The following is a 123,821-nucleotide window of genomic DNA, read 5'->3' on the forward strand; positions in this document are numbered from 1 at the left end:
TTGCTACAGAATGTGTTTCTCACTTTGGTTTTTCCATTGTTGCCATCTGCTGCACACATAACTCTTTCTATTAAGTAGTAATATAATTTCTTTTTCTTTTTTTGTTTTTTTTGTGAGTGTGTTCGGAACTGAGCAGTGGACATATCACTGAGCAACATGTTTCCAAATCGAGTTAAACAACCATATCATATATATATATATATATAAACACTGTTTTGAATTTCACTGAAAAAATTATCAAGAAAGTTGCTGTTGAATAATAGTTTAATTAACTGAATTAAGCTGATATTAGTAGGATTCTGTTAGAAACTTTTCCCCCCATTGAATTCTTAAATTCTTTGAGTTAGCCTGAAGTTCAATAAACTGTTTCTTATGTATGATTGAATCTTAATCTTTTGTAGGATTTTCCGAGATGTACCCAGTGATATTACTATAGAAGTGAACGGAGGATCATTTTCGTTACACAAGGCAAGTATCTAAATCATGGGTTTTGAATTTATCATAATTCTAAACATTAACATGAGTCATGAGAATTAGTTCAACACTATGGTGATCCTGATTGTTCTTACTTTTAATATGAAGTTTCCTCTTGTCTCTCGAAGTGGGCGAATCCGGAGGCTAGTTGCAGAACACAGGGATTCTGATATCTCAAGAGTGGAGCTTCTGAATCTACCCGGAGGGGCTGAGTCCTTTGAGTTGGCTGCAAAATTCTGTTATGGCATCAATTTTGAGATTACATCTACAAATGTTGCTCAACTCTGTTGTATGTGTGATTACCTCGAGATGACCGAAGAGTTCTCCAAAGACAACCTTGGTTCTCGTGCCGAGGAATACCTGGACAGCATTGTTTGCAAGAACCTTGAAATGTGTGTTGAAGTCTTGCAACAATGTGAAAACTTACTTCCTCTTGCTGATGAGCTGAACATAGTTGGTCGTTGCATTGATGCGATAGCCTCAAAAGCCTGTGCAGAGCAAATAGCTTCCAGTTTCTCAAGGTTAGAGTATAGCAGCTCAGGGAGGCTACACATGAGCAGGCAAGCAAAATGTGAAGGCGACTGGTGGATAGAAGATCTTTCTGTTCTAAGGATTGATATTTATCAAAGAGTCATATCAGCCATGAAATGTCGCGGGGTTCGCCCTGAGAGTATCGGTGCTTCTCTGGTAAATTATGCCCAGAAAGAGTTAACAAAGAAATCCAGCTTGTGGAATCCTTCAAGCCAGACTAAATTTGATTCAAATTTAATAGGGCATGAAAAGCTTGTGGTGGAGACTATTGTCAGCCTCTTGCCAGTTGAGAAACTTGTGGTTCCTATCAATTTTCTTTTTGGGCTATTGAGAAGTGCAGTGATGCTTGACTGTTCAATTGCTTGTAGACTTGATCTAGAAAGGAGGATTGGATCACAGTTGGATGTTGCAAATCTTGATGATCTTCTGATTCCATCTTTCAAGCATGCAGGTGACACCTTATTTGATGTTGACACAGTTCATAGGATCTTGGTAAATTTCTGCCAGCAGGATGATAGTGAAGATGACTTAGAAGATGCTTCTGTTTTTGAATCTGATAGCCCTCACTCACCTTCCCAAACTGCATTAGTTAAAGTGGCCAAGCTAGTCGACAATTACCTTGCCGAAATTGCCCCGGATGCAAACCTGAAGCTTTCAAAGTTCCTGGTCATTGCAGAAACCTTACCAGCACATGCACGGACTGTTCATGATGGGTTATACAGAGCAATTGATATCTATTTGAAAGTATGTTGTGCCACCTTATATCGTGATTTATATGTACCATTTTCCTCAGAAAGACTAACTGAGTTATCTTATTTCTAAACTAGACAAACTTGAATGGTAAAATGTCATCTCATTTGACTGTGCGAGTGAAGTTCATGCTGATTCTTTTGTAAATTTGTTTTACAGGCTCATCAAGGCTTGCCAGATTCAGACAGAAAAAAACTAAGCAAATTGATTGATTTCCAAAAGCTTACACCAGAAGCTGGAGCACATGCTGCACAAAATGAGCGCCTTCCTATCCAATCAGTAGTCCAAGTTTTATATTTTGAGCAGTTAAGGCTTAGAAATTCTTTATGCTCCTCCTATGGGGATGATGACCCCAAGCCAATGCATCAGTCATGGCGCATTGGCAGCGGTGCACTAAGCGCAGCAATGTCTCCAAAAGATAACTACGCATCACTGCGACGGGAAAATCGGGAGCTCAAACTAGAGTTAGCCAGGTTAAGAATGAGATTAAATGATCTCGAGAGAGAGCATGTTTGCATGAAGAGAGATATGGCAAAGTCTGGTTCCCGTAAGTTTATGACTTCATTCTCAAAAAAAATTGGCAAGCTTAGCTTTTTTGGTCATATTTCTTCCAGAGGATCAAGTTCCCCATCCAGAAATTCTCATAGAACAGACTCAAAGGTGATGGAAAGAACCTGTGCTAGCACAGAATAGGTAAACCTGTAACTTGACTTCTTGTTTTTTCCCCCCTGTTTTTTTCATTGTACTCAGTGAGTAACTGTAATCTATGCTTGTGGTGACATGTTTCACTTCATTTCGTTTATCTTTGTTCCTGTCCAGCCACCTTGTATATTAGCATGGCCCCTTTTTTTGTATAACTAGTAGGCTTCCCTTGATTGCAAGATCAGTATTTTGGTGGTTTCTGTAGTAGTTTGCTTTGATTAAACAGACATAGAGAACCTGTACACCAGCATGTAATCAAATGTTTTATGAAATTTTCTGTTCCATCTATATCTGGATTGTATCTGAGAAGAAAAGCAAAGCTTAAATCCCAAATAATCTTCTATTTTAAGAATTCTGGATTGAGAATTTAAATCATCAATTAATTCCCCAAACATTCTGTTGCTGCTCCAACACAATGGACATCAGATGTTAGTATGAACGCAATTATTTTCTGGAATACAGTCCCAATGTATGATGTCCTCTCAAATCTAAAGAAACTGAAAACTCAAAGAAGTGTTGGTGGTCTTGAGAGAAAAATCATTCTTGCTAGTTACTACTCTCATTAACAGTGTGTGAATTTAATAGAAGACAAGTCATTCATTATACATGTTACCTGCGGGATATACAGAACCAAAAATGACATTAGACGTTTCTTTCTTAGCTGTTGCAAATGACCTTAGCTAAGTTATATGGATAAGAATATTCAAAGGGGAATAAAAAAGAAGAAAGAACAAAAAAGAAAAAAGACGCGCTTCACTATTTGCTGGTATCACTATCAATAATCTCGACGCCCAGAAAACTTTGCTCCCCCTCTTTGACTGTTAAGTCAAAAGATACCTTGAGATTAAGCAGCCTGCGAATGCTATCTGGTTTTCTACAACATGATTTCAACATTGCAACCTGTTCATACAGACGCTCTAAATCAACATCTTCCTCAAGAGACTCTTTTCCACTGTACTCTTCACTGCTCTTTCGATATTCTATGGCGTGATAAGCTCTGGTCTCTGCAGTTGATTCTTCCTCCTTCTGGGTGTCTCTGTACTCAATCCCCTTTGGCCATACCTCAACTCGGGATTGTTTTTGGACTGTCATGCAAGGATACATTTTCCAAGGTAGACACTTGGTAGTGAATACTTGCTTCTGGGTTTGACGATTCTTGGTGCTTATATCAGCAGAATACATGGCTAGAGAATGATGGTTTTGTGAATACTGTGGTTTGGATTTAATCAAGTTATAGATAGTGTGATTGGGAACGATGAAGAAAACTGTGCCAGGAAGCAAAATTGATTCTGGTTTAACCACAATCCATGGGAACTGAAACACGTCTGGTCTTGTAATGCAGTGTCTGGGGTTTCTTCTCATGATTTCTGCCGCCATTATTGGTTCTCTGTGAATCTCAACGTGTCTACCAGGATGGACCAGTTTTAGCACACCCTTCTCGTTTCTAATAGCTCTCATTGATTCTGGTTCTTCTTGTTAGTAGACAGGAAAGTAGGAAATGGTGGGGAAGGGGAGGGTTTGAGAAGGAAAATCTGATACTTATAATGGTCGTTTTGGGACAAAAATGGTGGGAAATCCTATGAAACCATCCTTGGAGAAAGAGAATTTTGTTCGAGGAATTTGACTTAATAGCAAATTGACAACTATATTACCTATAGAGGCGAAACTACTGGGGAGATCAGATTACCTTCGTTTCTTTGTTGCTTTTCCACTCTTGGATGCCTTTGGATATTGGATTTGATTTAAACCAAGTTCTGGTAGATAGTTTATCTTTAAATTTAGATTTGATTCATATTTAAATGTATATTTTATTATAATTTTTTATAATTTCAAGTTTTCTCTAAACACATTATTTAAAATTTCAATAATTTCAATCCTCTCATTTTCTTTACATTTTCATTATTAATATTTTTATTATTATCATCATTCCCCTCATCTCTTGTTCCTTTCTCTTATTGATTGAAGAGTAGAGATAAATTTATCATTTTTAATTTTTCATATCTGTTTTGAATCTCAACTCAATTTGATTCTATTTTGGTCATCCACACATTTTTGTTGAGAATGAAAGTTAAGTCTCAAAGTTAATAATTAATAATACTTAGTCTTACAAAATTTTTTCAAAAATAATTTGTAAATTTCAATTTAAATAGTTGCATGTTCACAAATTTTAATTATAAATAAAATATTTAAATTTTAGATATAATTCTTAATTTGCAATTAAGATTTTGATTTGTAATTATTTGAATAAATATTTATTACTTAATTTTTAGAAAATTTTATTAATAATCTAATTTTCATAAATATACTCTTTTAGGATTTCATTGTCATTTTCATTTTTTAAAAAAATTATATCTTAAGACACAATCAAGAACCTAAAAATTGTATACATATTTTGGAAGAATTGTATATAAATATTATTTTGTTATTTAATAATAATAATATTTTTTTTTTTTATGTCAGAATACAATGGTATTCCCCCCGTCTCAAATTTTAAGACATGTTTAGATAAAATTTTATATACCAATAAATTTCAATAAATACGTTTAACAACATTATTTTTTTAAAATAAAATATAAACTTCTAAAAATACTCATAATTTAATATATTAAAGAGAGAACGGGTGGAAATTAATTATAAAGAGAGAAAGGATAATAGAATTGGTGTATTTAATAAAACTTTAATCTAACCAATGTATTTTATATTTTAATATAAATTTTTTTTTTCAAAAGTATACAATAATTTAGGATAGAGATAGTATTTTTTTTTCTTTATTTTTATCAATCGTAAGGGTTCTTCATTCCAATCATAACCCAACTGAACACTCAATTAGGTCCAAATATTCGCATAAAACAAAAGAAAATTTGCCTGAAGAAGATACTAAACAAACCAATTGATAAGTTGAAAGATCATAAGTCGAACTTAATTTCCAAACAGGATCATAGAATTTCGGATTTATCGAGACCAAATGATCACAGAAAAAGTTAAGATTTTCACCCCTAGTGAATTCATGGCGTTAAAAATATTCACTAAGCAATTTGTCCTTTTTTTTTTAATTGTCCCTTTGTTTTTAACTTGCATGATTTGATTACCTTCTACTAACACCATCATACTTATTTTATTTATCCAAAAAAAAAAGTCACACTTGTAAATTATATGTCGTTGTTATTTATGCTTTACAGCACAAATTTGGTCACATGGTTTTCATCGTAGGCAAAAGATACTCATCGCGCCTCATCAAAAAAAATGATGAATATTTAAAAATTAAAGACTTTTAAGTTTTAATGATTTGTGTTTGGTAAAAAAAAAAAAAGGTTTTAATGATTTGTGGACGTGGGTGTTTGAGGTACGAGTTCAAATGAGTTTATTTGATTGGCCAATTATTGAGAAGATTAGTAGAGATATATTTTTATATGTTTATTTAATTGAGTTAAATTTGAATATTTTGAGACTTATTAATATATTTCTCACAAAGAAGTTTTTAACATTCATATGAACTAAAACCTAAGGCTTCGTTTTTAAGAATAATAACTCTTTTTATTATGACCAACATTTGTTTGTAAATATATTAATTCATGATGTTATATCATAAGCTGATCAAATTAAAGTTCATGCAATGACTAAACATTGGCAAGAAAATGAAGTTAAATACTTAAAAATAAAGAAAAATGATAATAAAATCTCTCTAAAATATATAAATGATAATTTGATCATTCAAAATACCACAATTTTCTTAAAATTTTTAGAAGCTTTTCTGTTATTAATAAATTTATATAAATTACTAAATTGTTCTTGTTAAAAATAAATGATTTATAAGTTTTGTTTACATATTCACAACTTTTCTTCTAATATTTATAACAATGCAATAACAAATAAAGAATTTAACATATAAAGTTACAATTTGATGTTGCATTATTGCAAATATAAAAGAAAAATTGTGAATATTTAAACAAAACTTGTGAATGATTTATTTTCAATAAGAGCAATTTGATAATTTATATAATTCATCAATGACAGAAAAGTCTTCAGGGATTTTAAAAAAATTATGATATTTTGAAGGATTAAATTATTATTTATATATTTCAGAATGATTTTATTGTCATTTTTCCTAAAACTAACTGACTTGTTAACATAATATCTGACCAATCGAAAAGAAAATAACTAAACATTGAAATTCGATTAAGCTAAAAATTATTACAATCAAAGTCTCTATACATAATGTACTTTTTTTTAATACAAGGCTACGGAAAAACCGTGCTAGAGGAATCCAGAAATTAGGTGATGTCAGATTCTATGAGGGATCTGCATCCTGAAGGTGGTTGGTTAAAAATAACAAAACTTGAGTTTTTTTTAGAAGCCTGGTAAGCAAGCATGTCAGTGCATATATTCATTTCTCTAAATATGTGATTGAATGTAATGATTTAATCTCTTATGACAAAATCTCTAACTTTATTGATAGTTTTTGAAAGATGATGATTGCCAGAGAGATTATGCTAAATAAGAGAAAGAGTTTTTATAAAGTCAAAATGAACATTGATTTCAATGAATTGTACATTCCAACAGAGGTAAAACCCTTTTAAACTGTCCAAAAATTCTACCGAGGTGCTAGTTTAATAGTCAAGGTATTTGAAAAAATCTCTTAATTTAATTACTTTTATTATCCCAAATGATGTCATGCAGTTCCATTAAAACTAGCAACACATAATGTACGCTTTTAATTGACGAATCTCACCATGATTGATGGCGAGATTATATCATATCATTATCATCAACTACAACTAAAGGAGAATTCCAGCATTAGTTTAGATGATTGATTATCTTGGTGAAAATGTTAAAAATGTTGGGTAACTTATATTTTAATAATTATATTCACTTAATTATTTTTTTTCTTTTGAAAGTTGTTTTACTTTACATAATAGATGCATGTTTAATTGGTGATTAGAAGTTTGGCAATGATGAATAAGGGAAGTGAATGTGATAATAAATCATTATCATCACTTTTTCTTTTGGACAAAAGAATCATTATCATCACTTTTTTTTTGGACAAAAGCATAGATGATTACCCATGCTAAAAAAACAAAAACAAAAGAGTATGATTAAAGTATCCCGGTTCACTCTTAACTGAAAAAAAAAAAAAAAGAAGTATCCCGGTTCACTAGTTAGCTAACCTTTAAAAGTATATTTAAATCAGATATATTTTTGTCAAGTCTAAAAAATAATTGGATTTCTAAATGAACTTTTGCAAGATGTAAAATGAAAATTAAACACACACTTATCTAATCTTGTTACTGCTTTCACTTTTCAATTAGATGGATCTGTGGAATAAATCATACTTCCTTTATTTTAAATTATAAGACACTTTTAAATAAAATTTTATATACAATAAAACTCATTAAATACACTTTACAACTTTATTTTTTTAAGATAAAAAAATAAAATTTTAAAAATTTTCCTCATTTAATACTCCATTAATAAAAATAATAATGAAAAGAGAAAATATATAAGAAGGGTAATATTGAAAAAGTATAATTAATGAAACTTTATTTTTATTAAAGTGTCTCATATTTTAAAACGTTGAATCTTTTTTAAAAGTATTTTATAATTTGGGACGGAAGGAATACTAGATATTATGCCAAAAAAACAACTAAATAAATAAATAAATCACATTGTTACATGCCAATAATAAAAATAGATATAGATTTTATATGTTATATGGAACATTGATGCTCAAATTGACATTAATGTTAGATTATTTAAATAAATTAGTCTTCACTTCTGAACGGGATGTTTTAAGTACTTTTTAATATAATTATATGATATCTGGTATTACTAAATTAAATTTAAGTATTGTTAATAAGCGAGATAGCTCTTTTAACAAGTTTTTATTTTTTATTTTTGTTGCCAATGACCTTATAAGTTATAACCTAGTGATATATAATGATATAAGCACTTCCATAAGTGAGAGATTATAAATTTGATTCCGCTTGTAACTTCATGCCATTAATACTTGTACTTGCCCCTCTAATTCAAAAAAGATTTTCTTTCTCCATGAAGTTTTTTTTTTTTAACCTTGCTTATAATGTTTTGAGTGTCTTCTCGTCCACGTTTTTAGGGTTGTTGGTTCTACACAATATGATCGAAAATTAATTTAAAATGTAAATGATAAATATCCTGCTACTTTATCTCTTATTTAACCAATATCTATTTGACCTAGATCATATCACCCCCAAAACAAAAAAGAAAAACACTCCCAACAAATTATTAACAATCTTGGAAGAGAAAAATAAGGTCAATTATTTAAAGATTTTGTTACATTTGAAAATTTGTATATCATTTTATAATGATAAAATAAAATTTGTTCAACAATTATGTAAAGGGTTCTTTACACTCAAGTTCCAAATAAGGAAATTAATTATTTCTTTAGTCCATTTACAAGTGAAACTTCTATATTTACATGTGAAAATTCAATATTTACAAGTGGATGAGATTTGTAAATAATCAGTCTCTTTATCTGGGACCTTTATATAAGCCTCCCTTATTCATATACAGTTGGCTGCCCTGAACCTCTTCATAACCTTGAAGAGCAATTAACTTACAAGCCCGAGATTCACACTGAAGAAATTTTAAGCCCAAGAAATTCTTAGAACTAGAAAAGGAAATTTTCAGATTGCATAAACTGAAAAAAAAATTATTGCCTCCATTAAGGGAAGCAATTTTGAAAATGCTGACATTATCCAAGACACTCTAGATTGAGAAAAACCTTGCAAGTGCGATTTTAGGTGAAAGAGTTTATCCGGCATGAGGATCTGAATCGTGTCTTTAGTTACAGCTGAGAAAATATGAAGAAAAATACAGCCATTGTAAATGGCAATTATATAGCATGACGCAGGGGATTCTAATATACAGGTATTTTTGCTGTTACTGATGACAAACTAAAACCCTTGGTTAACACTTCAATTTATACAGTAGAAATAGTGAAGACAGAAATTTCCCAAAGTTCATGCAAGATCAAGCAGAAAGTCAAAACGAGATATAACAGTAAAGTAAGGTTTAAAAAAAAAAAAAAAACATATGATAAGTCCTAACACAAACAAGGCAGGATTCTATGGAAGCAAGATTACATTACTGTAAATGTCTACTCCAATACTTCACTTTCAACGATTATGTTGATTTTGTGTAAAAACGGATACCGACAGCCAAACCCAAGATAAGCAACGGAACTAAGAACTGGAGGATCTTGATAAAGAAATCTGGCGACTTGTCCTGATCATGCAGAGGTTGTTTTGGGGGAGTGTACTTAACCTTGGTGGGGATGGTCGAGGAATCGATGTCTCCAACATAAAATTCATCCATCATTGCCACAGCACTGGTGCTGTGTCCTACATCTTCGAAGTCATCAGTTGCATCTTTCCCTGCATACATATGCATTTACAACTATGAAACACCAACATGTCAGAAACAGACCCATATTTGTGTTTTGACATTCATATCAGACATGACACAACATGCAAGCTTTGAACTGCACTAGGATATTGCATATTTAAGCATCCAATTGTCCATATCTTGTCACATCCTGTCTTGTATCCGTGTTAACATATTTGCTTATTAGATTTATTGACATTTGAGTTTTGTGAGACCAGAAGTGATGAATTCCTCAGCCAGTCAGAAAAAAAACAAAGGATGTTACATGTTTTGTACTGTTATAATATCTAAGTCGTGTCATATCTGATGTCAATGCTGGAAGCACTTACAAGATTTAAAAACATCTTTGTCCGGAGTGAGCAAAAGTGATGAATAAGTCAGTGAGTCAGAGAGGCAAAAAGGCTAGTTGCATACCTGTGGCAGATATCAAGGCATCATCCCCACCTGGGTGGTCCTCTAAGAACTTTGTCACGTTATAAACCTGTGCACAAAATATTCTTAAGGTAATGAAAACCAATGATACGAGGAAGTCATGCAGTTATTAAACTCCACAGCCACACGTCTCGCTCTCTATCATAAGTTCAGTACGTATGATAATACTGTTATTTGAGTGAACATCCCCAAGTTTTTGTTTCCGGTACTGATATAATGCGTATGTATCTTGAAAGAAACCGAGTAAAAAGAGATGGATAATAAGAAATGGACAAATTTGTCTGTAATTTGAACTTTTAATGTGAATTAAAACTTAGGTGCTTGGTTTCTTACAGGAAAAGCAACAGTGGTTTTGACAAGTTCGAATTACTACAACATTAAGGTTTCAAAAAGCACTTCATACAATCTTGAGTGATGTGTCCTGGCTAAAAATCAAAGATAAAACAGTTATAATTAGGGTGTTATATGAAACACCAGCAGACCAGAAAGCAATTTTCCCTTTAATGATCAGATTTATCACATGCTTGTTATATATATATATATATATTATAATTACTATCAACTCATTAATAGAATACAATTGAGATAATTTCCTTAACACAACGAAAGAACAAAAAATCAATGACTATGATCCAAGATGTGAATTTTGCAATTTTGAACTTCTGAGATGTGAGGCATCATGAACCATGTTTGGGTTTGAGCCCAGGTTTTAGATGTTCTAATAAAGGACAATACTATATAAATAATCTAAGTTAACATATCATTTCTGACAGAATCTGTTTTAAAAGAAGCAGGTTCAGATCAGTTGCAAAATGTTTTATATCCTGAAAGTATATAGATGATATCACAGAGTAAGAATAAGTGATTCTGCACTCCGAACATACAGAAGTGACCAATGACAGCATCCAAAGCTCGATCATCATAGAAATTCACAAATTCAGAGGTTCTGTAATGACCTTAAGAGAAAAAGACCATTTCCATTCATAATACTAAATGCAGGAGTCATGAATATAGCGGACCTTTTCAAGACATAGCTTGAAAATGTTCAAGAATGACATGAATAGCTTTGATTCAACAAACAATCCATATTCAATTTGATTAATGTGAAATTCCACTAAACCAAGAGAAAACCCCTAATTGGTTACTGCGTGTAGACAACTCAGAGTCAGCATCATTTCAGTGATCTTAATTTTTCTAGGAGATCTACCTTATTATTGATAGGAATTAGAGAAAAGACATGGAGGCAGAGTAAATAAATAAATTCAAAATATATGAAACAAGCACATTGCCTAGATAGATTGTAAATGCTCACTCTTTCCCCTCCATTACATCAATCTTCACAGGCAAATTTATCTTATCACTTTCAGGATTCCAGCCTTTGATTCCAGGCCCACCCACGTTGTCCATAACCTCCCATTTTCCAAAGAGAACAAAAACAATCCATCCAGAAAATCATCACAAGAACGACAAACCAATCAAAATTCAAATCACCATCCAAAGACCCAATAAGAAAAGCAATTGCATGTCGAGCCCATTCCATATACGAAGGAAACAACATGAACGTCACCAGATCAGCCTCAGTCATCATTAATTCCATTAAACCTTGATCCCACTAAAAAACCAAGATCTTGAATTATAATTATTATCAAACCCAAAAAGAAATCCCATAATTAAAACGCAAGCACAGCATGAAACCCGCAATCCAAATCAAGTTCTGCATATCCACAAAATCTTCACAAACCTTGCCATTGATAACAAGCCAGCAATCTGTGGAATTGTTGTGCTGAGAGACCTCAGCAAGAGTGTACACCTTGCGCTCCCCACCCATTGACGAAGGAGAGCGAGAGAGACGAAAGTGTAAATATGTCTTGGAAAACAAGCCGCAAATGCGGTTCCTGTAACTGAAAAAGGTTACAACTTAAAGACGCTGTGAAGGAGGAGAAACGTTTTAATGAGGGGAAACGAGAAGTAGGTAAGGATAGCGATGTTTGGTTGCATACAGATGAAGAAGTAGAAGATGGTTACGATGGGAAAAGATCATTGGCCAATGAAAGTGTGACGAGAGAAAATATGGTTAACCGACCAACCAACCCAGCCAATTGGCCACGTGTTTTGTCTTGAAGCTTTAATCTTGGCCTCTAGTTTTTCAGTTTTTCTACTTTTCAGGTCTAACTCTTCTTTTCAATGATTTGAAAATGTCATCCAAAAAAAAAGAAAAGAAAAGAAAAACAAGCTTTGAGATTTCTTACATTTATAATATGATTTTCAAGCCATCGGCTTACTTTTGTATTTTTATTGATTGAATTATACATTTCTCTGGCTGAATTATGCGTTGTTCTTGTCAAACAAAAATAAGAATAAACAATGTTAAATTTGTTATGTTAATAATTTATTATTCAGTTTTCAAAGTATACTTTTATTTATTTTACTAAAATGTGTAAAACAGCTTCACATAGATTAACTAAAGTTGAAATGAACGGTAGAGATAGGAGTTTAAATTCAGCCATTATATATGTAGTAATGTAGTTGAAAAATATTTACCAATTGATCGTAGTAGCTTGAGAAGATATTATCTACTATCGGTGAGGTCTATTATTTATAAGAGTTTATTATAAATTGTTTTATAATAAAATATTTACTTGATATTTAATATATATTTTTATTGTTTACAGGTAATTAAGACATCCTTTTATTAAAGGTAAGTTCTCAATATTTCGAGAAGATATTTTCTTCTATTTATACTTTAAAAAAATACCTTGACATAAAATTTGATAAATAAATTATACTATTTGCCCAGGAATATGTGTTTATGATGGATTGTTTGTTTTATAGAAAAATATTTTATTGATATTTAATGTTTTATTTTTAATGCTCACATGTATCTTTTTATTAAAGGTATCATATTTAAAATACAGTCAGACACTAAATATAGATATTTTTTTTGTAGGGATTAAAATTTATAAGATGATAAAATCAAAGATAATAAAACTTTTAATCCTCCAAATTTCTCTCAACTATTAATTTAATCTCTTAAATTTTTAATTTTTATCACCTTACATTTGTTTCAATTATTAATTTAATCTTTATTATTTAAAAAGAATGTAGCACTATTAACATGAATAATGAAATATTAATGATAGACTTGTAGATTAATAAAATAAAATATAAATTATTTATGTAAAAAAAAATGAACTCCGAAATTTAAAAAAAAAAAAACAAAGAACAAAACCCAAGTGATCACATTTGGAAAGCTTGTTATTATTCTATAGCTTTTGGAAAGCTCCCATTCTTTGAGATCATCACATTTTTTACTGGGAGAGTGGACTATTTCATACCAATACACATTATACATCATAAAATTTATAAGTAAATTCTTTGCAAATAAGGAACAACATAGCTCATCTTAAATTATAGGAAAAATATATCCGTAAATTCTTATAATTTTGATCAATTTTAAATAAGATCCATATAGCTTATTTTATTTTAATTGAGCCTTTATAATTTAATCAATTAAATTTTTTAATTCCTAAAAGTTAAAATTCTTAAATTTTTTCTTTAAAAAAAATTAAGAAGTTTTATTTTTTTATTAAATGATTTTATAATTTTAAAATTAATTACATAAGTTTTATAATTCAAAATTTATATAATTAAGTTATCTTCTAAATATTTGTCAACATAGAATTTTCACCAAACAATTACTAAAAATGAAAATATTAAATTAAATCAAATTTCCTTTTTTTTTTTCAATTTTAACTAAAAATGTTAAATTAAATTTTTTTGTAAACTCCAAATGTATTTTTATTTTGTCAAATTTAACCTTCAAAAGTTAAGATCAACAATGGATCAAATTATAAGAAGTTAATTTTTCTTAAATTACATATAAAATATAAAACCCACATTTTAGATTGTATAAAATACTTTTGATTAGTATAAGCGAAGGGATTCCAGAGATTTATATTCATAACGAGTCATATTACTTAGAGAATATGCTTTCCATATGTTATATTAACGATCGCTCTTAATTTTGTAACGGATATTTGAAGCAGTAGCACTCGAATAAGATTTGAGTGCAAAATGAATTGGACGGCATCATGAGACAGTTCTCCCCAAATTGAAAGTTAAATCCTGTAGATTGCCATTGGGGGGGGGGGGGGTAAAAAACCCTTAGAGGAACTAATCATGATTAAGTCACATATTATTTGAACCTCACCCACAAAATCAAAAATAAAAAGTTACATTGGGTTAAAATGCCAAAAAAACAAAAAAAAAAAGGGCTCCAACAAAAATTCAAAAGGGAGAAACCAAGATTTAAAACACAAGAAAATAAAAGGCATAATAATCTCTACAGAATTTCATGATGTCAGATGCACAGAGCACCCGATCCCTACTAAAATTAGAAGACATGCCTATTGCAAATCGGCAAGGGAGATAAAGACCAGCTTGATCATCCTTAAAACACCAATCCACTCAACTTCCCAATATAAATGCCATTCTCAATGAACTACAAATTTCCGGCTAAACCACAGCTAAAACATGTTCATGGTTGTTTGGGAGGGGAAAAAAAACACATTTGTGGAGGTTGTCCAATCATATTGGCTTGATCTTGAAGTGCAGCGAAATGAGTGAAAATACAAAACACTTCAAATCCTGCAGAGACATGAAATTTCTCATAAGAATAAAAACATGGCATAACAGGCTAATAAAGGACTGCGAATATTCATTAGGTGCCAAACAGATTAGAAACAATGCCACCCACTCTATAGCACATTACATGTAAATATTTGCTCGGGATTACAATAGAAGTCACTATCAACAAATTTATATTTCTCAAAAAAACAAAGTAGATTAAAATCTTGATTTTCTAAAAATTTAGACTTTCAAATCACGCCCTTGAATGAAATAAATATAACATTTGACTTGTTCAAAACATCCTCATTAACTACTTTAATGGAATATAATAAAAGGAATAATTGGAAAAATATATATAAAACCTACTTTATGAGACTGTCCATATAGCAAGAAAATATGGGAGCAGCTGCTGATATGCATGAATATAAAAAAAAAAAAAATTATGCTTGGTCTTGAATAGTTTGATAGTAATCTTGCTGATTGCATAAAAGATAATTTTGGGTTTGTGTGGAATGAATTATTTGGTGCTGGTTGCTAGTTTTTGTGGCATGGGAGAAACAGAACATTCTTTGAGGAAGGTTTTGAGGAACAAGAATTATCCATTTTTGCTATATACCGGTATGCTGAGAATGTAAAATGGGCACACAGGGAAGAGGAGGTTGGTACTTTGAAGAAATGGGAAAATATAAAGTGGAAACCTCCTGCTATGGGGTGGATAAAGTTGAATCTAGATGGGGCTGTGAAAGGACAGGTTGGAAAGGCTGAATGTGGTGGTTAAATTCAAGATAATAATGGAGGATGGTTATGAGACTTTGTGAATAGAATTGGGTGTTGCATGGCTTTTGATGCTGAATTGTGGGGAATTTGGTCAGGATTTCGTATTTTGAAGAGACTGGGTCTTAAGAAAGTGATTGTTGAAGCTGATTCCATTGCTGTGGTGACTATGATGTAGAATATGATGATTGATTTTGATGTAAATAACAGATTTATTTGAGCTGCACAGAGACTTAGGCTATCCTCCCCTCCCCTCCCCTCCAACCAAACACGACCTTATAGATGATAGTTGGAATATAAAGTTTTCACATACTTATAGAGAGGGTAATTTTTGCGCTGACTGGTTAACAGTTAGCAAACTGGAGTCTAACCTAGGAGCATGGCTGACAGTTACTTAATTGTTCTCCTAGAGGGTTAATAGAGTTTCAGTACAGAGATATTATGGGTACTGCACACCCAAGACTGATTTCTGTGTAATTTTCTGGGTTGAATGCCCCATTTTTAATCCAAAAAAAAAAAACTACCTGATGCCCTATATTTTGGCCCATGCAGTGTTTTCAGAAAATGTCCTATATTGTGGTTAGGGAGTATTGTACAGCCCATTAACTCTTAACAATAAGCAAAGGATGACATATAAATTGTAATCTACAGCCTATTAACTCTAACAATAAGCAAAGGATGACAAATAAACAGAAGCTTGCAAGGAAAATATGTTTAAAAAAAAAAACCTTCAAAGACTGACGAATTTCGACAATAGAAAGTCATGGTAATTCTTCCAAAAATCAAGATTTCGACTTACAGACCCAATCAGACACATTGATGCATTGAAGTTGATCAATCAATTACATTTACTCTTCAGATTGAGATTTTCAATATTTGTTTAGTCCCTACTCAAGTTTTGTATTTGGGTTCAAAATTTAAGCATCTCAAGTCCTATTTAGTGGATAACTTTAACTACATCCCAAACTCATATGACTGTAATGCTAAATTTTGATACAATGCTAAGCTTCGAACTAAAAAAATTATGATTCTTGGTATTTTGCCATACAATTTCATCCCACAATACAAATCCAGAGTATTCCTATGCGTAGGTTATTCTTTGCAATTAAACTGGAACAGCTCCATAGAATACTCTACAGAAATACGATCCCTTAGATACTTTCAAGCAGCCTAACTTAACAGCACTAATATTCAGGATCCGCACATGTCCAGCTTAAGAACACTTATTTCCACAACTCAATATCTAGCTTGCTAAAAATCTAATTCCTCTGCTGTCCTATCTAGTCGGAATGTTATTGGCAGGAGTATATCCACCATTCATTAAATTGACCAGGCAAAAAATATCCACATCAAAATAATGCATTTTGATGCCAGACCAGCAAAACCCATTTTTGCCTTCCTTCTATCCGTTATGTTGTCAGAGCACTTGAATAGATAAAAATTATAGAATATCTTATGAGCCTTCAACTATTCTTTGTATTCAAAATGAAAGATGTGTGTGTAAAAAGATGGAACACCAAACCACGCATACAAATAGGAACAGCACTGAAAACACCATGTAACACAAGTGAGCTTTAACCTATATAATTTCACACCATAACATTTACGATAGCTAACTCAACCATGATTTCAATACTGCCATATCATCTATGTTAAAAAAGAAAGAAAGAAAGAAATAATAAGGCATGCTACCATTAAAATAATTCAATGACTTTGCAAAAGTCTGGACAAGCAAGGACATGAGTTTCATTTCTTCCTTGCATAAGTTATCAATATTGAGAACATAAGCACTATGAATATTTAGAATTGTCCCTTTGGGATTTAATAAAGAAAAATACACGATGCTGTAGTAGCATCTAAAATGCACTGTTGACACTTGATATGATTAAAAACAAAAAGATTAAAATTACACTTTCAACTCCGTTGTAAAACACAAGAAATATTTGGTTTTCCATCTGAACACCATTCATGCAAGTGAACAGAAATCATTCATCCGGAATTAAATAACTCTTTAGAAAATCGATGGATTGCTAAATGACCTCTGGCTCAAATAAAAAATAAAGCATGCAATAGAATGTACCATCATGAAATTTTCGTATCAAATGAAATATAGTCATTTTACGGAAAATATAAAATAAGACAGGAAAATCATATAGAACCAACAAAAAAAAAAACCAATCAATTGTGTCATGCATTGACGAATTTACTCACCTGAACAAGGTAATAGAAGATGCGAAGACCTTCAGGATCTGCACTACTCTGGACATCCACAAGAGATCCGATTTTGGATGTTGTGAAGGAAATATGCTCATTTCCCATCACAATCTCCAGCTCCTGCCGTCCAACTCGATCAGGTTCTGGCCAATTGTTGTCATCTTCCTTCATTATCTGAATGAAGACAGAATTTAGTGAGAAAATACAAGGAACAACCATCTATATAAGAAATGAGAATTCTACAACGAATTGCAGAATAGGATTTGGCACTAATAAAAAGAATATTTTAGATTTTGATCATATTGTAACTATTTAATGAAATAAAGAAATTCTTGTATGGCAAAATTAGCTAGATAAGGCCACATATGAGCATGCAGTTCTTTTTGATAGTAAAATGTGAAATTTATCAGATTCGGATGGGATATGGATGTTGGAAATGTGAACTAATTTCAGATAACAAAATTTTGAACAGGCACCTGCCTATTGCCATTCCTAGCAATCGCTATTACTTATAGAATGATCACCTGCTTCTCGGTTGAAATATGCTAGCTACATTTCTTTCATCTCACCAACTCAGAACAACAACGGAAGTTGTTCTTACAATTTGAATATAAGGAAGGAAGAGGGCAAAAAGTCTAGCAGCCAGAATCCTTCACTAAGCTTTTATATAATAGAGAAAACTTATTAACATCATTCTCGACCCAGCAAATTACATTTAAATCTAAACAGTTAAGACAACAGAATCAATCAACAACTTCCACGACCGTAAAGACTTCATCTTTCAAGTTCTCATCCAAACATCCCAGAAGTCCACATATCGATACAGATACTTCACAAAAGGATACGACTACACAGAGCAGAGTCAGCCCCAAAAAGGTTTCCAACTTTGATTTATTTGAAGAACGAGTAATTGCAAAATAAAAAACGCACCAGACATCTTTGAAAATCTCTACTTCATTTAGCAAATGAAGGGCGGAAGAGAGTAACAAAAATAAAATACCGAACGAGAAATACAAGTCGAGCTAAGGCTTGTGAGAGAAGAGGACCAATAGGAAGACCTAAGAGTAAATACAGAAAGGATTATAAATCAGCAGCCGAGTAGAACAAGAATAAGAAGAAGAAACCCTAGAAAATTAACTATTTTTCCACCAAAAAGAAAAAAACCCTAACCAGAAACGCAGATTTATGTCCCAAAACAAAAACACAAATTTGCTCAATTCCTACTTCATTCAACATATCAAATGAAAAATATGCAAATCAGCGAAGACGAAAAAGCAAGGAAAAGGGAAAGTGGAAACCTCGCTGTCGGCAATAATACGGCGGCACTCGCGAAGAACAGCGGGGGTAAGGTAAACCTCCTTGCGAATGATGGTGTCGTTCTTGTAGTTGGAGTTATTTGCATAGCGAAGCTTGCCATCAGGTCTGAACTCAAACTCAAGGAACTCGTGGCCGAACTTCCCTTTGTGCCCCACATAGTATCTCAGGTAGAACTCACCATTATCATCTTCGCTTGCCATTACTCTGCCACCTCTAGATTTGCCACCAGAGCAAGAGTTCAAAACGGGGGCGGGGGCGGGGGAGAAGAGAGCTCGTAATGTAGTGTCTGCAGTTCCAAGATCTATCGGTGACGGAGAATGCTAATCCCAGAAAAACACGGTTAAAATCTAGAACAAATAATTGTTGGCGCGACAAACCTTAGGGCCTTGAGCTGTAATTTGCTCGATTTGATGAGCCGAGTGCCAGATAAACTTTGGACCTGGCCCGAAGAAAATGATTTGGGCTGATCAAACCTGAAAATTAAAGAAAAATTACAATCAGACCCCACACAAAAAATTAATTATTATAAAATTTATTGATAATTAAACTAAATAATATTAGTAATTAATCGTGTTATCAATATAACTTAATTTAATTATTAATAAATTTTACATTAATTAATTTTTTTATATGAAATTTTAATATAATTGTTTCAAAATTAAAAGCAAGTTATAACATTTGAGCCAGGGGCTGGCCTTTTTATTGTAATTGTTATTGTTCTTGTAATTTAATTTGTTAGATACAATTTACTGAAGTGACAAGATTCTAACCAATAATCATCTTATCTAATACTCCCTCCATTTTTTTTTTCCCTATAAAACCATATTAACAACTTTCATACGATTTAGGAAATCAATTTAAAATAGTTTAATTTAAAAAATTTTAACTTTTCGATGACAACGCTTCAATAAATCCATTCAATGACAATTTAAATGTCAAACTCAAATTTAGTGCAAGATATCAACAAGCTTGTTATTTTACCTGACACGGTTGAGTTTAACACTTCACATTATCTTCATCTTTTCTTATATCCTTGATCTTTAGATTTTTTTTTAAACCACTTATGATGTCTAATTTATTTAAAAAAATATTAAACTAAAGCGAGGTCAAAGGACGAAATATTACTGCAATGAAAATTCCATAATCCAACACTTTGATAAGCTTTGCAAAAGCTAACAGCACTAACTCAGTTTTTTTTTATTTAAAAAAAAAGTTCCTTACAAGCAAAAATAAGGGGTCTTTTTTTTTAGCTTATTTCATAAAAAAATCACATATTTTTTTTAAAAAATCTATTTTGTATGTTTTTATAATGTCTATTTAAACTTTTAAAAATTATCAGAATAAAAAACAATTTTTTGATTAATTTGAGTAGTTTCTAAAAATAATCTAATACAGTAGATGAAAAAAAGTGTTTTAAAGAGATGAGATACTCGAACATCTCATAAAATTTTAAAATAATATAATAATAAATTATTTTTATAAAAAAAATTAAAGAAGATCTCATAAAACTGAAAAATAACTAACTAATAATCACTTATTATTATTATAATCAAATATAAAATAATTTCTACTTTCTATAAAATTTTTATAGAATAGATCTCTTTTTATAAGATCTTTGAAATCATTTATTTTTTAATCTTAAACAAACATGTCACACTCTAAACTTTCAAAATGACCGGCTAAAATATAAGATAACTCGTACCCCCTTCATTAAAAAATGTAAGGTATTTTTTGAGGAGTTAGATATTAAAAAATGTGGGGCATTTTTAGTCTTTCAATATATAATTATTATTTTTTTCAAAAGTACCTCTATTGATAATGACTTTATGTTTATTATAGGATATTTAATAAGAGTAAATATAAAAAGATAGGATTAGTTTGAAAGTAGGTAACTATTTTATTAGGGAGTAAGATTTAGTACAAATGTTTTACATTTTTTTAATGAAAAAAGTATTTTATAAGATTAAACTCTTAACATGTCTAACGTATTAATTAAAAGTTTATCATACAATCATCATTAATATTAAGTAATTGTTTATAAGAACAAAATATTTAAACTTGCTATAGAAATTTCAACAAAATATATGCTATAAGTTGAACTTCTCAAAATCTTTACGACTTGCCAAAAAAACATCTAAACAGCATTTGGAGTTTTACTTCGATATAGTATATACACATATACAAATCAAAATAATTTAACTATGAATCTTGCCTATATGTTTTGTGAAATGATTCTAGACCAAAAATAGAATGTTTAAATATTTACATTAACCCACAACGTAATTGAAACAACAAAATACTTCTCATCTCAAATAGTCCCACGAAATCTATTGAAAAGTAAGTTCACTATTACTATTTGAATATTAAAAATTCTTCCAGTAAATAACATCCTCAAATAATATTAATAAATAAAAATGATAATCGTAAACATATACAATAGAAAACAAGAGACTAATTTAATTATCAATGGTATTAGAAAATAATAATACAATTTATCTTTAGGAATTGAGTAACGAAAATAGAAAAGAGAAAATAGAGAATCATAATTAACAAGTTAGTAATATATCCTTTATATAAAACAAATCATAAAAATAAAATTCTTAAGAGTGAAAGCGAAAATATAATTCGAAAGATTTCTTAGGACTTGAATAGAATGAATAACAGGTGTGGATACACAGTTCACGAGAATAAATAACATCTGGCGTGATTAAAAGCCACAAAAAACAGGTGCAAGCATAAATCTCACGAATAACGGGCATAAATTATATTCATAAAATTTTATCTTTCCTTCCACATGTGTTAGCCAACACACGGGGCAAACACCTCCAATATATCTTACTAACAAGGTGTGTCATGGCATGTCAAGGGTTAACGAAACTATCTTTAACAACAAACATTTTGTATTAAGTCCTATAAGACATTTCTATCATGCATGAAATCCAAAAATCCTTATAGCTCAAAATTTTAAATTTGTGAAGTATAAATAACTTTTTTATCTATAATTTATCCAGTCCATATTTAAAAGAAAAATAAAATGCCATGGGAGTATATACATAATTAAACTCAAATAATGAATGAGCTCATTACACACTTTAAGTTAGCTTAATCATACAAGATAATAAGAAGATTTGTTTATAACAATTAAAACAGATAAATAAATAGATAGATAGATAAAGAGAAATACCATTACTTCTTTGTTATTTACTCATCTGATATGTCATCCAATTCGAAAATTCTCTTATTACAATTGCAATTAATTTTTCTCTTCTTCCACTGATCCTAACAAACATAAAAAGAATTTTAATAGATTTTCTACTAGATAAATAAACTTTCTCTCTCACTACAATAGTTCGTTCACAATTAACTTAAATAAGTCAAAGATCACCCTTCATCATCATTTAAGCATCTAAATTTCTCATATTATTTTAACCCAATAAATTGAATTATTAGGATATAATTTTATTTCAAACTTTTTTTTACAAACACCTAGCATACATAAATTTTCAATTTCAAAGTAGTCCATCTAAACTTCTTAGTATTCAATCTTTTGCCCCAACAATTCTAATATTACTATTATGCGGTACAAATCAAACTCCTAATTGAAGATCAATTTAGACTTAAGAAAGGACTAATTCTATACCTATCTTCTTCCTCCTATAATAATCAAAATAGCTGAAATGAAATTACCTAATGAAATATAATCTTTAAAATTAAATTTATAGCTTAATTAAATTCTATCCACATTCTAATCCACACATCAAACATGAATAGGGAGAAAAATCAAATTTTACAACAACTCAAACAACACACACAAACACAGGTGGGCGACAGCAGCACAAAAAAATGAGGAGGAGAGATTTCAAGCATAACCACACCAAACCAAGCTAAGGGAAGAAGGAGGAACAAGTGCTGAACCACTAGACAAGAATGAATCAATTGGCAAGGGGAGTCTTCAACGTCGCTGCAGCAAACGAAGAGGGACGAAGAGCAGAGTGACAGCAACAAGCAGGGAAGAGAGAAGACCACTGGAACCGATCTTCAACAGCATCAACGGACGAACCATTGTCACTGGCGTCTAACAAAAGCAGTCGGAAGAAGAAGAACAAAGCAGGGAAATAAGGACGAGTTTCTCTTGTGCTCTGTCTCTCTCTCTCTCATATTGAAGTTTTGAGAATATGCAAGGAATGAAAAGGATGAGAATTAATGTCTGCTGTCCACCGTGTGTGTTTACTCCTTTTTATTAATATTATATTCTCTTTGACATCAAGTATATTGAACTTTAAACCTATCAACAGAGACTCAAAAATATTCTCACCAAACTACCATTCACTTTATTATAATTACCCAAAATTTTAAAAATACACTTAACTATTTTATCATAAATTTTTACTCAGTTAATGAATTAATTTAATTTATATATATACACACTGGGTTGTTACAAAACAGGCCATAATTTAATTTGAGTGGGCTAAAAGCAGCTCAAACCAAAATCAAAATCAAAACCAATTGCCATGATGAAACTTCTAGCATTAAATCAGTTTTATACTAAGGATTCAAGCAACAATAAAAACTATAATATAATCAAACAGGATCTAGATTGTCTGCATCAGAAATAACACAAAAATTTGAATAGAAAATCTTGGAAATTCAAAAACAACACAACTTTCTATACAATCAAAAAATTTTATTCCAAAAGGCATATCAAGACTACTCATAACAAATAATCAAGGTTTCCAGGCATTAAACATAATAAAAATCTAAAATCTCAACACTAATTTAGTAATTTGGGGTTTGATCAAATAATCATATTTTAATTTTCACAATTTTCACGGACTAAATTTGCTTTAGAAGTTAGAACCAAGAACAAACTTCCACAAACTCTCAAAAGCTTCAAATATACCAACAACGACACAAAGAAATTATGGATCTATAGCTGCCATAACAGAATCTGGCCAAAAATCACACTTTAATTGGCTGAAAATGGTAGAAAATAAGAGAGGATGGGAAGTTAATGAAACTTAATTTGATGATTCTCAAAATTTTGAAGCTTCATTTTACCCAAAAAAACAAGATTTAAAAATTTCAATCACGTCTCGATACTCTCAAAGAACTTGCCCTAACAAGGAATTAAAAGAGGACGTGCCCCTAACTTTTGAAACCCTAAAAATCTAATCTATAACATCAATCATCTACGTGTTTGATATAACTGGTGTCGATCACTGCTAGCTATGTAAGCATTGTTTAAGGCTGATTTTTTATTATAAAACCAAAAAACATCCCTTTTTTGGTATCCACCCAAGATAATCCACATCTAGACTTAATTTAAAGGATGTTACAAATCAGAGCATGCATCAATTAGAAAAAATGTAATGGGTTGATATTTGATAAAGAATAAAATAAACCAAAATAAGTTTATGAATTGATATTAACATGGGAATGATAGAGATAAAAGCTATTGAATGATAGAGAGATAAAAATGAGAATTGACATGAATAAGGATATCAATCCTCATTCTCAACTCATCTTTATTACCCTATATGCTTCATCTTTATTATAAATCATGTATCTTTGGTTTTTACCCTTAAATACAGTTGTAGGTATTTAGTTATTTTGTTCTCTTTCGTATTTGTGTATTCACACCAATAAAAAATAATTACAATGTACATTAAACACTGGGCCACCTCAAATAGTTATTTAATCTTGTAAACTCAACCATTAGAAAATAGCAAATTATGCAATAATAAAGAAGAAAATTTCAAAAAACCCAGGAATTAAATTCATTCCAAAGAACGAATTTTTAAATGTTGGAAGTTATTGTTGTTGTTGTTGTCGTTGTTAATAATAATGAGGGATTAAAAAAAGGGAGAATCACATCCAGCGCCTCCTAAGGAAATTTATTACAAATTAATTTCCTTGGGAGGGGGCTGGATGTGATTTTCCCTTAAAAAAAACTCATGTTCTCTTAGCTTATCCGCTAGCTCATAAATAAGTACCATAGACAAGAATGAATATCATATTGGTTTAGAAGCTTACATGAATTAAAAAAAAATCTTCACCCCCAAGTATTCATTCACATCTCTTTAATCTTTTATCCAAAATTATATTTTTTCTTATCAATACAAGATTAGAAATCCATATACTCCAAGAGAAAAAAATCATCAAACATGGACTAAAATAAACAACAGTTTATAGGATATATATTGGTTTATAAATAGAGGAGGGATTTAATACCACTCTTTTAGTCATATTACTTCAACTTCCAAATGATAAAGTGGAATAATGTATTATATAATGGCTTAATTGAATATATTAAACTTTTATATCCTTTATGTATTGAAACATAATATTGTAAAGGACATGAATGTACTAATGGTTTACATGAATGTTAATGTTTTTTTATAATACAAATATTACAATGAAATCGTGCATGAATAAAATGAAAACTAGATAAAATCAGCTAATATAACTAGTCTCTGCACCTAGGGATTTACATGAATGTATTGAAATTTTACCATGATGTATTGAAACAGAAAATTGGAAAGGACATGAATGTACTAATAATGGTTTGCATGAATGAATGTATTAAACCCTTACTTCCATGGTTAATCCATGTATTAAAGCCAAAAAAAACATAAGTGTAAATTAAAGGACACATGAATGTATTAAAGGCTTGCATGAATGTATTAAACAATTAATAAAATAAACAATGAATTTAAGGCTTAGATGAATGTATTAAACGCTTCCTTGCAAATATTTATACACATCTCTTCAATTTCTTATCCTCCATAGTTTCATCTAAATCTCTTGAACCTCTTATCTTTAATTGTTCTTCATTTCAATCTCTTTGATCTCTTCTTTTCCTCTTTTCTTATCTGTTCTTCAAAGGCCTTGCTAGCTTCATCAATGGCAAACAATTTGTTCCTTATTAATTATCGTCCATCGTGAGAGGAACAATTGTTAGGGTAAGAAATGCAACCCCTTGTGATTAGTACATGACTTGTTCTCAATTAGTCTTGTATTTCTCTTTGGGGATTCATATCTTGTTTGTTACTTCCTTTTGTATTTGTGCCTTAGACTAAATCTATTGTACCAATAGTATCTGTTCTATCTTGTTTTGTTGTTCTCACATTAATATATATTTGCTTCTTGTATTTGATGTCCATGTATAATATTTGTGTCTATCAACCATTTCATATATATTCTCGTTTTGTCATGATATGTGTCTTTATCATGTATTGGGTTATGATAGTCAATATGCATTTTTCCTAGGTATAAAAAAGACAAACAAGGAAAAGCATCATGGAAAAAGACCTTCCAGGGGTTGCACAATAGCCCTACAAAGATATGCTCTGTTAGGGCTTTGCCCTTCCCTCATCATCGAGGGGGTCACCGAACATCAGTCAAACATTCATCGATTCTCTCTTCTTGGCTCACATTGGGCATGGGTGGATAAGTTGGTCATTTAGAATGGGTGTGTGTGTGTGTGGATAAGTTGGTCATTTAGGAACGTCAGTGAAACATTCATTGATTCTCTCTTCTTGGCTCACATTTGGCATGTGTGGATAAGTCTCTCTCGCGCGCGCGCGCGTGATGGTGTTGATTGTTCAAGATATCAAGCTATTCAAATATAGGTATGTTGTTCCTTGTGGTTGAATCTTGTCTATTGGTAATTGTTAATGATTTTCTTGGTCACCTTGTTTTCATTAACTGGGGAGAAGCTCGTACGGGATATAGATATCTGGATTTCTACTTACATGGTATATGCTTGGGTGGGGTTGGAGTTTATTTGCTGTGTTTGATATTTTTGGTGCAATTTTGTGGTGTATTTTATGAGCAGTCTTTGTTGAGAAGGATGATTAAGACAAGTATTAATTGAGTTATTACATTTTGTCTTGGATGGTCTTGCCTTGGTTATGCCCTGACAAATTCTTTTTTGGGGGGAGCAGGGAGGATGAGGAGTGTAATAGTCTTCCCTTGGTGCAAGCTGCGTCCAAGGTTACATGTTGTTTTGAAGATATACTTGTCATTGGCAGGGACAGATCTAGAACTTAATATATGGGGGCCAAAAATGAAAGATTACAAGAAAGTGAGGGGGCCAAAATTAATTTTTACATGTGTTACAAAAGAAAATAAACCCATTTTGCAAAGAAAACTTATATCGGGGGGGCCAACAAGCACCCATGCTTGCCTCCCTTCTATCCATCCTTGGTAACTGGTGGATTATTTTACTTTTGGCAAAGCTCTATGGCTTTTTAAATTTAAGTGGAATCCAAGTTTGTCTTAGTTAGCTATGGCGTTTATTTCTTACATAGATTTTAAAGGGATGTGTTCAGTAAAGTGGCTGTTAGTTAAAGTCCCCATCCTTCTCCCTCTCTTCCTGACTCTTAGCTCTAGGTTGGCTAGGATTTGGGTCGGTCTCCTTTGCTCCCAAGCTCCTTTTCGGCTGCTACCTTTCATTTTGGGTTTTGGTTTTGGTTTGTCTTTTGTATTGGACTTACAAGTTTTGCTCAAGTTCAATAATATACATTTTTTCTTTTTATTGGCCAAAACAAAAAAGACAAACAAGCATATTTAGATTTGAGACCTATCAGTGAAAATAAAGTGAAATTAAAATATAAGCAAGTTCACCATATATATATATATATGATATGTATTTTTCTTCACTTAATATCTCTTCCATTTTCTTCAATTCAACCTTGTTTTGAAAAGAGAGTTACACATTTTAAGTTATGCGGAAATATCTGCAACTATATGACCTCAAAAAAAAAAAAAAACAAAGAGAGAGAGAGGGGAATATAAAGATAACCACTGTAGATGAATTCTCAATGTCAAATGAGGTTCCTCATATTTACCTTCAAAATAACATTGACTTAATTGGCTTAGACATGTATGCACTTGCTTTGAATGTAACATTTCATAGGTATTCCTTTTTCTTCTCAAAACACACACACATGTTTGTGCATACTAATGGATGCATTTTTCTTTCTATGACGTTGAAGAGGTTGTTTAATTTCAATTATATTCATGTAATTAAGAAAATAATTAAGGAAAAACATTGTGACTTATTATCTTTGGAATGAACAAATTTCATCATATTCAATAATTTAATTAGTGCAATGTATTTAGACTAACGACATGTATCACATCAATATGGGTTTGAAACTTTCTTATAAAATTTGTACATGCGAAAATTTGAAGATGAAAGTCATTTCTTTTTCTTTTAAGGATTATGCTTATCTAAAATGTGCAAATATATTTATGTCTATGTTTATTTGTTTCATGTGCTATTATCGTCACATAATATCTGGAAGTTCATTAATTAGGATTAACGAAGCAACCTGCGGGCTTCTGGCTAATTATATGAAAGGTACTCATCAAATTAAAGCCAAACAACAAGAAAGATAAGAAGTCTGAAGATGATCAGGTAAGTAACCTTATGCAATATAAAATCTTGTATAGTTTTTTCTTGGTATAATAAAAAAGTGGCAAAATGAATAAATTTTTATAAAGAGAAATTTGAGATAGATACACATCATTGGGGACCATAAATAGTGGATCAATTACAATGGTTGAAATAAGGAATTTGATGAATAGTGAGTCAATTTTTGTTGTTTTGAAATTTCCCTTAGAACGCTAGTGTTCCAACTTGCAACTAATGAATCCTTAGGCAAGAAGAAATAAATTGGTTGGAGGTAAAAGAGAAAATTAATTAATGTGGTCATATGAAAATTTGATGAATTTAAAAGTGTTACACCACATATGTTGTGTTTACTATAAAAATTATCTAGCAGAGTGGTAAGATTGTAAGAATATTAATTATAACTGGGATTTCTTCATTTTTTTCATGTTTACAAGACGATGAATTATCACACTACAGTAAGTTCCATCTTAAACAATTTATAAATGAGCATTTTAGATTAGAATATTATAGAGTATACCATTGTAATTTATGTCAACTCAAGCATTTTCTTTTGGAGGTATTGATGAACTCAACCAATAAAGGAATCATACATGCATGCACACACACATTAAATTAAATTATTAAATATGACATGAAAAACAAAATCTGGTTAATTAAGAGAATATTTATGACATCAAATATAATTCATATTTTTGCACTAAGGAAGAAGGTATTTTTTTGCTTTCCATTTATTATTTAAAAAAACGGTTGTTTTTTCATCCATTTTCTCTAGAATTAATCATCAATTAATCCCAAACTACAAGAAATTACCACTACCATAAAATTGAATGCATTGTTGTAACTTCAACCAAGGGTTAAAAATATTGGAATCCAATTTCTGTTTTTTTAACTTAAATAAAGTACATGATAATTAATATATTTATGTTACTTTTGAAACAATAACAACCACTACTACTAACATAAACTGAAAATTATTAAATTCTTATTTCATTTGAACTATGCATCGTCTCCTCAAAATTATATCCTCACCCTTTTAAACAAAATAAACTGATGCTCTTTTATTTCATTGCCTGAACTTATAATTCATCTACAATCAATGTGGAATTTGACAACCTTCAGCCTCAACATAAGTCAATTTATCTTATTTATTTTATCATTATATGAGAGTTCTATTCCCTTTGGCATGATTTTCTTTAGTATTTTTAACAAAAAATTTTATAACGACTAAGTAAATATGTTAATGCACTACTTTATTTATATATTTTTTTTCAATGACAACGCTAGAGAAAGTTTAGTTTTCATCCTGCTAAAGGAAACAAAATTCTAATATGATGATGGGATAAAAAGGAAATGACTCATGATGAGGCAAATGTTGTCAAATTTCACATTAAATTGTACCAAAATTTGATGAATTATAGGTTATAAGTTTAACAGTTGTTCAGGAGATGAAACGCAAGAGTGTTATTTTAGTTTGTTTCATTGGGTAATTAAGGATAATTTTGAGAGATGAGATAAGAATGTTATGCTTTTAAGTTTATGGTTTTGTTATTGGGCTTGTCTCAACAGTAACATAAAATATCTCGTTTCATTTGAACCATTGTGTATTTTATGTAAAGAATAAATTTGCGATTTCAATAATTTAAGTGTACTTGGTTGAAGTTACAACAATTCATTTCATTCTTGTGGTAATTAATGGTTATTCCTTGTGTTTTGGAATGGTGATTTATTCTATTAGATAAGGGATAGAAAAACTGAGGATAAGATAATGAATGAAAAGCTTCATTAAAATACCTTTTTCCTTAACAATTTATTTTGAGAAAAGCGCGGTTTCCTTGGGAAATTGCATTATATTTATACCACAAATGTGTTCTTTTCTTGCAAAACCGGCATAACAATAATACAAGAATATTATAACTTCTCTTTGATTAGTACACTTCATTTAAATAAATCTATGAATTGAACTCAAATCAAATATAAATATTTACGTTTACAAGACCATAAATTACTTATTATGATAAGTACGTAAGTGTCATCTTAAACAACTGCTTAAATGATTAATTTAATTAATTCAATAAAAACTAGAGAATCAACCATCAAACATGAAAAGAAAGTTTAAGACTGTTTCTCTACATTATTAAATTTAGCAGTCGTAGATCTTTTTTGCCAAAAAAATAACATTAGATTAGAAGATCATAAATTAATTGTTCTGTTATACTAATCCTTATCAATTCTTTTTTTTTTTTTCGTAGGAGACTGGATGAATAACTCAACCAATATATAGGAAGCAAATAAGCATGCATATTAAATTATTAGATATGATATAAACTGAAACCTTTTAATTAAAAGAATATTTATGAGATTGAACAATACTTGCCTATCATTAATATATATATATATATATATATATATATTGTTTTCAAGCATAATATGATAATGAACTAGCTCTAATACTGGTATCCTACAAAGAAAACCAAGTAATGCAATTAACATAATCACATTTAAGTTTGTGAAACTTTTTCATATTTTTTTCATGATTTGAAAAATGTGCAAGAATATGTAATGTTATATTACCATATCTTTTTTCTCTTTATTTGTTTTGTTGGAAAAGTCTCGTACATTAAGAAATGCACAATCTCTTGGGTTGATATAAATAATGAACCCTTCGATCTTGTTTGGTAGTAGTACTGCATCGTATAATTTTATCTTTGATCATCAAGGGGTTCATCATTTAGATCAGAGGGTTCATTTATCAACCTAAGAGCAGGCTGTGCTATTCTTATGTATGAGATTTACTCCAAGAAAGCCAAACAAGGCAAGCAAAGGGAGAGATAAAAGTTGTCGTAAGTAACATTTATTAGTGAAATTAACATATAATCACTTTTAACGTTGTCAAAACATTTTTTTATTTTTTGTAAGACTAAAAGTTATCTTTTAACCAATTTATGACACTTAGGAAAAAGAAAAGACACAAAATATATTTTAGCTAATTATTTAAGGAAAGATACGTAAAAAAAAAAAATCTCTCCTGAAAACTCCCCCTCCCTCCCTCCCTCCTCCCTCCCTCCCTCCCTCTCTCTCTCTCTCTCTCTCTCTCTCTCTCTCACACAGAGCTTTGTCATCTACTATGAAGATATATCTGAAATTCATGACTATAACCTGGATTACCATGTGGAAGGAGACAGAAGAGAATCGTCATTGAAGGTATGCTTTCTGGCGCTAAAAATTAAACTAACTGTATCTATCAATTCTTCAATCTTCAAAACTTCCAAGAAGATTTATGGTGTCAATTATCTGATATATATAGTGAAAAAATTATTAAATATATACTTTGCTTGAGTTATGTTATGGTCAGATCTTACTGCAGCCATTATAATTCAAGCTATCCTTAAACTATGTATTACGGCGTTAGATCCTTTGAGAACTGATGCGGGAATTAAAACTTTTCACTCAACTTATTTATATATAAAAATTCCGTTGACTGCATTTCTACTTTAGTTCTATGTGCTTTCAAAATTAATTAGTCTAAGGTTTCTGGAGTTGACCTCATAAGACGTAAATGCACTGCTAGCTTAAACAACACGATGAAGAAACATTAAGAACCGATCAGTTAATAAATAAAATATAAGGATTGAAAATATAAGAGGTTGTCAAATTAAAGTCAAACTTCAGTCAATTTTGATATCTGAGAAATTAAGACCCTTTTGCAAAAACAAACATTAATCAACTCCATTCAAACGATTAATTGATAGAGAGAGAAAATGTTAGGAAGAAGTTGCTGCATAATATATATTAGGAAATAAATATATTTACTTACATTTACACTGTGAAGAGATCAATGACCTTGAAAAGTAGACATTAATTACCCCTCTACCATTGAGAGAAAAGGTAATTAATTCAATTTTTTTTTTGGATGATCAACAACAAATCAACAAACTAGGAAATAATTCTATAATACTACCAATAAAAAATAATTTTGTTTTATAATTATAATTATAATCAATACTATTTTTCCAAGTCACAGATATTTTCCATTGTTAAATTTTTCCCAAAGAAGGACCCAAAAAGACAAAAGAAAAATGTGACATGTAAGAAGGAAAAAATAAATTGATAAATCTCTTTAGGAGTGAATGACAGGCAGCGTTTCGGGTAGTGTAGAAATAAAAGAGAATAGTCAAAGTATTAGAAATTATAAATTTACATTCAATAAAGAAGTAAGCCTAAATTACACATTGACATCTCCTCTATTTTACCTTAAAATTATAGTTAAAAGATACAAATCTTTCTTCTACTTTTAAAATTTCATTCACATACCCAATCGTTAGTTGATCATTAAGTCACATATGTTTGATCAAACTACCTCTTTTAAAAGATCAGTTTTATCTAAAAATCATTTAAGTTACTCAAAAGAAATTAATGGATATATTTTTCCCTTTTCATTCATATTTTAATTTTTTAATTATGCAAGCTTATTTTTTAGTATTTCTAAAAAGTAATTATATCAGTTAGCTAAAATAATATTTCAAACTTGTATGTAAAAAAATTAATGAAATAGATATTTAATATATTAAAATATAAATTAGTCAATATAATTTATTTTTATTTTTATTTAATTTTTATAAATTTAATAAAATATTTTAAAATTATGCATATAAATATTTTCATACTTAATTATTTAAAGTTTCTTAAATTGGAGGGAGAGAAGATAATTAGATTATAAGTGCAAATTATTGATTTTAAAATTTTTAACATAATTATAAATAAAAAATAAATATTTTAGAATCTTTAACAAAATATTTTTAATGGTGTTAAAAATTAGACTAAAATATAGGTTTTGAAAATAGAAGTGAAACCTATTTAATTCTATTAATATTAAAATACACTTGATTTAATTGGATGAAAGTATATTAAGTATATAAGGTTAAATACCTAAATCTTGCTCTCTAGCAAAATAGAAGGAAGATCATTATATTTTTACTCAAAAAATAATGAATTTATTTTAAACTTAAATTTAATTCGAAATTATAGAATTAAAAGAAACAAGTACATTGTAAGATAATCAATTAAAATCAATTATAATCATGCTATAAATGCACACAAAATGTGAATTGAACTTATCAAGAGGTTGGATCTAGTGACATGGATTATTCTTTCACAATGTGCGATTATGTGCAATCAAAAAATAACGTGCATTGAACTTTAGGCAAATTGAAATAGTTTTTAAAAGGTGACTAACAAATAGAACTGGAAGGAGTATCTTAGAAGAACTACGAAAAATTTTACCTTATATCATGCATTAAAAATAATGAAAATTATTACGTTATTTAATACAATACTTCACATCGTTTCAAATTCTACAGAAGAATTTTCATATTTTTAATGCTAATAATAATAATAATAATAATAATAATAATAATAATAATAATCTCTCGATCTATTTTTTGAGAAACATATTTGGAATTCTTTTTATAAGTCGTTTGATATAGAGTTTATTATATTTTTTAAGCTCAGGTTGGAGAGATGTATATGAATAATTGCAATGAATTTTTGTACATCCCCGTTGTCTCTGTGCAACAACTATTTAATTCGCAGCGATTCTATTGGCTAATAAAATTATAGTGTTACTATATCATAAATGAATGTAGCTCTCTCAACATGATTTTAATATTTTATTTATTTATAAGGTTTAAATAAGAGACCTTAAATTAAGGCTATTAATTCTATTATACATGAATCCACCACGGTTAAGGTCCATGTATAGTTAAAAAATATTGTATCGTTAAGGTTCATGTATTGTTAAAAAAACATTGTATTGTTAAGGTTCATGTGTTGTTAAATATTGGCCCATAATTCTATAATCTTTTTCTTTGAAGCATACAAAAAAAAAATTGTCCATGGAAGTATACAGATATTTAATGCTTCGTTGATGATTAAAAAAAATATCTCCATCTGTTTTTTTTAGGAAAATATTAGAAGGAATGATTGATTCTTTTTATAATTCACTTGTACTGTATTTATTATATTTTTTAATATTATACCTATTAATCATAAATGAATGCAACTTTCTCAATTCAACTCCTTAAATTAATGGTATGAAGTCCATTATACATGAATCACCGCCATTAAGGTTCATGTATTGTTAAAAACACATTGTATCATTAAGGTTCATGTATTGTTAAAAAACATTGTATTGTTAAGGTTCGTATACTGCCAAATATTTGTCCACAATTCCATAACCTTTTTGCTTGGAGTTTACAGAAGTTTTTGGCCATCAGAGAATAGCATTAAATATCCATATACTCTAATGGCCAAACCTTTTGTAAACTCTGAGCAAAAAGGTTATGAACTGATGGACAGATATTTAATGATACAAGAATTATAATGACACAATGTTTTTTAGCAATACATGAATCTTAATGATACAAAGCTTTTTAACAATACATGAATCTTAATGGCTGTGAATTCATTAATAATAGACTTAGTACTCCTAATTTAAGGTCTTGAATTGAGACAGCTACATTCATTGATGATTAATGGGTATAATATTAAAAAATATAATAATATGGTATAAGTGACTTATAAAAAGAATCAATCATTTCTTCTCATGCATTCCTCAAAAAATAGATGGAGGTTTTTTTTTTCATTATCAATGAAGCATTAAAAATTCATATACTCCAATGGCCAAAAATTTCTGTATACTCCAAGGAAAAATGTCATAGAATTATGGATCAATATTTAACAATACATGAACCTTAACAATGCAACATTTTTTTTAACGATACATGAACCTTAATGGCAGTGGATTCATGTATATAATAGAATTAATAGACCTAATTGAAGGTCTTGCATTTAAACCTTAATAAGTAAAAAATATAAAAATCAAGTTGAGAGAGCTGCATGCATTCATTTATGATTTAGTAATACTGGAATTTTATTAGCACATAGAATTGCTACGAATTAAATAGTTGTTGCAAAGAGAAAAGGGGGATGTACAAAAATTCATTACAATTATTCATATACATCTCTCCAACCTGAGCATACATGAATCTTCCAACTATTTATACACATCTTTAGCCTCTTGTCCTCCCCAGGTTTCATTTTCTTCATTTGAATCCAAGTCTTTCAGTCAAACCCACTTCATCGATGGCTGACAATATTCCTGCTTCCTCTTACCCAACATTAGTAGAAAAATTGCCAGGGCAGGAAACACAACCACAAGTGCTGAATCAATACCAAATTGAGCAGGTTTCTCAAGATTTGAGAGACCAAATCTCTGTATGTGGATTTCTCTGTTATTATTGGATTATCTTTGAGATTTGTATTCTCATGCTAGATGTCATCGATTTTGATCATGTAGTCAAGTTGAAGTTTGTTAGTACTTGTAATTGCTTCCTCCTCAATTCAAATAGCATTTAAGCCAGTCTCAATAAGCTGGTATAGTTTAGTCTCTTATGACAAAGGATGAATGCGTAAAGGGAAAAGAATAGGTGCTTGCCCCCTGATTTCACTATTTCTTTGTAAGTTTTTTAAATTTTGTTTGTAAAAAATTTGAAATTAATTTTCAGCCCCTCGTATCTTTGACAGTTTTCAATGTTGTCCCCCGTGTATGTGTATCTAGATTCATTACTGCTTGTAAGTCGATATTGTTTGGCCTCTTGCAAGCAAAATTTTCTAGTTAGTTTTTCCCTTCTTTGACGTTACTTAGTGATTTATAATTAACCATTTTTAATCAAATGTAGAAATCAATCAAAGATATGAAGAATGTGGTGTGCTCTGAACGAAGTTCTGAAACATCTCATGCCCAATCTGTTGTGCCAATATCTGCTATATCACCTCAAGATCAGGTTGATGCACTTGATGAAGTAAGTTTGTTCTTAATAACGTCTCTCAAATTCTCTATAAAAATTTATGTAGTTGATTGCGGTATTGATAACATCGAATACCATTCAAATTAAAGTGTTACAAGTTATGAAGCAAAAATATTTAAAACGTAAATTATATACAGTGCCATCAAGTACTCTTTGCCTCTTTTATACGATCTAGTTTCATTATGGGTCAAAATGTTTCTTATTTTTCCCATTTGTCTTATGTATGTGATTTAGGTTCATTATTCTCACCATATATGTCCTGTATTTGATTTGGTTTTTTGTTGTTCCGTGGATTTGATCTAGTATTGTGAAGCCTATAGTACTTGGCTAAGACGGATCGAAGGGGGACAAGGAGAGTCTTTCCCCAGCCCACTATTTTTAGTTTCTTTATATCTGGTTTTGTTTTTTCTTTGTAAAAAATGATAAAATTGTTTCTTGGTCCCCATATTTTATGTGATTTGGAAATTTGGCCCCATATATATGAGAGTAGTTTGGATCCGTCCCTAGTACTTGGGCCTTATATATTATCTGATTTTGTTGTTCCCCCAGCATTTATCTCCTGCATTTGATCTATTTTGGTTGTGCCTAGAATATTTATCTCCTATATTTGCTTTGGTTTTATCGTGCCCATAGTATTTATCTCTGTATATACTATTTGGTTTTGTTGTTCTCACAGTATTTGTCTCCTGCATATTATCTTTGTACAGAAATTTTTTTTCTAAATTTGATTTTTTTTATCTGTAATATTTATGTATCTATTCCTTCTTAGTCTCTTTTTTTTGGGTAATCTCCTTCTTGGTCCCATTTTGTCATGCCCATTGTATATGCATGCATCTTTGTCATGTCCTGTGTCATTATTGTAGTGATCTATACTCATTTTTCCCAAATATAAACAATATCAACTAAGAATATATCTTTAGAATGGACACATGATAGGGGGAAATGGAGTGAAATTAAAATATAAACCAAAAAAAATTTAAATAAGTTAAGTTTCCTTCACTTCGTAATATCTATTTTATTGTCTTCAATTCAAACTTATACTTGTACTGAAAAAGTAGTTATCCCATTTTGATTTGTGTACAACAGCTAATTTCCATTGGTTTCCTTTTTACACAGACTCCAAAAAAGAGAGGGAGAAAAACAACTAATAAGGTCGTAAGGCAATTCTCTGTTTCATATGATGTTCCTCAATTCTGCATTCAGAATAACATTGATTTAGACAAGGTATGTTACTATTGGCTTTGAATGTCTCACTTTTCATTGTGTATGTATGTCTTTGGATATAAATTTTCAAATATTCTCCACACCAAAATTAATTCTAGATAATCTCTGCGACAAATTAATTATGTGCAGCCAATATTATATGATGAAAGTGCAAGCGACACTAATAAGGATCATCCGTTTTCCTTCACTCAAAGACTTCAAAATTGGACTCTTCAACAAAGGGAACGTGGCAATGGCCGGATGCGCGATGTTGTAAGTTCTTTCTATGTTATAAAATGTTTTTGTTATTATTAAATTGTCCAAGCATAAGTGAACCTATAAATTTAAATCTTAAGATTTTAAATTAAAATATTATGTTCTCTATTCTTATTGCTCATTTAATTTGTTCTTCTCACATTCGCATTTCTAACGTTTCAAATTTACTCATGCTTTATTAAAAAAACAAAAGCAAAACATGATGACTTAATTTGTGTAGAAAAGAAATTTTATGATATTCAATAATTAAGTTAAATATAATATTTATTTTCCTCGTTAAATATAACAATTGTATATTCAGAGTTTTAAAGATAGGATTATCTCATTTCTTAAGTATTAATGTATATATTTGTTTAATGCAGTATTATCATCATGTGTTATCTCGAAGTACATTTCGATCCGTGAGAGAAGTTGTGAATTTCATTCTATATGAAAAGTATCCAAAGGGAAGCAACGAGAATGATAAGAATCTTGAAGAAGTTGTGGTAACCAATACAATCTTTTCTTAGTATCATAAAATAAAGTTGAAAAATGAAAATAAAATCTTGAGGTACATACATTTGGCTGAAGCTACTATATTATATATACACACACGGACAGACACATAACTGATAAGAAGAGAAAATGACATTTAAGGATATTCTAAACATTAATTAATTAGGGATCCTGAAATTTTGAAATGTGATTAATGTGATTAATTAGGGTACGTAAAAGGTCCTTAAATGTGATTAATGGTTCTTAGAAGTCTTTAAATGACAATTTCTTTTTTTTAAAAAAAATCGAAATAAGGATTTTTGGGGGGTGTATGTTTTTTTGTTGATTATTGCGGCTGTGTTCTCTTATAGGAAGGAAGTGTTGCAACCACTGGATCGTTAGGCAAAGAGAAGCGAAAGGGTGATGATGAAATTGATAAACTAGCTATGGATAGAGAGAAGGTTATCAAGTTCCTTGCTGAATCATATGAAAATTTGATGAATTCCAAATTTGATTAGGATGATGAAATGTGAAAAATGCACCATTTTAATTTTGTTTGAACTTTATCTACATTTGTATTTCTGTGAAAGTGTTATGCTTCAACTTTCTATCATAAAATTATGGTCAGGAATAAAGTTTATACCATCAATGTCGTATTTTTTCTGAAAAATCTATAATATAATGTAGCCAGCTGAAAAATCTATAATATAATGTAGCCAGCCCTTGTACTTTATATGAAGTCTGAGTAATCTACATTATTTATTATAAATAGTACAACCTTTTACAATATGTAAATGTGTGTGTGTGTGTGTGTGTGTGTGTGTGTGTGTGTGTGTGTTGGGGGTGTTAACAACATGGACTAATAAGATGGCAAGAATGAAATACCCTGGGATTATTTTTCATGCCAAAAACATGGGAAAAAAATTTATCATGCACATATTTTCTTTTATTAAAAGCAATCCTATTTAAGATAAAATCAGGCACTAACTATGAGTTTCTCTCAATAGAGATTCATACATGCATTGGTTTGTTACACTGTGAAGGATTAATCATTTCCAGTAGATCCAATTCCAGTTAGTGAAAAATTTATCGAATATAGCAAAAAAAAAAAAACAAATTGTATAAAGGGTGGGTTGGTTTCTCCATATAAAAGCAGGTTAGCTCAACCCATTCCAACCCTTTTCCAATTTAAATTGACTCTCATTTTATTTGTATTATTTTTACAAATGTACAGGTATAATTATAATTAAGGATTTGTTTCTGAAAATAATTAATAGTGGAAAAAATACAAAAAATACAATATATAACTCAATATTATAATTTTGAAATTTTAGATGATTAATTTTGATTCAATTTTAATATCAATAAAAAATAAAGTTTAGCTTCTTTGAATTTTTTTTCTAATGTTGGAAATATCAAACGAATTTCTTTTCACTTTGATCTAAAGTTGGATCTTTAAAACAATTAGACAAATTTCTTTTTTTTTTTTTGGACATGCATATGTAGCTAAATGATAACAAATTAACTCTCAAATGAGCTTAATTTTTATCAATATAATTCATTACAATGTGTTTTGTTCTCTTATTTGTCAAAGCTTTACAGTTTTTTTCATACCCAAATAATTATACTCCATTTCATTAATCTACATAGCTTGCTATCAATATTCCGGTATTCAAGTTAGCAAATTTTAATAGTGTAACCTCATTTTTAAATAAAAAAAACTAAATCGATAATCAAAATAAACTTAAGAGACTAAATTAATAGAAATTAAACTTGAAATACTAAATTAATAATTGAAACAAACATGAAGAACTAAAAGTTACATTATTCCTTTAATAAACAACCATGTCTAAATACATGTGTGATGAAATACATTAAATAAGATCATATAAAATATAATACACATAATCAATATCTGTAAATGTATAATATCTCTTTTTAAGTTGTACCAAAAAAAATATGAATAATATCTGACATTCTAAGAAAAATGTTATCTCTTTCATTAAAGTATACTGGAATTGAAAATAAAGTGTGTTTAAAATAATATATTAATATATATATATATATATATTATTGAATTGAATATTTATGAAACAATAAATTAGTTAGATTTGCAAAATAGTACAGGATTCTGTGGAAAAAGAAAAAAAGAAAAGAAAAGTAGTGAAATTTAGAAGAAGCAAAAGATTAATCCTTCTGAATTATCCAAATTAATTATTTTGGATCTCATTCATGTATTCTCAAAAGCTAAGAAATCAAAAGGCTACACTTTTTCTTTATATATATATATATATATATATAAAAGCCTCTGGTTATAATGAGAAATACATTCCCATCTACAATGCTATTGGTTGCAATTGTGTTAGTTCTTCTGGCAAATAATGCCATTAAAGTTGCAGAATCAGGTAATAATTATGTGTGATTTAGTTAAAAGGAATATGAATGATCTAATTATTATTGTTCTTATAGAAAATTTTAGAATTTTCTTCTAATTTTAAAATTATTAATGCCATTGAAGTTTCAGAATCCGTTGATAATGTGCACGCATTTTATTAGTATCGTTTTTGTGGAAATTTTCCAAATTACACTCTAATTTTAATTTATTCAAAATTGCACAGAAATGATCTCGAGATTGAGTCCAAGAGGGCCAGATCAAACATCACTAACAAGTAATCTCTTTAACCCAATCTTCAGATAATTAGGAGTGTGGATGTGTCTGCCTTACATGTTCTTTTTTATTGCCATTTTGGAAATTTTCCAAATTTTCCTCTAACTTTAATTTTATAAACATAACATAGAAACGATCTTGAGATTGGATCCTGAAGGGCCAGACCAAACACCACCAACAAGTAATTTCTTATAACCCAATCTTCATAGAAAATTAGAAGTAGGGATGTGTCTAACCTACATGTGCTTTTTTATTGTCATTTTGGAAATTTTCCAAATTTTCCTCTAATGCTAATTTTAAAAAAATTACACAGAAACGATCTTGAGATTGAGTCCAGGAGGGCCAAATCAAACACCACCAACAAGTAATTTCTTGTGTCCCAATCCTCATAGAAAATTAGGAGTATTGATGTGTCTGCCAAACGTGCTTTTTTATTGTCATTTTGTTATTTTCCAAATTTTTCTCTAATTTTAATTTTATCAAAATCACACAGAAATGATCTTGAGATTGAGTATAGAAGGGCCAGATCAAACACCACCACCAACTAATTATTTATAACCCAATTCTCATAGAAAATTAGGAGTATTGATTTATCAACCTTACATGTACTTTTTTAGTGTCATTTTTGAAAATTTTCAAATTTTCTTCTTCTAATCTTAATTTTATCAAAACTACATAGAAACTATCTTGAGATTGAGTCCTGGAGGGCCAGACCAAACACCACCAACAAGTAATTTCTTATAACCCAATCCTCATATAAAATTAGGAGTATGGATGTGCCTACCTTACAAGTGCTTTTTCATTGTCATTTTGGAAATTTTCCAAATTTTTCTCTAATTTTAATTTTATCAATATTACACAGAAACGGTCTTGAGATTGAGTCCAGGAGGGCCAAATCAAATGCCACCAACAAGTAATTTCTAACCCAATTCTCAAAGAAAATTAGGAGTAGGGATGTGTCTACCTTACATGTGCTTTTTTATTGTCATTTTGGAAATTTTCCTCTAATGTTAATTTTCATCAAAATTACATAGAAACGATCTTGAGATTGAGTCCTGGAGGGACAAATCAAACACCACCAACAAGTAATTTCTTATAACCCAATCCTCATGGAAAATTAGGAGTAGGGATGTTTCCACCTTGCATGTGCTTTTTTATTGTCATTTTGGAAATTTTTCAAATTTTCCTCTAATCTTAATTTTATCAATATTACACAGAAACGATCTTGAGATTGAGTCCAGGAGGGCCAAATCAAACACCACCAACAAGTAATTTCTTATAACCCAATCCTCATAGAAAATTAGGAGTATTGATGTGTCTAACTTACAGGTGTTTTTGTATTGTCTTTTTCTTTTCCCCAACAGTTGTGTTTTTTATTGTCATTTAGGAAATTTTCCAAATTTTTCTCTAATTTTAATTTTATCAATATTGCACAGAAACGATCTTGAGATTGAGTCCAGGAGGGCCAGATCAAACACCACCAACAAGTAATTTCTTATAACCCAATCCTTATAAAATTAGAAGTATTGATTTGTCCACCTTACATGTGCTTTTTTATTGTCATTTTGGAAATTTTCTAAATTTTCTCCTAATCTTAATTTTATCAAAATTACACAGAAACGATCTTGAGATTGAGTCCTGGAGGGCCAGATCAAACACCACAAACAAGTAATCTCTTATCACCCTCTTCTCATGGAAAATTTGGTGTATGGATGTGTCTACCTTAGACGTGGTTTTTTATTGTCATTTTGGAATTATTTTTTTTAAATTTCCTCTAATCTTAATTTTATCAAGATGACATAGAAACACTGTTGACATCTAGGAGGGCTAGGTCAAACACCACCAACATGTAATTTCTTATAATCCAATCCTCATAGAAAATAAAGAGTATGGATGTGTTTACCTTACATGTGCTTTTTTATTGTCATTTTGGAAATTTTACAAATATTCCTCTAATTTTAATTTTATGAAAATGACCCAGAAATGATCTTGAGATTGAGTTCAGGAGGGCCAAATCAAACACCACCAACAGGTAATTACCTATCATCTTATCCTCATTAATAATTAGGAGTATTGATGTGTCTGCCTTGCATGTGTTTTTCTATTGTCTTTTTTTTTTTTTTACCAATACTTGTGTTTTTTAATTTATTGTCGTTTTGGAATTTTTCCAAATTTTCCTCTAGTCTTAAATTTATCAAAATGATACAGAAACGATCTTAAGATTGAGTCCTGGAGGGCCAAAGCAAACACCACCAACAAGTAATTATTTATGACCCATTCCTCATTTAAAATTAGCAGTATGGACGTGGCTACCTCACATGTGCTTTTTTATTGTCATTTTAGAAATTTTTCAAGAATTCCTCTAATCTTAATTTTATCAAAATTACACAGAAACGATCTTGAGATTGAGTCAAGGAGGGCCAAATCAAATACCACCAACAAGTAAATACTTATTGCCCTATCCTCATTGATAATTAGGAGTATGGATATGTCTACCTTGCATGTGTTTTTTATTTTCATTTCTGAAATTTTAAAAATTTTCTTCTAAATTTAATTTTATCAAAATTACACACAAACTATCATGAGATTAAGTCCAAGGGACCCAAATCACCCTTGGTAAAAAAAAAAGGTTATTAATTATCACCCTGTTCTCATTTAAAACGAATATGGATGTATTTACTTTACGTTATTATTGTTTTTTTTTGTGGAAATTTTACAAAATTTTAATTTGAACATCTTTTTTTTTTAACTTTTTGTCAAATAAACATTATTAATTATAAGATTAAGTATAGAAGGTCCGTAGGCCCCTAAAAAAAAGCAAGAATTGAGGAATAATGAGCAGGCTCAAAACATCGTTTTTGCATGTATGAAATGTTTTTGTTATTATTTTTATTGTTTAAATTTCACAAAAAAATTATTTAATGTTAAAACTAACATATATGTATTTTTTTATCCACAGAGACTATTAACAGACGTGTGCCTGATGATCATTCAAATCGTCTTCAAGGCTTGTCTGATGTGAAGAAGCACAGAGCACCAGAGAATTAAAATATATTCCTATTATGCTAGAAATGTCCTGTTAATGGTTATATATATGTAGCCCCAAAGTTGTAAATGAGCTTATAAGGCTTGTTAATCATTAAATAAAAGAAGGTTGTAAGACTTGTTATATTTGCAATTAAGTAAATAAAAAATACCTGTGTGTTCACAATGTAATATCCTCTTCCTTCTTATTCCATAATTAACTCCAATTCTCAAGTAACAAGGAAATGAGATTACAGTAATTAACATAATACCAAGTTTCATTAGACAAATTGGGATCTCAAGTTTTATAAAACTAAAACCATTTTCAAAATCCTTTCAATTAACAAATTAGAATTCACAAATATGTGAAAGCATGAGATCATTCGAAACACCAATGTATTTGATTAAGAATTTGAAAATAAGAAAATTTTGAAAAAATTTTAAGGCGTGCACCGTGGCTCGTTGAACATGCGTTGTGGCCTGTTCGCCTCTGTAACATGTGCCACGGTGCAATTGCATAAATTTTAACAATAAATTTTACTGTCAATTTGACAGCTTTTGGGGCAACTTCCGACGTGCCTCAATTCTTCGTCCGACATTCGCTTGATGTGATCTAAGTATTTATATAAAGTTCTTTCCAAATTCTAACTAATGACTTTAGTTTTATAATCAAATTATTATTCAATCAAAATTTGGACACTCCTTTTAAAACTTGTATTTTTTCAACACTTTTCACAAAACCAAGTGTCCAAATCAATTACCAAAAGCCATTAGCCATTAACATCCATTTGACCACATGTAAAACAACTCTAACTCGTGCAATGCACCATATCACAATAAACACTTATAAATCACATTTTCACTACTCAACCCTTTAATCTCAAAAAATACAAAGGGGAGTTTAACACAAATTTCATCAAGTATTGAGGGACGATAGATATGATTGTGTATGAAGAGGTGTATTGAGGGAGGATATTGAGAGGATCTAAAACCACTATTTCGATGGATCAAAGTGATTTGATTTGATTTACATTAATTAATGTGAATAATTTTTGTGCTTAGCAATTATCTCATCAACAGTGGCCAAGAAAAGAAATAATCTCATTGACAAATCTTTGGGGAAACATTTCCATTCTGATTCCAAAAAGTGAATTGAAAAATTTAAATTTACAATGTATTTACCATGGCAAATGACATAGAACGTGAAACCATAATTTATTCACTAATTTGGGCTCAAGGTGGCCCAATAGTTTCCTAGGTCCCACTTTAAGCTCCATATAAGATTCAATGGACCCAATGGTCATCTACTTGCTATATATAATTAACTCCTAAAAACTTCAATTAATTAATTGAACTCTTTAATTAATTTAGTTAACACCATTTTAAAATTTTGGGATGTTACAAAGATCACTATGTCAAAAGGTGTAAAATCTTTAATTATTTTCAATTCTCAAGGGTCGGAAGTGCAAAATATTAAAATGTAAGGGTAAGTATTCAAATTTTCAAGAATAACGATACAAAATACTAAAACCTAGCTTACGCACCAAATTTATAATTTTCTCCAAAATGAGGGGTGCATTTTCCCTGAAAAATGATTCATATTAAAAAATATTCAGAGAGAAGATAAAAGGAGAGGGGGAAACATGCAATTCATTAGATAAGGTCATCGAAGATGTAATACGTATAGCTAACATCTATTGTGCACTATAATATATGCTTTGTAAATCTTAACAAGCAAAAGATGGAAGTTTAACATATGTATAAACGGGTTGAAGAAATATTTGTGTGAAATATTAACTTAGTTATTTGTTAACTATACGTGAAAATGAATTTCAATTTAAACACAAAAGCTATTATTTCATATATTAAATAATATTCAAGTATTTTTGAATCAGACATAATGGTCTTCAACAGTAGTGCTTTACATTTAATTTCGAGCAAATTATGTGAGATTTGAAAAGCAGCAGAGTATATTCAGTGAACTTTCCAAGATGCAAAAAAACCCTCCTCAATTATCCACATATTAATTATATGAATCTCTTGTATTCTCAAAAGCTTCACTTTTATTATATATATATATATATATATATATATAACCCTGTTGGCGTTGAGAAATACGTTCCCCTTTACAGTGCTATTAGTGGCTTGTGTATTAATGCTTGTGGCAAATAATGCCATTAGAGTTGCAGAATCAGGTAGTAATAATAGTGTTGATAATCTCATGAGACTAAGCCCTGAAGGGCCAGATCCACTGCATCATGGGGTCCCACCACCAGGTAATTAGTTAATTAATTCCCTATTTAATTTCACAGAAAATGAATATGCATGCATTTTATGCCTTCTGGTCCTAATTATAAAACAGAGAAATAAATGTTTTTTTTTCTAATTCTATTTATAAGTCATGTGACTAATTTTATTATTTATAAGTTATCCTATTCTGGTAGAGAAGGAATTAGTATGGATATATGTGTGTGTGTGTGTGTGTACCTTACATGTATTTTATTAAATATTGTTTTTGTGGACATTTTACAAATTTTTTTAATTGTAATTTTATCAAAATTACACAGAAACTCTACATTATGAGATCCAATCCAGGATGGCCAAACCCAAAACATAACCCTTCATGTGAGGATAGGAGTGAGTAGGAGAGATCCTTCTTCCGTTATAAAACCCAATTTTAAAATTCACAGATGATAAAAGTAATTAAAATTGGTTAATGTTAATTTTTTTGCTTATTTCCAATTCAGCCTTTTCTTAAATATAATTAGTTGCACAATTTCAAACGTTCCTTTATTATGATCTAATCATTTATTGAGAGTATACTTAAAAACATAATTTAATTCGTCCCAGAATTGCCAAAAAATTTATTTAAAAACGACATTATATATAACCTTAACACTGAGTCTTGTAAAAAGAAATGAAAAGATTGCAACAAAAAGATAGCTATAGCGCATTTGCAAATTAAGAATAGTTATAAGTTTGTGCATGCATGGAATGTTTTTAATTTGTTATTAATTTTTATTGTTGAAATTTCACAAAAAAAAACTTTTAATGTTAAAACTAACATATATGTATTTTTTTTTATCTTACAGAGACTATAAAAAGACGTGTACCTGATGATTATTCAAATCGTCCTCAAGGCTTGTTTAATAAGAAGAAGCAGAGACCACCAGAGCATTAACATATAGTCCTATATTCTGCTAGAAATATCCTGTTAATGGTAATATATATGTAGCCCCAAAGTTGTAAATGAGCTTATAAGGCTCGTTAATCATTAAATAAAAGAAGTATATTTGCACTTAAGTAAATTAAAAAATACCTGTGTATTGACAATATATAGAATCTCTCATTGAAAGAAAAGAAAATGTGTCTCATTTTTTTACTTTTGAAAAACACTACCAACATCTGATTATATCTCAAACATAATAAAAGTATACCTACACATAATAAAAAAATTAAATTTTGAAAATTATACATTTAATTCTTAACTCACCGTAGATTCACATCTAATGGTAGTAAAACTTCTTGACAAGTAGAACTAGGTGCTCCCCCGGGGGAAAAAATATTTTTAAGTTTCTTTGTATTTAGTTTAAATTGTTTGTTTCTAGCCCCTAAGATTTTATATGATTTCAAATCCCTCCACATGAGACCCTCGATCCGTCCCTGGCCATGGCAGTAAGCTTTTCACCACCAAATGAATACCATTTTTATATGGACCAATTAATGTGATTTGATTTGTATTAATTAATGTGAATAATTTTTGTACTCTTTTTTTACCAACAATAATTTTTGTACTTAGCAATTATCTCAATGACAGGGGGCAAGGGGGGAAAATTTCATTGGACGAATCTTTGGGAAAACAATACATTATAAAAAAATTTTAGATAGACCTGATGCATTATATCATTCATGGTTCATCCAATAAAAAATAACATTCAGATGTCATTAAAAATAAATTAATTTTGATATTAATAATAATAAAGAGAGAGAAAAAAAATTAAATAGACATTCTATTATAAAAATAATGATACATAAAAATTTATTTAATTGAATAATTGTAATTTTATTAACATAATGCATTACACTGGATCTATCAAAGATATAAATAAGGAATAACTATCACATTAACTTATAAATTGAAAAGAAAAATATGAGTTTTAATTTCTTTCCTCAATTGGTTATATGCCAAAACAAAAGAAAGGCTTGTATTTAAAAATTTTAAGAAAATATGTCAAAATATATACAATAAAATAAAATTGAAAGGACTTTATAGTTTAAATTTTGTCTGAATTTTGTTACATGCCAAATCAAAATAAAGGTTTTTATTGAATGAGCAAATTAAAATGGCTCATCAAAAGTACATTTGGATTTTAGAGCATGCACTAGAATTAAAAGGGGACATGTAATATAAGGTTATGATAATTTGTGAATATCAAAAGCCACACTATAAATATAATATATATATATATATATATATAGAGAGAGAGAGAGAGCCTTGGTTGAGGTTAATTAAAATATTCATTCTTAACTTTCGTAAGTTTGTGTGAGCTAGTGATCAATGGCAAACTTGAATGGTACTTCTTTTTCTTCTATACTGCCATTGTTATCTGTTATTGTAATTTTAATATTACTTGCAAGCCATGCTTTCGTAGTACTCGCAACTCGCTCTCTAAGTTCTGATGATGAAATCTATCTTCAAGAAAAGTTGAAGCACATTTCTGGTAATCCTAATGGTCCTAAAGGCTTGTTTGGAGGAAAGATATGGATACCTAAACATCCTAATGGTCCTAATAAAGGCGTGTTTGAAGAGAAGCAATGTAAGGGTCCGAATATAGTCGTGTATGAAGGAAAGCAGATAGAAATACCAGTGTATCCTTCCGGTCCTAAAGGCTTGTTTGGAGAGAAAGGTATGGATCCTTGAGATTACTATCCTAGTGGTCATCATATACATGAGAGAAATACCAACTTATTTTATTTGTATTACCATTAAGATTATATTGTTACCTAGGTACCTTGAATAAAAGTTATGTACAAGAGCTTATCACGCTCAGTTATGATATGAATCAGTATAAATTATTATCATCACATTTGTAGAGAGCTATAGTTATATTGTTTATAAGTAGCTAATGTTGTAATTAATTTAATTTCTAGAATTTTTAAGTGAGGAGCTAGAGTGAGAATAATCAATAGTAGTATATCACCGAATAAACACATTATTTAGGAACTTCTTGATCTTCCGATACAGACAGTGGTGGAGCCAAGACCACCATGTAAAAAGGTATAAAATCTTTAATTAATTTCAATTCTCAAGAATAGTGCAAAATATTAATATTTAAGGGTAAGTAGTTCGAATTTTCAAGAATAAGGATACAAAATACGAAAACCTAACTTACACATCAAATTTATAATTTTCCCTAAAAAATGATTCATATTAAAATGTATTCAGAGAAGATAAAAAGAGAGAGGGGAACGTGCAATTCATTGAATAAGGTCATTGAAAATATAATACGTATATAGCTAATATCTATGTATGTACTATAATATATTTTGTAAATTTTGATAAGGAAAAAAATGGAAGTTTAACATATATATAAACGGGTTGAGGAAATAATTGTGTGAAACATTAACTTACTTAGGTTATGTTTGGTTTCTATTCTCATTAAAAAAACTATTTTGTAATATAGTTTTTAAAAATATTTTTCAAAACAAAACAAAACAAAAGAAAAATCTGTTTCATTCTATTAATTTATAAACAGTTTTATGATTGAAAAATCAATCAATAATGATGGTCACCCTCGATGATGGCTTATGATAATTATTAATTAAGTAATTATAGTCATATGTATCTTGAAAATAAGAAATAAAAAATAAAAAATTTTAAAGATATTTCTATTTTTTATTTTAAAAATAAAAAATAAAAACAGTTTTAAAAACAATTAGATTTAAAATATTCATCCAAACAATTTTTTATTTTTTTATTTTTAAAAATAAAGAACTGTTACTAGATTTAATTTTTTATTTTTAAAGCAAAAACCAAACAGGCTCTTAGTTTTTTTTTTTTTTAATCAACAAAGGGGGCAAAGCCCAGACAAAACTAACTAGAATTAGAAACAGGATGGAGGCCACCTTTGATATCTCGATGCAGCCACTGCAAGAGTTCTCTAGTTATTAATTGTTCCCGAAAATTAATATTATTTTTTCATAATGGATAAAGCTATTATTGCATATATTTAATAATATTGAAATGTTTATAAACCAGACATAGATTACACGCAAACATGATATGGTCTTCAACAATAAAATGCTTTACATTTAATGCTGAGCAAATTACGTCCGATTTGAAAAGTAGAAAAGCATATTTTTCCAACTTTGGAAGATGCAGAAGAATCCTTCTCAATTATATTATCCACATATTAATTGTTTGAATCTCACGTATTCTCAAAAGCTTAACTGTTATTTTATAAATATATATATAAGATGGATGTAATGGCGTTGAGAAATACATTCGCCTTTACAATGATATTAGTGGCTTCAGTGATAATACTTGTGGCAAATAATGCCATTAGATCGTTGCAGAATCAGGTAATAATAATATAATGTTGATCTTCCACTGCATAATGTGGACCCACCCACAAGTAATTAGTTAATTAATTCCCCATTTAATTTCAGAGAAGAGGATAATGTGCATGCATTTTATTATTGCTCATTGATGATGTTGAAATTTTACAAAATTTCCTTCTAACTTTAAAATTATTAAGAACTCCAATACATTAACTTGCAGAATCAAGTGATATATAATGTTGATCATTATATTATCATGAGACTAAATCCAGAAAGATTAGATTATAGTTGGAAATACGGGTGGACCTAGCCCTTAAAAGCTCGACCCTTATAAGCCTAGCCCTTGAACCCAGTTCTTTATTTTTAGCCCCTTTTTTGAGAGCCGAACCTTATGTAAAGGGCTCAGGGTCAAGCCCAGAAGCCTATTCTATAAAATTAAAAAAAATTAAATTAAATTAAACATTATAAATTAATTAGAATATTTTAAAATTAAAAAAATTAAAATTATCACAATATTTTAAAAATTAAACAACATAATTAAAAATTTAAACAACACGCATTCATCAATCAAAACTCAAATTCTCCTCATCCTCATCATTTACAAATAAAACATTAAATCCTTCGAATGTAAGTTCACTTATTGAAGATGGAGATGAAGATTTAATGTTAATTGCCTTTATAACTTCTTCTTCACCACCTATAATAAATATTAACTAAATTGTATCATTATCAATTAAATATATGTATGTGTGTGTGTAAGATAAGCAAGTTTATCAAGGCTTGGAGGGTTACCCAGGCCCGAGCCCCTTTTTCACAGGGCTTATTAAAACTAGGCGCTCCAGCCTAATTTTTTTTAAAAAAATAATTTTTAAAACTCAAACCCTTATTTAAATAGGGCCTCTAGACTCAGCCCTTATTCCTGACTCTAGACCAGATCCAATGCATCATGGGGACCCACCACCAAGTAATTAATTAATTCCTTCCCTGTTTAATTTTAGTGAAAAGGAATGTGCGAGCATTATTTTATTATCATTATTGGTGTACAATTTTCCTTCCAATCTTAAAATTTAAAATTAATAATGCCATTGAAGGTGATTAATTTAGTTAATTATCATCATATTCTCATAGAGAAAGGAATATGGATGTGCATATATACCTACATGCATGTATTTTTTTTTATAGTTAAATTTTACAAATTTTTCTTTTACTTGTAATAGAAAAAACATATGTAGCTACTTGTGTTGGTTAAGTTTTGATGCTTTATCTAATATACGTTTGTGTTTTTGCTTTCTGAACTTGTATAGAGTTCTGTGTTTTGTCTCTGTACTGGTTTTTATTTTTAGTTTTGATGAATCGAAGATTGTTTTCGTGGGCAAAGAAAAAAAATACAATTAATTAACATCTTAAAATGTTACTATGTATCTCTTGAAATTATGCACTGGATTTGAAAATATAGTATATATACATGCATGTACAGCTTTAAAAATGGGGTGATGATCTTCATTCTGATATATATAACTGTATTAATTATTTAATTTACTATGACAAAATTAATTTTTATATGATAGTATTCAATTACGTCAATTTATCTCGTTTTTTTGGTTTAGAGATAATATCTATTTTTGATAAAGAGAAAATAGAAAGATAATATAGTCAATAGGAATTCGATAAATCTAATAATGGACCTCTGTGTTAAAAAAATTAAATTTTAATTAAAAAATCACATTAAGAGACCTATTTTTATTTGGGTTTGACAATATTTATAGCTTAGAAATACGAAATATCACTTAATTTTATCAGGAAAATTCAAGTTTTAAGCATTCATAAGTTTTTTTTACCTCAAGCAAAAGTTTTAATTGTTGGTCAAATGTAATTCTTAAATGTTCAATCACATTATATTTTCCATACCCATATTAATTAATAAAAATATTTGAAAAATTACTTACAATATTTCAGACCAAGGTTAGATAGGAAAAAATATCTTACAATTTAAACCATGGAATAATTTTAAATATCATACCCAAAAAGCACATACTCCTTATTAAGCCACACACTATATGTTTTAATTTATATAGCTTATATTCAAATTCTTAATTTTCATGCCATTGTGTGAGTGATCAATGGCAAACTTGCAAGGTATATACTTCTTTTCCTTCTTCGCTAATGTTATGTGTTATTGTAATACTTGCAAGCCATGTTTTTGTAGCACTCGCAGCTGATCATTCTCAAGGTTCTGATCATGAAATCCATTTTCAACAAAAGAAGCATATTCCTGAGTATCCTAATGGTCCTAAAGGTGTGTTTGGAGAGAGGAAATTGCATATCCCTGAGAATCCAAATGGTCCAATAGGCTTGTTTGGTGGAAAGAAGATACAAATACCAGAGCATCCTAATGGTCCTAAAGGTGTGTTTGAAAAAAAAGGTACAGATTCCTGAGAATCCTAGTGGTCCGATAGGGTTTTCTAGTAAAAATAAGAACACACCTGAGTACCCTAATGGTCCTAGATCTGTGCGTGTTAACAGTGTTGGTCATCTCATGAGAGAAATACCAAAATTAGGTCATTTTCATTTTCACCATTAAGATTGTACTTAATGTTGGGTCCAAAGATATTTAAACGAGCCTACATGATGCTCAGTTGTGGTTTAAATAAAGTTTTTTATAATGCATAACTGCATAATCGTCGTCCTTATTCTAAGTGGCCTTATGATCCAATCAATACGTACTTCTTGTAAGCTATATTTGAATGCACGAGAACTTTGATTTATATTTGAATCAAATCCCTCTCATCTAGATCCTCCCTCCGGTCCAAAATATAGAACATTAGATAACTTTTATATTTATTTATTTAATTATACCCCTACTTCATTTATTATCCTTTTTGAAAAAAAATATGTATTAAAATTTTAATTACTATCATCAAAACTCTTACATAAAATATTTAATGAGTATAAATGAAAAAATGTGAATATTTTAAAAAAATTTAAGATTTCAACTAACATTGTTCGTAAATAATGAATTAATTAACTATAACTTATATTATAATTCGAGGGAGTATATACAAATATATTTCATTTAAATCCAAATTTATATATTGTAATAACTTCTTTCACCCTAATTGAATCCTTTGCATTTACTTCAACGCTCAACCCTTTCCTTTCCATTACTTTTGCATCCCCCACCCCTCCATCTTTCATCAATTGAAAAATAAAAATAAACCTGTCACTATCCCAATCCTTTTCATTTCTCTCTACTTTTAAAATTTCTTAGATAGCTATCCAAGCAAATAATTTGATGTTTTTTGTGTTCGATTTTTTTCGATACAATGAATGCGAGTTTCTTCCATTAATTTACAGAAGGAGTATTGCCAAAAATAAAAAATTCTCGACCTTGTCATCTACCCTTCTTCATTATCCTTGTCATCCTACCTAAATTTACAGAGCTATATATGGATAAAAGACTACACATTTTTTTAATGTTGGGGTTGTTTTATTTTCATGATATAGCTATAAAATAATAAATTATTAACTATCTTTTTATTTTTAATTATCTTAACAGTTTCTACTTCAAAAACTAAGAATAATAAATTCATGAACAATTTGTTAGCTGGAAGATACTCTCACCAAGGTATCATAGTATCATCTAAGAATAAGAAAAATTTATTCATATTCGATAACATTAAATATACTGAATCACATACTAATTATTAGAAAAACCTGATGCAATAACATGAAATACAATTAGGTCTTAGGCGTCACATAGAATTCATAACGGCAAAAAAAAAAATTAAAATAACAAGTCAAAGGTGAAAGCGACAGTTAACCAACTAAATTGAAGTACACAAAGCAGAACTTCAATCAAACTTTTAGTTAAAAAAAAAAAAAACTAGTTAATTATTCATCTGCCACTCAATTTGGGTATGCAAAAATACAATCATCGACCGAGAAAGTTGGTTCAACAGGCATTGGAAAGAATTATGTGTCAAGATATGGGCAATAAAAAAAAAATACAATCGTAGGTCAACCTTCATTTTCAAGTCCTCTGTGGTTTGTTCATCAGAAACCCGAATTTCCCTTGTTTTCCAATACTACAGACGATCATTGACACCATATAAACCATGCACATTAGGATAATGCTAGCTAAAAGACGGAAAAGAAAAGAAAAGAGAAGTGTGTGTGTGTGTGTGTGTTATATTAGCCACCCGATATTTCTGTCCAGACATCAGGAATATCAGCATCTTCCATTTTCAAAACCTCTGGGGTTTGATTCTGTCCCAAGCGATGGCCATCATAAGTGAATCAAGCAGCTGCAAGGCCCTTTCTGTGATAGTTATCCTTCATCAGAAACCCTAACTTCATAGTTCTGCCAATCCTGTAGCACACATCTTGTTCATTTTGCTTCTGCACATTTATTGTTATTTTCTCTTCTCCTGGCTTCTCTCCACCAGCGAAACGAATAATGTTTGCTTGACTTACAAAGCGGCCTCCCAAATGCTCCTCTTCACTTATCTTCTCCCTCTTTATCACCCTCTCCATTTTCACTGAACTACGTATGTCTTATCTACTGTATTTTTCCTCTTTATTAGATGTGTGTGTGTGTGTGTGTGTGTGTGTGTAATCGCTTGTGTCATCAATTAATAATTATCTGAGTTGCTGCAATTAACGTAACGATGCAAACACTGAATAGTGATAAGGCCAATATTGAAATTAAATGCGAAGTTTTCATCAAATTGGCAGCTTAACAAGTTCAGTTCAGAGCCTTATTCTTCACAGAGAAGCATGTGGAACGCCTTTCTGGTTTTGGGTGCCCATTTTGTCTTCATTAATTATCTATTGTATATTACTACAATTTCTGATCCAAGTTCAATCGCCACATCTTTACTAAGCATCTTAATATCTGTTTTAGGTACGTACTCTACGGAGTTGGCTTTCTTCCTTTGCAAACGAGAGCAAATGAGGAACTACTACAGATTTGGACCATTAAATTATATTTGATGATTTTAAAAAGTATATATTTAATTTGAAGAGGTCAGATTTATATTCGAGGGAAACCCACCTGAACTCTACTCTTTGATCCATCCTAGAATGAGAAATTAATACAATTGGAGTTTTCTGTAGCGTATTTCCAATGGTTTAATTAAGTGCAACCTTTGACGGGTGTGGCCTTAGAGAAATGACATTATGTTCGATGGAGGCAGTAGTGATAGTGAGTGAAGAGATAAGTCGTTGCTTTATTAATAACCAAATCGGATATATTGTTAACTAACAATGTCTTTTGTAATAACTGTTTTCTTTAGTTTTTCTCTATCTCACTTTACATAACTCAAGATTGTTTGTTACACCTTCCTTATGGACATCACTTATGACTTTCTTTGTATCAATTTTTTTTAAACTGGTTTTTACCATTTTCTCCTCAATACAGTGGTCACATGCATCAACTCTTCTCCCCCCCCCCCATATGTCTATATCCATTTCAATATTATCAATTCTTTGATTTACTCCAACTTTATGTTTTTGTCATCTCTAAATCTAACATTTATTATCATATAATATACGTGGTCTTAATAGCAGTGCAATAAAACTTTGTTTTAAACAACTTATTAAGTACTTTACAATTCTATTTTATATATAACATTTCCATGAATTTCAAATTAGTAGTGCATATACTTTGTCTTACCTCTTACAAGCACAAAAACCTTCAACTTTCAATGTTGGTCGTCTTGTATATATGTTAACAATGTTGGTTGTCTCAATATCAAGACAAGGATACAGTATCGGACAAGAAAGCCATATTATCCAAAGATATATGTAAATGAGCCAATATGACGCTTGATTTATGATTTGATAAAAGTTTCTTAAAATGCATAAAAATATCAATCAATATAAATATAAATATAAATAATGCATAGTCCTCATTTTTGTTATCCATCGGCTTCTGATATAAGTATGCATGAGTTCCTAGATGACGGGTAAGGGAAAAAATAATAATTTATCGGAATAATAGTTTCTTATTATTAATTAATAATTATATTAACAATTTTTAATTTTAAAAATTATGAATAAATTCATAATAATTTGTCGAAAGATATACTCTTACCAAGTTATTGTAATAACATTTAAAATTAAGTATTTATTGATCATAATGTTCTATCTAAACTAACAAGCAAGTATAACAATATTCGATGGAAAAAAGTTACAATCCAATTTCGTTTCATAACTTTCAAACAAAGAAACTTTTCTTTCATTCCATTTCATTCTAATCTCACAAAGGTACCCCAGAGAAAATGCATTGAATCATCATACTCCAGATTTCAAACCAAGTACGTATCACGCTCTGGATTTTCAAACTTCAGATTTCAAACCTCGTACATTTATAATGTATATATCATGAAATATAATTAGGTGAAAGAATAAAATCTAGATGAAATTAATGTAAGAAAATTAAAAATAACAACTGGGATAGATGAAAGCTATAGTACACACTACAAAAAATATAACTTTTGATGGCGAAGTTTAGCGGCGACTAAAAAAGTCGCAATTAAAAGTTCACTTTTGACGGTAACCAATTAAAGTTACTGTCAAAAGTTTACTTTTGAAAACAACAATTTGTCACCACCGTGACTATACTTTTGGTGGCAATAATTAAATGTTGCTGTCAAAAGTGAATTTTTGATGACAACTTTAATTTGTTATCATTAAAAATCTATTTTTGACGGAGACATTTATCATCACCAAAAATATGTTTATAACAAATAATTTAAAATTTTAAAATAATTCATATAATTTACTTTTAGTAGTGACATTTGTTGCTATCAAAAGTATTTTTTATAAAAAATAATTTAAAAATTAAAAATAATTAATATAATTCATTTTTGGCCGTGACATCACCACCAAAAGTATTTTTATACAAAATAATTTAAAAATTAAAAATAATTTATATAATTTACTTTTGGCAGCAACATTTATAAAATTATAATTTAAATTTTTAAAAAAATTTATGAATTTTTTAAAAATTTGAAATTAAATAAAATTATTCAAAATATATTTATGAAATTAAATTTTTTATTTTATGTATAGAATTAAAAATAAATTGTATACAAGATCGTGAAACAAACGAAAATAGTTAAGATGTACTAAGTTTAATTATTAAATTATTTCTAATTTTATATTATTTATAATCATTTTTTAGACATATATAGCTCATATATTTTTTAAGAATTATGCTATTAAGCTATTATTTTGATATGATAAATCAAAATCTTGATGGGTTTATTACTTTCAATTATGATTAGGTTAAGTTATACATAAATTATTATTTACAATCAAATATATAAATGGCATTGGGATGTTAAAGTTATACAAATGTCATGAGATACAAATGATATTGTAGACTACTTAGCATATTGCATACTTGATGCTTAGCTTGATATATATATATATATATATATATATGGTGTTTACTTCTTCTATTGAGCTCTAATGACTTTTAGACAAGGATTCCATGTAATTCCTCCTAATATATTTACGTTTACATTGCTATAAAAAAGAAGTTATTAATAATATTTTTATAACTAATTGTCATTAGAAATAATATGAATAACTATTCAAATCCACCTGGCTATGAGATTGAGGATGATTAATTGTTAACTAGATTGATCACATATGAGATTCTTGTAATTATCATATATTATAAAAGTTATTAGTCTTCATTCTCAAAATTATTTAAAATGACTATTAACAAAATTTACGTGGTTAAAGTTAATTTTTTACAAAATAATTTTTTAAGATATGAAAAAATTATTGATAAAATATATTTTTAATAAAAGAGGGGGAAACATTTAGCTATTTTGAGAGAAGATAAAAATGTAATCATTTAGTTTATCAATTTTTAAGAAAAATATGGAGAAGAAAAAATTAAAATATATTTAACATAAAATAATATAATACATATTTATAAATAAATTATATACTTAATAATTTTCATTTAAAAAATAAAAATATAATTTAAAAACTGATTACAATGTATATAAGAATATTATTTAATATTTAAAAATTGTTTATTTTAAGTTCATTTTCCGAACAAAAATAATATTTACTAGTGAAAAATAATATTTTATTACAATTATAATTTAAGTATTCATATAAATCATTTTGCCATATTAATAATTGAAAATAAAATATAATATGTGTATATCTTTTTAATATTATTATTTGATATATGTGTATATAGTTACATAACATATATTTAATTTCACATATAATAATTGTATGTGCATTTTAATTCAACTAGCAAAGAAGGGAGACTTAAGGCTTGGAGGAGGGAGAGGTCAAGAGTTCAAACCTTGATTTTGTCATATTTTACAGCAAATATGTGATATGGCATATAAGGTAGCTTGAGAAGACACACACGTGATAGGTAACATGGCACAAGATGGTGGCGTAGCGCATGAGGTGGCTTGAGGGGGCATATGTAGCAGGTGACATGACACGAGATGGTGGTGTGGCATATAAGATGGTTTGAAGAAATGCACACATGGCATGTGACATGGCATGAAGTGGCTAGGTGATGTGACATCATCCATCGAACACATAGCTTGTGATGCAACACAAGATGGCAAGTGACGTGGCATCATCTGTCGCATGTATGGCAGGTAACGTGGCATTACTTGATGCACACGTAGCAGAATGATGAGGCATAAAATAAATTGTTATTTTAAAAAAAATTGATGTCACCACTAAAAAAACTTTTAGTGACAATATTTATTGTCACTAAAAATACTTTTAGTGGCAAAAAACCATTGATGACAACAAAAATTTACTTTTGATAGCGACAATATTGCGACAATATTTCTGGTCGCCAAAAATTATTAGCAAATAATTGTTATAGCGACAATTTTTTAACAACCAATTTAGTAGTGACTTTTGGACTTTTGGCTGCGACAAAAGTTTGTTTTTTTTTTTTTTGTAGTGATTTAATGAACCAAATTAAGTACACAAAATAGAACTTCGACTAAATATTTAAAAAAAAAACCCACGAACACGTTGATAAACTCCTCTCAATTTGTGTATTCACACAAACATGTATGTTGACATATATATATATATATATATATATATAAAATTGCTGTACGTGTCAGTTAATTATCTGAATTTAATTTGGGATATGATCGTTGGTTGTAAATAATTAACCGTACGTGCATACACTAAATATTAACAAGTTCAGCGGTCCTCACACAGAGAAGAGAAGCATCAGGAACGCCTTTCTGGTATTGTGCGCCCGTATTGTCTTCATTAATTACTCATTTCTTATCCAAATTCAATCGCCACACATCTTTACTAGGCATCTTATCTCGTTTTATGAGTATATGTTCAATAAACGCAAGGATAGTTAGCGAGTCCCTCCAGTCCTATTCATAAAGTAGAGAAAAAAATGATTTTTTATCTTATTTATAAGATTTATTATTAACTTTTTATTGCAATTTTTTTATGTTCTTTCTAAGTATTGATAAAAGAAAGTACATTAATAATTAAGTAGTTAAAATAAGACGGGAAATATAACGTCGATCAGCAAGTTTAAAGTTCAACAACTTTAAACAGCAGGCGAGTTTCGACAGTAGATGATCTATAACACGCCATTTATATGTTATCTAACAGCACTCATTTTATAATTTTAATTTTAAATAATGTCTAAATTATATAATTTGTATTAATAAAATTCAAATTTTGTTTAATATAAAATTCAAAAAAAAAAGTTAACTGCGAGAATTAAAAACAGTTTACTGAAAAATAATAAAACATACGTAAAGAATAATTATAAACATTTTAACAGTACAGATAATAAGATTATAAAAAAAATCATTTCACAAAAATGGATAATTATAAAAATAGAATCATAAAATCATAAAACTACATTTATTTTGACATTCACTAGAGAGTTAGCTATATAAATGGTACAAAAGGAAGGGTTGAAAATTACTTAATTTTTTAATAACTTAAAATGACTTAATTTCTCACTAGGTCTTTATAATTTTTTATTTTGACAGTATTAACTTTATCGCATATGTGAAGGAAGTAGGATAATGTATCCTTGGTAGTGAAAGTGGGTAAATGCACTCACTTTGAAAAAATAAATTATAAGTAAGGTATATATATTTTACAATTTTACACCCCCACTCTTTATATTTTGCACCATTAACTAAATAAAAAAATATTTAGAGCTCAAGAGCTTATTAAATATGTAATATATTACTTAATGATCAATAGAAGATATAAAGAGTATATTTACATAAAATACTATATTAACACTAATATAACTTTCTAAAAAAAATATGATCAATCTATGCAAATCCTTTGAAATGGTGAGGATATTCAACAGCTTTCTGCTACTAGAGAAGTGAGACAAGGAGACCCTTTATGTCCTCACTTGTTTGTCTTGTGTATGGAGAGGCTTAGACATTTGATCCAAAGACAGGTACGATCTAAACAATGGAAACCAATTCAACTTAGAGGAAGGGGACCATGCATTTCACACCTATTTTTCACTGATGACTTGATTCTGTTTACTGAGGCAAGCAAGGAGTAGATGGAGATCATTAAAGACATCATGACCAAATTCTGCATGGCATCTGGCCATCGAGTGAACCTTGAGAAATCTAAAGTGTTCTTTTCTTGTAACATTCATTTTCATCATATGAAGGAGCTTAACGATGAGTTGGGAATTGGGCTTACAGCAAATTTAGGTAAATATCTTGAAGTTCCTCTTTTACATGATTAGGTCAAATGTAATACCTACTCTCCTATTTTGCATAGGGTATAGAAGAGACTTTCAACTTGAAAAGGTAAATATCTTTCTTTGGCAGATAGAGCCATTTTAATTAAGTCAATGTTGTTAGACTTACCTAATTACCAAATGCAAACTATTATTATTCCTAAAGGGATTCTAAATGAGATTGAAAAAACTAGTAGGAATTTTTAGTGAAATCAAGGTAGAGAAGGGAGGAAAATGCATTTGATTGCCTGGGATGTTTTGAAGAAAGATAAAGAGGATGGGGGTTTGGGATTTAAAGATTTGTTCCATCAAAATTTGGCTTATACTATGAAACTATGTTGGGGTTTAACTACAAAGCCTGAGTCTCTGTGGGTTATAATTCAAAAGTTTAAATATTTGTGTGGAAATAATCTTTACCCTTCTATCTAAAAGAAAAAAAAAAGAAAGAAAGCCTCTGTTGTTTAGAGTGGTGTGTTCATGATTTAGGATATATTTAGAGATGCTGTAAGCAGGAAAGTTAATAATGGAGCAAAAACATTATTTTGGTGGGACCTTTGGACTTCTCTAAAATAGCCTCTTATTTCCTATATTGATAAGAATCAGCATTTGATTAACCTGAAAGCTAATGTGGCTAGCTTCATCCAACCTAATGGAGAATGAAATGTTAGTAAATGCTTAAGATTCCTCCCAGATTGGATTGTTCAAAAAATCAAGATGGTGAAACTCTCTATATTATGTCAAGAGGATTGCTTTTGGTGGAAGAAGTCTTCAGGTGGTAATTTCAATGTTTGCTCAGCCTTTAAACTTCTACAAAATCCTAGAAACCAACAATTTGAGTCTTTCTAGAGGAAACTATGGTGATGGTCTATTCTATAAAAGATTAAGCATTTTTTATGACAGGTTATTCATGAGAGAATTCCCTCTAACTCCCTCAGAGCCAAGAGAAGGTTATGTGAGAGCATAAATTGTCCCTTTGAGTGTAATAGTGAGGAAACAATTATTCATCTGTTATGGGATTGTGATATAATGAGAGCTGTATGGCTTGATTTAATTAACCCTATATCTATTGTATCTTTTTTCTCATGTGATTTATAGGCTTGGCTGAGGAAGAATACAAGCAATGCCTTTGGAAATACTAAAAGAAGTAGGTAGACATGGCACAAGGTGTTTGGTTTCACTTGTTGGACACTTTGGAAGAACATATGCAAGGGTGCTATAGAGGGATAACGATACTTTGCTCAAGAGACTATGCATGGTGTGATTGATCAATTAATGGAGTAGGTAGATAATGAAAGACTCAACAATCAAATCTTTCATAAGATTGAAGATTCAGATGAGAAGTGGATCCTACCACCTATAGACTACTTCAGGATGAATGTTGATGGATCAGTTAACCATATTGGATATGCCACTAGAAGAGGTGTTCTTAGAGACGCTAATGGTAAATGGGTTATTGTTTTTCAAAGTCAATTTGGATACTTCCTATTGCTGCAAAATTGTTGGCTTTAAAAGAGGGGTTGAAGCTGTGTAAATTGTTACATTTACCAAATTTAAATGTCATTTAGACTCTTTTAATAGTATTTAGTTAATTAGAATAGCAGGTGGATTTGATCATCCATCAAAATATGATATTTTGGAGATTTGTGAATTGCTTATCTCAGGATAGGATGTGGAGATTATTTACTCACCGAGGGAGGTTAACAGGGTAGCTAACTAGCTTGTGAAGGATGCTCAAAATAGGAAGGATGATTCGAATGTCTGGTATGAACCTATATTAGGTTGTTTTGACTTGTATACGTTTGATGTTTTAATGTAATTTTGTGTAACATCCAGGCTTTGACCTGTGTCTTGTGTAATAAAAAAAATATGATCAATCTACTTATTTATTTACAATTTTAGTACAAATGTAATTATTATTTTTAATTGTTTCAATTACTTTTTAAAAAATTATTAATCTTTAGATTAAATTATCTTGCACTCCCTAACTCTGAATCCTAACCCTACCATTGCTTGGTGTCATATTTTCTGACTTGTAAGCCCATTTAGATTAAATCAAACGATCTGTTTCTTCTTTCTTCTCGTGCTATTTGTTTTCTGAATTTTATGGTATTTTACTAAGTAAATAAGTAAGTTATTCCCTGAACCTTAGGTATAATAACATCATAAACCTGAAGCTCGTTTATTATGAAAATTATTCCTTAACTTTTGAAAACAGTATGATCTGACTGTCACCATTAACAAAAGTTAACTTTAACTGTTCCTTGACAAGAAAATAATAGAAAAGGAGGGTTTCAAAATTATTTTTGGTTCTCTTCTATAATTTTTGAAATAATTTTTTATCACTAACTAACCAACCAACAGTCAAAGTTATTGACCAAAAAAGTTGAAATTAACTTTTGTTTGCAACGAGAGCTAAATTTTATCATTTTTTAAAATTAAAAGAATGATTTACACAATAAATAAATTCAAGATTTACACTGCTATTTGGCCAAAAGGTCAAAAGATATTGTGTAAATTCAAGGCATGTGCAGGGCCATGTTAATCTTTTTTATATTATTCCAATTTTATCAGATGTCTTAGGACTTCAAGTTCAATCCATTAACCTGACAATTCATCCAAATTCTCCTTCACATCAACATAAGCATTAAGCACCATGTTTGCTGGCATACTGTTTCAACATACAAGAAGTTGCCTCCCAAATAGTTCCCCCTTAACTCTATAGTTCTGAGATTTTTAATTTAGGGACCAGACTTCGTTTTTCTTTTTGTCACTTCCCTTTTCGGATGAAAATACTATTAAAATTGGGAAAATCACATTTAATCCCAGCTAAACAAGTTAGTCCTATTTAAGTCTCCTGAATTTGCCTTAATTGTCAAGGAGTGGCTTCTCTCCCGTTTACTTGTCCCTCCTCTCCCTCTCCATTATACATTTTAGTTATTAGATTATATATTGAATGGTCCAGATTTAATATTTTAAAAAATATTATTAAAATGTAAAATTGTAAAAAAAAAAATCAAAACTCCTGAAACTTGATCTCAAAATTTCAAAACTGTAGAAAAATATTTTTTAAAAAAAAATTACCCTCTAAATAATATATCTAGAACATTCAAAAAATAAACTAATGGCTAAGATGTGCAGAGGAAAGGAAGTGAAGGCACAGGTAAATGAAGAGAAGCCTGTTGAGAGGTGGGATTTAGTTGTTAATCATGATACATGTGAAAAGACAAAATAGCCCAAGCAATATGGAGAAAATCCCTCCATTCCGCCCTTTTGCCAGCATGATTCCTAGTCATTATCCTCTCGACAAAACTCTCTTCCCAGCTGAACTCCGTTGCGGCTTGCCCTGACCGATATTCATGTAAATATTGGAAGATGACATGACAGGCATCGTACATCTTTCGACCAAGAAGAATAAAACACAATTAATAGTGATGATGATCATCATCATCAATTATTATTATTTAATAGTAAATGAGCGATCCAAAAAACTAATGAATTCAAGCAAGAAAAGATATGGGTTGTTGACACTCGCCAAAAAACAAGAAGAGCAAGAGATGAAAAAAGATGAAGATGCATCACACATATCTCCTCACTTCTCAGGCTTATGTATCTATATCTCCAATAAATATTTGCAATGTTAAACTATTATAATATAAATTAATCCTATCATTGATGATGATTGAGAGAGAAAAAAGATAAAAAAAATTAAAGAGGAATTATATTATAAAAATAAAATCATTAAAAATAATAATATATAAGATTATATTATGTTACACTGGTACATGTCATGTATTTATTAGAAGAAACATAATGATAATAAAAGTAACTATTATTTTGTGATTTTTATATCGTATAATATCTTAATATATTTTTATTGATAAAAGATAATTTATTATTTGGTTATTCTAAAATTTTATGATATTTTGTCTATCAGTTGTATAATATTCTCTATCATTCAGAAGCTAATCAAATATAGTTTCTAAAGGTAAGTAGAGATATTTTTTTTCAGATCTGATTATTTTTAAAAATTCAAATAAATATAATAAAATTGTATAAAATATATTTTAAAAATCGAATATTTTTTCATGAAAAAAAAAAGACTTAAACAAATAGACTAGAATATTAAAAACTCATTATTTATCAGAAACTGATGGGTTTGGGCCAGTACTCTAAGCTAAGTTAATTATTTTGTTAATCTGTACCATTTCTGTATGGGCCGGGTTTCTAGTGTGGAAGCCGAGCCCATAATCAAAACGCAAAAACCCTAGCTACTACTTCGTCATTCCTCTCTTCCTTATAGTCTCAAACGCAGCAGAGAGCGGCAAAGAGGTCCTGCGAGCGAGAGTTTGTGAGAGTGAGCGACAATGGTGTCAGGATCAGGGATCTGCGCGAAGAGGGTGGTGGTTGACGCTCGTCACCACATGTTGGGTCGTCTGGCCTCGATCGTGGCCAAGGAGCTCCTCAATGGCCAGAGCGTTGTCGTGGTGAGGTGTGAGGAGATTTGCATCTCCGGCGGCCTTGTGAGGCAGAAAATGAAGTACATGAGGTTCCTTCGCAAGCGCATGAACACCAAGCCTTCCCACGGGCCCATTCACTTCCGAGCTCCAAGCAAGATCTTCTGGCGCACTGTTCGTGGGTGAGTTTCTCAGGCTGAGCATTTTTGTCTGTTTTCAATGAATAGGACAGTCGGTGTGTTTTTAGGATCATTTGAAATATTGGGATTCATTTTTTAGTGGTCTGAATTTTTTTCCGGATGCGTCTGCTTTGCTTCCAAGGTAATATGGCTAGTTGTGCCTAGTTGATGTTCTTATATTATTTCTGAATTCAATGAATATCGATGTGTAGTGATTACTTTGAATGCCAAGCTGCCCAAGTGAAATTCAGGGAATGAATAGATCCTTCGTGATATGATTATGCATGGTTTGTTTTGAGCAAATCAATATGATTATGTTGGCATCAACCTTGTTGAGTGAGTTTTAGGTATTGCATGTTGGTGGATATTACTTTCCGGTTTGCATTGCACATCACATACTTTCTTATTTGTCTATACATCAAAGTTTGACTTTTATCTACTCACTTGATAGCTTAGATTATTTTTCTTTAGAGATGTTACGCTTGTTTAAGGAAAATTGCAAACTATTATTACTTTTTTATTGTGTTTATGATTTGATATTAATCGGCGTTATCTCTATTTATAGAATGATCCCCCACAAGACCAAGCGTGGAGCAGCTGCACTTGCTCGATTGAAGGTTTATGAGGGCATACCCCCTCCATATGACAAGAAGAAGAGGATGGTTGTCCCTGATGCTTTGAAGTAAGCTTTAGTTCTACCCGTGTTATCCCTTTCCTGTGTTGGCAAGCTGCAATTGAGGTATTTTAAGAATCAGTGTATTTGTATTAACTTTTCTCTTATGAATTTTGATCTGAATGCAATCAGAGTGTTGAGGCTTCAGAAAGGACACAAATACTGCTTGTTAGGAAAATTGTCATCTGAGGTTGGATGGAACTACTATGATACCATCAGGGTAAGTGCTTCCGTGTCTGAACTCCTTCCTTTATGTCATTCTACATTACACAAATGTTTAACAGTGCCTTTGTACAAATTATCAATATCAATAGACCGATCGGATACACTAATTGCAAAGGCCATTTATGGGTTTGATAACTGCACATGTAACTGATCAACTACAACTAATTGAAATTCCTGGTGTCATCGTTTTTTCTTCTGGGTTGTTGTTTTGTTGGATACACTAATTGCTGATCCCATCTAGTGGGATGTGGCTTGGCTTCTTGTTGTAACATTTTTTCTTGCGGATTATGAAACTTTGGAAAATTGAGTGAAACATTCATTTTGGGTGCTGAAGTTTCTGACCATTCTATGACTCACAGGAGTTGGAGAAGAAGAGAAAGGAGAGAGCACAATTGGTTTATGAGAGGAAGAAGCAGCTCAACAAACTGAGGGTGAAAGCTGAAAAGATCGCAGACGAAAAGCTTGGTCCCCAGCTTGAAATCCTTGCTCCCGTTAAGTACTGAGTTGTCTTTTTTTAGGTAGTGCTTTTGAAGTTTTGACGAGAGTTATACCATATTGAACTCTGCATCTTTGTTGCTTGTACCTGGTATTGGACCCTCAAATCTGTTAAATCTTGAAAGCCGTTTTTATTGATATCTTAGAGCTACTTATGTTATTTAGACAATATATTTTCCTCAAATGAGTTGTGGTTTTGCTTCCAAGGGGTGAATGTTTATAAACTGAATGCTTTTTCATCACAAACCCCATTGATACACGGTTGGGTGTGTGATGTTTGTGGTAACATATCAAGTCTAGTTTGTTTCAAGAAGTGGCTGAAGCCAGTAAACTCTTGATGGCTTGAGAGCATACACAAGGCCAGGGACTGCAAAAAGATTATGTTTCTTTATGGACGTTGCTGCTTTTATTTTCGCCCGCAGGAGACATCGTTAGTGAAAATGACGAAAGTGAGTTTACGATCTCACTATTTCAGAGTTGATGTTTCCTGGCCCTGACCAGACAAATGGCCGTTCCTGTTCGTCGAACCGTTTTGTGGATTGGATCGGGTTGAGTCGGTTGCCACCGGATTTGCGCCAGAAATTAGAGCAAATTTTGCTGTAACTTCATTTTAACTATTTTAATTGAGAAATTTGTTTTGGTTCTAAAATCTAGAATCTTAATTTTTTTTCACGCCCATTCAGTTTTTTTTTTCCTAAATTACTCTTGCTAATTTTATAATTTTTTTCAATCTCTGATTGTTATATGTAATATATATTTAATGTATTTTTCTCCAATCAAATTAATATAAGTAAATTTAAATCTGTTGATAATATTAATGATATTGTTTTAGAATAAAGGATAAATGAATAAATTATTTTTTAAACTTTAGGTTTAGTTAAATTTAAAACTTATTTAATGCGTAAATTGTATTTTAAATTTTGAAAATAGTGTGACTTAACTATTGTTAAAAAAGTCAATTGTTAGCAGAATATAAAAAAATGATTAAAAATTATAATAAAAGTTTTAAAAATTACAGCCAATTATAAAAAAATTATAAAAAAAGATAAAATAATTTTTGGCTCTCTTTTTCATAATTTTTGATATCCTTTTTTTTTATTTTTTATTAACTAACAATTACAATTAATTTTTATTAAAAATAAAGTTAGATTGTATCATTTTTAAAAGGTGAGAAAATAGTTCGTACATATAAAGAAGGAGTAAGGTGTGTGGACCAACTAACTAGGAATGCCCATCATGGTAGTTTTGACTTGCAAGTTATGCATACGATTCCTATAAACTATTTCAATATCTTTTATTTTGAAGTACCTGCCAATCGTTCGGTGAACTAGACTTCTCTTTGTAATCCAATTATCAAACTTAGGCTTGCCTTAATGTTAAAAAAAAATAGTTCGTATAATAAATGAGTTTATAATTTATAGTGTCACCGGATCTAAAGTTCAGTGAATAATTTACTCATTTATTCTAAAATAAATAATATATGAAGAAATTTGCAAAAACAAGAACTTTAAATATATAAGCTTAACTGTATAGAAAAATCATAGGAAAGGATTCATAAAATTATATATAAGTATCGTATAAGAAAATTCATATTAATTAAATCTCCTCAATTACATTTAAATAACTGGATACAAATATTATTTATTATCCATGTAAAAGACCAAAATATGCTTTTAACCAACCATTATTTTAGGGACTTAATCAATGTTCATTTTTTATATGATACTTCTTTGCAATTTTATGAGTCATTATTTGTAATTTGTAGGTTTATTTTGTAATTTTTACAGTCAATTAATAGTCAAAGTAAATTATTTTAATGACAGGGTGTCTAGTGCACCATTTTTAAAAGTTGAAGGACAAAATTGTACTATATAAAAGTTTAGGATATTAGATACTCTTGAGCAAATAATTGAAGAATAAAAATGTTTTTTAATCCTTAAACATAAAGATATTTTTAAATAGAGCATGCAAAATAAGAAAAAAAAATAGGTGGTTTAGATTTTAAAATTCCCCTATTTTACAATTAATTTAATAATCTACCAATCATTAATTACATTTTTGTTATATGGGAGGCAACAAAGGTGGGAATAGGCCAAACTTTCAAAAAGAGCCTACAATTTAGCTTATTTTAGGTTTAAGCTAATATATTTATTAAATAAGTTTAGGTCAGGTTCAAACCTTTAATTAAATAAGCCAAGCTTATTTTTTAAGGCCTAGTCTATGAGTTAAACATATTGACTTATTTACATACACACACATCACAAACATATCAATTTTACCATTTAATTTTTCTTGTCAATCTATTTTTTTATTTTCAGTTATTTCTTTAATCATATTAGATTTATATATATTAATTTTAAAAGACTTTTGTAGATATAATTCATGTTACAGGAGAAAATCCAGCAAATAGCCTAATATTTATTATATTTTATATTATAGCTAGTTTATTATATTTGTCAATGATATACCATTGTATATATATGATAAACTTCTTGCATATCAATGTAAATTGGCCATACTCTTACATTTTTTAAAATTTAGTCCATATTTTTTGGGCACAAAATTTATTTCGACCAATAGGCTAATTTATCGTAATTTTAATGTTATTCCTTTGTCATTATTAGGGGTGTTCACAAGACAGGATCGAGACACCTCTATCCCGTGTCACGTCCTAAAAAAAGATTGAGACTAAATTTTTGTCTTGTGTCTCGTTCCGTTAGGAATCAAGATGGGAGTGGGATGAGATCGAGACATTTTGCCGTCCCAATAAATCGAAAAATATTGGAGAAAGATTTGGATAATAATATTTATTAAAATTTTAAATCATATAATTTATTGAGTTTAAAATCATAACAACACAAGTATATAAATCACAACAATTTAAAGTCAATTATTGAATTACATTAATCACAACTACACATTATAATAACAATTACAGGTGATCTTTAGGTTATAAGAGTAACAACAATATGCAAGCCAAGCACAATACCAAATTATTGTTCTTTTCTTTCCTTGAGATATGTTAAGCTAATTGTTTTTTTGAAAATAAAGCAAGAAATATGATATAAATAAAAGTTGTTAAATAGATAGATATAAAAATAAATTGTATTAATGTAATTAATATATTATAAAAAAATATATCATCCTATTTACTTTATGTCATTAAAATTATCAATATAAAAAACTTTAGTTTTATATAAGTATTGTAATTATAATTAATATAAGTACAAATTATATTAATATAATTAATATATTTAATATATATTTATAAAATAAAAATAATATATATAATATTTGGGATGGAACAAGACAGGACATCCCGATGGTAATCCCGTCTCCCATCCCGTCCTGAACTTTTTTTCTATCCCATCCTACAAAGTCAAGTCTCAATTATTTTCGGGCCGGGATGAGAGCTGTCCCAATATGATCAGGACGATATCGGGCTAATCAAAACTGGTACAAGCTGAACATTTCTAATTATTATATTATATTATAGTTGGTAAGTCATTTCAATTATTACATATTGTAATTACTTTATTGTTATATTGTATTATAGTTGATAAGTCATTTCAATTATTATGTATTGTAATTGATAAATTAAGAGAGTAGATCAAGAGTTAATGGTTAAACTCATAGTTAGACTCATCTTAATTAGAATAATATAATTTAACTTATAAAAAAAATATTCATATTTGAATATAAAAAAGAATATTTAAATAAAAAATTATTAGCTCTACTAAAACAACCCAACAAAAATTAAATAAAGAGATAAAAATCTTAAACATATCAATATAATTCCAACAAAAATTCAACAAACTCGGTAAAATTCGGGAGAGGATTCTCTCCTCTTCCTTCCCCTCCTCTTCTTAATCTCTAACCATTAAATTAAAATTTTGAATGATTCAGATTTGATTGCACTCCTTCAAAAAATTTTATTTTATTTTATTTTTACTGTATTTTTAAATTGTTTTTATTAAATTTTAGGAGTTTGAATTTTATTATCTGTATTTTTTATAATTTAATATTGTGATAATAATTTTATAGGATATCAAATCTAAACTATCTAAATTTTGATTTAATGGTTAAAAAGAGAAAATAATGGAAGAGGAAGGAAAGGAAGATGAGAGAATCCGTACGCATAAGATTCTAATAAAAAGTTAAATAATTTTTTCTCATTCATCCTAACAAAAATTTAATATAAAGAGAAATGTTCTCCATCACAATTGATATTTAAAGATTATTTTGCAATCTCCCTCCTGCAAATCTATGATTATTTTGCAATCCCCTTCTCCCAAATCTATCACATAATTTTATCATAAATACAAAAATTATCAAATATATTATTAAAATAAATACATTACAATGGACCAAATTGACTAGATCATCAATGGATTGACCGGATTAGTTTGAGCTAGCACTACCCCGAGTTAGGTCATTAACTAAATCAACCAATTGGCTAGTTTAGTTAATGATCAGATTGGCCCAATTTTCCATTCATTGCTATAAATAACCAAAAGGACCTTCAATTTCTGTTTTTGCCTTTATCTTATATGGCTTTTTTTGGGCTATATTAAGATTGTTTTTAAATTATATATTTATTTTTTTTAAAAAATACAATTTTAAAAGTTTAGTATGAACATTATATCATTTTTACTAAAATAATTATTTTAAAGATATAAAAAAAATGGTGGTTACTTTCTTCTCTTAAAAAAGGAACTTCCAAAAAACATTCCAATAAATAATGAAATAACTAACATCCCAACTCAGTAATTCCCAGAAGGCTTCTTACTCTGTTTTAATGCCAATATTATCGTATGAAATTCAATTTTTATCAAATCCAATTGGATGTAATTCTTATTATTTCTCTTTTGATACAAGTAATTCTTGTTATTTTTTGTAAAAAAAAATCTTATTATTTCATCCCAATGTGTTTTTTTTTTTTTTTAATCTTTCACAATGTCATTCTTCCCAAACTAAGGCTGCACAAAGGACTGGATGACACTGAACTTTAGTTTAACTCGAAATCTAGTTTCTTTTATGAAAATGATTGGGTTAGGCAACTCGTAGTCTGGTCTTGTCCAATGATAATCTGAAGATTAACAGGACAAGACTTGATCTATAGAACTGGGAGACTGATCTTGTTAATCCAGTACTCATTTAGTTTTTTTTCCTCCCTTTTTCATCTATGAGAGGCAATAATCCATTTCCACCTAATAAATTTAATTAAAATAATAAAAACACTTATAATAATAATAATAATAATAATAATAATAATAATAATAATAATAATAATAAATCCATAATAATTTTCAACAACAAATTTTTTTTTATTATAATTCAAATGATTTAAATTTATAATTTTAACAAAAACAACACTCAACAAACTTTAATAACACTACATTACAATAATAATTTAGAAACAAATTCAATAAATTTTTATATAATCATCTCCTTAGCGTCAATTACACTTGAAACATTTGTTAAAAATTAATTAATTATAATTATATTAAATAAATTAATAGGACCAGACTGGATCAAGTGGTTTAAATGTTTAGTTTCCTGTCCAATTCAACCTAAAAAAAGTTTAATTTTTTTAATCTTTTTGATCTAAAAAGATTAGCATTTATATATATCAAATAAGATTGGACCATGTCAAATTGAATTGGGTCGAACTAAATTTAAATTAAAAGATTTTTGCATGGCCCTATCCCAAAACCCGTCTTGCTTTGACCCGTGTCTGAACAGAAAATCTCTAAAACGACGCAGTTTCGAATCAGAACCAAAAAAGGTTCCAAGAGAAAAAGGCTCTAGGAGATAACTGAAGAATCGAAGTCATTTCGCAATTCCTGGAGTCTAATTTCATTCCCCTTTCTGCCCTATTCTCTCCTGCCTTAGAATCACAACCTCTCTGAAATCTTGATCAATCCTCGAATCGAAAACAATTTCGGTTGACGGGCAAAGCTCTAAGCTGCAATAAGCACCCAATTTTAATCTTCAAAGAAGACGATGTGGGCTGCTTCCTGCCTCGCATCATGCTGCGCGGCCTGCGCTTGTGATGCGTGCCGGACGGCGGTGTCAAGTATCAGCCGGCGTTCCGCTAGGATTGCCTACTGTGGGCTTTTTGCGTTCTCCCTAATTGTTGCATGGATTCTTCGTGTGGTCGCCGCTCCCTTAATGGAGAAAATCCCCTGTAAGCAGTTGAATGTTTTGCTTCTTGATTTTCATCTGTTTGTTTGTGGGTCTTGTTGCATCACCTCTTGATTACGCAAGGAAAATAAAATGTTTTAATTTATTTAATGGATTTGTGTTTTGGATATTTGATTTCTTCTATGAATTTCGACAATATTTTATCTTTGAAAATTTGGGCTTTGATTATAAGGTATTTTAAGCTAGTTCGACTAGATGACCATTACACGACTTGGATTTGTGTGTAGGCAATCAGACGTATTATGGATATTGGTAGTTTTATCACAGACAATTTTGGATTTTTGTTGATATATCTAGGAAGCCGGAATAGACTATCATTGCACGACTAACTATGCAGACAGTTGGATATGTTAATGTTACAGATGATAGTCGGGGCTATCAAATCAATCAGCTATTTCCAAAAGCTAAAAGTCTCTTGTGCACCTCAGTCGTAAATATTTCTTGCTTGGTTCCCCCTCCCCACCAAAAGTTAAAACTCTCTATTGTTTTATCACTCTGTTGAGAAGTGCCATCAATCATCAATCAATGTAACCTATAAAATCTTCAGGAGTCACTCTATTCACAAGCGTATGACATTTCTAGAGCTCCTTTTTTTTTTTTAGAAAAAAGAAAGGTCTCTTAATTTTTCTTGACATTTTTTTTGTATTCCTTCCCGTATGGTTTTTTTTATTCCTTCAATCTTTTTCTATGCATATCAACATGATTTACATGTCTGAGAAAAGTTAGGTGCAAGCTTTACATTTTTTTTAAAGTTATTCTTTGTCATGCATCATGCAACACGTGGAGAAATATGTCTAGTTGTTGTAAGTAAGTATGTATCATGTAATTTACACAGTCACAAAGACTGTATTAATATATATTAATGCTTTCCCAGCTAAAGCTTTGCTGCTAGCAAATTAGTGGCTAACTGAGTATAAAATATCTATAAATAAATTCTATACTGCTGAATCAGCTGTGCTAGTATTTTATTAACCAAGTCAAGATGAGGATGGCATTCTTATTTTAAGGTTAGGGCTAATCCATCATACTTTTGTCATGGCTGCAGGGATCAATCACTTCGCACATACACCTAGCAAAGAATGGTTTGAAATAGATGCAGTTCTGCGGGTTAGCTTGGGAAATTTTGTCTTTTTCACTATTCTAGCAATTCTAATGATTGGTGTGAGGAGCCAGAAGGATCCTCGTGATAGTTTGCACCATGGAGGATGGATGATGAAAATCATATGTTGGTGCCTTTTGGTCATTTTCATGTTTTTCCTTCCAAATGAGGTTATTGACTTGTATGGTAAGTAGTTCCTATAATTTAGTTTAAGTTATTTAATTTTGAATTGATTTTCTACAGTAAAGTCCCCATGCATAGTAAGCTATGTGAATGTGAACTTGAGAGTGCTAAGTGCTAACGCAATAATTATTTTGATTTCTACCGTAGATCCACTGTGCAATTTTTTTGAGGAATTGTATAATGATTTGAGTTTTTATGAAGTATAAGGACATTGTTACTGGCGCATCTGGATGGAGCTATTTGCAAAAGAGTGATGGGAGCATCATTCTTGGTTCATGCCTTGAAGAATTCTATTATTTTTATTCTGTTATATCTTGTAACAAGCCATCTTCATGTCCAATGAGAATCATGGTTGTCAGCTAATGCAGTTTATCATATTGGAAGGCCTATCTTTTGGATGGTGGAGAAACTTGAATTATGGATGATTTAAATTCTGAAAATAATTTTACGTTTTTGTAAGTAATATTAGTGTATATATTTTCCTAAAAAGAAATCATTATTCATAGGCTAGTTTAAGACATTTTTTGATAACATTAATGCACTATAACTGTAAATTGACCCGCCAATACAAGATCCTTTTAGTTCTAGGTAAAATATATAATATGCTGAAGTCTAATTTTCAACATTGATTTAAGTTTTAATTACGTAATTGTTAGAATTACCTGCTCAGGCTTATCAGGGGTATAATTCGTACTTACCAGTCTATTCATATTAAAGCAGATTATGAATTGAAGGAGTTTAATAAAGATAGGCCTTTTCATTGTATTCTTTTGAGTTTTGACATGCCAATCTTCCTGTGTTCTGATTCTGATGAAATTTCTGTTGTTTCCAGAAACGTCATCAAAGTTTGGCTCAGGTTTGTTTCTTCTTGTTCAAGTTGTGCTGCTGTTGGATTTTGTTCATAGATGGAATGACACATGGGTTGGATATGATGAGCAGTTCTGGTGAGCTTAGCCTTTTGCTATACTAACTTATCTTCTCTGATGTAATTTGCTTTACTTGACATGACAAATTTTCAATTATCTCCTCATTATTTTTCTTTTATACAGGTACATTGCTCTGTTTGTGGTTTCTCTCGTTTGTTATGTGGGCACATTTGCATTCTCTGGAGTTCTCTTTCACTTCTTCACAGCATCTGGACAGGACTGTGGCCTCAATACCTTTTTTATTACCATGACCCTGATTTTCGCGTTTGTTTTTGCTATAGTTGCTTTGCATCCTGCTGTAAGTTCATCGTTTGATTTCATTATAACTAACCTTATTGATTTGATTTCTTTAGGTCAATGCAAATTTGTTGATTGTGTTGTCTTATGCTATCAGATTGCCCTTTTTTGTTTTGGTTTAAGCGCTGGTTGAATGTGTTGCATATTATCCTTGTTTTCTTCTGTGCTATTTATACCATTTTATAAACGTTTATCATGTGTAAATGAGGATTTAGATCATGGTAAATCCAGCTGAATATTAGCCGGGGATATGTTCTTGCTACTGAAGGGCATGATCTGTACCTTTTATAGCTTGTCTGGTCTTGTTTCTTTGGGATAAACTTATTTTACAGAAATGTACTTATGATTGTTTTGGAGCCTTTGGCTGTACCTGTTAAAAAAATAGGATACTTTTGAGTGGTAGCATTTTTGTTTTGGGTCATTTTAAATTATTAGGAAAATTGATTTATATGTGGTTTCTTATGTATTTGCTATTGGGAATCCCAATTTAAACAGAGCAAGTATCATGTTTGGCAAACAAATGTATAATTTCTTAATTAAACTTCCATATTTTATTTGGAAAATCTGATGTCAAGATGTAAGGAGCTGGACCTAAGTTTAATCCAATCATTAATTATCTGTTATTTCTTACAATTTTACATTAAGTCTACCTCATCCAAAGAAAACATGGCTTTTTAATAATTTAACTATAAAAAGCACTTCTTGGACAGTTTTGCTGAACTCATTAATATTGATAACCTGATAAAATTTTAAACAAAACTACTTTTTTGAATAGATTTCTTTTAAACTTTCACTTGGGGATGGGGTTCGTCAGAATGAGTAAAAATCTGCATGCATGTTAATCAGTCTTTAAATTAATCTCTTTGCATGACCTTGTTGAATCGACTTATTTTTTGACAGGTAAATAGTAGCATCCTGCCTGCATCGGTGATATCCTTATACTGCACTTATCTCTGTTATAGTGCACTGGCCAGTGAACCAAGAGATTATGAGTGCAATGGTCTTCACAAGCACTCAAAAGCTGTTTCCACTGGCACCCTTACCTTAGGTTTAATTACAACCGTTCTGTCTGTTGTCTATTCTGCTGTACGAGCTGGATCATCGGCTGCAGTGCTTTCTCCGCCAAGTTCACCTCGTGCTGGTAATTGCTGAAATCCAAAGTTTTCAGTGCAATAAAATGCCACATTCAAAAGTATGACTGCATCATAACATTTTCAGAGACATCAATGCCCTGAAAGAAATCATGATTGATTTGTCATATTGATAGTCATTAGGAATTGCATCACATTTCCTGTTTAGCCACAGATGCTAGCTAATAACTGGTAATCTGGTTTTTGTCTGCAGGGAAGCCTTTGCTTCCTATGGATGCCAAGGAGGAAGACGAGAAGGAAAAAGCAAAGCCAGTTACATATTCGTATGCCTTTTTCCATTTGATTTTTTCTCTTGCTAGCATGTACTCTGCAATGCTTCTGATTGGGTGGACAACCTCTGTCGGGGAGAGCAGCAAGATAGTAGATGTTGGGTGGCCTTCCGTGTGGGTTCGCATCATCACTAGCTGGGCAACCGCTGCACTGTACATGTGGTCTCTTGTTGCTCCTATCCTCTTCCCCGATCGGGAGTTCTAAGTGCCCTGCTACTCAGCTGCAAGGTTCTGGAGAAGGGTTCATGTCTCATCAAAGTACCAACTACTCTATATATATATATATATATATATTGGTTTGCTGTGGTGTGTCACTTCTATTATCATATCATGTGTGCCCTGGAATAAATGTTGTTTGACATAATGCCGGTTTCCAAGTGACCAAACTTGCTTGTATAGTTAACTGTTTGATACCCAGAAGGATTTGTTGCTCTATTATCCTCAAGGACTAATGGAAGGCTATGATGAACTTTGTTTACTTTACCATGAGGCTTGCCCATGTCGGTGATCAAATTAGTAATTAGTAATTGAGGTAACGTAAATTAAGAGAGCATTGCTTCCGGGTTAGGCCGATAGATATAGAAGCATGAATTGCTTACCTCTATGTTTGAATGGGTAATCAATCATTGCTCTGCTAACAGCCGAAATGCATGGATATGGTTGCAGGAAAAACGTATAGTTAGCCACGAAAAATCCCTTCCGATTATATAATGAGTGATTTCCTTATGTATGTTTCATTTTATTTTGTAAAAATTACATAAATATGAAATATACACACGTGTTTTAATATAAACTCATCTTTATTGAAAGTTGTTCTACTAAAAATATGTATGAGGATCATTAGTTAAAAAAATGTGTGTAGATTAATGGATGATATTTTAAAAAACTAAACCAAAATTAAATCATAGCTTTAATTCTTATTCCATAATTTTATAATTTTAACAAAATAAAAATATATATAGTTTGCTTATAGCTTTTAAGAATGGGTATTTATGATTCAGTTTCATGTAAGTGGAAACCAGGGTCTCATGTACTGTAATTTGTAGGCAGGGAGTATAATAAAGAATTAACCGAATTATTTATAATTTATAAATATTCTGGTTTGTTAAAATTTTTTGTAATATGTATGCATACATGAATGGACTACTTGTCGCCCAAATCTTACGTTTTGACTTCGAAGACTTTTAGATCCAATTGTCAAATGCCGATTTTTTTAATTATTATTCTAAAACATGCCATTAAAATGGAGCTATTATGTTTATAGAAGTACTTAAAGTTGTTTATCAATGAAGTCATCATCGTAGAACTGAATCTCACCATCTGGTGGATTATAAATAAAATGGTCAAGATTTTTATAATGAACCAATCCCTGTTGGTTAACTCAATAACATTTTAAAATTTATTTTGATAAATCTAATCCGTTTTTATTCAGGAAGCCAATTATTCAATAGTTTAGGTAGAATCAATAATTCGGATCAAGTTTGAACCCGCTTAAAATAATTAGGGCCGAATTTAATTATATTAATTTTTTTTAAGAAGATAAAATATTTTAAGTTGAATCTGAATAAGTCCAATTCGAATTAAACTCGATTCGAATAAGTTCGACAGTTAAAATTTTCGATTCTATATACATATAAAGTTAATAATTTTGGATGGGCTAGCGTGAAATTAATTAAAAAAATTTAAGATTAAATTTAGTTATATAATTTTTTTAAAAAATAAAATATTTTAAATTTAATTTAAATAAATTCAATTTAAATTGAGTCTGATTAAATAAACTTGATGCGCCCAAATTACGCCTTTCACACCTAAAGTTTTGGGACCGGAATAGGCTTATCTAAGTAACCAAATATGTCCCACCAATAGGCGAGATCATCAAAGTCGAGGACTTGGAGAACAGAAACGAACATTCGATCTCGAGGGTGTGAGAGAGGAAGTGTAGAAGTGAAAAGCAAAATCAGGGAAGATGGGAGGAGGAATGGAAGCCCACAAGAACAGGTTCATAGAGGATTGGAGCACTGCTAGAGAGAATCTCGAGCACAACTTCCGATGGACTCGCCGCAACTTGGCCCTCGTTGGTATCTTCGGAATCGCTATTCCCGTCCTTGTCTACAAGGGAATTGTTAGAGAATTTGTATGTCCCTCAATCTTTCTCTGTCATTTTCTCTTATTTTTCATTTGAATGATTTCTTTTGTTTTATGATTTGATGGCCATTTGCTTCTGCTTTGGGATAGATCCATCGATGCCCTAAGATAGTCATGTTCACGTGTGATAGTTCTGTGAAAGAATATTTGTAGCAGCCTATGGTTAAAGATGCCCCCTTTTCTCTTGTATGCGAATTTTTCACTTATGAAGTAACTTTCTGGGAAAAGACATTGGTAGAAATGTGGGATGCATGGATATTTGAGGCTGCTTTGAGGGAACTTAAGGATTTTTGTCTGGAAAGGTCTGGAGTAGCATGGATGATGTGGCAGGACATAGTGGGTAGGGTTGCTGGACTTATAAGCAATGGGTTAACTTCCCACTGTTTCTATCTTGAAAAGAATTGCGTGTTGGGAGTGATAAGAATGCGGATACATGATAGAATATAGATGATGCCCTAAACTGGTTGTGCCTGTATTATTACAGAATTCACTAATCTGCACTTAATTTCCTCACCTGGTCCTGAGGACTTGGAGCTTTTATTGTAGATTTAGCTGGTTTTGGGTTTGGATCTTGGAATCTTGGTCTTGATATGGGCATTTGGAGGTGTTGATGAGGTGGGTGGAACGTGTAGTCTTGAGCCTTGAGTCTTGTAACGAGAGGTAGAGAAAGATCAAAGAAAACACTTAATAAAGTTGTTGAATGAGACATTTTGATTAACAACATACTCAAAGTCTTGGTTGTTGATAGGGTACAATGATGTTTAGCTATCCATGTAGTTGGCCTCACTTAGTGAGATAAGGCTTGTCGTCGTTTGCTAATCTTGATATGGGCATTTGGAACTACTCTCTTTCCCCCTCCTCATGCCACGTCATTGCATTATTAAATTTGAGCATCTAGTTTACAAGTTCCTACTTTGTGTGAGGATTTGAATGAGAATCTTATATCTTTCCTGTTAGATTGTGAACTACTTGGATTTTGATTGGTACAACAGAAGTTTTTTAGTTGTTGAAATGGTGAATAAGCTCAGCTGAGCACTTGCAACTGTCTTGTCTATGCAGTTTGGAAGTATGAGTGCTTTATCTTAATTAATGGTTTTATTGCAATATCTAGACTTCACTGGGTTGTCATGAAATGGATGGCTACCAGCAGTCTACAGACACTACTATTAAATACAAAATAGATAAATTTCAACATCACATATGATTTCTTTAAAGGATCCTTGCCTATATACTGGATTTTTCTGGTTGAAAATGATGTGAGTTTTACATCCTGCATAAACTTCATCCTTGGTTATACCTATGCTGCTAAATAAGATTTGAGCTTTATTTGGCTCTCTTTTGGTTGATCTTTGTTGGGACATTGATACTCCTTAGTTTCTATATGGTAGGATATATTTCTCAAAATTTTCGTTAATGCTGTTTCCTATATACTATGTGCAAGAAAGTTTGTTCCTTGTGTCTTACAATCATTTTGTTGCGTTTACAGCATATGCAAGACGAAGATGCAGGTCGACCATACAGGAAGTTCCTGTGAGAATTTGACAAATGCTTTGCAATAATTGTGGGACTTACGAAAATTAGACCTTAAATGAAACCACAAGCGTGTGCGTTTTCTTCCCGGACTAAGTGTTTTTCTATTTTATCTCTTGGGGTAAAAACCGAAGATCTTGTGGACTTGATTACATTGCAGGTTACGTGATTTCTATTTTGGTAGAAAAGAATCACCGTGTCATCTTTTTGTTCTGTGTTGTTTCACTCATCATGACAACAGCTTCACCACACCAATAAACAGTCGTAGCTTTACTCTTCATATGAATCCAGCAGAGGCTCTTTCTTGTTTTTTGTTCATTTTTTTTTTTTTAATGAACAAAGGGAGAATTACAGATGCTAAGGATAAACCATAAGGTAAAAAGGGCCAACGATTAGAAACATTTTGCACATTAAATTGATCAGCAATTAACAAGGTGATGTCGAAAAAAATGAGGTCTGTTCATATTTTGGGTGTCTTGAGCAAACCATTTTACATACTTTTCCAAACACATGGTTATAGATGACTGATCTAATAATTATGTTCTTCATCTCATTGAGGGCGTTTCTTTGTAAATGTTGGCACAGATATTTTGTGGAGACAAGTGTCAATGCATCAACTGGATTAGCACATAGCATAATTTTTTGTATTATAGCTCACAACAATGTCGAAGTGGCGCAGAGAGAAACAAATTAGGATCGAAGGATTGACACTTGTTTCCACGAAACATTTGAGCCAAGACTCATGAAGAAGCACTCAATGAGATAAAAAGTAAAAACTTAAGCCAATCTATCTCCATCAGCTCAGCCATTCCAGAAGAGACTTGAGGTTCATTTATTGCTGTTCGGTGTCTATCGCGATATTACAATAACTAGAGCACAATTTGGCAGACTAACATACATTGCCATGACAATAAACCGTTGGCGAATTCAATGCTCTGCTCATATAATGGAAATCCAAAGGAGTGGAATTTTAGGTTGGAATATACGCGCAACGTGCTTAAACATCAGGATTTGAATGGGACTTGCCACTTTCAGATATGTTTCCAATGTGGTTTGTTATTGTTGTTGGGGTTAAGGATCATTTTTTATTTTGAACCATACACAAAAGGTTACAAATGACTCTAGATTCAATTATAGGTCAATTTAGCATTATATTTTTTTAAATGACCCTAGACTCAATTATAGGTCAATTTAGCATTATATTTTTTTAATATTTTTTATTATAAAATATTTGAGTTAAGGGTGTTCATTGACTCTTCGAATAGAATTGGGAGGCAAAAATGACTCTTAACCTAAAAAAATATTAAAGAAATAGTAGGTTCTAATGATGGATATTGATAAAAAGAATCTTTAAAGTTGACAGATATAATTTAATTTAGAGTCATTTGTGATTTTTTGTGTATAGTTTAGAAACAAAAATAATCTTTAACCTTTGTTATTACTCTCTCCTAATGATATTATAAGACATCTTTTAGAAAAGATTGATAGTCATTAATTGATAAGTTATTAGGTATTTTTAATATACTTCTATTTCAACTCATTAACTATAAAAGATTGCAGTTAAATATAAGAAAAATTAGAAGTTTATTTTATTTCTAAATAAAGTTAATAACTTAATCATCTCTCCTTAATTAGGGTAAAGTGATTAAAGGTACCTTATCATAAGTACAAGATGAAGTATTTGCTTGAGTGCTATGCTGAATGTCCTATATTTGACGTGTCTTGTTCTTCAATCATTGGAAATCATGGTGTAGAATAAATTTGGTAGGGTTACAACTTCCATCTATCTTAATCATATAGCACATTGAAACATGTTATGGAATGAGATCACATAACCAACCACCTGCAATGAAATCTATGGTCTCTATATTTTCACGAGCGTCTGATGAAATATGAATATTCTGCCTTCCCTCTTGGATTCACATGTATGCAATAGATATTCGGTGCTTCTCATGTTGTTTTGATTATTAATTCCCTTCTACCCACCGATTCTACAAATCACCATATATGTCATTTATCATGGGTTGGGTAGGTGTCATCATCATGAATATTATGATATTCCTTTATTGCAATTCTTCTTCTAATTTTATTTATAAATTACTTTCAGCATATTTTGTTAGAATCAAAAATCTCAACCTTTATTTTTAATAAATTTTTTTAAATTTCATTATTGATATTTTTATTTAAAACATGTAATAAAGACAAAAATATAAAAGAATATTAAAAATTGACAATTTTTTTATGAATAGAACCAAAATTTTCTCTCTACTGTATAGTATGTAATTATTTTAGTCTTTTACCCCATCTAAAGCGGACAAAATGCTTCTGTACTTTGGTGGGCGAGCGGCACCGTTAACTATATTTGGTTTCATACAATTACTCGAGCCACTTTAGTGTTATGCTTGAACGTTTCTTTTATTTTTTTTAAAAAAAAATTAATCACTTGATTAATATAATTTTGACTCCAATATAATTCAGTTCTTAATTTTTAATTTGATGTAATTCAGTTATTATAGTTTTAGTTATTTAAAATATTTGGCTCTAAGCTTTAAAAAAATAATTTGTGATTTTTTAAATATAAAGACAAATATTTTAAATAATTAAAATTATAGGGATTGAATTATTAGTTGTTGCTATTATCATTCTTCCTCTTATTTATTATGACTCTCCCATCTAATATTATAAGACATTTTTAACTAAATACACCCCCAATAAATTAGTTAATAGTTAATTTTCTTTAAAATTACACATTCTTTCTATGTTTATCCTATTTAATAAAGTGTCTCAATTAAAAAATATTGTTAATTATATCCCTAATTAAGGATATTTTTTGAAAAAAAGCTCATTTAATTGCACCTTGAAAAAATCCAAAATACTTTATATTTTTTAATATTTTACCTTAAGAAATGTCTTATGTTATTCTTTAACACCTTACTTTAAAATAACATCTCATAATCTAGATTAAATGAGATAATCTTGGTTGTTGTTTTTGTTGTATTATTATTAATTTTAATAAAAAAATTGGGGTCACCACTCCTGTGTTCGTACATGTAGTTAAATTTACACTTTGAAATCTATACAAATTTCATGCTCAGGAAGGAACCAAAACCAAGCATCAATAGTGTGCATTGGGCTGTATCGAAGATTCAACCTTTTATATGTTCGTTTCCCAATTTGTCAACTAATATGGTCCAGAATCCCACACCACAATCCACATGATAAATGGGAAAAGCAAGCTCGTTTTGCAGATCTCTTCCGAATATTATTCAATAAGATGTGGTACTTCCAACACCAGTGGGAACGGACAAGCGAGAGACACAAACAGACAGACATTTGTCGGTGGGTCATGCATGGCCACACAGGTCCAGAAAAAACTGGGTGGTTAGAGAGAGAAAGAATGTAAAGATATTGCGATGTTGTGGTACAGCCTTGCCCTGCCTTTCCCTCCTCGCTTGATCTACGTTCAGTCCAACTACATTTCACACCGCCACCATGTCGGTGGCATCATTTTTTTTCTATTTCACTTCCCGCCCTTTTGGTTTTTGGGGCTCTTTATGAAGTGGGAAATAGATTCAGCCTTTCTGTAATCAACTTTGTTCACCAATCACCACCCCAGTTCATTACTATCGAAGGCCATTTCATGTGATTCTAGTTTTGCTAGTGAAGCTGCCGGTTGTTGATTTGCATTTACTTTAGCTTTCCTGTTTTATTTTTCTTCTGTAATCTGTTGACTGTTTTAAATGCTCCGTGTTTTCTCCCCCTTCATCGGACCACATTTTTGTCACCTAGGGGCTAAGAGGGCTTTGTTATTTGTTGTCTTTGATTTTTGAACTTTTCATTTTCATCTCCTGGACATTGTCATCCTCCGAAAGAATCAAGCTTGCCCTTCACTGGCATTGCTTCCCTCCTCTTTCTTGGGAACATTCCCTTCAAATCCAAGTTTAAAATTCTGGGGAAGCTCCTTTTCGTTTCGGCATTGTCTTCTATTTTGGTTTCTGTAGACCTGAGCTGTAAGAACAATGTGCAAAACAAGTAAGAGTTCATTAGTCATGAAGCTATGGTGGGTGTTTGGGTTTGTAGGATTGGTGATTATCAAAGTGGTCGAAGGTTTCGACAATGCCAATGTGACAGACATGGATTCTGTCAAGAGAATGGGTTTCAATAACCGGCCCTTGATGGTCGGTATTACTCTTATTAATGGAGCTGCTGCCAAAGGCGCTGGTATTTCTTCTTCCTATCTAACCGCTTTCTCTGCATTTATTTCCCATTGCAAATGAGCTTTCCTTTTGTTTTGCTTTGTTCCTTTTTTTCTTTTGTTATTTTTTTTTACCAGAATGTGTTTTTGGCTCTCTTTTTTTAAATCTTTTGCACAGATACTGTTAAATCTGCTTGTTCTTGTTGAGGGGGGCACATGGCCATCAATCGTTATTTTGTTCTTATGGTAGCTTTATTCATAGCATATTGTTAGCTTCACCTATGAGATTGAGCATGGAACAGCTAATTCAAGCCATGGTGCCTACGCCATCATCATATAAACATTAAGAACTATGAAGATTTAACCATTGATGAGCAACGAAGTCCCTATTATTACCAGTAACAAAGCTATAAGTATTTTTTTTGGAAAACATAACTTTGGGTCCCTACACTTTGCTTGAATTTTGTTATAAATCTCTGTATTTTTTTTTTCGATGTTTAAGATTTCTACACTTTTTTTTTAGCGTTTTAAGTCTCTATAACACCACTCATAGAAGGGCTTAGAACATGGAATAAAAAGCGTAGAGACTTGGGCCACAAAAAAAAAAAATGCAGGAATATGTAACAAAACTCGAGCAAAGTGCAAAGATTTAAAGTTATGTTTCTCCTTTTTTTTTTCCTTGTTTGGGTTTACTTTAACTGAGACTCAGAGACTGACACATCTAAACTAATTTTTCAAAAATTATGGTTTTAATTTAATTGAGATCTTGTGTTCGATATATCAACTTTCAAAATTTTAAAAGCACTATGCAGGTCACTGCTTTGAAATAAATTGAACTTTATCAGATAATTACCCACTATCATATACTATAGCATGACTTGCATTCTCCATGTTCAGTCTGCCTGGATGGATCTTTACCTGCTTACCATCTTCACCGTGGTTATGGTTCTGGATCAAATAGTTGGCTTATACAATTGGAGGTGTGTGTTTTTCTGTTCAATTTGTTGCCATATCCTCTTTTTTAATTTTATAATAGAGTTGGTGAGTGATCATGCCTTGATCAGCTGACATGTTTAAGCTAATGCATTCTTAATTGACACTTAAGTAAGCAAGCTCAACTTGTTATGCAAGTAGTTTTTTTGGTGCATGCTTCCAGAAATCAAAAGTAGTTAATGAACTAGCTTTTCTTCATTACTTCAGAAGGATGTCTTCTTCGCCATGCACCTTAGCTGCTTATATTAACTTTGTCAATTGAGGTATGATTTGTTTGGTCAGGATCTCATATTGTTAAGATAGGTACTTTGTGTGGATTATTCCATAAAAAAAAAACCATATTTGCCCTCGGCAAGAGAGTAAGAGGGAGAGATAAGATATGTGTTTATGAGAATGTAATTCATGTACAGCACTCTATCTGTGGTCTTGAATTCATGGTGTCTCAAATAATTAACTTGCTGATAGAATGAAATGAATGGGGATACTTTTTATACTGAAATCAAATCACAGGTAATACTAGTTGCTTTTCAGAATCAAGTTGTATAATTCCCGTGATAGTAAATTAAAGCGTTATACATGATGGTGGCCTTTGTTAGGTTGCAGTTGGAGCGAGAAATTCCAACAGTTTCATCCCCGAAGAATAAGTTATTAGAAATCAGTTTGATTCATTGCATAAAATGTGATTATGGGAGTGCTTTGCCTGCTTGGCATCTGTTCCAAATTCATACTAACTTTATGGCATTTCTCTATATTTTTTGTGTCCACTTAGAAAGGAATTATAACAAGCATCCTATTTAGTAGGGCCAATAGTTAATACACATTTATTTGTAGGCTGAATAATGCAGGGAAAAGGTTGCCCAAGAAAAACCCAGGGGGGGGGGTCAGGATATAGTCGTTGGGCATGAAACTTCTGGTTTTCCTTATTGTTAGCTTGTTCCACCTTAATTGATAACTTCACCAAGGCTTTTCATGGCAGGGAGGAGGCTGGTGTGGAAATATCAAAACTTGTGAGTACAGTAAGAGAACTCGCCATGGTTCATCCAATTTCATGGAAAAGAAGATTCCGTTTGTTGGAATTTTGAGCAACAATGCTAAAGAAAACCCTGGTCATAACACAAACTCAGGATCACTAGGTTTTCCATTATACAAATACTGTTCTATTTTCACTGGAAATCAACTTCATCGTTCTTCTTGATGAATATGTTTGCAGATTTTTTCAACTGGAACAGAGTAAAAATTCGTTACTGTGATGGTTCATCCTTTAGCGGGGACAGTCAAAATAAGGCAAGTGGCAAAACTAGTTGATTTTCAATATTATCTTTTTCCCATGAGACATGCATTGTTACAAGCATGATTTGTAATTATCTTCTAGTTGAATACTGTTTCCGTGCTTGCATAAGTTTTACCAAGCTGCCATTTGTAGGAGCTAGAGTTTTTCCTTCTAATTTTGTTCTGTTCTACAATTTTTATAAGTTTATAGTTATGGTCATTTTAGTATCTACTCTTAAGGCATGGCATTCTTTATTCTTTATTTGCCATAATTTTGCATCTTGTTTTCCCAGTTTACTTGTTAAGTTGGTTTTATGTTTTTTTTTGAATTATATTTATAGAAAGCGAAAATTGAATGGTCAAGTCAAGACAAGTGACTCAAGGGTTTAGTCTCACAGTATTGTCTGTGATGGATCATGATAGTTGAGAATGTAGTTGAATTATTACTAATCCCATCTTTGTTCCATAGGCTGCAAATTTGTACTTCAGAGGACAGCGCATATGGGCAGCTGCTATGCAGGATTTAATGTCAAAGGGCATGCGCTATTCTAAACAGGTTTATCTGACAGTTTCAGCAAGATAAAAGATAATTAGCTACTTGACTTCTGTTTGATTTCATTGATTTGTTCAATTAGGCTCTTCTATCCGGATGTTCTGCTGGAGGTTTAGCATCTATACTTCATTGTGATGAATTTAGGGGACTGTTTCCTGCAACTTCAAGAGTCAAGTGCTTAAGTGATGCTGGGATTGTTCCTTGACAGGTAAATATCATTACATGGACTTTCAATTCTAAACCTTAATTCAATGGATATGCTCATAGGTCATGGTGTTTATTTGTGGGCAAGCCAATAACAAATGATTTTCTTGGGTTGCAGTGTTGATGTATCTGGCAGTCGCACTTTGAGGAGGACATTCAGAGATGTGGTCGCCTTACATGTATTTTTTCTTTATACTTTCTTGTTGATGTCGTTCTGTTTCTAATTTCATGACAGATTAAGTGAAATGAACAACCAATGAAGAGTAGAAAACCAAGATCTTGTATTTACTATTATACTCACTGAAGATCAGAGAAGAGACTGTTTCAACTTGTTTGACTAGTGAGTTAACAGTGAGCAATTATATTAGGATTTTAAGTCACATCATATCAGCTGACCGTTGAGTCAGCAACTTCAATCACCCTGCTCCCTTGTTTTTCTCGTCTCCCAAGGAAAAAGAAATATTAAGGGCTTGTTTGGTTGTCAGGAAGAAATGATGTGGAGTGGAATAGGTTGATAATTATAAAATAGACTAAAATAAGGTTATGGATTGATAGAAATGAGAACGATAGAGAGAGGAGAGCCATGGAGCGATAGAAAGGTGAGAATGGAGATAGATGACCTTATTCATGCCAATCCCTATTCCCATCTCTCTATCCCTTCATGGCTCCCCTCTTTATTATTCCTACCTCTCTATCAATCCATGACCTTATTTTAATCCATTGCATTCTCTATCAACATATTTCTTTCCAACAACCAGACACTAAGTGTTATAGCCAGATGAGAATTTTGACCTCAATTTCACGAAGCAGAAATTTATGTCATTTTCATCGTTGGATGCTTCAGTGGGGTCATCTGATTGCTTGAATATTGTTAGCAAGACGGTAAACCTAGATATACTGAAAATAGAAATTGGTCTGTATCTTTCATGGCAGGGAGCGGCAAGGAGCCTTCCAAGGAGTTGTACCAGTCACTTCAATCCAACTTTGGTAACTATTGTTTTTGGTCTTTCAATATTACTGCCTCCGGGTCTATTTATAAAACCCAAGTTATAATTAAAAGTTTAACTATAGCTTGTTTCTGATAAATAGGCTTCGAGGTAGTATTAGATCACTAGCATAACATTATCATATGTCTTGTCACTGAGGATATATCTTGTGAAAATGGGCATAACATTTACATCAAATGCTGTGCTGTCATTTTTCAACTGCAGAAGCTCAAGCTGTGTGAGAAAATATTTGTATTGTTCTATTATGTGATTGTGAATTTATCATTTGAGAGCTAGGGATTTTAATAGAGAAATTTTAGTAATTAGAGTTTTGAACAAAGTTCTGGACCTATGCTTTTTTTTTTTTTTTGAATAAGGACCTACGCTTTGTAAGCCCATACTTAGTATCCTTGTAGAATTTGGAAACTTAATATCATCAGAATTTCTTATTTTCGTTTCTTATAGAAGGCGTCAAGTTAGTTCTTCTCATTGACCCTTTACTATTAACTAGACCATGATAGATTGTATGTTGTTTAATTGTTGTCTAACCATAGCACATGTTTTTGTTTTTTTGCTATTAATTAAAAATTGTAGGTGGAAATTACTATGAAAAGTTATTAACATCGAAATTTAAAGGAGAATAAAGTGGTATTTGAGCATATAGAAAAGTGTACATTACTGACGGATTGTACATGACTCAATATCTCCACACGTGACAATTTAAAAGGAAAAATGGAATTAATGTTAAATTTCCTTTTTGTTGACATTTTTTATTTGTTATTTTTTATTAGTGCTTCTTCCCTCAGTATTTAATTTCGAGTGTCAGGACACCACTATTTATTCTCAACACAGCTTATGATACTTGGCAGGTAAAGCCCTACAACCCTGTCTCTTTTGATTGAATATTTATGAGAAATACCATAGTAGTCTTTATAAAACTTCACAAGTTACTCTAGTCTTCCTTAAAGAAACAGCACATTGGTGATGTTGAAAGATTCTATGAAATTTATTCAAAAGCCAATTCCTTTACATGGAAGAATCTCATAATTTTGTGGACACGTGGCCTTATCAGCCATTACCTCATCTTGTTGAGTGTGGATATTAAGGATGAATTAGGAACATGTAATCTTCATCTTGTTGACTGATGTAATTCCTTTCACTTTTATCAGATTCAAGCCAGCCTAGCGCCACCATCGGTGGATCGTCGTTGGAATTGGGCTGAGTGCAGAAAAAATTATGCACGTTGCAGTGCATCACAGATTCATTATCTTCAAGGTGGTTAAGTTGAACTTTTAAGAATACTTATATCTTGAATCTGTCTGTGTTTTAACAAGCAGTAGTTTCAAGTTCTTAGCCGTTCTCTTTATATTTCAGTTATTATCTTCAATGTTGTTAAACCTTGTACAATGCAGGATTCCGAAATCAAATGCTTAATGCTGTAAGGGGATTTTCGAGGTCTCGCAAAAATGGCTTGTTCATAAACTCATGTTTCGCGCATTGTCAGACCGAAAGACAGGATACGTGGTTTGCTTACAATTCTCCCCATATTGGAAACAGAGTATGTGCATTCTAAATTATTTGTTATGATTTATGAATAATCAACACTCACTACAATACTCTCTGTGGTCCTATACATAACTCATAAGTCACCTTCTAAAAGAAATTGATGATTCTTTTTATCAATCACTTTACATAAAAAAATCGATCATTAATTACTTTCTTTTAATTTTACCTTTTTCACAATTTTATGTGAGTAGAGTAAAATGTTACATGAGAGAGAAATTGTTTTTAAAGATGATGCATTTAATCAGGGTAGATTGAGAAATTTCTTCCTTTTTCATAATAATTTAAGTTAGATGTACTTTTCTCTCAATGTACCACTATATGCATTCCAATTTGTATATGCAAAGAATTGGGATTAGATGACATTTCTTCTGAATAAACAAATCCTAAATTGCTTCAATTCAATTATGTTGCTACAAATATTTAAAGGGTTAAGGGTAATTTTTGTCCTTGAATTGTACACGAAAGGTCACAAATGTCCTTAAATTCAATTATAAGTCAATTCTATCTTTGAACTTTAAAGATTTCTTCTGTCATTACCCTGATATTAAAAATACTTAATACCGTTAGTCATTAGTGCGTCCCACTCTCTTTTTAAATATTTTTTATTAGATTAAGAGTTATTTTTCCTCTTTGACTTTTATTTGAAGGGTTTTTTTTTGTAGTTCAACTCACATTTTATAATGAAAAAAAAAATATAATGTGGGGCTTACTAACAGTCAACTAATGGTGAGAAAATAGTAGAGTGACGAGTAAGGGAATATGTAAAGTTAAGGGATATAATTGATCTATAATTAAGTTTAGGGATATTTATGACCTTTCGTGTATAACTAGAGAAAAAATAATCCTTAAGCCATTTAAATCACATATCTATAGCATGCCATGTTTATATTTCTATTTAATTTTCTGATATTTGCTTTATGGGCTTAAAGAGCTTATTTCTTTCTCTAAAACACATGCAGGGGATTGCAGAGTCTGTTGGAAATTGGTTTTTTGACAGAGTTGGAATACAGGCTATTGGTTGTGCCTACCCTTGTGACAAAAGCTGTCATAATTTGGTCTTCGAGTGAAAAATAAAACTTCCTAAAATATCATTCTTTAAGAATTTAGTTCTAATCTTCTTTTACATTGCCGATATATCATCGGAATGTTTAAAGTTAGGACCTTGCTAGGAGAAGCAAGCGTGTTATAAAACCAGATCACAGCCATAGAACCATTCGTAATACTCATTCATTCATGTGAACTGTTGGTTGCTTATATTAATTATTGTAAGCATTTAAATCGGAATTTCTGTCTCTGAAACTTCATTGTTCAATGATATGTTTGATTTGGACAACGTTAAATAATGTCTTTGTTTTCTTCCTTTTTTGGGCTTTCCTCATAATCAAAGTTGTCTTGCTTATTTATGTTAAGCTTTTTTTTAAAAAAAAAATTCAATTTCTTTATGCAAAGTTCTTTTAGTTGTAATTTTCATTTGCAATCACCCCTACACAGAAATTTTGAACCCACATTATATTTTGCTCTCCTTTGCCCTGCAATGTTAGATTTTCTTCTGGATTGAAATCAAAAAGTTAAAGCACAGCATGAAATCCTAAGAATGAAAAGCTGATGATACCTGTTCAGGTGGCGAGCGTCAGACAATCGAGAACATTCATGGTCAATACAAAGCTACAATCATAGATGTGGATATGTCTAAGAGAGCCTTTATAGTTTATATCTCCTTTATTCTTACATTTATGTTGTGTGTGTGTGTGTGTGTGTGTGTTATTATTTTTTTTTTTTTGGGGTGTTGGGACAACAAAGTTACATGTAGTGTAGAGTTAATGTTTCATAATTACATTAGCTTCTCTAAAATGTACACTGCATATCCATAAGCAAATGAAGGGAAGGGAAATCGACCAGCAATCAATAGTGAATAGATGGTTGCACTCAGGTGCCTCGATTATTGTCCCGTGTGCCGCAACAGGGAGGATGGGTGTTCGAACCTGGAATGGAATGCGATGATTGTGTGTCTTCCGTTATGAAGAAGTGTAAATATAAGTGGGTAGGTGGATGTTACTTGTAATTGTTCAATAAGTGGTACGCGGATGTTATTTGTAATTGTTCCTTCCACGCCCCCCCCCCCCCAAAAAAAAGCTGCTTTCGTCTTCATGTATAATTCTCCTATTTCTCAGTTTTAGATTTTAGCTTTAATTTTTCCCTCCATTTTTTTAATCAACCAAAGTTTAGATAAGTTAAATTCTTAAAGCTCATGAGGATCATAGCATATCTTAAGGTTTCAAAAGCATTCATAAAAATACTTACAAGTCACATACCAATAAGAGCTTCAAATCAATAACATGATTTGATATCAACACTTGCAATTTTGTAAATTATGAATTAAATTCTTATCAATTAAACTAACATTTGTTAGTTTTTTCCCTCCATTTTATTGCTAAGAAAAATTAATCGTGACTAAAACATTTGTATGACTAGAATTCCGATAAAAGTAACATAATTAAAACCAAAAATGTAATGTGATGTGATGTGATGGGAAATTTATGAAATTTTAAGGTATATAAAATATTATCCAAATGTGGTATCCTATGTTTTTCCTAGATAAGCAAGCTATAACAATGGAAAGAGAGTACATTTTCATTGTCTCCAATAACAACTATAATCATTTCATTACTCAACGATATCTATTTTATTCTTCTAGTTCTTAAAAATAGAAAAGTAAACTAATTCTCATCCTCAATAATTTTTTATTCTATTTTCCATTACATTCCTCTGTCTATTTGGTGCTCTAAACAAAACTGTTGTTCAGACCAAATCTGTTATTAGTGGACTATACAAATGCTGAAATGCACGTTACTTGTCACATAATATATGGGATATAATGCAAGATTTAAAACTTGTTTAGGCGCCTCAATCTACTGAGCAGTACCAAATTCTCCATCACAAGATTTTCTCTGCGACACCTCATTTTTGCTACACTAAACTGATATGTAACGAGTAAATAAAGAACAAATAGTTTAGTTAGTTGGGGGTTAATTAGTTAGGTTCTGTTAGAATAAAGGGATGGAGGAGCCTATAAGGGATCTTAAGTGTAGTCAGATATTAAGCAAAATTGAAAATAAGGAAACATAGTTCAGTTCTCCCTTTTCTCTGTTTTCCTTTCTCTCTCATCTCTTATCTCTTCCTCTCTCTCTCCTGTTTTCTCTTGTTTCTTCCTCTTTCCTTCTGTTTCACTCCCCTATTTCTCTCTCTTCTTTCAACCATATCATAAACCCTAAACATTCTATAAATTCTATAAGAAGCTACACTATAAGCCTTAAACATAACTAATTCTCTTAGACTCCAAGCAATCATTCCCCTTTCCCACAAACATTTCTCTGCACATTTTCTTAGGCCTTGTGCGACTATGTTTCCATTTTTTAATATTTCTCAACATATTCAATAGAGTTTTAAAGCTAGAAAGATGAATATAATCTTTGAAAAACTTTCAAGTTATTATATTTCACGTGCACCGTACAAGAAAAAAAAAGACGTTCTTTCCCAAATATAACAACACTCGTTCTCATGCTCAGCTCATTTATTTTCTCATCAATGTCTGAACAGTGATCCATTCTGCACAACAACAAAAAATGACTGTCATCCCAACGCTCTTAATGAGACATCTCAGCTAAGTCTAAGAAGCCCTGGAACATGGAATGGAGAAATAAAAAAACTGCCTCTTTGAGATATGCCAAATACTCAAACTGCAGAAACCTTTTCTCCTTGTTTTGGATGTTACGCCCAGCACCCTTGGATTTAGTTATCATCAATGATTCCTAGAATGTTTGCTATCAGGTTTTCCAATAATAACATAACATGAGAAGCGAATTTTTTTAGCGATCCAACTATGTGATACCAAGTTGGAGAAAAAAATATCTACTTGTCATGTTTTTGAACAAGAACTGATAGCAAAATACCTAAAAACTGTACCTAACTTTTGGCATTCAAAATTTGTGAAGCTTCCTCTGGGATTGTAGATGTGGACGGCTGGTTTTGGTTGGCATGGAACGTTTCTAGCTGACGTGCAGCAGAAATTTTTTCTGCTTCAACTTGATCGAGCAAAGCCTGTTGCTCCATTGCTTTTAACATGTCCTCTGAAGTTTTCTCTTTCCCTTCTAGCTGCATTTTCATTATAATCTCAGCTTCCTCGTCAATTGGTTTGAAGTATTCTTCAACTGCTGCTTCCTGTATGGAAGTTAAAAACAAATTTGAGTTCCTCAAACCAAAGAATTATAGAGGAAAGATTAATGAAATGCAAACAAACATAGTTGACAATTTTTCATACAAAAGAAAATGTCTCATTCAAGACAATCATGATGGAATGGGAGTGATGCGGTATTTGGAAAAGAAGGATCAAACTGTATTTCAAATGGAAAGTGTAGGTCCTGTAATACAAGAGGGCCAAAATGTAGGCCCAACATAAGAAGTTCTGGAATGCACATAATATGATCTTTTTTAAAAATAAAAATTCTTTTCAGGTTTATACAGTGCCTGTCAAATTGGTAAGCAACAGACAAGGATCATATTTAAACTTCTTAGTTCAGTTTCCATAATTTAAAATGCTAAGAGATTTAGCTCACTGTCTCTTCCAACTTCTTGTTTAAAGCCTGCATCTCTTCAACCATACGGCGAACCTCAGACAAAATAATCTGCTCAGGTACTTTGTTCAAAGCTGCCTTCCTCTCATGTGCCTTTCACAATCAAATACCATACACACCAGAGTGGAAGTAAATATACCAAATATCAGAAAGAAATTGAGGGCACGTAGCTCACAGCAGATCAAATTTTGGTGCAAAAAGAATGAAGGTTAAAATCATTTTAGTCTCTGGTAATAAGGAGCTTAGCAACAATGGAAAATATAAATATTTTAAATTCAAATCTTTATTATGTTGTTTTCCCTATATTATAGGATTCTGATATTTCTATTTTGGAAAAGTATGCTGTTGCTACATCACAGTTTGCTCCTTATTCAGGTAACTAATAAACATGAACATTCCTATTAATAACAGGTAGCATTTAAAAAGTACAAATGACCCAGCACCTCATTTTTAGTACATTTGAAATAATTTGAGCCTAGGATTTCCGGAGGCTAACACACTTAACAGAACTAATAGCCTTGTTTTCTACATAAAAAATCTTCACAGATTTTTCTTAAATGGTGAATGCATGCAAAAGTTGTGACAAATTAAAAATTACTGTATTCTCTTGATTGAATCGGGATTCCATCCCTGCTGCTTTCTATGAACAGGGCTGCATCACGCTTTCTCACACTTCACATTAAGGTGGGGTCTCACTTGATTTTTAAAATGTGAGGTTCACTTCTCTCCCTTGCACAGAACCACAACTCCATTTGAATAAAGTCCCAGTTCATCCTAGCTCCTAAAAGGAAACCGTTACTGATTCAAGGATATGATTGCTGCTGTTAAGATAAGAGATGACGTCAGACCTGTTTAAGATGATTCTCCAGCTGCAACCTGAAAGATCGTATTCTTCGCTCCTCATATCCAGAAAGCACCCGTACATAAAATAGCGCTTTTCTTCCAAACTCTAACAACTTATTCATGTTAACCAATGATCACCAACTAAATTTATTATCTTTTTCCTGCAAGAATAAAATTTTCCACCTCAGAGATGCCACAATCAAAGTTTGATCAAAACTAATTCACATGAAATCTTTGAACGAATGCATTTACAAAGCCTTACATGGCTGGCCCATGGAATCAAACACAGATAAACTATCACCATGTGAAAGAGACAAACAAGTTACAGGAAAGAGTGCTAAATTCCAGGTTTTTTATTTCATTTCTGATTGTCTAATATAAATTGTTTAATATATGTACCCTTTCAATCCATCTCTCAGCTCTCCCTGCTGATATAAAAAACACTATTTACTATTAAGACAATCCAGTAAGAAAATTAAGTTTGATCAATCGTCATATGACATAGGATAATTTTTTTTTTTTTAGGCGTACATTTCTTTTGGGCGGAAGCCAAAAAAAAAAAATGGCAAACGAGCAACTGAGTGGAAAGTTGCCAGGAGAAGACTCTGAAGGTAAATGTATGTCAACATAATTAGGAATCAGTGCCGGAAACGGATGTAGCTACTTACAATATGAAGCACAATGCTGGGATACTTAACATTAAAAGGTACTGTTCTCCAAGGATCATTTCAAGATGGCCGAATTACAATTTCTCAAATTCAAAGGAGTCGTTGAATTTCCCTTTACTCTAAAATGGTGAGCCAAAAAAAAAAAGGTCACTCCAATGTTAAAGCATCCGTTTCACTCCATGATTCGAAGGAATCCTTCCGACACAAACAGACCAGGAGTTCAAAGAAGGCATAGACAAATGATCGTTAGGTAGCCTTACCAGTGCCGAATGGAGCAGCAAGTCCGGCTAAGTGAACCACAGACGATCGACGGCGGTAGTGGATGGCGTCTGGGTATGAGAGATTCAATGATCTCCGAGCTATGCGTGGGGCGAATCGGGCGATGAAGCTCACGATTCCGCTAAGGCTGAGATCAGACTCAAATAATAAATCCTAAAATAAGGGGAAAATAGAGACGCCGTCGTTTCTCCCTCAACAATTACCAATGCAAAAGAAGAGTACATGAATTCATATATAGATAGGATTATACAGACAAATGACATAACATATTATGGATATAATAATGAAATATTTTTCTGCCAAATCTTAGACAGAAAGATATTCTTTTACGGGAAAATTCGCCAAAAATCCTTCACCAGCAAATTTATTGCTCTAAGTTTAAGGTACATTGAATTTGTTTAGGGACTTGGGTCCGTTAGAAGAATAAAAATTGATAATTAGACAATTAAAATGTCCATATTTAATCAATTAAAAATGTACATTTTTCATAATGTCCTCAAAAAAATTGAATATATATTCGAATATCCATAACCATTACCAAAAATTTTTTTGTTGGACTATCAAGTTAGGTTTTCATGAAAATTGAAGATATATTCAAACATGTATAATCAATATTATGAAAAAAAATGTTCTCCCATCATATACAACATGTTTTTGCATTTGCACAGTCCTTTCATACATGCAAGGAAGCTAGCGTTAGATGTAAAATACTTTCATGATGTTGCATATTTCATTGGGTACAATAAATCTTTCAGAAAATGTAATTTTTTTTCCATCACATACAAATATCTTTCATAGGTGCACATTTTCTTTATCTATATGCAAGGTCCTTCTATGATACACAATATTCTCCTCTTAGATGCAAAGCATTGTTGCAAGGCAGCATATGTTCTCAAATGCAATACATCTTCCACGATATGTAAATATCTTTTGTCATATTCAAATATTCATAGTTGATGCATATTTTTTCCATACAAAAATTTAATGTTCCCAAATATTGACAATCGAAGAATCATGATCCTTTAAGGTTCCAAAATAGTGACATCCACAAACTTTGGTCTTTTTTTTTTTAATTTCATTAAGGACATTTAACTTAAAACCATACAAAGGTGAGTGGTAATAAAACAGTTTATAACTATTTAAATACAGAGTTTTGGATTTGAATTTATGTAAATAAAAAAATCAAACATGTTCTAGAGGATAATACATCGAATAAACTGGGTAATGCTAGAATATAAGCAAAAAAATATTGGATCTATTATAGTCGTATAAAAAATAAATACCAAAAAATTTATGAACAAAAAAAATTTCATATATTCTTTATATGGCTGTCCGTCAAGCACAGAAAATTCAAACAAAAAAGGAAATGACACAAATGCAACTTTAATCCTTTAATTTTATGTAAATTTTTAGTCTGATCCATTGATTTTATAAAATATTTGTTATTCTTTCATCTCTAGTCTCAAATGATAATCTTTTGTATTAATCATCGTTATTTTAAAGAATTAAGTTTAATATGTTAATATTTTCAAAATGTTTTGTTAACATTTAAAAATTCAATATTTTATTTTTTTGTTGATAAAATTAATAGTGTTAGGGATTAATGATGGAAAAGACACTTTATGAAATTAAAAGATTAAAATAAAATATTGTTTAAAATTAAATAACTAACTTTTTTCTTTTTTTTTAAGAAGAAATTTAGGTGGTTTTGGTATTCGAGACTCGCTATGACTAACCTTTGTTTGTTGTTGATGATTAATTCTTTTTTTTATTGAACATTGACTTAATCTAGTTTAAGACAAGGTCGAATACTAAATGTGAGTGCCTTTCTCTCAATGGGGATTAGAACTTTGATCCCCCACAATGTGAGGGATTGGCTCCTTCCACTAAACCTATCCTTCGCTGGTTATTGGTGACTAGTTATTTATTTATTTTTTTGATAATATCAATTTTAGATGAGTTAGGTTTTGAGACTCACCAAGTTAGAGTATGCCTCTGAACTCAAAAAATGCTTACAGAGATATTAATAACATCACCCACAATAGAGTTCTCAAGTTGATAGCGGAATTTAATTTCATGATCTTATAAATTATAGGTTGAATTTTTATCAACTGGATCAATCTTTGTTGGTTATTGGTGACCAATTCTAAATATATAGTTTTGTCAAAAGAAAGCTAATTATTAATCTAGCCCAACTTGATCTGTTGATGACTTTCGGCAACCTATAGTCTCTTTGCCCTTGTTTATAATAAAACTAGGAGGCACTTATTTGACCATAGCAGGGAGAGCTACAATCATCAAATTAGTTATGTCAGCAATGTCAAGCTATTATATACAAATTATGCTTCTCCCTTAAAAACTCTTGAATAATCATCAAATTAGTTATGTTGGCAATGCCAAGCTATTATATACAAACTATGCTTCTCCCTTAAAAACTCTTGAATGGAATTGAGAAGCAATGTAGAAGTTTTCTCTAGGGAAACATTGATGATTAGAACAAACTTCACCTTGTCTCCTGGGCTAAAATCACACAAGACAAATCAAAAAGGGGTCTAGGTGTAAAGGATCTTCAAAAGCAAAATCAAGCTTATGTAAGCTGGAATCTTCTCACCTGACCATCCAAACTCTAGGTCCAAGTGGTAAGGAGTAAATATAATTGTGGGGAGTAGGTTGTTCCTAAGGTGAAACACAAGCAAAATTTGTCACTTATTTGGAGAAGTTTAGTTAAAGTTTAGGTTCATTTTAAGGGAGGAGTGATAGCTCGAACCATTGTTGATGCCAATAATTTTTTTTCTGGATTGATAGATGGCTCAATGATCATACAAGAGTCATTGACAAGATGCCCATACCAATGAGGGGTATTAATATGAAAGATGAAATTGCTGATTTCATCCTTTCTTCAGGAGCTTGGAACTGCTCTAAACTAAAGGAATTGCTGCCACTTGATGTGGTGGACACCATTATTCACACTTTTCCTAGCAGTAAGAAAGAGAGGGGGTTACTTTTATTTGGAAACGCTCACAGGATAGGAATTTTAGTGTCACATCTGCCCATCTTTCTTTTTTTTGTAGGTCCAAGTAGTGGGTCCAATTTCAAGTGGTGATTAATATGGAGACTCAATATACCAGAAAAACTCAAAACCTTACTCTGGTTGATTGCTAATTAAGCAGTGCACACAAAATCCCTGAGACACAAATGTGGCTTAGACGAGGAGGCATGCTGCCCGAGAGGATGCTTGGAAGAAGAGAGTATACTTCACCTTTTTAGAGATTGCAAGGAGGTAGAAATCAAGTGGAGAATGCTAATCAAGGTTGATAAATAGGATGAGTTCAAGAGAGGCAACACACGAGATGGCTTGAATGGAATCTAAAAGCTGATGCAGGAAATTCACAAGTGAAACCACTTCCTTGGTGTCAAATGTTCACTTACACCGATGCCAATGGGTTTTTAACAATGCAGAATATCAAGGAGTTGCTCCTGTCAAGAAAAGTATTTTTAAGGCTAAGCAAGACAACCATATGCTCAACATGTTGAAGGAAAACTATTTTGATAGATCTTACAGGAATAACCCTTACATGCACGCTCAAAAGACTGCTCGCCTTTTAGTCAAGGGGGAAACCTATCTAAATGACATATCTGTGAGTGCTGGAATTATTAGGAGTCATGATCAGGAGTGGGTATATGGGTTTAATGCCATAAATGTGCTCTTTCCACATGACATTGCTGTAATTAATGCCATTAGACTGGGTCTACAAGCTTGCGCAAGCAGAGGAATTCAAGATGTGGAAGTTTGTATCCAAAATGTCCAGTCCTACAATCTCCTCACTTGCAATAATCTGATTGGCCACCCATTTTTTGGTGTTGTACATGAAACTAGATTGCTACTTACACAGTCTAGGAATGCTTTCTTCTCTTTTTACAGTGATGATGAAAATCATCAATTATGTAATCTTATTAATTTAGGACCTAGTTCTAACAGTACATTTTGGTCCTCTGATCGTCAATTCCCTCCCAACATAGAGGCTGTTAATGATGAGAGGAATTGATCTCCTTTCGTTTTTGTAAACACTTTTTTTTCTGGTGATATGTAGTCCCCTGTTCATCCAAAAAAAAAAATTTGAGCCTGCGAGTGATTAGCCCATTACTGAATTGGTGGGTTTCTCGAACTAAGGCTGCGTGGGCCTAAGAAAACGGACTGTTAAAAGTGATCTATCGCCCTACGATTGAGCCGAGCATCCACGAGCTGTCCCCTCCTGCGTTTAACCAAGCGATACCTTTCCCGATTTCTTTGTTTGGTGGTGACCTTCGGCAACACGGGAAGCGATGAAACGTCCGGTCGATGACATCGTCGTGCCCTTGGCTTCTTCCTCCACCGTTGCTGCGCCTTCGAAGCCGGTGTTCTTAACAAAAGCTCAACGCGAACAATTGGCCCTTCAACGACGCCAAGAAGAAATCACAGAACAAAGACGCCGTCAGGAACAGCTGCTTTCTCGGAACCGCCCATCCGACCCGAACCCCGAGTCTAAACCCTCCGATTCCGACCGACGCGACCGCGACCGAGAACGCGATCGTGACCGCGATCGTGACCGGGATAGAGAGCGGGAGCGCGACCGTGAGCGCGAGCGAGATAGGGCTCGCGATCGGGACCGTGAAACAGAACGTAGGAACCGCGAGAGGGAGCGTGAAGAGGAGGCTAAGACCCGCGAGCGTGCTCGGATGGAGAAATTGGCAGAGCGGGAGCGTGAGAAAGAGCTTGAAGCGATCAAGGAGCAGTATCTTGGATCAAAGAAGCCTAAGAAGCGGGTCATCAAACCCAGTGAGAAGTTTCGGTTTTCCTTCGACTGGGAGAACACGGAGGATACTTCTCGTGACATGAACACACTTTACCAGAACCCTCATGAAGCGCAGCTTCTCTTTGGTCGAGGCTTTCGTGCTGGCATGGACCGGCGTGAGCAGAAAAAGCTCGCTGCCAAGAATGAGAAGGAGATGCGTGAACAGATCCGGAAGAAGGAGGGGGTGGAGGAGAAGCCCGAAGAGGCCGTTGCACAACGGCGAAAGGAGGCTGCTGCTGACCTCTATGACACCTTTGACATGAGAGTTGACCGTCATTGGAGCGAGAAGAAGCTTGAGGAGATGACTGAGAGGGATTGGCGTATATTTAGGGAGGATTTCAACATTTCCTACAAGGGTTCTAAAATTCCTCGTCCAATGCGTAGCTGGGTTGAGAGTAAGCTGAGTCCTGAGCTATTGAAGGCGGTTGAGAAGGCTGGGTACAAGACCCCTTCTCCCATTCAGATGGCTGCCATTCCTCTTGGCCTTCAGCAGCGTGATGTTATTGGCGTTGCCGAGACTGGTTCAGGGAAGACTGCTGCTTTTGTGCTTCCCATGCTGAGTTACATCACAAGGCTTCCTCCCATGAGTGAAGAGAATGAGGCTGAGGGTCCCTATGCTGTTGTCATGGCACCTACTCGTGAACTTGCACAGCAGATTGAGGATGAGACGGTGAAGTTTGCTCAATATCTCGGGATCAAAGTGGTTTCCATTGTTGGTGGACAGTCAATTGAAGAGCAAGGTTTTAAGATAAGGCAAGGTTGCGAAATTGTAATTGCGACTCCCGGTCGATTGATTGATTGCCTGGAGAGGCGTTATGCTGTCCTAAATCAGTGCAATTATGTTGTTCTGGATGAGGCTGACCGCATGATTGATATGGGATTTGAGCCTCAAGTTATGGGTGTCCTGGATGCAATGCCTTCCAGCAATCTGAAACCAGAAAATGAAGATGAAGAGCTTGATGAGAAGAGGATTTATAGAACCACTTATATGTTCAGTGCCACCATGCCTCCTGCTGTTGAGCGGCTTGCCAGGAAATATTTAAGGAATCCTGTTGTGGTAACCATAGGCACTGCAGGAAAGGCTACTGATTTGATCAGCCAGCATGTGATTATGATGAAGGAATCTGAGAAATTTTACAAACTGCAACGTTTACTTGATGAACTTAATGACAAGACAGCAATTGTATTTGTTAACACTAAGAAAAATGCTGATATGGTTGCAAAGAATTTGGACAGGGAAGGCTACCGTGTAACCACTTTGCATGGTGGCAAGTCACAGGAGCAGAGGGAGATTAGTCTTGAAGGATTTAGGACCAAAAGATATAATGTCTTGGTTGCTACTGATGTTGCAGGGCGTGGGATTGACATACCTGATGTGGCTCATGTCATAAATTATGACATGCCTGGAAATATTGAGATGTACACACATCGTATTGGACGTACTGGTCGTGCAGGGAAGACTGGTGTGGCCACAACGTTCCTGACTCTTCAAGACAGTGATGTTTTTTATGACCTCAAACAGATGCTTATACAGAGTAATAGTCCTGTTCCTCCTGAATTGGCGAGACACGAGGCTTCAAAATTCAAGCCAGGAACTATTCCTGATAGACCACCTAGACGAAACGACACTGTATTTGCACACTGAAAACTTAGTTGTTTGAATAGGCAGTTCCAAAAGGGAGCACTGGCTTTGTGGGTGATAAGAAGTGTTTTAGATCGTTAAACAGCTTGCCAGTGAAGCTATGGGGGCAAAATCTGCTTTTTGTAGACGTGTGATGATGTATTTAATTTAATCATAACTATCCTTAAGTCCTGGTAATCTTACTATTGCCTATATTCTGCTTCACAAATGTTACTGCTCTTCTGATTATTTGGAGTAGAATTGCATTTGTTGGTGGAGAATCCTTGATTGATGCTTTTTCAGTTGACCTCAACATTTAAATCATATAGTAGCATGGCTTTTTCCGATCTGTTCATGCTTTATTGGCTTTATTCTGGATATTATTGTAATGTTATTGTTGTATATTATAGTTTTGGATTATCAAGGATTTTATTTAGCTTTTAAAGCTTTGCTGATTTGTGGGATCATAGGGGATGATATTTTGTTGTGACATCATTTGAATGAATTGATTGTGCTAAGGCCTGATCTTTCCATGCTATATGCCTTTTACCTCTGGCACAGATCTTGTGTGGTTTTGTGAAATATGTTTTTAATTAACTTGGCTGTAGATGAGTTTTCAGTGGATTGTTTCTTTCTTGAATAGTGTCATATTTAATATGACGCAATCATGATGTTAAAAGAGAAAAGCTTTATGGAACAGGTAAAAAGAAAATTGACTGTTTAACATCCTTGACCAAATCTTTCTCTAGCTAGATAGGTTTATACTTTATTATTTATCGTGCTTTCTTAGTTGTTTCCTTGGTTTCTTTTATTCTTGTTGGCACTACTTGTTGACATTTTTTGTTCCTTATGAGAGTTGCCCTACCCAAAGGTTTGATTGTTCATAGGGCATAATGGTGTTGTGCAATCCAAGTAGCTAAATTCTTCTAATGGGATAAGGCTTATTGTTGCTGTTAGAGTTGCCCCTTCATGGGGCAATGGATGAGGTTTGGAAGTATTAGTAATGATATTACTCTTAGTGGGATAATAGGTTTTTTCTTATTCTAGCATTTTGCCTGGCATGTGTGTTACCAAAAGACCAGAAAGTTTGAGTCGTTTGACAAATATTTTATCTTATAATCTGATTCCATTCTTGATTGTATTTATGTTTTTGTGGTACGTACCATTTCCTGCTTTAAGTATGTAGTTTATTTGCAGTATTTTGTTGTGTAAAATTGTCTTCGTTGATTAGATTGAACTAACGTGGCAAGTGTGTCAATTAAAGAGACTCTGTTCTACAGAAACATTGTTTGTTGACATTTTGGCATTTTACGCTATACCTTGCTCATTAACTTTTTCTCATAGGTATGGTATTTCTACGCATGTTTTATGGTTGTTGATAATTCACTTTGTCCTATTTCCTTTCTTTTGGTGGTATCGGGTATCAAAATTCGTTTTGGAGCTAAATAGGTTTTTCCCCATATTCTATCATTTTTACCTTTATTGAGGCATTAGCTTAAATTATGGAAAAAGCATCTGCTATCTTATTGTCTCATTGTCTTATAGGTTGTGGAATTTGGGGAGAGTTGTCTTGTTCGTTACTCATGTTGCGAGGTCAACATAAATCCTTTCGTGAAAGTTGTTGATCCCGGAAGTTGCTTCTTCTGCCATTTGGGTGGTCAGTAATATTTACATCTTTTACACAAGTACTCATTCAGTAATGTTTAGCTTCTTGAATTTTTTTTGTATGTGGTATGGAAGTTGGCAACAGATTTAACGTGTTCTCCAGTTTCTTTTCTGTTGGAGTTAAATTGGGGACTCGGGAAAGAATGCAGCTTTACTTTGATTGACGAACAGGGTTGGTCCGAAACTCTGCATATTGGTTGATTATCATGAATCGAATGCCATTTTTTTTAATTAAACCACATTTTACTTGATAATAGATTTGAAGTATTTGACTGTGATCTTAAGATATGTGTATCACACAATCCATATCTTGTTGAAGACCAAGATTCTCATGGCATATATCAACTGTCGCAAATTTTAACTGGTTTATTTACAAAAAACAGAAAATGGTCCTCATGACACTTCGATATCATTTGGCATTTGTATGATGGGATCTTCATTGTTTAGCCATGTAACATGGTGACCATACTTGTTATGAAGTTTGCTTGACAATACCAGGTCACATGTGGAGTCTGATGTAGAAAGTGCCGGGGATTTGCAAGTTGAATGGGTTATTTGCCAATTTTTTAAAGGAATAACTCTCATATGTGTTGTAGTTTGTTTTATTGGCGGGGAGAGTGGGTTGGTTTGGCATTTGCTTATTTCTCCCCGAAAAGAGAAAAAAATTGAGTTGCGTCCTAATAATGTCTGCAAAGTCAATAAAATCGAAATTAACTGAGTGATGTCATATTTGTTTACAAGTGCTTGTGAAATCCGTTCAAAATATAAATAAACGTATTTAAGATTCAGAGAGACAAAAAAAGCATTATTAGCCATAGAGGATGTTCATTTTGCTGATCGTTAACTATGTTTCATCCGTGATAGGTGATTCCCAACATAGAGAAATTGGCACTAAACAAAAGGGGTCTTTTTACCAAGTTGAAACTTCTCATAAATTCCCTGTTTGAGCATGAACCAAATAAGGACAGATGCAAAAACAACAGAGTTCTTGAGGCTCTTTAGACGATATCTTTTAAACAATGTTCAAGTCTGGAACATATCGTGGTGGTGCGTTGCTGTTTGACATTGGATCACTTGACATGCTTAGATGTCTGGTCAATTAGCATTGGATACATAGACTTGTTTGCCTTATCATCAAGAAGGAGCTTGTTGTGATGCAATGCTTCAGTTGGTACTGAAATCTGTAATTGGCAATTTTTGCTTAGGATGTGGACATGTGTATTGAATGGGATATGTGATGGTAAGGTGCATATTGAATATAAAACATAATTGAGTTTTATAGAAGCATTTTAGATATAAGTTATCAAGAAAAATAAATTAAAACTACAGTTTTCGATTATAGTTAGATATAATAAGTTAATTCATATCATTGAAGTTTGCATGGTATGTTTAGAGTATATGAGACTTCGATTATGGGGCTTGAAGGCAAGAAATTAGGAACTGACAATAGATATCCTCCCACGTTGTTGGAGTTCATAAAGCATTGTTAGTGCTGCTGAGTCAAATGAGGTTTTCTTGTCAGCCTTGGGATTTCCTGTACACTCCATGATGCCAGAGCTTGGGATCTGTAGCATGATTTTAGATACATAGCTATTGAAACCGTATCTTTTATCTGAGCCTTCTCTAAATTCGATCGGAGTTCTGAGGATGCAAAAAAAAAAAAAAAAAAAATTAGGCAATCTGGAGAACAATCATGGCAAAGAGTAACATGCCTAAAATGGTAACAAAGGAGCATCCGATGAGAGTTGAGATAGAATCAATGAAGCATTGTGTGCAACACTTTGCATTAGATACGAATTTTACTCTACAAGACCCTTTTCAAGATGGTGCTGTGGTTCTTAATCCAAGTTTTTTTTTTTTAAGAAAAAGAAAAGAAAAGAAGCAAAAGAATTTAGCGAAGCATTTATGCTATAGTTTCAAAAATGTTTCTTATACAATTAGCTTTGAATTTATTGGGGAGTATCATCTTTCACTATATGATGAGGTTAAATGAGTTGAATTATGGGGAGTTTATGGAATGTTAAAATGTTTTTTTTAAAAAAATAAAAAATCAAGATCATTAACTCTTTCATAAATCGGTTATATTATGGATTGGAGGTATTATATAGGACACTCCAGCTTGCACCGAAGCATTGCATTTGTTGTCATGTTAGCTATTATGTAAAAAATGGGTTGACTGAAATGACCTGGATTTAGTTTCTTTGGTTCTGAATGTTGGCATTGGCCACTGTAATGTCTTGCAAATTCCAAATATTGAGGTCCGGGGTCCACCTTTGCTCATATTTATTGGTCCAATAACTGTAAAGGGTCAAAAATAAAATTTTATTTACCGGAAAAAAAAAAGAGTATAAAAGGTTAGACTAATAGGACAGTTATAAAACTTTAGATTACCAAATTAACAAGTAATGATTACTATGAAAGCATCAACCACATTCACTTCCCTTAGAATGAAGGCCATAATCCACACATTTTCCCCACTTGGGTAAGAGAAGAACATGAAAATGTTTGTATTAATAAGGAGAGGAAACCAAGAGATGGAAACTGAGAGGAATAGAAACTTCAAAATGCCACAACTATGGCCAACCTCACAGCTTATCTAATAAACTGACTCCTTTTGTGAACTGAACACTTTGTAAGAAGCTGCAAAATTTTTAATTATAATCAAGGGCAAAGAGACGCCCTTGAAGATATAAGCATTTCATTGTTCCAAATCACAAACAAAATTGTAATAGCTACAGTATTTCACCCTCGTTTTCCTGTACAAAATCTCAAAGGACATAAAGCTCTGGCTGAACATGCAAAACTCAATTGCTTCTCCCATTTATAGTCAAGTATAAAATTAATCTAGAGGAAGGGGATTAAACAAACCTAGGGTAGCAGGACTGATGCTGCAGGTTTTCCCAGGACAACCATTGATTGGGAAAGAAGCTTTAGCTGATCGTTCTGGACATTGACTTTCAGTTACCTTTTGCTTTTCTTTCCTACAAGATTCCTCATTAGTCACTTGGCTACATGTTTTCATATTCAGTGAAGAGGTAGGGAAAGCATCATCAGAATCAGAATCTTTTTTTGTCCACTTGGAAATGCCATTACGGTTTGAAACATCTTTCTTCTTCTGCATCCCAAGTAACACATCATTAGTAATGATGAAGGAAAGGATACAAAACAAAGTAGGCCATCCTTAAGGAAACTAGCAAACCTCAAGTTCTTCTAACAGACAGCTTGCAGCTGCTGCTTTGGCAGCCTTCTTGTTTCGTTCACAGCCTCTTCCAATTAATAAGACATCTTCCATCTGCAATCTAAGTTCAGAATGCACCATTTCTCCTACTTTTATGCATCTTTCTTTTATAAAGTACCCAAGAGAGTCACACATTTCATTGAGTTTACGCAGTGAAGGGAGTTTTAGGCTGTCAGGAGTCACTATTGGAGACAATAGTGGTTCAAAGATTCTCCATACTTTCTCCAGATCGAGATTGGTATCAATAAGTATAGCACCAGCAATGCTTTCCACCATGTCTCCAAGAGCCTATGGCAAGGAAACAAATATTTAGTTTGAATAATATGATCTGATGAAAATAACACAGCCAGCTGATGTGAAGGGATTGGGTTGATTTAGTTTACAAGAGGATGTTGAGAAGACAATAATGAATCGACGATGCAACTAGAATTTGATGATACATTTCATATGTGAACTCATCAATATTAGCTGTAATTGTCATGAGAACTTACTTTTGGAGCCTTAATCTTTTCATGTAAGCTGGAGTTGTTGAGAGGCTCAGTCAATGACCTCACAAACTCTGTTACTTGGCTTTGAAGAAACCCTGAGCAGTGCAGAAGGTGTGGTTGAAGGTTCCTTCTTATGCAAACTAGAGCAAAATTTTCATTGCTAATTGCATTTGAACGCAAATCAGTCAATCTTCCTGGATCAATATCTTGGTAGGTCTTGTGGAGATGCCACGTAAGGAGAAGACCCAAAACTGAGTCGCCTAGAAATTCAGGCCTCTGGAAAAAAGTATACAAGTACAGGAAAAAGTATTAGCTGTGATCTTCAAGATCTTGTTGGAAACATGCATTACTCAACTTAGGTTGTGCTAGGCTGGCCAGTGGAAAGGTAATGGGAATGGAACGGAGGGTGATTTCTTTTTCTTTTTTCTTTTTAAAATAAAATGTCTATTATATTCTTCAAAAGTGAATTTTAAATAAGTCAATAATGTGCTGCTAAGTGAGAAAATATTGTCTGCACTCTGCATGCTGTGTCTTATTAAAGAAATTCATAGAAAATACCTTATAAACAATACCAACAATACCCAAGTCTTTAACTTTGAAAAAGACTTGGAAAATAATGTAAAAACAGATACCTGGTAACAATAGCCAACCCCTAGTTCTTGCTCTGATGCATGAGTTATAGCCTCCCGTAAGAAACCCTTGCAAGAAAATTCATACCCAAGCTTTGATTCTAAGGCTGTGATTTCATTAGCTTTTGGGACATAGCACCTTAAAGATGCCTTGTTGATTGCTTCTTCTACTAACGAGGGATCAAGTTCAAGGCCAATACCAAGCCACTTCATTGTATGAAGTGCAGCAACAAGGCCATTGCCCACATAATAAGCTCCAATAAGGGCCTCAACACAATCAGATATAGTCTTTGAACAAATCCACCTGTGTCCTCTGTCACACAACTTTCCAACCTTACAAGTTGGATTCTTAGTTTGGAATTTCTCATCCAAAGGCACTTCTGAAGTATCCACACCACATCTACAAGGAACACCATGTATAGAAATCTGCCCTGGAGCGGCCCAACGACGTGGTTCAAATGCACTATCACGTATATATCCCTGTCAAATCAAGAAAACTTAGAACTCAGATGGTGTTACTGTTATGGCATGTAAAAATGTTAAAGTTTCCCAACCTCTTGGAAACAACAACAACAACAAACCTTACCCCATTAAGTGGGATTGATTACATGGATTGCACGATACCATTATGTTCTATCAAACCTCTTGGAAACCATTTGCAAAATTTGAGTTTATAGTCAATAAGGAAATTTCAAAATTTGTCTTGTATATGCCCTAGATTCTAGTTGGATAAGGCTTGTTGTTGTTATTGTTGTCTATGTCTTGGATAAATTTAAGGAGGCGAGTTGTGTACCATCACTAGCTAGAATTAAGCCAGTTGAAGCCTCTAGTGTAAAGAAGGGAACATGCTGTTGCAGCTATCTCAGTTGATCCAATATATAAACATTTAAATGTATTATTCTGGCCAATGTGTATATACATAGATATGAATATTTAGATAGTCGTAATGATATAATTTTCTCAGAGTATCAAAGGTTACTTCAACTCTAAAAGCTTAAGCTAAGTGAATCTTTATAGATGGTTGAATAGAAAGTAATGATGCCAACCAACTTGCAAAAATAGTTGAAGTCAATTATATAATAAACACGCTAAATTCTTGGTAATAAAGAGATAGACTACATTCATGCGGTGAAAATAATGATCGCCCGGAATTTTAAATGATGTGGGGCAAAAAAGTGCCGACAATATCAAAGGTTATCTGTCCTTGTATATCCTACATTACTCAATAAAACCTCACAAGCAAGGGAAAGATTTCAATGATATTTCCATTCCTTTCCCTCCCCACCATTATTTCTTATCCAAAGCATACCCGTAAGCAAGTGGGAATGCATTAGATCAAGTACCTGCAAATTGCAGTTGGTTCCCAATTTATGCAAGGCTGAATTTGAAATAAGAGACGAACGCCAATCAGATAGCTGTCCTTCATGTTTCTCAGGATATCTAAGGTAAAGGTGGCAGCTCACTGCATACTTTAGAACTGAATCCCCAAGCAATTCCAAACGTTCCATGGAGAAGATTTCACAGCATTTCAGTGTTGTCAATGCTTCAAGAATCTGATCATATATAATAATCAAGTGAAGCAAATCGTAATGATATGGTGATTCACTATAAAGGTCTAATACAGTTTGATCCCTATAGTTTTAGAGAGATTAAATTTCATTCATCAAGTTCAAAACCATGCATTCACCCATTTAGTGTAAAAAATCTTGCGTTCTTCATCTTATGATTTGGTCATGGAGTTAGCAAAGTGCCAGTTTTGATGATGAATCTCAAAACGCTGGAAAATTTCATCTCTACAAATTTCTTCATCCTTTTCTAGTAGCTTTTGGATTTGGAACCTTTGAACAGCCAAAACAAATTTTGTTTGTCACCTAGGATCTAACTCTCAAATTAATGGACAATACATAAGTAATTTCTATTAACTTGATGATGGAGTAGTGACAAAGGGTTTAATTGGAACTTATTAGAGAATGAAAGGGTAACATTGCTAAGTCTTGAACCAAAGGGACCAAGTTGAAACTTTTGTTAAAACAGGGGTAGCAAAAGTGACAGCACGAACCAGAGAACTTGGTATCTGAAAGCTGCCGGAGTTAAAATTGATCTCCTTTCTCAGCTGGCTGGCTAACATCAAGGATTCTAAGCGGTGCATCAGTGATGGCAGTAAGTAAAATGACTTCAAAACTTGCACAGGAACGTCAGTTTTGACTAAAACTTCGGGTGGCATATAAACATGAACTTGTTCTTTTTCTGAAACTGAAGATACGCCTGATCAAAAAGAAATATAGTAGTCATGTTGTTATACGGTTAATTGGAATTACTTAATAATCTGTTAAGCTGTTAGCTATGATTAGGAAGTTTGTTGTGTCCCTAACAGTATAAACGATAGGATAGATCATAGACCTGGGCTACATATATCCTATGAAAAGCATTAAGGTTTTATTTTAATATGGAAATCATTGTGTCGATTTCTTTTTCTTTTAATCTTATCAAGAATGCTCATATTCATTTAAGTCTCTAAGACTCAAGTATATTGAGATATTCAGTTATATAATGAATCAAACTTCGATTTTCTAGTTGACACACTCACACATACAAAACAATTATCAACTTTATGCAAGTGGCTTTCATTTTAGCAGTGTTTGTCATATTCACTGATGTTTTATGGGAAAGGATGGAAGACGGTAAATGATATAACCAAGAAAAAGTAAATAAAACCTTCACTCCTGAAGTTCACAAGAAGATTATGAGGATTATGACTTTGCTTCAACCTCAACAAAGGCTGTCCAGGGTACATTAGCATAATCCCGTATCTGAATAAGATTCATTTTACCAGCGTAATTAACCAGTAAATGCAGATAAAAAGAGCGAATCACAATCAAAACAGTAAAACATAGGATCTAAAAACACCAACCTTTTTCTGTAGTATTCAATATAAGTACTATATTCAGATGAAACAGACACATCGGATCCATTGTAGCTGAAAGGACACTCAGCAGAAGTATTGGTCACAACCTCAACTACAGAATAGAACCTCCCAGTGTGAATAGCCAAAACTACCATATCTTTGAGACCATCAATATCAACTACACAATTAGCCAAATGAGCTGTCATTGAGCTCTTCTGCTCCATATCAGATGAACCATTTCGATTTGATAAATTTTGTTTGTGACAGAGCTCAGAACTTAATACATAGCTCAGAGCTCTACTCTGAAAATATTGTATCACTTCTATACAGGAGTTCACCCCTCTCCAGTTTATTCTCAGAGCTTCTCCTTCACTGTTCAATGTCTCTAATGGCAAAAGCAAATACATCTTTGACGGGCTCCACAATTTGCTTGTTTGATGCTGAAGTAAGAATACTCTCTTCACTCCAGATTCTTCTGATCCAACAAAAAGTCTCCCAAACAAACCATTGAAGAAAAGTTCCTGAAAACCCTTTGCTTTGAACATCTGATTAAAAAAAAAAAAAAAAAGGACTATGAGCAAGACCACAAAAGTGGTTCCCGGAGGATGAGAAGTAACTTCATTTCTGGGGTGAATAGAAGATAACTAATACTTGAACAAAAAAAATGTCATACCTGTTCTGCATCCAAATACACATTTCCCCATGCAGAAACACGAGACTTAACTGTCTTTGAGATCAAGTATAGATCTGCCTCACAATTTCCCACATCATCATCAAGTTTTGATTCCATCAGAAGAACAAATCCAGAATAAATCTCTTCAATAATGTCACAAGTGAAATCAAATTTGTAGGCATGAAAATTGGCTCCATTTGGATTTGCAATCCAAGTTCCAGATAATGCACGAATACAAGCAGTCCCATGTAATTCCTTCAGTTTGGTCGTTCCTACAGTATTGATATATATGAGTGATAAAAGAGGGAACAACATAAAAGTTATGATGAACACTCTCAGCCCTTGAAAAATGAGTGCTCTTTCAATTATTTCTCTTAATCATTAAAATATTTTCAATGTTGCTCTCTATGCTATTTCCATCCAAAATATAATGATAATCCTAACATAGTGCTAACTTGGAGGAATCTGAGGTGAATTACTGGTGCTAGTTAAATCAATATGTCCAAGTCAATCATTTTTAGATAGAACGAAGTAAGGTGGACCAACGTTAAAGTACTTTAATGCTCAAGGAGCTAAATTGAAAGAAAAGACTTGGAGGGAACAAAATTAAAATTGCAATTATCTGGGAGGGACCAAACCAGAGTTTCCGCAATATGCTAAATATAAAACAGACACGAAAATGACCCCTTGAGAGTTGCAACATGATAAATATCTAAATTGAAAGCATATCAATGTGAAAATGTATATAATTTAGGTCTAAAAGGGGAATGAAGAGGAAATTGAGCATATTAGTTCAGTATATCCATCACAACAGGACAGGAATTTAGAAAACGGAATACTATTTTCATTTAGTCTCCATATCAACATTTAATTTGAAATAAACAAATACAATGAGCAAATTATCCAATCTAGCCGAAATTACTGAGATGGTTCACTTTAAAAAGTCCACAGTTTGATTAAATTATGCACATATACCTTCTCCGGCTGGTGACTTTTTCCAATTAAAGCACGTATTACTATCCAAGGGCTCTTCAGAAAAAGGGAGAAGATGGTCATTCAGAGCACCTATCTGATGCAGCTTTTTACATGCCTCCAAGCATACAAGCTGCTTTGACAACTGAGAATTACTACTCGCAGGACCAATTAATGTTTGAAAAGGTGCATTAGGAGGCAATGATAATTTACATTGATAATTCCCTTCAGAATATGACAATTGGAAAATTGGTTTCGGAACAAAGTACCTATTTCATGGGAAACAAATCAAATTGTTCATATTTGCTAAGATACCAGAGTCACAAATACTACCAAAGTTTAAAGGAACGCATGTCGTGGCATTGAAAAAGTAAAATATTCATACTTATCACCAGGGAGTTTTTCACAATATCTATGGATGAGACTGACACTAGAATCCGCAGTAACACATGCACCCGTTGTATTGACACAATACGTGTGTATTTCCTCAGTCCTATAGGGTACCAGAGCAGAAGAATCATCTCTTTTCATTGTCACATCTGCCATTGAGTATTCACTCCTAATAATGTCAAACAGTTGATTTCTTTGCTTCACATTTTCCCTGTACAACTTGCAAAGTGATATTCTCTTAACAAAAAAACATGAAGAGAATATCATTAAGAATATGTTGACATGCTCTATATGCAGGTGTGCATGCACGTATATGTTAGATCAGTATGATGAGAAAGAATAAGAAGGAAGAAAGAGTAAGACAGAGTGTAGAGAAGAAGGAAATTTTAATTAACAGCTAATACACATTACTTGCCACCTAGCGCGAGGCTTTTATATCCATTGGACATCAACGGTCATGGTAACTAGCTCCCCACTTTCTAACGATTTCACCTATCCCTTCTATATTACATGTCTAGTAATACTAGCCAATGACAACTTAGATAAAAACCATATGTTGATTATTAGTTGCACTTGAACTGATTTATGACAATAAATTGATACGAACCAGCCTGGTTGATCCCATTCAGATTAATCATTTCTTTGTTTTTCTCTGTTAATTGTATGCATATGAGCATCTGGTGTGTTATGGGTTAAAGAAGATAATTTTTTTACCTTTCAATCATGATGACAAATTGGGAATTATTTTGCCGAGCCCTTCCCCTTGATTGGACATAACTACGAACTGTTTTGGGCAGATCAAAACGTATCACACAAGAGCAATTTGCCACTTGAATTCCCTCCTCAACGAAATCAGTTGCAAATAGTAAGTTAACCTATATTTTGGAATTTGTATGATACTTTTCAGATGTACATGTTCAACATAAGTGTATTTCCATGCTAGATGTTATAGTTCATATAATTACTGGTTCGTGTGATTAGATGCTAAAGGATCCCCCAAAATTGGCTTCTCTATTATCTCCCTCTACTTCTCAACCATTGGGCCATCCATATCAAATATAAATAACTTAGGATTTTCTTTTAATATTTGATGTATGAATCGTTATTTTTTTTTTTTAAAAAAAAAACATCGAATCTAGATCATCCAAATTTAAGCTGAATGACCAAAGATCAAGGAGCAGGGGTTTGAGGCATGGAAATGCTGATTAGTACACATATACTCTCACTGTACATGAAGATTAAGAGCAAGTCAAAAAACTTGAGCAAATATAAAAATTTTCAAATAAATTCCTCTTCCATAGATAAACTTCGCTTCCTCCTTCCAACACTAGGTACAAAGTTTGAACAGCAGAACAGATTCAAGGCTATGAAGAATAAACATTTCTTAATCGATTGATAAATAGCATCCAATACCTTTCCACAGGAAAACAACTGTAAGATTTCATTCTGCATCTTTGGCACCACTGAATCACAAGAGCTATTGCTTCCAGTTATATGTGACACAGTAAAATGTGACAAAAACTTAATTTTCTTCACAAGTCTGTCGAGGACTTTTGCTGTGATAATTCTTTCAACAAATACGAGGCACAATACTTCATTACTTTCTCTGCAATGTAAAATACGATGGTCAATTTCTGTACAATCATTACTCTTATTAATTATTAATATTATAAAAGGTCATGTAAACAACTTACCCAAATGATTTGAAAATGTTTATAAGTTCATGTAATTTTGGAGAAATATATCCCAAGTCTACTGCTTTTACAAGGTCATCACTAAAGTCCCCAAAATTGTTAATGCCTGAGAAGAAATGAAGATGAAAATAGTTTCTGCAAATTTTCTTGCTTATTAATATTAGGCTTCGGCAAGTTACAACATAAGGAAACTTACTTCAAATTTTGTGTAACTGGATCTCACTAGATGTTATCCCTTGAGAAAATGTAATAAATCAAGAACTAAAGCAGAAGACCTTTTGAGAAAAGAAATCCACATTCTAACATACCAGTCAGGGAAAATACCCCAAGTAGTTGCAGCAGTTCATTAAGAAATTGTGTGTGCTTCAAATGGCTTTCATTATAAAGTTTACTGTCTTCTTGGGGATCAGAGCTGTTCTCTTGACAGAATTTAGCAGCCTATAGAAAGATGGACAGTATTAAAAAAAGAAAAAGAAAAAAAGTTAAGGGACAAAGCAATCACAATGAATGACGGGAATGAAGGTATAAATAAGAGTAGTTTACAAAAAGCTTTGACTCCATCTCTAGAACTATGTGATGATAAATTGCTACACCATTGAAATTATGACGAGTAATACATAACTGTGAAAGAGATCAAGAAAGAATCAATAAAAATTGAAAAACAGTCCTATGAGAATGAGAAGTTAGTTACTTCAAGTGTAGGTAAATGTTGTAAATGTCACTATATAATTGTTTCATCACCCCAAATAAATATTAAGTATACTTGTCAGTGTTGGGTACACTATTCATCCACCTATCAATCAATATGTTTGTATTCTCTCTCTCTCTCTCTCTCTCTCTCTCTCTCACTCCCTATTTTCTTGACAGTTACACTTGAACATCTTAGCTTGGTAACTTTGGCTATGCATGGATAGCACTCAAAATGGTCCGCACATTGCAGACTATTCACTCCAAAAGCTGTCTAGTCTTCCTGGACGTAAAAGTATATTCCCTGTTAGCCTTCTGAAGAGAGAACCACAAATAAATCATAAAAATCCTTTCTGCCATGAACAGCTGATGATATAGAAAACGGAATAAAAACTACCTTTTTGTCATAGTTAAAGGTTTTAATTCCATTGACTTTAAAATATCTAGATTTTAGTTGATTCCCCCATGGTCCTCTCTATGGAACCCACTCTGGCGTTGACTATATATGGAAGAAGACAGGAGCAAAAGATTAATCAATGAGGACTATAAACGTACCTCATAAGCGCATACAAGGCCAAGATCTTCAAGGCAATACAAGATCTTTGAATAGTCTTTAGAAAATCGCTTTCTCATTCTCTCAAGTCTATCACCCACATCTTTGTATTGGTTTTCCCTTGATCGTTGCAGTCTCAGCAATGAAGCATCAAACTGTCAAAGCAGAAGAGTTTCTCGCTATCCTTTTTGCTTCAACAGTAAATAAATATGATATTATTGATACCATGCACACATGTCATATGCACACATGGAATCAGATAAACATGTGCCGGATTATATCGTAGATAAGAGTGAATTTGTGTAATAATATAGACATTGCATTGCTGTTGAAACAACGTCAAAAAGTTTTAAGTAAAACTTCACCTAAAAGTCTAAGCTGTTAAGGAATTAAAAGAATGGAAGCTGTAAAGTTCGAGCTCCAGACCACTAAATTATAGTGCTCTAATAGTATTTCAAAGACCATTTTAATTTAAAAGCTTAAGCTAACAAGCAAAGACTCATAATTGGTACTATTCTGGCACAACGTACCCCAGACCATAAAGTTTCCATCATTAGCTTTAGACCCTGAAATGGAAATTGTGCCTGATCATAGAATCTACAAGTTTCAGAGGCAGAGGGCACACATATTTCCAATTCCGTTCTGTCTTTAATAGTATAAATCTGCAAGACAACATTTGATATTTTCAAAAATTTACATTGACCTTGGAATACATCGTCCATGGATGGCTGAAAATTGATCTATTAACGTCACCTGAGAATTCAAGATGATTTCAAGAGTAGAGATCTGACCCTTGCAATCCGTAGTGGATGAGATAACTGATGCAAAAAGTTCAGTTTAGAATCCATTTAACATTTCAAAACATCCTAAAGTAACATAAATATCAAGATATTTGTCCTTTGCAAAGAAATAAAAATAATCTACTTGTGATAACTAACTTACTTCTTAGCCAAGAACCCTGTGCGTATATACATGTCACACGATTAAAAATTCTAATTGAGGCCAAAATGAATATTACAAATTGTAATGACTATTTATGTAGCATATATTTCCTATATTGCCTTGGAAAATTAAAGGGAAGCCAATATATGCTCCATGCAGAGATTGAATCTAGATAGGTACTAATAGAAACTAAGGTATCATGACGCCTAATCCCACATTGAGCAGTATGGCTGCTCTATGGATTAAGTGAATTGATTCCCTCATGTCAATAGAAATACTTTGTGAAACATTTTTTCAGCCCTCTTAGGTCCTCATCAAATACAAATCATAAAGATAGATTATTTCTAAGGAAGAACCAAAATAAACAACCATTTATAGATTTTGATTACAAACTAGCTTCATTCCATCTCGCAGCATAAATTTAGATTTGAAACAGAGAGTGAATCTGAACAACTATGAATAGAAAATAATAAATTTCAACCGCTTGATGTTAGCCCTTGAAGTTGATACAGAACATCAGAGGCATGTAAACTTCCTTCAGCCAACTTTTCACTGAAACGCAAAAAATATCTTACCCTTTCCAATAACTGGTGATGCTGTCATTCCAAAAATCTTTGGCTTGTCACTAGATGTGTGATAAAATTCCTAGAAAGGAAAAGGATGAAGGTAATAAGCCTCCCGATTATAATAAGTACAGTGAATAAACACTGCAACAAAGAAAATTCTTCAGCAATACAAGTTACTGGTATTTCAACACTGCATTACCTACATGAAATTCTTGGAAAAATGTAAAAGAAAAATACCCTTGAACTTTGAGTCAATTTTAAATAGTTACCTAAACTTGGAAACTAGAAAATAGGCCCCTCGACTTCCAAACTCTAGGAAATGGGTCATTCAATCAACTTCTTATTCTCTTGCATAATTTGCTACTTACCTTCATTATTTTAACGCAAGGATGGTTCCCACTTGCACGATAGCATTCATCAATAACCAACAAAGAGACTGTTTCCATTTTAAAGAATTCTTTTCTTAAGCCATCCAAGAGAATTTGTGGTGTCATGACCATGACCTGTATCATTAGTAAGGGGGGAAAAGTAAAATGTTCTATCAAAGGAAAGTGAAAGTGAAATAGTAGGACTAAGAAAGAAAGCTATAATTGTGATCTTGTAAGACCATAAAACTTAGTCATAGCTAGTATTTTATAGAGAACTTTTTAGAACTGTTTAAAAAGCAAGCTTACATCCTGCACTTCAATTCCCTTTTCCCAGCCATTCAAATTCCAATCGTCTATTCCCTTGGCTCCATGGTATTCTTCCACCGCCAAATTCGTGTAACTTTTTATGACCCCAAATTGCTGCATATAGAGGGTAAATCTGTCATCCATAAATTCGAGGTAGTTCTCCTTCCCAGTGTTTTGGTCGTTTTATCATTTTTTTAAATCAAGAGAAAAATCAAGGCAATCAGTAAATGGTGATAGAGCTGCAAGAAAATGCCTGATTAACAAGATGGACAGTGGGTGCCAAGAAAACAATCAACTTCTTTTGGTGAGTGGACTTAGTGGAATGAGCAATCTGCCTAATAAGCATCACAGCTATCATAGTCTTTCCAGCACCAGTATCCAGCACCTCCATAGTATTCCTCCTCTTCGCAACTTCAACACCTCAACTTGATACCTGAGAGGAAACACAATACCACAAACAAAAAGACACTTCAAATGTCAAATTCCGAGTCAATATCATCACATAAATAGGTTAAAATTTTCAAGAGAAATGGATCGTTGCCTAGTTAAGTACCGTCTGGGATTGAAATCTTGAGCAGTAGAAGGTTCAGAGTTTTGAGCAGAATGATAAGCTGTAGGTTTTTGATCCATTTCAGGATTGGAAATCATGAGATTGAAAGATTGTGTTGTTGGGAGAAGTTTGAAGAACTTGTTTTTGGGAATTCACTTTTGGACTGTGCAGCAAATGTGATTAATTATGTTCCAAGCAACGACTTGTTCTTTTTATTCGTTCGTTTTTCTTTATGATACAAAAGATTGGAACTGGTTTAGCTCAAACCTTGTGAAGGGCCTGTCTTGAACCATATCCAAATCATAGGTAGAATTTGATGAGGCTCGTTTTCAAAATTAAGGATTAAGTTTTGAATTAAATCAAAGTTTAAGTTGAAAAATATAGATAAAAAATTTGGGAAACTAAAGTTGAATTTCACGGTATTATAATGTGAGAAGTTAGGCACATGCAAGTTTCATTCTTACCGAGAAGTTAGATGAGAACACATGGCATGAAGATATCGTGATTTTCTTTCTAAACCCATGCACAAGCCAAAGAAAAAAGGCAGAGTGACAACTAGGACCCAAAGGTCATTAATTATAATTAGAAATATAAATTATTAAAATCTCAATAATGGACGATAATTCTCACTTAGAATTAAAAAATAAAAATGATCTAAAATGTCTCTTAAAAGTAACTTTAGTAAAATTTTAAGTAACTAATGTATATTTATAAATATTCTTAAAAATTTTTAAAATTAAATTTTAATTTCATATTGAAAAACAATCCATTTTTAACTATTTTTTCTTGATTTTCTAACTGAGATCAATAATATTCTCATCATAGTAATTTAAACATATCACTTCTTTATTTTCCAAATGGTTTACATATATATATATATATTAATAAGTATAAAAATTCATATGTTATTGGGTTCATATTTAAAAATAACTTTAATAAATTTTTAATTGACTATTATATATTTATGAGTGTCTTTGAAAAGTTTTAAAAGTAAATTTTAGTTTTATATTAAGAAACAATCAATTCTAATTATTGTTCTTTGGTGTTCTAATTGAGATTAATAATATTCTTATTCCATGACAGTAATCTCAACGATGACATTTGTTTATTTTTCAAATGAAAGGTAATTTTATAAATTCATATCTGTTTTTAATTTCAAATAAAGACCATAATCTATTATTAAAATTTTAATAATTTAGGATCCATAATTATGATTAATAGCCATAAGGGTCCTAATTGTCCTTTTCCCAAGAAAAAAAGGGGAATGACAGATAGGGACCTTTTGAGTAAAACAAGTTAAGGACCCAAAATTTGAAAATGGCAGGATCAAGGTCCCTAAAAGAAATTTTAAAAACTAAAATGCTCCTACTAGTAAATCCGTGGGTTAAAATATGTTTGAGCTTTCATAATTTCATAATTTTTGTGAAGGGAGAATTATATTGAAGTCTCACATAAAAAAATTAATTATTATAATATCTATCAATAACTAAGCTAAATTGTATTGACAACACAATACAATTTAATTTAATTATTAATAAATTTTGTAATAATTAATTTATATGCATGGGACTGATTATAATTCTCTCTTTTGTGAAAGCCCAAAAGTTGATTCGCTTAGGTATCGCTTGTGTTTTCGGCCAACCGCTCAGGTGCCTTCTCTGCCAGTTGAGAATTTAAAAGAATGATTAATAAACATGTATAATTTATAGAAATAACTACGCACATTCTTTTTATGTGTTATATAAGAAAATTTGGCAAAAGTTTACTTTTGTCATCTTTCAATGTTAAAGTCAGCTTCAGATCTTGGCTTATTTTAATTACATTTTTCATGACTAATCATTTATCTTTAGGAAGTTCAGTTTCGTGTTGGTACCTTCAAACTTTTAAGATGTGATCAAAAAGTTCTTCCTAGTCAGCAATATTAAATAAGCAGAAGATGATAATTTGCATATTCAAAAGCCACATCGTTAGTATTTTTATGTATTAATTATTAATCAAATAATTACAATTTAAACATTTTTCAAGGCCTAAAATAAACAATTATGACCTTGGAAATATACTTTAACTTAATGAGCGGGATATGTTACATCCCGTCTATTGAAAAGAGTAAATGACAAGAACATGACATAGAAGAAAGCCGGTTAGATCTTTAAAAAAGAAATAATAACAATTAAACTCCAATAAAATTTTCTAAAAAATAAATTACAAACAGTTAGAATTTTAAGATCACTGAAAAGCATATTGATGCTGCTCACAGGCAACAGGGAAAGTTATGCTATTGCTCTCAAGGCATTTACGTTCAATGAGAATTATTTTCCCTTTGTGGTTGGATTAGGCGGTTCTAAGGGTGAAAACAAACCAAGCCCTTAATAAAGACTTACAACCTAATTTGTTTTAAACCCAGCCCAACTTTCTTATTAAATTGGCTCAAGTCAAATTCATACTTTTTATTAAATTTATGCAGTTAAATAAGCCAAGCCTTTTTACAAACCCAACAGATTGACCTATATATATATATATATTGTGTGATATATCACAAACACATCAATTTTATCATTTAATTTTTTTTATCAATCTACCCTTTTTTTTATTTCTAACTATATTTTCAATCATATTAACTTTTATATTAATCTTAATATTGTCACTTTATTATTATATTGTATTGTAGTTAGTAAGTCCTTTCAATTATTATATATTGTAATTAATAAATCAAATTATATATTATATATTATAATTATAATAGTCCTAAAACATATTTAAGATGTTTAAAACTAAAATGCAAATATATTTAAAAGATTTAATTTTAAATAAACTTTTAAATAAGTTTTCATCTCAGTCAGGCTAAACTTTAGATAAGCTCAAGCCTTAGCTGCAAAAAAAACATTATACAATCTTCAAGCCAAGCTTGAGCCTCTAATTTACCAGACAATCTCATGCCTATTTAGCTAAGACTTAGCTTAGCCTAACTCATTTCTATCCCAAGGCTGTCCGCAAGTGATCACTCAAACCATTAAATCCTTCGATGTCAGAAGAAGCTCATTCAAGAAAACATCTTTGATTACGATTAAAAGGCAGTGGAACTGGACTCCTATACAACAATGAAAAACAAAAACAGGAAAAAAAAAAAAGGAATTACAGAACCAAGTAAAAGTGCAGAAGCATAATGATTACCTATTATGACTGGGTTTAAAAAAAATGAAAAATTCCATACTCTAAGAGTAAG

At 31.7% G+C, this 123,821-nt stretch overlaps 9 protein-coding genes and 1 pseudogene across 14 annotated transcripts in view; 6 read left to right on the forward strand and 4 right to left on the reverse strand.

The window, feature by feature from the left end:
* Window positions 1-2,745, forward strand: part of LOC129287873 (BTB/POZ domain-containing protein At5g48800) — a 3,839-nt gene extending 1,094 nt beyond the window's left edge. For both annotated transcript variants that reach the window (XM_054924135.1, XM_054924136.1), the window contains exons 2-4: window positions 402-468; window positions 583-1,749; window positions 1,915-2,745. In XM_054924135.1, coding sequence (XP_054780110.1) covers window positions 402-468; window positions 583-1,749; window positions 1,915-2,448 — 1,768 coding nt within the window. In that variant the 3' untranslated portion in view covers window positions 2,449-2,745. The remainder of the gene's footprint in view (window positions 1-401; window positions 469-582; window positions 1,750-1,914) is intronic.
* Window positions 2,746-9,379: 6,634 nt separating this feature from the next.
* On the reverse strand, window positions 9,380-12,312 carry LOC129287838 (cytochrome b5-like). Its single transcript, XM_054924087.1, has 3 exons — window positions 12,050-12,312; window positions 10,291-10,357; window positions 9,380-9,866 (listed from the first exon to the last, which is right to left on the reverse strand). Exons 1-3 carry the CDS (start codon window positions 12,134-12,136, stop codon window positions 9,616-9,618), a joined length of 405 nt encoding a protein of 134 aa, XP_054780062.1. The 5' UTR covers window positions 12,137-12,312; the 3' UTR covers window positions 9,380-9,615.
* A 2,282-nt stretch (window positions 12,313-14,594) lies between these two features.
* LOC129287642 (protein mago nashi homolog) lies at window positions 14,595-19,537 on the reverse strand. Its single transcript, XM_054923863.1, has 3 exons — window positions 19,224-19,537; window positions 17,923-18,099; window positions 14,595-14,955 (listed from the first exon to the last, which is right to left on the reverse strand). Exons 1-3 carry the CDS (start codon window positions 19,440-19,442, stop codon window positions 14,896-14,898), a joined length of 456 nt encoding a protein of 151 aa, XP_054779838.1. The 5' UTR covers window positions 19,443-19,537; the 3' UTR covers window positions 14,595-14,895.
* A 46,259-nt stretch (window positions 19,538-65,796) lies between these two features.
* On the forward strand, window positions 65,797-67,731 carry LOC129288498 (60S ribosomal protein L13a-4). Its single transcript, XM_054925112.1, has 4 exons — window positions 65,797-66,135; window positions 66,698-66,814; window positions 66,938-67,025; window positions 67,390-67,731. Exons 1-4 carry the CDS (start codon window positions 65,864-65,866, stop codon window positions 67,531-67,533), a joined length of 621 nt encoding a protein of 206 aa, XP_054781087.1. The 5' UTR covers window positions 65,797-65,863; the 3' UTR covers window positions 67,534-67,731.
* A 5,617-nt stretch (window positions 67,732-73,348) lies between these two features.
* LOC129289644 (uncharacterized) lies at window positions 73,349-78,140 on the forward strand. The gene is made up of 6 exons (XM_054926454.1): window positions 73,349-73,715; window positions 74,778-75,017; window positions 75,847-75,958; window positions 76,064-76,238; window positions 77,138-77,378; window positions 77,582-78,140. The coding sequence occupies exons 1-6, from the start codon at window positions 73,532-73,534 to the stop codon at window positions 77,860-77,862; spliced, it is 1,233 nt and encodes a 410-aa protein (XP_054782429.1). The 5' UTR covers window positions 73,349-73,531; the 3' UTR covers window positions 77,863-78,140.
* Window positions 78,141-79,504: 1,364 nt separating this feature from the next.
* On the forward strand, window positions 79,505-81,612 carry LOC129289485 (uncharacterized). The gene is made up of 2 exons (XM_054926254.1): window positions 79,505-79,791; window positions 81,289-81,612. The coding sequence occupies exons 1-2, from the start codon at window positions 79,624-79,626 to the stop codon at window positions 81,334-81,336; spliced, it is 216 nt and encodes a 71-aa protein (XP_054782229.1). The 5' UTR covers window positions 79,505-79,623; the 3' UTR covers window positions 81,337-81,612.
* A 2,881-nt stretch (window positions 81,613-84,493) lies between these two features.
* Window positions 84,494-92,342, forward strand: LOC129287470 (pectin acetylesterase 10-like; annotated as a pseudogene).
* Window positions 92,343-92,835: 493 nt separating this feature from the next.
* On the reverse strand, window positions 92,836-97,695 carry LOC129287690 (uncharacterized). Of its 5 annotated transcripts, none has more exons than XM_054923912.1 (5): window positions 97,501-97,695; window positions 96,578-96,733; window positions 95,712-95,822; window positions 95,062-95,316; window positions 92,836-93,080 (listed from the first exon to the last, which is right to left on the reverse strand). In XM_054923912.1, the coding sequence occupies exons 2-4, from the start codon at window positions 96,692-96,694 to the stop codon at window positions 95,062-95,064; spliced, it is 483 nt and encodes a 160-aa protein (XP_054779887.1). In that variant the 5' UTR covers window positions 96,695-96,733; window positions 97,501-97,695; the 3' UTR covers window positions 92,836-93,080. The 5 variants fall into 5 exon arrangements, with proteins under 5 accessions (XP_054779887.1, XP_054779885.1, XP_054779890.1 ...); XM_054923910.1 differs by lacking the exon at window positions 92,836-93,080 and adding an exon at window positions 94,626-94,704; XM_054923915.1 differs by lacking the exons at window positions 92,836-93,080; window positions 97,501-97,695 and adding an exon at window positions 96,328-96,510 and having other exon boundaries at window positions 94,626-95,316; window positions 96,578-96,706.
* Window positions 97,696-101,743: 4,048 nt separating this feature from the next.
* Window positions 101,744-104,170, forward strand: LOC129287652 (DEAD-box ATP-dependent RNA helicase 21). Its single transcript, XM_054923875.1, has one exon. The coding sequence runs from the start codon at window positions 101,843-101,845 to the stop codon at window positions 103,994-103,996; it is 2,154 nt and encodes a 717-aa protein (XP_054779850.1). The 5' UTR covers window positions 101,744-101,842; the 3' UTR covers window positions 103,997-104,170.
* A 2,310-nt stretch (window positions 104,171-106,480) lies between these two features.
* On the reverse strand, window positions 106,481-120,836 carry LOC129287651 (endoribonuclease Dicer homolog 3b-like). The gene is made up of 26 exons (XM_054923874.1): window positions 120,602-120,836; window positions 120,302-120,481; window positions 120,049-120,162; window positions 119,743-119,877; window positions 119,384-119,453; window positions 118,620-118,684; window positions 118,397-118,528; window positions 117,869-118,021; window positions 116,935-117,064; window positions 116,627-116,732; window positions 116,346-116,538; window positions 115,647-115,807; window positions 114,928-115,143; window positions 114,546-114,811; window positions 113,571-113,842; window positions 112,904-113,442; window positions 112,708-112,802; window positions 112,052-112,257; window positions 111,336-111,545; window positions 109,996-110,472; window positions 109,367-109,639; window positions 108,837-109,163; window positions 108,506-108,752; window positions 107,824-107,935; window positions 107,083-107,278; window positions 106,481-106,818 (listed from the first exon to the last, which is right to left on the reverse strand). Exons 2-26 carry the CDS (start codon window positions 120,437-120,439, stop codon window positions 106,708-106,710), a joined length of 4,944 nt encoding a protein of 1,647 aa, XP_054779849.1. The 5' UTR covers window positions 120,440-120,481; window positions 120,602-120,836; the 3' UTR covers window positions 106,481-106,707.
* Window positions 120,837-123,821: the final 2,985 nt, after the last annotated feature.

This window comes from Prosopis cineraria, unplaced genomic scaffold (assembly GCF_029017545.1).
Source record: "Prosopis cineraria cultivar Desert tree isolate PC_DT_omini unplaced genomic scaffold, ASM2901754v1 PC12, whole genome shotgun sequence".
In the NCBI taxonomy this organism is placed as follows: domain Eukaryota; kingdom Viridiplantae; phylum Streptophyta; class Magnoliopsida; order Fabales; family Fabaceae; genus Prosopis; species Prosopis cineraria.

Excerpts from the sequence above, each read along its gene's own strand:
- LOC129287838 (XM_054924087.1), bottom strand. The coding sequence starts at position 12,136 with ATGGGTGGGGAGCGCAAGGTGTACACTCTTGCTGAGGTCTCTCAGCAC. Across the intron at positions 10,358-12,049 it reads GGCTTGTTATCAATGGCAAG|GTTTATAACGTGACAAAGTT; the intron begins GTTTGTGAAGAT and ends TTTTGTGCACAG. Across the intron at positions 9,867-10,290 it reads TGCCTTGATATCTGCCACAG|GGAAAGATGCAACTGATGAC; the intron begins GTATGCAACTAG and ends ATATGTATGCAG.
- LOC129287642 (XM_054923863.1), bottom strand. The coding sequence starts at position 19,442 with ATGGCAAGCGAAGATGATAATGGTGAGTTCTACCTGAGATACTATGTG. Across the intron at positions 18,100-19,223 it reads GTATTATTGCCGACAGCGAG|ATAATGAAGGAAGATGACAA; the intron begins GTTTCCACTTTC and ends GTCTTCATTCAG. Across the intron at positions 14,956-17,922 it reads TCTTCTATTACCTTGTTCAG|GATTTGAAGTGTTTTGTATT; the intron begins GTGAGTAAATTC and ends ATGTCTCTGCAG.
- LOC129288498 (XM_054925112.1), top strand. The coding sequence starts at position 65,864 with ATGGTGTCAGGATCAGGGATCTGCGCGAAGAGGGTGGTGGTTGACGCT. Across the intron at positions 66,136-66,697 it reads TTCTGGCGCACTGTTCGTGG|AATGATCCCCCACAAGACCA; the intron begins GTGAGTTTCTCA and ends CTCTATTTATAG. Across the intron at positions 67,026-67,389 it reads ACTACTATGATACCATCAGG|GAGTTGGAGAAGAAGAGAAA; the intron begins GTAAGTGCTTCC and ends TATGACTCACAG.
- LOC129289644 (XM_054926454.1), top strand. The coding sequence starts at position 73,532 with ATGTGGGCTGCTTCCTGCCTCGCATCATGCTGCGCGGCCTGCGCTTGT. Across the intron at positions 75,018-75,846 it reads TGAGGTTATTGACTTGTATG|AAACGTCATCAAAGTTTGGC; the intron begins GTAAGTAGTTCC and ends TGTTGTTTCCAG. Across the intron at positions 77,379-77,581 it reads GCCAAGTTCACCTCGTGCTG|GGAAGCCTTTGCTTCCTATG; the intron begins GTAATTGCTGAA and ends TTTTGTCTGCAG.
- LOC129289485 (XM_054926254.1), top strand. The coding sequence starts at position 79,624 with ATGGGAGGAGGAATGGAAGCCCACAAGAACAGGTTCATAGAGGATTGG. Across the intron at positions 79,792-81,288 it reads AGGGAATTGTTAGAGAATTT|CATATGCAAGACGAAGATGC; the intron begins GTATGTCCCTCA and ends TTGCGTTTACAG.
- LOC129287690 (XM_054923912.1), bottom strand. The coding sequence starts at position 96,694 with ATGAATAAGTTGTTAGAGTTTGGAAGAAAAGCGCTATTTTATGTACGG. Across the intron at positions 95,823-96,577 it reads TGGAGAATCATCTTAAACAG|GCACATGAGAGGAAGGCAGC; the intron begins GTCTGACGTCAT and ends TGATTGTGAAAG. Across the intron at positions 95,317-95,711 it reads ACAAGAAGTTGGAAGAGACA|GAAGCAGCAGTTGAAGAATA; the intron begins GTGAGCTAAATC and ends ACTTCCATACAG.
- LOC129287652 (XM_054923875.1), top strand. The coding sequence starts at position 101,843 with ATGAAACGTCCGGTCGATGACATCGTCGTGCCCTTGGCTTCTTCCTCC.
- LOC129287651 (XM_054923874.1), bottom strand. The coding sequence starts at position 120,439 with ATGGAGGTGCTGGATACTGGTGCTGGAAAGACTATGATAGCTGTGATG. Across the intron at positions 116,733-116,934 it reads TGGGGTATTTTCCCTGACTG|GCATTAACAATTTTGGGGAC; the intron begins GTATGTTAGAAT and ends ATTTCTTCTCAG. Across the intron at positions 113,443-113,570 it reads TGTATTTGGATGCAGAACAG|ATGTTCAAAGCAAAGGGTTT; the intron begins GTATGACATTTT and ends TTTTTTAATCAG.